Source organism: Battus philenor, unplaced genomic scaffold, assembly GCF_028537555.1.
Source record: "Battus philenor isolate CCGP_79_NKW_IND1 unplaced genomic scaffold, ilBatPhil1.0.hap1 SCAF_15, whole genome shotgun sequence".
Lineage (NCBI taxonomy): Eukaryota > Metazoa > Arthropoda > Insecta > Lepidoptera > Papilionidae > Battus > Battus philenor.
In genome coordinates this window covers 11,028,913-11,173,091 of record NW_027181677.1, presented here as the reverse complement: position 1 = coordinate 11,173,091, position 144,179 = coordinate 11,028,913, and the positions used below count along the sequence as shown (strand labels likewise).

General features: G+C 32.0%; 2 protein-coding genes across 2 annotated transcripts; both read right to left on the bottom strand.

Annotated features, from left to right (window-relative positions):
* Window positions 1–52,104: 52,104 nt before the first annotated feature.
* On the bottom strand, window positions 52,105–55,450 carry LOC137918739 (zinc finger protein 277). Its single transcript, XM_068761624.1, has 2 exons — window positions 55,141–55,450; window positions 52,105–54,880 (listed from the first exon to the last, which is right to left on the bottom strand). Exons 1-2 carry the CDS (start codon window positions 55,385–55,387, stop codon window positions 53,820–53,822), a joined length of 1,308 nt encoding a protein of 435 aa, XP_068617725.1. The 5' UTR covers window positions 55,388–55,450; the 3' UTR covers window positions 52,105–53,819.
* A 2,637-nt stretch (window positions 55,451–58,087) lies between these two features.
* LOC137918909 (protein NDNF-like) lies at window positions 58,088–117,520 on the bottom strand. Its single transcript, XM_068761844.1, has 13 exons — window positions 117,159–117,520; window positions 83,306–83,479; window positions 81,730–81,842; window positions 80,840–80,928; window positions 77,408–77,526; window positions 66,161–66,462; window positions 65,365–65,456; window positions 64,297–64,455; window positions 63,199–63,310; window positions 62,321–62,490; window positions 61,938–62,086; window positions 59,694–59,795; window positions 58,088–58,332 (listed from the first exon to the last, which is right to left on the bottom strand). Exons 1-13 carry the CDS (start codon window positions 117,167–117,169, stop codon window positions 58,191–58,193), a joined length of 1,734 nt encoding a protein of 577 aa, XP_068617945.1. The 5' UTR covers window positions 117,170–117,520; the 3' UTR covers window positions 58,088–58,190.
* Between the last annotated feature and the right edge of the window lie 26,659 nt (window positions 117,521–144,179).

Genomic DNA, 144,179 nt, shown 5'->3' with positions numbered 1-144,179 from the left:
AAAATACATAAAATACAATGAAGGGGGTCAACCACTTATTCCCTTGGGCAGTCCCATACTTATATAGAGTAGGAAATATTTATTTCTCGACGGGCGCAATACACAGCGCAGTAGGATCCATACATTGTACTCTTTATATGAATTCATACTGTAGAGAACAAATAAGAGAAATTTATTGTTATAGTACTCTGCACTTTATTCTCAAACACACCGCAAAGACTTCTAGTGCACTCGGAAAATTGTTTACATCAACACGATGAAATAACTGCTACTATATAAGTTTTCATGTCATATCACAGCATTGCAGTTTTGAAGTTTGAATTGAAAGAAATCTGTTGTTTTTATAATGGCGCTTATTAAATATATATGTAATCAGAGACATCAAACACAATGTTTTCTTGTTATTATTACTTAATACTGCGATCAAAAAGTAAGGTGAAATTGTCATTTAAAATTCCCGGACATAAGGAAGGCAGGTATTTTTTCCTGGGTTGATAGGACTGACTATAATATTTGGCAAGAGTAATATTTTTTGGTATAGCCTATTGAAGGATGTTTTGTATCTCAAACACTTCAAGTCTCGATTAGTGATAAAATCGCACAATAAAAAAAAAACAGTCAAAACCTCGACTCATATTTTTCCACAAGCACAGTATTTACCTGATTTGGCTTCGTGCGACTTCTGGCTATTTAACAAAAGGCCAATGCGGGGACGTCGTTTTAAACTTGAAGGTTACACCGGAAAAAGACTATTCCGACTGTTTTGAGGACTTGAAAAAGCGTCGCAAGCGTGTGTTATCGGACGTATTATACATACATTAATTTTTTTGAAATTTGTAATTTTGAACATTTACTTATTTATAATGTTGTCGCTAATCGGATAACCATAAAGTATACCTCCGCTAAAGATGCGGGGATATAACATAATCGCCACGCTCGGCATGCGAGTTGGCGATCATAGTGTAATATTAAGAAACTTCTTTGTGAACACTGACTATTCTTTATAATAAGTGCATAAATTGTGATTTATGTAAGATTGTACCCCGAAAATCAAACCCGCGACCAACGACGCAAGACTCAGTCCACCTCTATTGGGCAATCGCCATTGGGAACCGCCATTGGGAACCGCATTTTCTAGCTAATTTAACAATGTTACAAATGGAATAACTAAGTAAATATACCGTATTAAATTTGTAGAAGCTATATTTGAAATACCGAAGGTTTTTTTCAGTTTAATTCCGTCCAGTATACCTTACTATTGAACGAATTCCTTTTTAATCAATTACGTGGGCCACAGGGAGGTGAGGTACGGACCTTTCGAATCACACAGGTATTTCGAGGCATTGAAACGTCTTCTAATTTATTCATTCCGAATAAATTCTTGTGATGTTTCCGGCGCAATGCTTTGCAAACTACACATATGAATCTATTCATGTATAAAAAGATTTCTGTTTTAATTAACGTTTTACATTTGGATGAAAGTCTTAGCATTACTGCTTACTTAGCATTACTTACAGTAGGCATCTATGGCATTATACACTGGCATTACGCACGATTGTACTCGATAGATTTAGAGGCGCATAGTATAAACCTCTTTATCAATATTAAAAAATTAAATTGGTGTGTCTGTTTTTAATATTAAAATAACTGTTTTTTTTACATGCATATAATATGTATACATACATTTACAAAAATCATATTTATTTATATTTTTGTCTCTTTGCTCCGAGTTATCTCCGGAATGGCTGGAATAATTTTGACGAAACTTACACTGGCAGGTAGATGATGTAATAATGTTTGAATTAGGCTACTTTTATTTTAGAAAAATTATTTTAATATAATAATTTAATAACATCTACAAAAATCAGTGCGTGCCACGGGAAGCGGACGAAGGACAGCTAGTAATAATTAAATCTTGAAACAATTTCAAGAATTTCATGGTCTTTATATTAAACACTCGTTCAGACTGGAAGACAGCCGAGCTAGATCGGTGAGGCTTACTCTCAATTAAGTAAGTAGAGAAAAAAGAGAGTGACACTCGGCATGAGTTGTCGCTCAAAAATTATACTCTGGTATTTACTTTTTGTATCATCATTATTTAAACTGCAGGACGTTCACTGATAGACCTTTCGATGGGTTTCTCCCTAAATAGAACTAATTCAAAGCGACCGGTATAACTTTCGATGATATTAACGAGGACTTTTTGTATAACACCATTCTATTTTAAGTAAACCTTGGCCCCTCGTGCTTCTGTGAACGGGCGTGGGCCAGACCATGGTCCACCTTGTGGCCCACTGTCTGGCGTTCGGAAGACTGCGCGCAGATTCCGAATGCCGGATGGGCAAAAAGATAGAGGAAAGGAGTATCTCGGCCATCATGCAAGACGAAGGGGAGAGAGAATGCTTCCTCAGCTACTGCAGGAAGGTGGTGATAAATGCAATAGGTAAAAATAAAACAAACTTTAAAATATAGAAATAAAAGAAATATAGTAGTACCAAAAATATTGCAATAAACAGTATAATATAAGATGATAATTATAAAGAAAATACGTGGTAAATATTTGAACAATAAATGTAATGTTGCAAAATAAAGTAGTAAGGAAACCTAATAACCTAATGTAATGGTTGAGGATGGATGTATGACTAATAGAATGAAAGAGAAAGACTGGGAAAATTGGAGAATGAAAGAAACAATACGACAGACAAGATGATACATGAAGAGAAGAATGATAATAATAAAAAATATGAATAAATTACTAGAAATAAAAGGTCCCTGTCCCACACGAGATAGGGGAACGAGAGGTCCCCAACAGCGTGGACCGTAAAAAAAAAAGTAAACCTTGGATATTTTAATTTAATGTGCGAAGGCTGTTTCCGTTCAAGTACACTTTAAGTCACTTAAACTTTCGAGCAACCCGTTTTCAATATTATTTTCATTGGAAGCTATTACTTAACAGTTATGTACACCTCGAACAAAACTTTGAACAATCATTAAGGTCTGAGAGATTCTCAACTGTTAAAAGTTTAAGTATTTTGAAAGACAAAGACGTTAAGTTATTTTATTTTAACTTGAAGTTTTTTATCATCACTGTAAGGCATAGGTTTTGTGTTAAATATTTGAACAATAAATGTAATGTTGAAAATAAAATAGTAAGGAAACCTAGAATATAGTGGTTAAGGATGGATGTATGACTAATAGAATGAAAGAGAAAGACTGGGAAAATTGTAGAATGAAAGAAACAGTACGACAGATAAGACGATACATGAAGAGAAGAATGATAATAATAAAAAATATGAATAAATTACTAGAAATAAAAAGTCCCTGTCCCACACGAGATAGGGGAACGAAAGGTCCCCAACAGCGGGGACCGTAAAAAAAAAAAGTAAACCTTGGATATTTTAATTTTAAGTTTCCGTTCAAGTACACTTTAAGTCACTTAAACTTTCGAGCAACCCAATTTCATTATTATTTTCATTGGAAGCTATTACTTAACAGTTATGTACACCTCGAACAAAACTTTGAACAATCCTTAAGGTCTGAGTGATTCTCAACTGTTAAAAATTTAAGTATTTTGAAAGACAAAGACGTTAAGTTATTTTATTTTAACTTGAAATTTTTTATCATCACATATCTAAGGAGGTATATATCATTATCACCATACTTGGCAGGCGGGTTGGCGATCGCAATGAAGCAATATGATACGCAGAGAACGCCGCTGCCCAACCTCTGGAAACTTGTATGTGTTCAACTGTGTAAAATTTAGCTTAACTATTTGGAGCCAAAACTCCCTTATATTCTACTGATATAATATCACCGAAGTAAAATTATGGCGACAGAAAATAGATTGAATTAATGTTTTCCAGAAATATCCAAGTAGGTTTTGGTCTATTTTTACATGATGGAGTTAGAAACGAGTGATATAAATGTGTAATCACTTTATTATCTGCTGAAGAATTGAGGCCTGTCAAAAGCGACAATCAACTCGTTTTGAGAACGGACTTTTAAAGCAGTATTGACATGATTATGAGATAATGGAATACAAGTTACTTTAATATAACATAAAGACAAATTTTTAAGGTACGGAATTCATCATTCCTGAACTTCCACTTAAGTAAAATACTTGAAACTCTTAGACCTTTGAATGTGTTTAATGATTAAACAATAGTTAGAACATAACGTTTTACTTAGACCTCTTTGAATATATAATTAAGATAGTTGCCCTGAAAATCTAAAAGGTGTCCAATAACCACACTGAATGAATAATTTGGCTCTTACAAATGCCCGTTCTATAAAATCAGTAAAATGAAGATTGAATTAGTATGTTAATATGTATATTAATATGTTAATATGTGTATTAATTAGTATATTAATATGTAGTCTATATGTAATTCATACTGGGATTATTTCAAGTTGATATGATAGATTTATTATCAATTGTTTCTAATTTTATTTGATTCATTTGTTAAGTTATTTTTTAATGTGTTTATCTCGTTCATCTTTCGCTATCAACGCTTGGCAGGCGGGTTGACGAATGCAATGTAGTATCATTGTATGCAATGGACGTTGCTGCCCATTCTCTGAAAACTTGTTTATTAACAGTGGCAATTCTGTATAGTCAATGCACAAATAGTGAATGATATAAGATCATATCCCGAAAATCGAACCCGTAATGACGCAAAACCATGCAATCGCAAGTCTGTCTTCAACCGCTGGGCGACCACTACTTAATCTACATACTTTTTATTATTATGTATTTAAATGCATTTATTATTCATACATATAACTAAATCTATATTGCTCCTTGTCTTTTCAATTATATTATTCATTTATTTATGATATTCTAATCTATATCGTACAATGTCATGTTCATTATCCTTGTTCTTCTATTTTGTAAGAGTTATTGTCAACTTATCCGACGGATAAATAAATAAATATAAAATATTTTGTTGTTATAATAAGTTTACACTTTAGTTTGAATGTCATTTAACCTATAGTTTGATGCCTGGATATATAAATATTGTATCTATTAATATATTATCTATGGTATATATTTTATTAGCTTCTTGGAAACAGAGTGCGCGGAACTGAAGGGTCCATAAACTTAACAAAATGAGACTAACCCGATATCACTAGTTGAACGTAGACGTTCACTCGAAGCTAGTGTACAATGAGAGATGAAGGCTAGGATCATTTGGCAATGAGTTCTATCTCGGATCGTCTTCGTTGTGCGCGGAGACGATAGCGGGCGGCCAACCCTAGAAGCAAATCGGTTTGTGAATTGTGTGATGCTTCACATTGGTGCATGCATCGTACTTGTGTTTGAGTGTAATACGTCATGGAGTTGTTGAAACCCTAAGATGAGATCATTAAGGGTGTTTTTAACATGCTTATTTCTGGTCTTGGAGCAAGGCGGGGAATCGCAGCAAGATACTTTCGCTATATAGAGTTACCTGACACTCGTTACTCCTTCAATATAACCCAATAAAAAACATTTCTTTAATAACAAAATGTAAAATATAATCATTCATTTTATTTATGCTTATCGTGGTGAAAGTGGTCTTCCTTATTCTACAACTATCAATTGCTATTATGCATCGAGTTTAAACTTTGATATTGCAATGTAGCCACTTCGATACAAATTTGATTTCAATCGAACCAATAGAGCGTATAACAAATTTATATCTCGAAGGAAATGTTTGAAGCAATTATTGTGGGAAAAGACCAAAAGTGTCCGCATCGTTCATTTTCTCGGAATATTGCTGCCAATGTTAGAGAAAATAGAGCATTTCAAAGTGTATAATGTTTTCCTAACATGTCATAACGCTATTATATTTTAATTTAGTTAAAACATAAAGTTTTTATTTATTTATTTAAAGTACTAATTTTACCAACTGAAACCTACTTCTACTACCAATTCTCGATCAAAGCTAAGTTTTTGGAGTTAGAAAAATTACAGATATTAATGCTAAAATGTACCATACATTTTTACAATTAAACTACGTAGATTCCATACTAAGTAATTACGAAAAATAAGTACTACTAACAATAAGAATGCCTGTCAGCAACTTTTGATTACTATTACCAATTACATTATTAAAACATTTTTTTTTCATTTTTCATGCTCATAACTGATAGAGAGAGTAGGCTCTCAAAATTACGGGTCTAAATCAACTATCGATTCTTTGTTTCGCTGAACTATGTGAATCTAAACCCTAACACCAAGTAATGAAACTATTCTAAGACCAAAGTTGTTAATTAACTATTTATAATTAAACCTCTGACGAACCCGGGGAATACATTGCTTATGTTTTAGTCACTAAGCACGTGTTATCTATATTGACTAGATTGTACGCAGATATCATTAAAAATTTATTAGAGAAAATTACGTTTTACTTTTAATAAAATAATGATTATTATTTTAAATTTACAAATTTACAAATTAAAATAAAAATAATTTTACAAATTTAACTACTATTACTAATAAGATTTTTGAAAAAGTGAATAAATATAAACCACCAATCATTAACCTCTTCGATGGATTGTACTATCAGAAGTTATTGTCTATCGCTTTTGTACAAAAAAATAAATTAATGTTACGTATTTCAAAGCGACTACTTCATTTTTTGATTAATTGTGTCAAAAATAAATTATTTTCATGACCGGTTCACCAATAAATGATAATGTGAACTTTTGGCTTGACCGGTAGAGAATATCTTGAAGACATTAAGTCTGCCAATACACAAAATGTAAAATGGATTAATAAATAATAAATTTGCAGCGCGTGAATTGTCAAATGCGCGAAGTTCTAAATAAACTAAAACGCGCGATATTCAAAGTTTCTGTTTATTTTTTTAGTTTCTGCGCAATTATATTTTTTCTCATAAAAACCTCCAACAAAGTATGATGACGATTTTCTTTTAGGAGCATCCTAGCTCATTAAAGAAAATCGGAAAAGTTGTTTAATTATATCGGGACAGAAGAGATTGGAATTTATCTTTATAAATATAGATACTCTTATTTTATTATTAAAGAACGATTCTCCAAAGTTACGAATGTCACTAGAATATGCGTTCAACAAGATAATGCTATGTGTCACACAGAAAGAATAAATTTATAACTAACTGTCAAACGCCCAGGTTCAATGATATATTTTTTCCATTAGAACCTCCTGCAAAGGATTAAGAAGCTTATGTTAAAAAAAAGAAATCAAAGAAGTCTTGGTCGAGTTATGTCAGGACCAAAGGATGGGGTTGAATTTCTGTACATAGATATCATTGTATATATAGTTTTCCCTAAGCTTTCCAGCAAGTGTCACTGATATTTCAAGAAAGTAATGCTATATGTAGAACAGGCAAAGAAAGAATAAATTTAACGCAAACCTTATTAGTCGATCGCATAATTTTGCGATGCTTACATTATTTATCTTTATATTATTTTTTGTCAGTTTATGTTAGAGATGGGTGTTATAATCTTTGTAACGAATCAGTTTAGTCGAAAACATCTTAAAAACTCAATATTGTTGTATATTGACATAAGATTTTAAACTCTTTTATTAAAGATTATACACTTATTTGCCTAGGAGTTGTATCGGGTAATTTCTGAACATTATTTTTAATATATAATATATAATAAAAACTAAAACTATTTATAATAACTACATGTTTTACTTATAAAACAAATTCTTAAAATTATTTAAAGGTAATATTTATATGATATTTATGTATTAAAACACGTAGAATACAAAGATAAGCTTACAAAGTACATAAAGAATAATTAATTATTAGTTTTTCTGAAGTAACAACCTCCGAACTCCTTTGATAAACGACTGCACATTTTTATGCTTGATTATAGTGAACATCTGTCCGATGTTATTGTTCATAATTGGCAAACCTTATTTAATGCGATAGAAATTAGAATACTATATATTCTTTTAATACCTGTTCTATATTTAACTTTAATTTATAACTATACTTTCTTAATAAATAATATTTTATAAAAATAACTAACTCCTGCAAAACCAGGTGTGTTTGGATAATTATGATTAAATAATTAGAGATGTAAAATTGCAATTAAACGCCCCCAAATTTAATTTACATTTTTGTAATAAATTACGATACACAAATTTAATTACACTAAATAAAAACACGAAAATTAGAAATCCTAGGCAAGTTAAATAAGAAAATATGGATTGCAATTAATCCGTAACACGCTGCGTCGTCTAATTTTGCAATTTTTACCACGGTGGACATTTTAAATTTACTCTAGGCTATTTGTATCTACTGTGATTCTATTAAGTTAATTTGAAATGAAAATTACGTACTCAAGGCAATTTTAAAAGATTTTGCTCATAAACTATTTGTTTCTACATTAACAATAACGGTTTCTTCGCTAGCATTTGCATGTTCATGGGTTTGAGATAGTCGAGCGCTGAAGGCTAGAACATCCTACGTAGAATACCTTTGCTGGCGTGGATACGCTCCCCTTTGGGTAGACGGGACCATAGATTCAAGGTCGTGCAAAGTTTCTGGATATAGGCACCCTAAGATCTTTGGAAGTGATATGCCTCGCTTTGGGCGTCTATTGGTTATCATGAATGACGATAATGATGGTATACTTTGATAACGTTGGCGTGAACAAAGAAAGAGTTGTACAATTATTACATTACCTTCTGTCAAAAACGAACGCCTTAGCCTACCGTACTTATAACGACGGTAGTCTAATACCTCATTGTATAAGGGTAGAGTAGTAGCTCCAACCCTTTTTATTAAGACGCAAATAGAACTAGCTCGTGAACCACCGCGGGGCCAGGCCATACATATGACAAACCACACTGAATCCACCGATGAGGTCTTGTTAAACAAGTTGGTGAAGGGCGTGATATAATATCTTCCAATGTCAAGGTATCCGGATGAGGAGGTCTGATATAGTTTAAACCTACTTATAAAATCTAAGTTTGGGGGCTAGTGTGCCTCGGCTTGTGATTGGTAGTGCGCTAAGATTAAGTTAAAAAAGGCTATATAGGGAGACTGGAAGGAAAGGCCCCCATGAAAGAACATTGCTTGTCACTCGACACGTGTACAGCAAGTGCATTAAAGACCAACCAAAGATTCTTCGGTAGCTATAATTAGATTATAATAAAAATGATAATAAAAAGGATAGTATAGTTAGTCTGAGAGTAAGCTACCAGAATTGATCTGCTAAGATGAGCCAGACAGAAACTCAAAAGTTGACCCTTTTAAATGTAATTTCTCAATGTGAGATGTAGTATATATTAAAGATCACTTTGCATATGAATCAACAGATAAAGTTTCACATGTTTCAATCTATTAAATACTTTTCAATGCTGTAATGAGGTTTATTGATATATTGAAGTAGGTAAGTAGGTAGGGGGATATAAAGAATAAGGTCTTAATTATTAACGTCTGTGATTTGTATATTTTAAACTAATGTTTTTATAATATGGATGCCTTCTTTAATATCACTAATTACACCAGTAACAAATATCTCAAAAAAAAACATTGTTCAAGTTCCGAGTTGGTTTAATTTTTTCGAATAAATATGTAATAAATCACCCGTATACATGTCCAAAGGCCTCGTTGAGACAATAAAAGGCTATAAATAACGATAACAGTCTAGCCCTTAGAGAGAATAGCGCATTTATTCTACTACGATCAGATAATTCTTTGTATTCAACAAGCTTAGCCGCTTATACCTTCATTTACTTTTAAGAAATAAATATTTTAGAGGCAGCCACCCTGTCTCTGCAACACTTAGGTTAATTGGAAATGTAACTAATCTTAATGCGTTTCGGTTAAATTTTCTTAAATTTTAAAATATTCTGTTTACAGTGTTCTGAAAATCGACGAATGACGTAATAAGGGTTCTGTTGTACTTTGTATTACGTAGTTGAATTTCTGTTGTTTGACTTTGTTTTATATTGTATCAAAAATCTTTTGATTTAAGGTTATTTTTCAATTTTAGTTTTTATTAATTTTGGACTTTAATACTAAATGATTACTAGAAGCAGCATTAATAACATTCAATTAAATCTTTAGTAATATTTCATTTCCAAACCTCATTTATTTGATACTTAATATTTTTTCATAATGAGTGCCGTGTTTTTTTGATTTAAGATACACATTGTTTATTTACCGTTTCTTAAGTAATATTTTTGGAGAACTTAAAAATAAGATTAAATAATAAAAATGTTTTTACTTTATTTCGAAATTAACAATTTTTTTCTGATTTTCTTTTGTTACTTCGTAAGTTTGAAATTGTATATGAAGTATAGAAATCACAGCGGAAATCTTTCGAGATCTTTGCTTTAGAAATTTGTTTATATTTTAATTCCAGGAAAAAAAATAGTTTGTAACACTAGTATTTTGTTTTTGAAATATTGTAAATCTAACAAAATTTATCATTACGATCATTTCAGTCTGCTAGATATCCATGTATTCTTTTCTCTCTCCTCCTCTTCATTTCCAAAAAGACTGACAGGAATCTTTTAGCATCTGACATCTTCCGACAACTTTAACAAGGTCTTCTATACATTTCTGGGTGAACGTCCTTCGCTGCAAATATTTATTTATTTACAACTAGCTAGACCAACAGACCTTGTCGCCTTAATGTATTGGTCTCCCGCAGTTCAAAAGAAATTATAAATATATAAAGTGTATTAGTCTATGATCATTTTACATTATGTATTATGTTAATAAATTACTAGATTTCACATGTGTAAATATTTTAAAGTTTTAATGAAATTTGTCTACATCAGAGTCGAGTGAAATTGTCACTTATTTTAATTCAACTCCGCCTTTATATTCTTTTAGCGATTTTCACAAAATTGTTACTGTGTCAGTTAAAATGTTTCACCTGTTAAGCGATTTAGCTCTTATCCTATTTACACCAAGTGTTCTCCGTTTACGCTTTACTTGTTTAATATTTTAAAAGCCGCCGTGAAGTGCCGTAATAATTATTTATATAATCTCCTTTTGTAGGTCTTATAAAACAAAAACCATTTTTTTTGTTTAATCTGTGCTGTAATAAAGATGAAAAGTATATACAAAAATTACATACGTATCAGTATTGTTGTTAATGTGATGAATAAACAAATTATTTTAAATCCAAATTTGTCGTCTTTTGTTTAATTTCAAATCTAGAACATAAAATAAGTAGAGGTGCGTTAAATACTTACGGGAGTGAAATGTGGCCGTTCACTTCGGTCTTCTTTGGCAAGCTTACCGTTGCTCAACGAGCCACGGAGAAGTGTATGCTTAAGATTTCTCTATGAGATGAGGAGATCCGTAGAAGAAAAGTAAACGATTGACGATTATAAAGGATTAACAAGTTTTTATATTGGGAAGACGTTCGACTTTTTACCGGTCCTTTTGGCAATCTATGTGGGGAGTTATATCCAGCAGTCAACGGTGGAAATGGTGATGATAATAAAAGCGTTCACCTAAACATACATTCTTCTAACCCATAACAATACTATGATGCACTTATGCAATGTCTTCATTGACGACATTTGTCAAAATTAAGAATGCGATCTGATTTAGTGAAGTTAGTTTGTGTACATGTTACAATTATAATTACTAATTGGAGTCTATTAAAAATCATAGTCAACATCATCATGGTCTATCAGTTAACATGATTATAATAATGATGATTTAAGAACAGAACTAATTTACAGAAGTTAATTTTATAAAGTTTCTTCGCAGTTTAATATTCATTACATATCGTTTATGAATGTAATAAATAAACTTTGCTGATGTCATGTGGTATTACAATATGACGTAAGTTTGAATTCTGGAATTGCAATCAAATTCGAATTATTTAATGCATAATTGCGACTTAAAATTGATTGAAAAAAAAAACACGTTTGTCTATTTATTACTATAAAAAGTGGTCTAATTCTAATATTATAATAATAATGTATCTCCTATCGACACAAGTTTTGTGCTTCATAAGGGAGCAGTTGGTACAAATTGTAACATCATAAGAGACTGGAGATTCTTAAAGTTTCGTGAAGAAATTATTATGACGGTGCTTAGTCGAAATACATGCACACAATAATCTTATATTTGTTAAAAAGATATAAATACGTATGGTTATGAAAAAACCCAAACACTGCAGTGCCAAGGGCATGTTTGAGGACGCCAGAGTTCCTGATTACTGCGCAATCTTAAAATGTCTAGCAGCCTGTACGTGGAACAGACTACGTAATAATAGCAATGATATTTTTACTGTGGTCGCGCGAGATGTGTAAAGAAGTGGTTTCTATCACCACTGGATGGATAAACCTACACAAAAAGTGTGGATGGCGAAATAACCATTACTATTAAAAATATTTTAAGTAATTTTTAATATTAAGCGATTTACTTATAATCTATGGTCTCACTAGATTATGAAAGAAAAATTATTATTATCATTATAAAAAGCCACGTACGTAAGGCACTAGAAGTAAAAATAATGTCGTTTTAACATAGTGTCAGCATTTCTCTAGACTTCATAAAATAGGTGATTCTTTACGTGTACGGTGTTGCAATAAACTCTCATGTAATATCGTCTAAATCATCTAATTAACATAAGAAGTTAATAACATAAAACAAAAAAAAACTTTAAAGTAATTTTTAATGAATGATGATGAAATGCTCGACTACTCTATAAAATATATTATTAAAGTGACTACAAATAAAACCTTCTAATTATGTTGTAAACTCTTCGAGGACTACGGCGATTTGGGAACCTTAATAACTTTAAATTAAAGGAGTCCATTATTTGGGAATCCAGTCTATTTGTAGTCAGAGAATCAGTCATAATCTACGAGTAGTTTCTATCAAATTGGCCTCTTCTGGCATTCTCACGACGTAATCAAGTGGTCACTCTAAATGATCCTCTATAGGTAAGAATTTGCCATAGACAGCTTCTGTAAGCCTACTCTGGTGATATCCATGGGAGGATATATCATAATCGCCACGCTTGGCAGGCGATTTGGCGATTACAGTGTGATATTGTGGTACGCATAGGACGCTGCAGTGGCCTATATCTTTAATGCGCAAACCCGCTACATACTGTACTGCTCTTTTAGTAATATAAATTAAAGATGCCAGTATTGTGGTTTGTTTTAATTTAATATTTTGTTTATATTTTAATTAACTTGACGTTGTATTTTAAATATTGTAATTGTTCACATTGTATTAATTGTGTAAGACATTATTTATATTTTTAATTTTCCGTTTAGTTTCTGGAATGGAGACCGTGGAACAGACGCCCTTGTTAATAGTCGGAAAACGTTCGATGCATGCCAGTTCCAACCGATCCTATTGAAAGTCACTGGGAAAGTGTCCAGCAGTGAGCGTATTTCTGTTGAGATGATGATGATTTTCATTTGTCTCGCTAATATTTAAAAATAATATATATTTCCTTCTTTAAATAACATTCAGAGATTCGAATCCACGCTCCATGTCTTTGAAATGTAAGTGATAAAAGAGAGCTTTCACTTACTGTGCCAACTGGGTCGTCACAAAAGCTTGCGCGGTATAATTCTTGTTAACTCATCGAATTATCAGAGCACACCGCTTTCATTAATCAAAACGAGGTTAATAGAAATGCGTGTCATTATTTACGGTGAGTCATTGAATTAATATCGTTAATTATTATATATAATGATAAACCTGATGCATGTAAATTAAGTGTAAGTAATGACGTCATTAGAAATCGAATCAGAAATGGGGAGATCCGCAAAAGAACCGAGATCACCGACGTAGCTCGGAGAATTGCTTGTCTGTGGTAGTCAGCGGGCCACATCGCTCGTGCAATCGAAGGCCGTTGAGTCCCGAAGGTTCTCTACTCGACCACTAGCCAGTAAACGCAATGCAAGCAGCGCAAGACCGGTAATCGTGGCAATCTTTGGTGTAGACCAGAGCTCCCCAAACTTTTTTGTGTCGTAGACCCCTTGCCATGTTTTTCCGTGTTAGGTAGACCCCCTACTTACCTCCCCATTTTCATTTCATAGACCCCCAAATTTTTTTTCGCTGGCGTAGACCCTTTGCAGGTTGTCATTGACCCCTAGTTGTCGATATAGACCTCTTTGGGAACCACTGGTGTAGTCCTATGCCTTGTAGTGGGCGTCCATCGGCTGATAAAAATAAGAAGAAGAATGACGTCATAAGTATAACGACGCCATTTTAGCTAAATGGGAAAATACGGAATGTGAAATGTTTGTTTATTATAGCGACGTTGGGAAATTTGAAACGTTTTAAGGTTATTTAATATAAGATTGAGACGTTCAAGCTCATTTATTATACACAAACCCGGCTTTGTCTCGTTAATGGTTTGTTATAATATGACTCACTGATGATTTCGGAATATTACAAACGACTTACAAAACGATAAATTTATCAAGCGAATAATCATACGTTTATCTTTGAACATTAGATATTTTATTGTTCCTCAAATACCTTAAAAAATAGTAAAACGACTAAAGTAATAACATAACCCATCATATTCGGATACCGTGGCGATCTTATATCGCTAAGGTAAATGCTCCATATTGTGACTTAATGCAAAGGTCCAAAACCCAATATCGACTTAGACTATCATTCAATTCACGTTTTCGGACTGCGGTCTTTTGGACAATCCAGAAAAGTAAGGTAAGAATTTCGAAATTCTACGAAGAAGAATTCATAGTTAGATTTGAAAAGAGTTATATCAAGACTTCTTCTTGCACTAACTATAATAAAAACGACCGGGAGTTGAGTTGATAAAAATAATAATAATAAAACATCTGTACAATATTTACTTATATTCTGTATAAAAGATTATTTATCGTATAATAAAAATGATTGAATTTTTAGCAAATTACTTTCCTCGCGCCAATACACGAAATTTCTTTACTCAGAAATAGAATGAATCCATTTTAATCGGCGCGAAGAGAGCACTGCAGAGAATAGAGATCAAAAACAGAAAAGTAAAATTTGGAAACATGTTTTAAGGTACAATGTTTATTCCCACTCCTACCACTTATTAAATAGTGTTTTATACGTTTCATTTATATTTTATGAAAGAAATTTAAAATTTACCACCAAAATAATCACTCTTTTGCATTGATACCACCCTTGTACATTATATTTGGCTTTATAACTAGATATATTTTTATATCCATGTGTTGGCATAAAGTAAATAGTTTGTAAATAAATAAATGACTATTCAATAATAACTCGTAATTCTCAATATGTTATACAGGTAAGTACAGTATATCGCAAAGATGTATTGTATTATTTATGAAGTTTATAATAGTAATTAAAATTGTTAATAGCAATATTGAATAATACAAGAGAAATTGATAATTCAGTTGGTTGACAAAAGACTGTTACTTAAATAAAACATAACAGGCAACAAAAAAGTTAAAATAATGTTAATAGCTAATTCTTACACACACTTTCGAGCTACAATTAATAATACTTTTAAGCTGATAATATTGATATGTCTTGTGTCTTAAGCGTACATATGTCATAACATTTTGTCGTAAACTTTATGATATTTTCACTGCAGAGAAACATTCGATTTCATAGTCATCATTTCATTCGGAAGATGTCCACTGCTGAACACAGGCTGGGAGATTTCCAATTAGACTAGCATGCATCTAGGACCTTCAACAACCATAACATGACCATCGGAAGACATTTGTTAAAGTCTTAACATCTTTTGATATATTGAAACCAGGACAGTTGCTGTTGACTTGTATCATGTTTACGTAGCAAAGGTTACATATATCTGAAAGAAAATTAAACAATTCAATATTTCTAACGGGCAGTGTGTTTTCAAATAGCATATTATAGAATATAGTGTATAAATAAGAAAGTGGCATATTATTGAATGTAGAATATAGTGATACAGATGACGATAGATGTATTAATGATAGAAGAATCTATTCTGATTCGTTAACAATATGCCTGACCCAGTTCACAAGGTATATCTCGTGGCGTTCAATTTTGCATTTGAAAACATTTTATATTAAATGGGCAAGAAAGTTGCACATTTTGAAATGTGCGGATGGAGATGAATGTTGTTATGTCATGGATTCATTGGCGCTACAGTATATCTCCATTATCAAACTCAAGTTAAATCCAGCATTATTCGTTTGCTTTCGAATTTTACAATACTTACTGCCACGGTTTGCAGAAATAAGACGTAGCACCTTCGACAACTACTAGAGTAGGCATGACATAGAAATAAGTCATCAACTTTAACTTGTTCATGTTCATTTTAAAGCCTACTTACAAGGAGGTTCTACTGAGATCATCGAGAACTGTTCCCAGGTCTTCAATGGTTTTAGTAATTATAACTATACAATCTGCAATTCTAACAAAATGTTTCTAATATTTATTAGTGTTCTTATGCAAATTTTCATTTTCAGAGAATTGAATCAGCAACCAACGATCATAAATCCCAGTTCCATTTAAACATTTCATTCGTTATTATACGTAAGAACACTCTATTTTCCACAACAGAATACAAAATGTATCCTTTTAAACAAAATAATTTTACCTTCGTCATTTTCCACATGAAAAAAAGAGGTTAAGTGGTAGCGTTTATGTATTATACCGCAAATTGGCAATAATTTTACCATACATACCAGAGATGTACGACAGAGTATAATTTGAAACAACGTCTTTGTTCGGAAATAGTTTTTATTTAATTTAATTAATTATTATTACATTTGGATAATTTACTAAAAATGTTACAAGTCGATGAAAACTTTTTCTATATACAGAGTGATTTGATGTAGATGTAAAAGCTTGAAAGGAGTGAATTTATTTCTCATTTGCTCAATGTATGGCACATGCTATCAAAATTAATGGTTTTCGAAATAAAATGTAGCGTAATCATAATATATCATAATTATTTTTTACCTGCAGACTTTGTACTACGAGTTATTGGCTTGTAACATTCCTACAGTAAAAATAAGTTAATGTAACGCTTATAAATAAAAAAATATATTTTTGTATTTGTATCGCTTTTTCCGTAGGTTACGTCATCGCTTGTGAACGACCTTGCCAATTTAATTCATCTCCTTTAGAAATTTCTTAATACTTTCACTTAGAAAAAACATTATAAAAATTACACACAAATAAAAAAAATACGAGAAAATCTATTGAATTTAGGCACCTGTAGTTCAATATGAACTTCACGCGTTTGACAGTTCCATCTGAACTTCGCGCGTTTTTTTTTTCACGCGCTGCTAATGTCGTTATACAATAGCGGTCATCATTCATCGATCAGAAAATTATTTTATTTCTTTTACATACATGAATTAATATAGCGATCATCTTGAAATATGTAATATTTCAAAAGAAAATTTAAATTTTCAGACCTTTAACTTCTGCAAATACAATCCGATCGGAAAAGATGACATTTAATAAATCGTACGGTGATTTAAAACGAATTCTTTTCAAGCCTCAATTTTAAAACAATTTTACTATTTTAAGACTATTAGTCAAACAATTAATGTCTATAATAATGACAAGAATAGCATAATATAAATGTTTATCAATTCACACAAGAATAAACTGATAACATGCTATAAATATATTTCATTTCGTATAATTTAACGGAGCAATATTCAATAAAACATTTCGTATGAATATATTTGGCAGAAGATTAAATTTTGTTCAAATATTTACTTTCAGTAATCTTTATGTGAGAATTGTACGCGCAACTTTGTATACTTATAAAAGTCACGACCTCCGACATACAATATGTATAAATTTTAATGTACAACTATATACTAAAATACGATTTTTAAATTCACTTAAAATGTTTATCATAAAAAGAACAATAGTTACATGTGTTGGAAAGAATATTGTTTTAGTTTTTTTTTTTATTTATGTAATTTCCTTTATTTAATTATCTATTCATTGTAGAATCGATGTGTTATTCATTACTGCGGCAAGTGTAAACATAGAATTCTGTAATAGCATTAAGACAACCGTAAAATAATAGTTTTATATATATTCGACAATTTGATTCGATCAGAAACTAGGAAATTCGCAGAAGAATCAACTTCTGCGAATTTCCTTATTTTTGATGATTCTTCTGATGTGATGAGGAAATTTGCAGAAGAATCGACTTCTGCGAATTTCCTCATCACCGACGTAGCTTGAAGAATTGCTAGTTTGAAGTGGCAACCGAAAAAAACGATTATCGCAGCAGATCATAGGGGCTACGTAGCAGTGAGCGTCCATAGGCTGAAAAGAACTGTCCTTGTAAACTTTGTACTGCCACTACTACTCCGCTGGCTCAGTGACCCAAAGTGGGTCTTGGCCTCCGAAGCGAGAAACTTCCACTTTCCTCTATCTTGCGCCATTGTCTGCCATTGGTTGACATTTAATTCGCGCAAGTCTGCCTCGACGCGATCGATCCAGCGATACCTGGGTCTACCCACTGGTCTTCGACCCCTGGGTTTTTCCAGGTACGCTACCTTCACGCTCCGATCCGATCCCATTCGCTCCAAGTGACTAAGCCAGCGGATTCGTTGAGCTTTATGTTCGCCAGTGACATTTGGCTTTGCTACTAAAGTCTCAATTTCGGCATTCTTTCGGAACCTCCAAGATCCGTCTTGATTTTTAGCTGGTCCCAAGATCGTCCGCATGATTTATTAAAAAAAAGTAAGTATTTAACAAACAAAAAAAAATAATTTGACATATTTCAGTGTAATCACTTTATACAGGATGATTATACATAGGTGTCAAAGCTTTTAAGTTTATTCTTGACAAATAAGCTACACAATTATCTGTTTAAAACTTTTACACCGATCCAATCACACCATAAATTAGAAGAATTTATTTTGATGTCGTCTTTTTACGTCATTGATTAACCTCCTCTTCTTAAAAAAAATCTTTGTAGTTCCATATTCAAATATAAGGTCAAAGTTCGCATTCCATGTAAAATGTCGGACAAAATAAGTTTTGCAAGTATTAATTTTTTCTCCTCTTCTTATAAGCACTTACTACAGCAAATTTCTTAGTAAATGTATTAGTTTAGGTATCTTAAATGTTAATGGCAATTAGATATGTTATTAAATAAAAGAAAAAAAACTTCTAGTCAGAGCCCGTCTTAAGATTTATTTGTGTATTATATAGAGTGAATAGTCGTCCTAATTATAATTTTCCTTATTAACCTTACTCTATTTTATTTAAATTTAAAGGACAGTTTAATTTTTGCTTACAATTTGATGTAGCTAATATTCTTATAGAAATCAGACTTCCGTCTTAAAAGGTATCTTCACAAAGCTATTTGAAACTAGAACAAGAATTCAAAGAGGTCGTCTTTGAAAAGTTTTGTTGTAAAACTATTCGTAGCTTCGAATATCTTAATTTATACCTTATATAGCTCGTAATGTATATTCTGGATCGGAAATGTTTTAAGTAAACTTGTTTTTTTATTTAATGAATGTCATAGTTATAGAAAATAAAGATTATGTTAATATATTTATAAAGATTATATTTCCTGATATGCATGAAAAACCATTTTCATAAATTAAGTAATTAATTAAACGATTTATCGACGAAAGTTTTCACACTTTTTTGAATATTGCTTTCCAAAATCTACTAGTTTCCACACTCTGCTTTAATTTACCGTATGTGGGCAATGGTGTTGTAATAATCACAAAGTTTGCGCCTTAATCGTGCGAAGCTACCACGATTCTATATTTAAAACATCTACCGTCGGCTTCTTTATAATGGCTCTGTTAAATAAACGATACTTTTTAAATTTTAATTACTCTATATCCAGATTAAAAAAAAACTATAAAAATGTCAATAATACATATGATATCACTGAGTTTCATTATTATCCGTAGAATGTCCACAGGAGGACGCAAGCCTCTCTTCATATTTCCAATAGGACCGGTTGGAAGCATGGTTCCAGCGTCTTCCGAAAACTTTAGCAAAGTCGTGTGTTCCCATTGAGGGTGGACGTCCATAGAACCATGACTGCTTAACGAAGCCGCAGCGCCCATCTGCTCTGCGCGCTATGTAACTTGCAGTAGGCACTTAAATTTTCCAATCCGATATCTTCATACTTGATTCTATCTCACGGGGAAGTCCCGAGTATTGCGCTCTACATTGAGTTTCACTGCCATAAAATAGTACCTGTAACACTTTGGTCATAGAAAATTAAAATAGATTTTTTAGGATATAACAAAATTACAATCTAATAGATTCAGGCGTTACTTTGCGGAAGTCCATCCAAGTAAGAAAGGGACTAATATATAGCTACTTCCGCTACTCAGCAGCAGTCGTGCAATGAAGTGCAACGCTCACCAGCCCGCTGATAAAGGCGCATGCGGCAAACAATGCGAATTACACAGCTACCACCGTTAATTCACCCGAGTCTCGGTGTTTGGCATTGGTTGGTGTACATTACTCCTGAGGATACCCCGTGGAAGGGTGAAACACGTGTTGAGTGAATTGAGAGAATATGGCGGGCAGTGCACTTCATTGCACGACTGCTGCTGCATAGCGGCAGTAGCTAAAAATACTATATGAAGGAAGAACAGAAACTGTGCCTGACGAAATCGGTATTTTTCTATTTAAATTTAACGTATCCTATTATTTATATATATATATATATATATATATATATATACATATATATATAAACTATCATAAATGTCATACCGTAACATGTATTATACCGTATTTATTATGAGAATATATGCTACACATATAAACACATACATATGTATGTATGTTTGTATATATATGTATGTTTTGTACACGTTATAAATACCTATACTGTTTCCATTCTATGGTTGTTTTGAAGAAATTTCTGCGTGTGATAAGCACAATGAAGAAAAAAAAATGGTACTTTTTTCTTTACTTTTATGAAACTATGTTTATATTTTCTAGCATGTACAACAAAAAATATCAAATTTAAAAAAAAAACTTGAATTTTGTAATATTTACCGGAATAAGAAGTCACGTGAAAGAATGTGTATCATAAAAATTAAGCGAAAACTTTGAGAAATGAATTCCCTCATGACCTGGATAGGGTAATCCATTTTTCACTTTCAGTCCCATATATTAAAACGAAGTTGGACGGTTAGGTATTCACGGGTTTAATAAAAACGGACGTACGACACGTGAGGTTTATTCTTGTTTCTTTTTCAATTGTTATATACAGGAAACGATATTTTCGTGGTTGGATTTATAAACATTAGTTTTTATATGCTAAATAAAGAAGTGATTCATAGCTAGCTTTGTCGTCGGAAGATGCTTGGTGTAGGCACTTTCCAGCCATTTCGATTGGAAGCCTACATCGAAGGCCTATGACCAGCAGTGGGTGACTAACAGCTTAAAATATGACAATTTTAGTTAGTTTTAAACTTTTTATAAATATATTCGAGGGACCGCAAATTAATGTCGTTTCTGATCTTTACCGTTTCAGCATTGAAAATTTGTATACTAGATGCCAAAAGGTGGCTGGCAACGAAGGTGAATATATTATTGATTAGAAATAGAAAAACTTGTTAAAAATGTAGTCGTGTGAATTTAAATTAAGAAAGCGACATTACTTTCCCGTCCTCCTGATATAAATATGAGTGCAAGTGTAAGTAAAAGAAGTTATTTCTCAGCTTGCAATGGATTTACCATGCGGGTGATGGGTTACTCGAAGTTGAAAACCCTCATAGTATGTTTAGAGAGGCGTCCTTAAAATGCATTTATATTCATCTTCACCGACCAGACGCTACCTTTACTAGTGTTAATTGATTCAGCCAATGCTGATTTAGAAGCCCTATCCAGAAATGTACTGATGTTTATTCTTAATAGGCTTAAATTCTTAAGCAGGTCATAGAAAGATTTTGCTGGTGTACCTGTCGCTCATACCTACATCGCATATAAGTTCACTTTAAATGTATTTTTATTTATTTCGTTTGGTTAAGTCATGGTACTTATTCGCTTTATTTTTGTAGTCTTTAAGTATATTTATTTCCCATGGAAAGATAAGATCTATTTCTAAAGCCTATCGGGTAAAAAAACATGTCAATTTTTCGATATTTTCAAAATTTCCCCTGAGTGAACAGCGTGCCCCAATGTGTCCCTACAAATAAAAAGCTTTGTCACAAGTAATATCTTAGAGGAATCGTATTTTCTTAGGATTTTAGAAACATACGACTAATTATTTGCATATATATTTTTTATATACATTCTTGTAAATATATCCAATAGTTTACTTTACGTTTTGCTGTTCTTATTTTATAGTTCAAAAGTGAGATATACGCGCATCTATTTGAACGATACAATAAATTCTAATATATCTGTCAATGAAATATGACTCGTATCGAGGAAATCCATTATTCAATTTCGCAATCCAATATTTCGAGCGGCGAAATGGTCATCAATTTATCATTTTAGTTTTGTTAAATAAACACTTGATTTGAACTTAATGTAAACTTCAATAGTTTGACGATCATGGACGCTATTACTTATGTAAATTTAACTATTTTAATAGTTAAAAAATACGAATGCAAATTGTGTTTAAAAAAAATTACTTCGTTCAGTCATCAATTCATGTGAGCCAATAGACACCCAATACAAGGCATAGGTCTCCCCAAAAGTGGCTACAATGACATGCAGCGACATCCCTCGACATCCCTTAATTGTATCGCCTATCCACCAAGTGCAGGATCTAATCGCCGTCTCTGCCGGGTCTTGGTCGCCACTCGACAAACCTTCGACGCCAGCGACCGTCGGCTGCACGAGCGAAATTCTCCACTTCTGCTCGTTTAGACGATCAATTCTTCGAACTACTTCGGTGAATTTGATTCTTCTGGGGATCATCCTTTTTCTGATTCTGTTTCGCAGCTCTTTGAGTGACATTGAGCCTTCTTATAAAGCATATCTTAAGCGAACTGTTTTTTGATCTATATGTTATCACTGGCAACACTGGTCAAAGATCATCGTCCTCAGACTATGAGGTATTTGAGACGAGAAGATCATTCGAATCTTATATCTAACATATCTACAATCTGTCGTCTATAATAAAGGCTTTTGTCCAAACAGTGATAATATTAATTTATTTATACGTTCATACAGTTATCCTTTATGGATCATCTATAGTAATTATAAGTATGTTCATGATAAGTAGAATGTTAGACAAACTAAATTTTATAGACAGTAGAACAATTGACCTACACTATAATGGAACTACTATTTAAAGCCACGATAGCCACAAACGCGCCTTGATCTGAGAAGACAAAAACAAATTAAGACAGGTTTTTTGTAGCCACTTCTTCAATATCGATACGAATAATTACATTGTAGCAAAAATTGGACAGACGACTTGTTAAGATCGTCGAAAGATGGAGACAGCTTTCAACCGTATTTTGTAAGCATCCGATTATTTAAATATAATTGGATGGTGGACTTATTATCAATGTTTATTGTATAAATAGTGACGTACGGAACACGAGAAGGCCGCATTTAGCGCATTATGGGTTGAATATCAGTATCGGTTGGAGAAAAGAATAGAAAAAGGGAACATCGCCTCACTGATAAGTAAAGAGGAAAGCCGCCGACTTTCTTAAATTACTGCAGAAGGTAGTAAATAAAGTAATAAAAGGTAATAAAGCGAGGTAGTAATTGAAAACAAAAAAGGTAACAGTAGACATAAGTTAAAACAATAAAAATAAGAAATTAGAATAAAACAAAATGTAAAATAAAAAATAAGTTAATGAATAGAAATTGTAAAGTAGCAAGCAAGGAACGGTGAAGAATGAGAGACATGGTATGAAAGGTAAAGAAATATATAGGACTGATAAAAGAAGAATAAGTAAGAGATTTTAAGAAGGACGTAAGAAGAGTGAAAAAAATAATATGAATTAATGAATAAACAAAATTGTTCCTGTCATCCTAACACAGGATTTCTTTAAGAGGTCTCCAAGCTTTTCAAAACGTTGAAAAATACTTCTCTACACTCACACAAATAGTTCGCAACCCTCGTGCAATCATCAGCGTGCAACTGAAATGCGATAGAGCGAGTAAATTTTTATTAAGTTCACGAACCCTTCAGTTCCTTGAACTCAGGAACGATACTTCACGAGAAGAGAGTTTTTACTTTGATAGAAGACGTTATAATGGTTGGTGGATACTTATGCTGTAGTCGAAATTATGTTATTGATCTGAAGCTGTATCTTCAATAAATACTCCGTTAATATTTCATAAAGCTTAGTCAACAGTGACAAAAGTTGTTGATGAAAGTAATCATTGTAATAGGTTATTATAATGCTTTACAGAATATTACAAAGATGACCTCTATTTTTAATAAAAAAGCCTTTCTGTAAAATAGCTATTTTGTAAATTGATGCTCGTACTTTCAAGCTATCAATGTGTTGACATTTTATATGATATTTAATGGAATCAGGCGTTACCTCGCCGAAGTCCATCCTAAGTAAGAAAAGGACCAATATTTAGCCACTTCCGCACATGCAGTGGTAGTCGTGCAATGAAATGCACCGCCCGCCAGTCCGCTGATAAATGCGTATGCGGCAAACAATGCGAATCACACAACCGCCACCACCAAATTACTCACACACAGTCTCTGTGTTTGGCACTAATCGGTGTAACATAACTCCTGAAGATGCCCTGTGGATGGGTGAAACACATGTTGAGTGGAATGCATGTGCGGAAGTGGCTTAATATTGGTCCTTTTCTTATTTTATATAATGTTTATACTTGTAATTTTTTTTTATAAAGAATAATAACATTTTCAGGTGCGTAAGCATTATCATGCCAGTCACCAGATGAACACTGCTTGACATTAAACCTTAAACCTTTTTTTATTTTAATATTATAATTCTGATTTTATATTAGATTTTAATCTTAGGACATCTACTTGTAAATATAGCTCTCCTCTATAGATTGACAGTGTCTTTGGACTAGCTCAACAAGGTCGTCTTTCCTTGTCTAGTGGGTAAGCACCTTACGTTGCTGCCAGTCCTTGGCCTTCGCTCCAAAACCTTGTTACTACAACTCCACCCGAATATCAAAAGTCTTTTATGTAAAATTTTTGTAACTAGTTTCACATAAAAACATAATAAAACGGTATGGACATCAAATCCCGGCATAAATGCGAAATTTCCATTTTTATATTTTAGGTTAAGTTTTGATTTTTTACTGTTTTGTTATCTTAGATATAGAACCAGTAGAAGACCGGCTCAAATAATTCACTTGAAGTTTTTATGAAGGTTTTACACATAAAGAATAAACCTGGTATCTTGGGTTGCTTTATTTTTAAGAATAAGTTCTATACAAAGATTATTATATACCTGAGCGGTTAAAATTTTAATAAAAAAGTAAATAAAGATAAAGCCGCGCTCGAAGTTATGTCTTGAAAGATTAATATCATCCTTTTTTAAATTAAATAAAAGAACTAGTTCCGCCATTAATGGTAACTTATCGGCAAATTCATTGAATATTCGCAATACTAAAGCCTCCGTGGTTAAATTGCCTCTTTAATCCTCTTTAAGGATAATAAATATCATAGTGGGTTACTATGACAAATCATCTCGTTTTTAAATAACTTGAATGTTTTTATGTATCGGCATACAGATTGATGTATTATAGATATAAAACCTTTAGAAGGGAATTTTTACTTTATTAACAGTTAATTACTGTTTGGCAGGCTATATCCGAAAATTAATTGCAATAGTGTTAACAAATTATGTAATGATAATATTGCAAAAAAAAATCGTTTTCAAAATTCAGATTTAAATTTAAATAAATTAATAATTGCTTTCTATCCATCCCTACAGACTGCACTTTCAGAAGTTATCAGCCAGTCCGGATTATTATTAATAACATTGATATACATTTCCACTGTCGTCAATGACATCGAAGTGCGTTTTGCCTGTGCCTAAAGATTCACCATAAAATTAAAATTGAAATATTACTTATTCCAATACGCTATCACAAGCATTTTAGTATCGTCTAGCTATACAGTGATAGCAACAGACTGTCTTTCGAGCACATGGGCAGTTGCGCTGAAAAGCCGGCGAGAAACTCAACAGTTGCTCTTTGCAGCACTCTGTGTTTGGCACTAATCGGTGTAACATAACTCCTGAAGATGCCCCGTGGAGGGGTGAAACACGTGTTGAGTGATTTAACGGTGGCAGTTGTGTAATTCGCATTGTTTGCCGCATACGCATTTTTCAGCGGGCTGGGGGGCGATGCACTTTGTTGCACGACTACCACTGCATGTGCGGAAGTGGCTAAATATTGGTCATTTTCTTACTTAGAATGGACTTCCGCAAGGTAACGCCTGATTTCATTAAATAGTTGCTCTTTGTAAATATATTTTTACAGAGTCCATGACAATTGTATGCTTCCTAAGCGAGCATCTATATTTAATTCCTCACATTAACATCAGTGTAGTTAGTAGTTAGTATTCTTAAAATGAATAATGTACTCTTTTTAGTAATATACTTTTTTAACTTAAAATCAATATTATTGGAAAGAGAATATATATAAATATACTTTTTTCGATAATATTGGTTTTAAATCTCTTGAAAAAAAGATCTGAAATTTTCTATGGAATTTTATTGTATATATGTATACCTTGTGTCATAAATGATTTATTTAATCTTTGAAGAGTAAAATTAGGAGTATATAGCTTATTTTTATTCCTTGTATTAACACCACGATAATTTTTTTACTTTTAACTCAGCGAAAAGTTTCAAAGAAATTATTCTCTATAGAAAATACTCGGCAAATTCCTAATCAGATTTCAAATTAATATAACTTTATTCAAACGGTTTGTCTAACTTAACGCATTCAAGTAACGTTAATCGAAATATATTACTACTAACAAGTTCATCTGTAATCAGATTAGCCGGATAGTTAAAACTTATGTAATTAAATTCTCGGAAAAGCACTCCTTGTGTCTTGAAACTCTGTTGAAGAAATTAAATGTTGAGATTTTATTAACTTAGTTCTTATACTATGAAGTATTTGATTAAAAAAAAGATTATCAGATTCTGCAAGCTATACACGCTCAGATGGACAAGAAACTTAGAAAGAATGACCAACACCAGGTCTGTTAAGACCATCTCCAAGTGGACCCTGAAGCAAAAAAGACCTCGAGGAAAAACTAGAAAGAGGTAACTAGAATGTGTAGAGGGCTTAGGAGTATCGGAAGGAAGACATCTTGGCAAATAACGGTGAAGGATAGATTTACAAAGGGTAATGTAAGTAGAAGTTCTTGAACTGCAAATTGTTGTTGCTTCGTGTCAATGGCTCCTTAGTCAAATGGCTTCAAATGTTTTTGAATAATTACATACATTATTCCTATATTAATTATCACAGAATATTGTTAAAGAATTCCTAATCTCATCATCATTATTTCGACCGGAGTAAGTCCACAGCTGGACATAGACCTCATTCGTAGATTTTCAATAAGACCAATTGTTAACGGTGTGCTCCCTGAATCTTCTGTCCTATTTATGGGAAGACCTACGCTGGGACTGTATGTCTAGTCCACTGCTACTTCAACAATGAATGTAATACAAATGTTTAATTAAAATCCTTGCGTAGTTAACTTATCCAAACACAAACAAAAATAAACCAATAATGACATTTCATTGAAACAGAAGTTGTTTTACGAACGTGAAATGTTTAAGAAGAAAGTAATGAAAGAAAACCGTTTTCAATAACACATGAATGTAAATAATGTACAAACGCTGATATTGGAAGATTTAAAACGAAAATGGGCGCATATGTGTGATGTGTAGCCGGCGGAAAATTAGAATATGAATAACAGAGAGCAGGACTACGTCGGTTCATTTCGAGAGGCTGGATTCATTCAAACGGATACATCTGAATACATGAATATTATCAGGCGAACATCTCTCACCATACGCGCGGACGCTAATGCAACTTATTTTAATAACACACCTATCAAATTGTTTATATATTATTTATCTACAAGGTGTTTGGTTATAGGTGTATATCTTTAAAGGGCGAAATATCTTACATTAATTTATGTTATTCTACTGAAATACCACGGGCCAACTACTTCTGTATCAGTATCAGTACAGTCTTCAAGAACAGAAACCAAAATATAATTCACTTTAAAATGTTGTCATAAAATATTTTTTTATGTAATATATTATCAGTACATTATTTATTATTTCTGAAACCTATCAATAGCCTTATAAGTCAGAAAACTATTAGTTTAAATTCTGCAACTTAATCGTAGTTTCAGGAACAAATTATTTGAACTATATAAAAGTAAATCTTCGTTTAAAAGAACCTTTTCGCAATTGTTTTTATATATTGATATAAGTTATGCAAACAACAACCGATAAAGTAATCGTAAATTCAATTGTACAAAAACATTGTGTTTGTACATCTCAACAGGCACTTAAAAAGTAATTTCAGTTGGAATCTCTTTGTTAAACACCATCAGGAAATAATAATTAAATATTCAATACAACAATAATTTTTGAATCAATAAACTAGATAGAAGCGAAACAAATGGAAAAAAACTTGTTACCGCTGTTATAAGTTAAACTATAGGTATATTGTAATATTAGTGGTCTTCAAACTTAACCTGTTCAGGCTTATTTAATATAGATGATGATTGTTTCTAATTGTAAAAGCTTTGAAGAGATGAATTTGTTTGTTTACAAATGTGTCATCAAAAAGCTATAATACCTATTTACAATCTGTGTAAAATGAGCACTCGGAAATTCTCTGTTTTTATTTAATAGAATCAGGCGTTACCTTGCGGAAGTCCACCCTAAGTAAGAAAAGGACCAATATTTAGCCACTTCCGCACATGCAGTGGTCGTACAACAAAGTGCACCGCCCGCCAGCCCGCTGATAAATGCGTATGCGGCAAACAATGCGAATTACACAACCGCCACCGTCAAATCACTCAACACGTGTTTTACCCCTCCACGGGGCATCTTCAGGAGTTATGTTACACCGATTAGTGCCAAACACGGAGTGGGTGCCACTCTATGTTTAGCACGTCCTTTTCCTACGCCATCACAAATGTGCCACATCTGGTACAAAGTCTGCGGAGTATTAATTCGAATTTTGAAAACTTTTATTCTTGCCAAACATTGAAATTTGTTTACGTTTTTTATTATTTCGGAAATCATTGCTATTGGAGAGATAAATATGAATATTTTTACATTTATAATTATAAACATCTATACATACATATCCACATTTATATAAATATGTAATAATCTTCTTTCTAAATCTTCGTTCTCGTAATAATAATTTTAAGAGAGCATATTTTCGCTAACAAGCTGAGTGTGCAGTTTGCCGATTTAGTATGTACTCTTTTAGCCAGATAAACATGTGTAAAATAAATAAAAAAATTATTTAAACTAAGAATATTCTGTTATAAAATATTCATAAAAATTTATATTAAGATAAAATGAATAAGTAAAATATGCTTTAAAAATAGAGTTGAAAGAAAAATCTTTGCAAAGGAAAAGTACGACGTAATCGGCTAGAAGAAAACATCCGTTTACGTCGTTCTTTTCTGCTTATTTATTTCAAGATCTTTTTAGAGAAACTTTAATAACACCACCAGAAGTGAATTTCTTGTACTATTGGATACTAAACAGGAGTGAATATACGTTTTACAGTACCTAGTCTTGCCATAAATATTGTTACAAAGAAAAATAATATTTTTTACCGTACGTAGCATTTATTACTATTACAGTGTGTTAATATAAAACCATTAAAAACGTGTGAAGTTTAAACGAAGTTTTCTCCATTATTTGCATGGGAAAATTCAACGCTGCCAATCGTAAAGTTTGTTTTAAGGACTCCAAATTATCATGGCGTGTAAAGCAAGCTTTACTTTCTAAAACTGGCCATAAATCATAATCTAGTGTTCCATGAAGATCAGGACTAGATTGTAGTCAGTCTTCAGCTCTGATTAAGTCCGGAACATTTGTTTCTGACTAAGATTGGGGCGCCAAGTCTTGTTGTAAAACTAATCATGATTATTGAACATGGTTTTGTTAAGGGGCTTAGTTACCATCTCAAGTATGGTATCTAGATATATCTGCGCCTATGTTTTGATACCTTTTTCACTAAATTATGGCTCAGTCGCTTCTTTATAGGAACATCCCAACAAACCATTACTGAGGTTGGATACTACAGACGTTATACTCTGTTGATTAATTGGAAAGCTTTTTTAATCCTTTCAGCATAAATACGGTCATTTTGTTTGTTTAAATATTGCCCAATTGCAAAAGTTCTCTCAACCTTTAACAATATTTTTCTGTGACCTTCCTTTGTGTACCGCTTAGGTAGTTTTGATTTTACCTCGCTATTCTTTTTTAAACATTTGACTAATAACAAGCGTATGAAGGATTTTAAAAATTGTATTTGGCACCATACCTACTTCATGTAATTGTAGCGATTTGCTTCTCTTTATCACCACACTCCATTTTAATAATACAAAATATTATATAATATATGGTCGCGAAAACAAGAGACCACAATGAACAACATAAAATGACTGATTCCAAATTCAAAAGTGGCATTTTGTTTATTTTTATTAAAACAGTATTCCTGACCATACTAAGCATTATGATATACGATTATTTTATAGATAACAGAACATGACAAAAGGTGTTGACAATAAACAACAATGTTTTTATAACATGTCATCAGTTTTGTTGACTTAGAACAAAAGGACAAGCTTTGTACGTTTAGGGCCTACTATTTCGCACGCCTTCGTATTTAATTAAAGATAACATATAAATGTCAACATACACTCACGTTGATTGTATATCAAAGTTTCTCTCGTTTACATATATTTAGTTTTTTGTTTCGAAGTAAATATAGTCGTAAGCCTCTCGAGACAAAAAAAATCTATTTGTTTTCCTTTTTAGTCACGATCCCGCCGTAGGCAAGTGTTGTCGAATATTTGATACCTTCGTGAAAAGGGCAGATTTTATACGTACTCGAATTCCATTGGGATAAACGTCTTTACAATGCATAGCAAGTCGATTTTTAGAAATCTTAACTAACTGTTTGTTATATTTTTATATCATCATCATCATTTTAGCCGTTGAATGCCCACAGCTGGACATAGGCGTCCTCAATAGATTTTAGATTATTATTATATTACTGTTTATGTATAAGGAATTCTTAGGTATACACGTATATATTTCATTGAGATAAATTATTTTTTTAGGGATTAAGTTAGTTTTTTTTAAGTCCGGAATATCTATAATAATTATCAATTTTAAAGATTCTTCGGATGAACATTAACATCACTTTCAACATCTCGTAAAGCCCTGAACGTTGGGAACTTAAAAATTAAAAAATTATAGATAATAAGTTTTATTCAAATTGTTACGCTGTAATGCTAATAAGAAAAAAAAAACAATATTATAAACATAACTAAAGTAATACAACGACTAAAATGGGAATGAGAGGGTCATACTATCACATACGTGAAAAGGTCCAGATGTAAAAGAGTGGTACCCGAGAGAAGGTAAACGCAAGAGAGGAAGATACAGACGGGAAGATGACCTGAAAGCCACAGATGAGATGATCATCTAGCTGTGGAGAGATCTAGGGGGGGCTATGCTGAAAAGCAAAACGAACACCCGAATACGGATGTATAGCATAACTGTATTAATTTACTGTATCATATATTTGTGAGTAAAGGCTTATTGTATTGATATATTATTGAATTTTTAAATAATATATAAAAATCTATAATTTATTTGAACATTTACATATTAAGACGATCAGAACTATCTTTTTAGTTATTACGCGTGACCGACCGACATCTTTCAAAGTTTTCGTGAGATGTTTATCAAATAATTAAACAAGACTCGTTGCTTGAAGAATTTTGCGGTTAAGCATCCATAATTCGTGCAAATAATTTTAGTATGTGATTTATTATCCGAAAATTATTAGTTAGAATATTTAGATAATAATTATATAAACTTATATATTATATAAACCTTTTTCTCCTACTTAATGCCATCTTCAAGGTTGACTAATAGAGAATGCCTCTAGGCGTAACGCTCGTCCCTTATTTAGTTTTTGTTTATACAAAAAATGTTTTAATATAACAAGTAGGGTCATAAGGTCTGTTATATTATGTTTATTCTAAAGTAATTGATACATTTGTATATACAATAAGCATTTACATACCAAAAATAACTCACTGAAAATTAAAATTTTAATTCCAGCCGGTAATATGTGCAGACATTTAACGACTTTCAAATTAAATATTATAAACGTTGTACATACCTTCATTAAGCAAATACATTAGAATTTATAATTTCTTATAGCTATAATTATTTTAACCGATATATTTTAAAGTGTTTTTTTTTAATCTTTTAAAATAGTTGACATAATAAATATGTTTAAGTTAACATTGATAATGCAGTATAAAACACTGTGTATCATGAGTCTAAAGAAACGCAGCTTGCATTAGATAACAAATCAAAAGTAAAACAATAATACTGGAAAAACACCATTGTACTACATTAATGTGCCGATATTTTTCATAAAAATCTTTTTAAATATTGATAAGTTATTACTAAATTTTATGAACAATTAATAGATGGTATGTTTAAAGCTATTAATATTCATGAGATGTGATCATTCACGATATCGAATTTAAACAAAAATAGCAATAGACGAATACATAAATACCGCTGGCAGGTAATATTTAAACGGATCAAAACAGGATGAGGATGTGAGATAGAGAAACAATAAAACCGCCTGAAGGACGAGTCTCTATTGTATTCCTTCTCATTGACTGCCAGTTGCAGTGAAAGATATTATAGAAAGAGGGACTCACAATAGCGCCCCTGGGGTAATTAAAGCAATAAAGTTTTGCAACTTTATTTCTTTAATTACCTACTTGCATATTTTTGATGTAGCGCCGTCAGCCCCGACTGGCCCGTTCGTGAAACGAAACTTTTTTCCCGACGGTCTCCTGTGTGTCAGATATTTGAGCAAGAAAAGGACCAATATTTAGCCACCTCCGCACATGCAGTGGTAGTCGTGCCAAACACAGAGTCAACTTGGCACTAATCGGTGTAACATAACTCCTGAATATGCCCCGGGGAGGGGTGAAACACATGTTGAGTAATTTGGCGGTGGCGGTTGTGTGATTCGCGCATTTATCAGCGGGCTGGCGGGCGGTGCACTTTATTGCACGACCACTGCATGTGCGGAGGTGGTTAAATATTGGTCCTTTTCTTACTTAGTACAGACTTCCGCGAGGTAACGCCTGATTCCATTAAAGATATTTGAGCGGTCGTTACACGATTATTTTAATATATATAATAACTTTTAGGTAGCACGTCTATTTATAACAATGCATTACTAAAGTATAGTTAATAGATATAATACAACAGTTACATTTGAATTTTAAAATCGTTACGTCCGCACTCAAAAGTTTTTCCGCAATGTTTAAATAAGAGTGGCTTACCTTTGCAAAATTTTACAAATATATACCTAATCTCTTACTTACTAAGTGAAATATTTTAAGAACCTTAATTATTACTGATAAGCATTAAGTATACTTACCGATGTTATAACGGAGGGCTACCTTTTGATTTAGCTATTAAGTCGGCACTTAAACCGCTTTCGCGATTAAATAATTCACATAGTTGGGAGCAGATCTAAATATTACATTAAATTCGTCATTTATCAAGGTAACTTTTACAAAAGATAAATGATTTTAAAAAAATGCAGTATTTTAATTTTAAATATATTAGTTTCTGTTCGAGTTACGTAAAATTGTATCAAAGTAAGATCAAGAACTTCCCTGCCTTTCTATTAAAAGAGCTTTGTCGGTGACAGACAGTGTGCTATATTGCAATATTAATCCCCTGAAGTATGAATAGTTAAAGGATATTAGATTCCTTTCATTTTGCAAAATACTATAAATTCAAAAACATTTCGATAATTAATGAAGACATTATAAACCAGCATGTACACTTTTATTGTACATGTACATTTCAGGCGTAAGACGCCCTCTGCCGGATATAGGTCTCCATAAAGATTTATATGCAATAAGACGATAAGCAGGGGCTTGCTTCCAGCGTTTCAGACAACCTTAACCAGGTCTTCTATTCACCTTATGGGTGGACAGCCTACGCTGGGCTTGCCGGTCTGTGGTCTCCACTCCAAAACTTTGAGGTTCTAGCGGTCATCTGTTTGTGTATACTTCGTTTCAGCCGTCCACTGCAAGATATAGATCTCCCCCAAAGATGTCTATGGGGGTTAACCATAATTGCCACGCTTAGCAGGCGAGTTGACGATCGCAATGTGTATTATAGTACGCACTTGACGCTGATGTCTATCCTCTGAAAATTTGTTTGTGAGCTGTGACAATCCTATATTATTAATGCACAAAGTTTGTATCTTAGTCCTCGACCGGTGGGCTACCTGCTTGCGCTAATATATATATATTTCAAAAGTGTTAGAAGAGATATTGCTTCAGTGTTATTTTATTAAGGCGACAATTCCATACCCACTAATAAAGCATGCAAATAATCGTATATACGCGACAGTTACTTATAAATAATCAATTGATATTACAACGCGATCGCCCTGATAAATGTATGCCTTTTTTCCAAGCAATATCATATTTTACTAACCAATGGATTTAAACCTGGACTGAAGTATGGTATGTTTTTGCTTTAAAATCATCCTGTAATGATAAAATTTTGCCGTAATTTCCATTGTCTATACATTACAAGTGTTATGACAAATGCATTTCACGAAGTTTTTGAATACAATATTTTGTGGGGGCTGTGTTATAACAGACCATAATATTTGATTAAAACCTAACCACAATGACGATTCGTCATGATCATTTCTGCCGTGGAACCCTTTCTGTTTAGATCTATAATAAGTCCGGAGGGAAACACTCTGCTTGCACAGCATTCTTCGATAACTTTAAAAGAATCATATGTCTACTTTTTAGGTAGTAATGAAGAAAAAAGAAAAAAAAACTACTGTTTTGTTTTACATCTTACTAATAAAGTAAGTTTTAGCAGCTAGTTTCTAATACATTAATACGGTATAATAAACAACGAAACACTCGTGTTGATAAAATATTGGTTTCCAATAAGAATCAAAGCAATATCCAACTCTATTTCATAAAACAATCATATTTAATCAAAAGATTCGCATACGATTTTTCTCCCGGCCATTGTTTTCGAGGAAAATCGTAAAGAAGCTGTAGATGTTCCGTTTATTTGAGAACATCCCCCGTACACATCAATCTTCATTTCAGTAAGACCGAATTGTAAGCAAACTCAGAAGTGATTTGTCTTCATTTACAATTTGAATAGAGACTGTACTTTATTGAATCTTTACATTTATATGACAAGAACAACTGTTTGCCAATTGTCTATAAAATTAATGGCATGATAAATTCAAGCTCCAGACTAAATAGAAAGTGAATATTGGTTTAAATATCTGAGTTAGGTCTATTTTCCACGAGATTGGAATGAATTGGAATAATAAATAGGAAAAAAGAAAACATTTTTTATCAGCCGTAGATTTTACACCAAACTAATTTTTCGCTTATGCTTCTTCTACGATGTTTTTAAATTGATCATCATTTTCAGTTTACGAATTCAAGATACTGAAGTCATAATTATACAGCACTTTACAACTAGTAAATAATCGGGTCCAAAAATATAATGCACATAATCTACAATATTTATAAAAGTAAAATTTTATAATTTTTACAAAATATTCAATTTTTATAGACCATCATACCTTTAAACACGCGACGAAATTATTTTAACGAATCGGTTATTTTTTAGATATATAATGTTATCATCTAAAAACATACTGTTTTTGTTTTTATCCATGCCCTTAAATTATAGAAAAGATTTTGCTTCACTTCAAATATTTCATCATAACGACCATTATTTCTGCTAAACTTTAGCACTCGAGTAGTGCCGTGTTCCGATTTAAAGATAGCATTGCCATTTAAATAAGAAAACTAGATTTATTTCTTTTATTGTTTTGAGAAAATATAATAAAATCAACTCATGTTGCATTTTTTTATTTGCTATGTAAACTTGCTCGTCACATATTGCGTCACATATTTTAAAAAAAATTCTAAATTCAAAATGTTTATTTAATATTGTTTAAAATTATTCGTTCTTCCAAAGACAAATAAATTAAAAAGTAATAAATTTCGAAATCAATTGTACTTGTACCGGCTTATAGTAATTTAATTAAAGAGATGTTCAAAAGGCTAACTAGTGTTGTACGTACGTATACATTTATCGATAACTTTTTTTTTGTAATTAGTATTAATTATTTTTTTTGTTTGTGATATCGAAGAAGTCTTTTATGTTTTCATGTTATCTAATATTTGTATGTCATCATTAGGTAATTCATTTTAAATAAATGTTTTCGTCTTGTGTATATTCTTCTTTGCGCCATTTTCGTCAGTTCTGAAGGTCGTGACTCTTAGTATGATGATTTTCCATCGATCCTGAATATGTTTGTATTTTAATGTTGCCATTTAACATTCGTAAACACTATTACTACTATCTTTTAAACAATTTTAATATATCTTTATCGTAACAATAGACACCACTTTACCAATTTTCAAATCTTTTTAAGATTTTTTCAAAAATTGCTAGAAATCACTTAATGCGTAAGACCGCGAACTATACTGTCATTGTATTTGTTCTCTTTTTATATTAAAACATTCACCTTAACGTATGTTAATACATAAACACATAAATTATTTTATGCCCATTTCTAATGTCTCCAATATTTTATCATAAAAATGGCAATGTTATCAAAGAGATACAATATTAGCGAAAGGCTAAGATATCGAAGGTCTACTTTACTTAAATAATATCTCTATGCTTATCGAGTCTTACTTCTCTTAGCTATATACGCGTATGTATATGTCAGTGAAAAACCACCAGTGCACGTACTTCTTCCTTCTTCGTCGGCCAGGAAAATGAAAACCAATTGCAATCTATATGGTGTGTATGCAGAGGCTATTTACAATCGTAATTAAACCAAACCAAACAGAACTATTTCACCGTAAGCTTCCAAATATAAATCGACGTTCCAATTTTAAAGAAGAAATAGTAAATTTACTTTTTAAAAATTTTAAAGTCCATGTCAATGGCCTGTAATATGTGCATTCAAATGAGAACGCTAGTCTTATTAAATCAAAACTATGTAGTTACTTATCTTATAACAATTAAATTTAAAGGGTACTGGAATTAAAGTATGTCATTAGTAGCTGTAATAATCATAAACTGTTTTACAGCCCTCAGCTCAGTGGCGTACCTAGGGGGGGGCGGTGGGTGCGGTCCGCACCGGGCGGCACTTACCTTGGGGCGGCATTTTTTAAATTTACTTATAGTTGTAAAAAGCAACTTATTCATTTCATATTTATTTTCTTTCTTGAATAATAAATTAAAATTCTGTTCCCAACATAGTAATTTTGTTAAGAATTTTTTTAACAATTTCAATCAGTGTCGGTAGTTGCGAAAGAAGCTTCTCAAAATTGAAGTTGATAAAAAATTATCTTCGTTCTACAATGAGTCAATTAAGACCAAAAACTCTTGCAATATTGCCAATAGAACAAGAAATTACAAATAATTTTAATTTTGAGAGTATTATACACGATTTTTCTAGTATGAAAGCTAGAAAGAAGAGTAGATATTATATAAATATGTTTACGAGTGCATACACATATGTCTAAAAAAATTTACTCTGTGTATTAATTAATATTGATTAAATAACTTAATAATTTATTTATGTGTATTAATTTATAAAAAACCACTATTTGATTGACTTATAATAGAAGGGGCGGCAAACTGGAGATCGCCCCGGGCGGCAAAAGTTCTTGGTACACCACTGCCTCAGCTTACTTCTACTCAAATAGCGAAATAATTAAATTATACATTCAAATGTACTACAAGAACAATAAAATAATATAAACTCGAGTCAAAATTTTATGATAACAGATTTGCAAGTGGTACAACTAAATATTAATATAACTCTTCTTCATCTTTTTAACCGATATAATCCCAGTGCAAGGCATACCCCAAAGATCGCTATGGTGACCGGCCTTGCGCTCCCCACTTCCCGCTGCTTAGTCTTTTTTTTTTATTTCGTACCCCCTATCTTGTGTGGGACAAGGACTATTCAACATTATTTAATTTTATCACATTTTTTTTATTTTCATTATCGTCTTTCATACAACGTATGATCTTTCGTTCTTTTCAATCTTGCCACAATTCTTCTGTCTTTCCCTTTCGCTCTGTAACGCCTTTCATACATCCCTCATTACTCTTTTTCATTTTTATTATTTTATTTCTATATAGGATTATTACACTTTCACTTGGTTTTACATTTTTTTTTTGATTTATGCTGTTTACATTTTTATTAGCTTTTATTTCTATCTATTACTATACTTATTATTTTTCTACAGAGTAGGAGGAACTCTTCTTTGGTTTTTTCTTCTATTATCAGGGAGGATATTGATTCCTCCCTGATTTTCACACCAGACCGGCACTCGAAGTCGACGCAGCTTAGTCTTGGATCCACCTAGTGAGGGGTCTATCCACGTCGCATGTGCTGGCTCTTGGTCGCCACTCGATAATCTTTCGACCCCAACTGTTGGCAGTTGAACCAGCGATGTGTTCCATACTCCAGACGAGCAACTTCGGGCACCTTGGTTTTTTTGCGGATCTCCTCCTTTCTGGTCCGATCTCAAAGAAACTCTGAGCATACTCTTCTTATTGCTCTCTTACTAATATACTATATATAAATTAACAAGTTTGTATAAATATGCGTAGAGTAGTTGTCTGTGTATTTAAAGTATATAAATAAATATAATTTGTTCAATGTCACTATAATTTTCACATGAAACAATTATTCTGTCATAGATTTGATAACTTTTTTCACATTACTGCTACAGCGTTCGCAATATCTAAAACATTCTTCTTATGCACCACGGGCATCATAGGCATCAATGTACTACCTGTTTCATCGTCATCATTTCAGTCGTGAAATATCTACCACAGAACACAGGCCTCTCCTTACGAATTTAAAAAAAACCGTTTAGGAGCAGGCAGTACCCAAGATCCAATTGCAAGCCTTAACAACGTCATGTATGCATCTTCTAGGTGGTCATCTTACATTGCGATTGCCGATCCTTAGTCTCCACACCAGACTCTCAAGGCGCCAGCAGCCATCAGCCTGCCCACTGCTTCAACTTGCCACTCTGCTGGGATATGACGGTTATTATTTTTCATCTACGGTTCTCATTTCTTCTCATTCCTAACTAGATACTGTAGATAAATCCACGAGATTGAGGCAGGAATCAAGCTCTCCCCTCTCCTGATAATTAATGGTATAAAACGCGTAATATCATTACATCACTTGCATTACAAGTTAAAAAATGATAACAAAAGAGTTTATATGTTGAATCTAGACTTGCCTTTAAATTACGTAAGTGGTTGTTAATATCTACGATACGGTTCTAAGCTAATTTAGATATTACTGTACATTTTCAGTGTATTATATAGTATTGTATTAGGGGTACCAGAAAATAATGTAGTTTCTGTCGACATATTACAGAAAAACCGATTTATTTTTACCGCTCCGGCACTAAAAATTTGTATACTAGATGGCAAAAGGTTGTCGATAACGAAGGTGAATATATTGTTAATTAGAAATAAAAACTTGTTAGTAATTTAGTCTTGTAAATTTAACTTAAGAAAGCGACATCACTTTCCGGCACCCCTAATAATTATTATATCTATTGAATTGTATTTGTTATACCCATTGTTTTATCTATTATATTGTATCATTACAAGTTAATAAAAAAATATTGCATTAATATCACGTAAAATACGAGGCAATAATAAACTACCTTTAAAGTATCTTGTTTTAATTAACACATGAAATTAATCTACTGTTAATATTTCAGAACACAAACAGGAAAACTTTTAGCGCTGTGATGCGCTCCATAATGGTTTGTATAACCAATGTATTCACTTAAAGAACTCTAAAGTCCTTCATGTTACTCATAAATATATTATTTTATTACAAAATTTACGTTAAAACACTTTCCAATAGTCTATTGTTTATTAGGACCATTAATTATTTTCGTCCAGTTAATGAAGGCAAATATATTAGGGCTCAGATAGAGTGAAACTCACCCACAAAATTCACACATCTCTGTTCTTCAATAACACTTACATAAACTATCTCAAATTCTGCTTATACAGGTCATTGGTTATAGGTGTAAAATCCAAGGTATATGTGTACCTCATATTTCACAAATTTTACACTTATTTACAATCATCCCGTATAAAATAATCACTTTTTTAATATGGTACATTATTTTATTTTTCCATCGAAATGCGACAGGTAAATAACTTCTGGCAGTACAAATTTTGTGCACAAATAAAAAATAATTGATTTTAATACGGAGTAATACAAATTTTTCTAGGCACACTTCTTATTGCTATATTATCATTACATTATTTTTTTTTTCATTAATATCTGTAAAGCTTCACCTTTTTAACTATTTTTTGCTTACAGCAGGTCAGCTAAAGATTTACCATCCCTTTAAAGCTTTTACACCTATATCATATATATACATATATGTTATAGGTGTAAAATATAAATAATACATATAAACGCCAAAACGTAAAATATTTAAAAAGTTAAATTATAAATCTGTATTATGACCCCTACTCATGACAAGTATTTCATATAATAAGCTACATAGATGAAATTTCTTTCAGAAACTTCATAAACGACCTTTTAATATAGAAGCACATTACAAAAACGTGACCGAGCTGGCAATATATTTTAATAGGATGACATTTTTAAGCGAGCGTAATAATATACGACGGAAGAAGTGGTCTTGAAGAGTTTTTTTTTTTAAACGTGATGTCATCTTTACTGCCTTTAACAATTTGGTAATTACATTTCCCCAAATATAGACATAGTTTCATACAATTCTCTTTCATTCGACTATATAACATAATTTCCTGAGAGATCAAAACGCTCCGATTATTTGAATGCAACAGTATTTGTGCTTTTTTTTTAACAGGACTACGCTACTGATCAAGTTGCATTTGCAGTGTCCGCGTGTTTTGCTGATATCCCATAACCTTAATCTGCTTCATAGGAATAGTACCTCTAGATCTTCCTCAGGAGTCTCGGCCTGAGCCGCTACATTCTAGTGTAGTGCTGGATTGGGATGATGTAGTGCTGTTAGGTCGCTCAGACTAATTCTCCACGCCCAAATGCCATCTAGAAGAGACCTCGGCATGGACTATTTTTCTGTGTTCAATATTCACTTAATATTCCAGCCCATGGGCACCTGAAAGGGACGAACATCAACTTGATCGATGCACTAGGAGATAAAATGGCAAAAGAAACTTTCGATGAAGCCGTTTGATTTCCGAACGACTACGAAATATGTGTCTAGAGACGGCGAGGGGTTGAAAGTACCGTATTTGATAATTTAAGCAAACTAAATAGAACAAAGTGCCTAAAAAATAATCTACATATTAAAAAGTAGTAGTAGTAGAAAGTAAATAAAACTAGCAAAACTACTAAAAAAATTAAATCTTAGTGATCGAGACTAACTAACAAGGATACACTAAACAGTAAATGGTATACAATATTTTTTTTGCCTTATACGAGATAAATATAGCCAAGGCATTATATTGTAGAGATATCTTTAACTTTGTATTATTTATGAAAATCTATTTTGTTTTTACGTTAATATTTACAGTTTGTGAGATGGTAAAACTACGAAGGCTCTAAATTTGTACCTCTTTACAGTAACTCATAAATTTATCCACCAGCGACAATAATAAAAATATTAAAAACAGAAATACATACAACGTTGTAAGTGGACACAACTGTACAACTATATGTATTTTGTGATAATCATAATGTGTATCCAATTATTATTCTTCTTTTCAACTGATAGTACGATCACTGCAAGGCCACCGTGATGACCGGTCATAAGGCCTTTCGTCCACGACGAATTTTATACCGATGCAGTAGCGGCTCCGTCGCTTGTCCGGATCAATATAGTCGCGAAGCAGTCGTTAGATGCGTGCCCACGCCACATTTCAGTCGCGATGGCCACTTCTCCACTCACACGCCAACTTCAACTATTTATTTCCCATCGCGATACAGTAGCGCGTTGGCGTCGCTACTGTAGCGCATTGAAAATTAGCGTCGCTAAAAGAAGTCGCCGTGCACGAGGAACCTTAAGACCGTTCATCATGGTAGCCTTGCAGCAAGCGTCTATCAGTTAAAAAGGAGAAGTATAATTAGATTTATATTACTTTGATTTCTCTGTCAAAATTCATATAGTTGTATAGCTGTATCTACTAATGTTGTGGTACTCATTGTCCTCGATTATAATTCGTATTTTGTATTTGAGTTTAATATTGGTATTCGCTAGTGGATTTAAATAAATAAATAAGTTACTGTAGATATAAAAATTTAGCTACCTATGACGTCTGTCTAAGTAAGGTAAGGTCAGGACTCTGTGTTTGCCACTAATCAGTGTAACATAGCTCCTGAAGATGCCCCGTGGAGGGGAGAAACAAGTGTTGAGTGATTTAACGATAGTAGTTGTGTAGTTCGCATTGTTTGCCGCACGCGCATTTATCAGCGGGCTGGCGGGCGGTGCACTTTGTTGCACGACTACCACTGCATGTGTGGAAGTGGCTTAATATTGGCTCTTTTCTTACTTAGGATGGCTTCCACAAAATAACGCCTGATTCCATTAATTATGACGTCTGTCTATCTAGAGGAGGCTTTACGTAAGCCGCGTCAACCAGCTCGTGGTTGACACTAGAGAATCTTCCCGCCCAAACTGCCATCGGTTACACGAGCGATTTGCCCCGCCCACTGTCACTTGAGACAATCCGATTATTAATAAATATAAGGTAAATTAACCTAACTAACATGCCAAAACTAATAATAATATTATAAATACAAAGTCATAAACTAAGAGTAAAAGATAATCAAGTAAGTCTTGCGCTGCCCGCATCCTGCAACTTCTCGTGATCCCAACCATGTCGTCGGTCCAACTAGTGGGCGTCTGCCCACGCCCAGTCTACCAGCTCATGGTCGCCACTCGACAGTCTTTCCGACATTTCCGACGCCCCAACTGACATCAACTCTTGTTACTTAAAAAATACTCAAATATTAAAATATTAATTTATATCGACAGTTATTACTGGTTTTATACATAAAAGGCTATGACATGTGGTTTAATTAACAAAAATTCTAAGAATTTGTTTTAGCCGCCATTAAATATACAACGCCGCAGCTCGTGGTCGCCACTCGAGAACATTTCAAAATAATAAAAATAATGAAAATATAAACTTTTATTTAGAAATGTAACTTAGATTTCTTATTTAGTTTCACTTTCATTTTTTTTTTGATTAAAAAATATTTACAATTATTTTGATGAAATAAAAAACAATGTAGGAATCAAATCAATCAATCAAGACGCTTCCCTCGGGAGCTCCAGCTGGAACTGTTTAGTTATATTTTCTACAGGATTGGGAAGAAGTAGCTAATAGATCACTTAGGCAATCACTCCATGTTGAAACCTGAACCCCAGAGAATTCTGATTTAACTTCGATTTTTCTAAATAGATCCATTCTGATAAATAAATTATACGTCGTTTATATATAACTGTTACTTTAAAAATCACAATAATTAATGGTGAAAAAGAAAATACATTTTTGTTAATTAAAATATCCAGTCTGTTATACAAATTCAGAAGTGAAGAAAAGTTATTTATTTATATTCTTATCCACGAACATTCGTGTACGTCATGAGAAGAATGTCAGAAGAATCCAGATTGATGGAAACGAAAGAGAGATTGAGCTTTCTAACGCGTCCCGATCTGCACATAGTCTACAAAAAACTTAAATTATTTTGCTTCATTGGTAGATTAGTTTTTTTTTTTTGCAACTTGATGAAAAATATTTGGATATACTCCTGAATATACTATTAAGAAAATAAAATCCGCATTATTATTCTGTTATTCTATTATTACAATGTTATTCTTATGAATAATATGAGTGAAGTATAACATTTTTATTTAAGTTTTAAAAAATAAATCTGCCACCAGACAACCTTTACAATATCCCTGAAAAAACCTTCACACTACGATTTTTGCAATACGATTTTTATAAAACTTCTTGTTTTATATATTTATTAAATTTATTACACGAACATAGTAATAAAAATAATATTTTTTACTTCATCTCCGTAGTAAGTGTTTTAAGATTACGCAAATATTTACTACTTATATTATATTACGCTTCAATAACGAAACTAACTTTGTTAACGTAATAAATCACTCAATTCCATTAACACCATTCGTATAAACAATCGTATAATGAGAGTCATAAATAAAGTCAAATACGGTATATGAGCGTAATCGCGGTGGTGGTTTATCGATGTTTCATTTATTCCATCAGAAGTAAAAACGAGACCAGTGAAAGCTATTGCTTCAATTAAAAAGATATCAGTATTTAGCAAATTTTGCGAAAGTCCAGGCTATTGTTGTTGTTACCTTCCGAATGGTCTCCAATATTCATTTGAGCCTCCCCAAGTCATTGTCATCATCATATCAGATTATGAACGCCTACAGCAAGATGTAGACCTACCCCAAAGATCACATCGATGACCGGTAGAGCAATGCCTGCTTCCAGTGACTTCCCCGACCTAGATGGTCGTTTCACCAAGTAACGGGTTTACCTATGTCGCGTCGTGACTTAATGAAGTTGAGCATTTGAGCAAAATCTAGTAGTAAAATTACGATCCTCCCTATTTCCTCTAAAATTGTTCACACGCCTTCTTTTTTTCTTCTATTTTACAAGAACTTCAATAACTTTTATTTTACAATTTTGCCGTAGATCAATATTATAAACTTAAGTGACTCCAATATTTTTGCATACGGTTCGTATTTTGTTTACGTAAATATACATAGACCATATCTCTGATTTTCGGGTTCAACTCAGTTAGCTTCCGATAAGCCTTTACATTCTTTTCTATTGGTTTGATCAATATTCTTATTATAATAATAATAATATTGTTCATTGGATATTTTAAACTACATAGTGAAGACATAAAATATTTTTAATGTATATATATATATATATATATATATATACACCGTTTTGTATTTGCATTATTTATTAATTACCAATATAATACCAAACCAATTTAACCACGGTTAAATCTGTCGATAGTATATGAGATTTTAAACAGATGGACGAAAGCCATTATTGTGTACGGGGAGTATATTTACGGGATAATTGCAAAAGCTTTACTTCAGTGAATGTACAGCTCACTTACTGTCTATAAATCTATGGTACGCCCTATTCAAAAATCTATGGATTCAGAAATAATAAACAAGGTAATAATAATATCGGACTACTGCATGATAATGATTATATGATGATGAGATGACTAATGCAGAATGTTGGCAAATAATTTTTATAACTATTAGATTTATTTTTTACGCGTACATTGAATATTATTCAATATAAATAAATAAACATGTTAACTACTGAAAAACACTACAAAAATCCGCTGGTCTGTTTAAATTTTAAGATATAATAAAATTAGACTTTGTTAGTGTCTCCCGACTGTGATATTTACATGCTCAACATTTATTGCGGTCCTAAAAATGACAGAAGAAATTTATGACAACGTTTCGTATAAAAAGCGATTCATGATATTTTTATTCCCGCTTAATAGCTAAAATGTAATATGGGCAATTTGGAAACATGAGCGCAGGTCGCGTGGCATTTCATACGTTAAATTTTTTTCATATATCATTATAAAACATTTTTCAGTACGAGTTCATGTAAAATTTTAATAGACGTTTTATTGAAAATTTATGAGATATATACATATAAGTTTCCTAAAGGATCTTAGCATATATCTGAGTAAAATTACTGGGTAAAATTTTAGATATGAGAATGTGTAACGAAGAAATGTGGTCAAAAGACTATTGATTATTGGAAAGACTAATTTGCAGTAGTACACACACATTAATGTTTTAAAACGATGGCCTTTGACCAGTGGGTGTTGCATGTGACATATGTATCTGAGATATGGTCGTCAACGATAGGCCCTAAAAGAAGGCTCAAGATCAAAAATAAGGAGATCCGCAACAGAACCAACATCACAAGCTTTAAGAATTGTTTGTTTGAAGTGACAGTGGGAGGAGCACATCACTCGTGAAACCAATGGTCTTCGGGGCCGAAAGGTTCTCAAGTGGCGACCACAAGCCGGTCGAGTCGGCGTGGGTAAGACCACCACCAGGTAGACCGACGACGTAGTTAAGGTTGCGTGAAGTAACTGGTTGTGACAGCGAAAGATCCGTCATCGTGGTGATCTTTGGGGAAAGCCTTTGGTCTATATGCTGAAAAAAAAGAAGAAAACATATTTAGTAAAAATCTGATTTATAAAAATCAATTATTCATTGATAAAGAAAGTTGCTTGTTAGTGGGTATAAAAAACGATGCAGCGGCACAAAATGTTTTGCATAATTTTCAAAAACAACTTTCTTAGTCGAATACCATAAAAGAAAAAGATTCTCCGAAATTGTTTTATATCGGTAATGTGTTGTTATCTCTGAAATAATGTTATTGATATTAGAGTTGCTACTACCAGGATTTTTAAAAATATTTTTAGGACTCTTGCTTAAACAAAAACTTTAAAATTTATAACGAAATTTGTTTCCATCAGCCATTATTGATTATTATGGAAGATACTTTGATGCTATCCATATCATAAACGCGCGATATTTTCTTTACTTTTCTCGCCGGATGTTTGTCTGAGCTCAACTACAGGAAATGACCTCATCAGTCTTTTTCTTTTATACGAAATAACGCTACATTCCACGCTTCCACATATACATATAATATTTGTTTTTGTTAATAGATATACAACAATTCTTGCAATATATATAAGGTGAAGTTATTAATTACAAAATACAAAAAATTACTCTTTATACAACTAATATCATCATCGTTTAGCGAGAAGATGTCCATTGCTGAACATAGGTCTCCCCCAGAGACTTCCGAAAGGACCGTTTGGAAGCGGCATACATTCAGCGTCTTGCGACTACCTAAACATGATCGTCTGTCTACTTGATGCTTGACGGTTCGGGGTCTTTACTCCAGAACCTATGCTCCATCAGCCAACTTTCAATTTTCCAATCAGCTATGCTATGTTAGTTACTTTTGATTGTCTACGAATCTCTTGATGGTAAAAGCGCATTTCCTTGGCCTCTTAAATAGGATATTGTGTACCTTTTGTTATTCGTGTTTATGTAATAACATTATATAACATTTCCACGCAAATATATTTATACGTGTATGTGCGTCAATATCATATACACATAAGTGTATTTGTGTATATGTATGCGTGTATAGTAATGTATGAATGTATACCCTAAACTGCTCTCTCCTTCATGTCTCTATCTCCATCCAAATTTTGTCTGGTAGAGATCGCCTCGAGCGCTAAAAGCGCCTCTTGTACGTCTATTTAATTTTTTTTATTTATTATCTCCAGTATACAATAAAATAAACACGAATAAAAAATAAATAAATCTCGTAATTATTCGCCCTCGACTGTGCTTACGTATGTAATAGCAACCTTAAAAATTTATTTGATATAATAAATTAGAAACCTGCATGACACCTACAAAATCGAAACTGTGTAAAAAAAGTATAAAGGTTGAAAAAAACCCTTCCCATTTTAAATGTTTATATTCTGGAACCATCGATTACCTTTAAAAATATAGCTAAAGAAAAAATCTCGGAAAAATTGGTTTTTGTTTACTTCTAAAAATAGCTCCATTGATGTTTGTTGCTTGCTTTGTATCCTTCTCGCTGTGAGGATATACGTTGAGAAACCGTCTATAATCCATCACAAAGGTTCTATTGAAAAGGATTTATGGATATCAAATGTTTTTCTAATTTTAAATAATAATAAGACTTTAAATAGTAACATTAAAATAGCAACACGGAATTAGAATTAATAATTTTATCTGATTCAGCGAATTTTTGCAGACGTACAATTTCCATAATTAGTCGACTGGTACGTAAAGTGATATAAAGGATAAAGATGTATCAACTAATGTATAATTAATTATTATCGTATAATTTATTTAACATTAAATCACAACAATAAATATTATAGTACATAGTATTACAGACAAAGTAATTCAAAAATTAAGTCAAGATGTTAAAAAAATTCTTTACAAGTTTTATAAAGGCTATACTTAAGTAATCTGTATACTATAAGTAATCTGTTCGTACTTTATACATAATTATAATATATATATATATATATATATATATATATATATATATATATATATATATATATATATATATATATATATATATATATATAATGTCTTAAATAGAACTGACGAGCAGAGGTAGCCCAGATATAGAGAACTGATATTTTCGATTGTATGTTGTAAGTTCGATTCCTCGAATACAATCTTATATAATTCTCTCTGTGTATTTATTATATAGGATTAGCAGCAGCATCTTTTTCGTACCATAACACCACAATGCGGTCGCCAACCCGTCTGCCAGGTGTGGTGGTTATGGTATATCCTCCCATAAATACCTTTGGGAGAGGTATATGCCTTGCAGTGGACGTCTATGGGCTGAAATGACGACAATGAACCATGAGTGAACTATAGTATTAAATTAAAATTTATATCTCTTTATTTATTATATATATTTATCTTTAAATCGACAAAGGTAGCTCATTACACATACAAGCAACATGTAATTGACTTGCTGAAGAACTGTGTAGTATGTTAGGGAATTGCTAGCTGAACAGTTGTCGTATCATTTTATAAACACACATTGCATGGCATAGACCTACCCCAAAGATATCAATAGAGGGATGCCATAATCGTCACGCCAGGCCAGTTGGCGATCGCAGTCTGGTATTATGGTATACAGAAGACGCTGCTTCTCATTGTCTAGAAACGTCTTATTAACAGTAGCGATCTTATTTAATTAAAGCACAAATTGTGAATTATGTAAAATTGTATCCGAGGAATCGAACATGCGACCTCCCATCGTAAGTCTCAGTAGTTCTACCACTGTATATAAACACAAATACGATTTTTTTTTTCAATTCAATAGCGATAGGTCAATAACTTCTGGCAGTACAGTCTGCAGTGACAGTAGTAAACAAAAAAAAAAACAATTTAATATGTGCTTTTTGTGCATTATATAGTTTATTGTTTCTGAAACTATTGATTTTTGGATAGAGTCTACCATACAATTACCAGCAAATGAGTAATACATTCACCCCTTTAAAGCTTTTACACCTAAAAACAATGACCCTACTTAAATTCATAAAAAGGTGAAGTAGAGAAATTTAGTTTTTTATAACGAAAATCATACACACACGTGTTACATTTTATTTTTCTTCATAAACATACTGACTTAGCACACAGAGAAGCAACGTTACGTCCCTATTACGATATTGTATATCAAACAAATTCCATCCCTGTAGATATATTCCAATAAGAAATATTTATTCTCTCTTATCGTAAAACCAAATTCAACACAGATCACATTCGTGACTACGGCATATATTTGTAGTGTCATATAACAGTACGTAATTTATTTTAATGATTTACCTCTGAAAAACTATTTAAATTGAAGATATATATTAAATTCAATGTACAAGACTATGCTCGATTTCTCTAGGACATCATATAAGAGATAAGAAGATCCGTAGAAGAACAAAAGTAAAGGTCGTAGCTCAGCGGATTGGCAAGTTGAAATGGCAGTGGTTAAGTCATTTAGCGTGCAGAACGGAATAAGGTTTTGGAATGGAGACCAGAGACCAGCAATCGCAGCATAGAACGTCGAAGTTCGTTGGAAGACGCTGAATGCAAGCCGCTTCCAATTTCTTTGGAAATCTTTGTAAAAAGCTTATGTCCAGCAGTGAACGTCATATAGTAGAAATGATAATGATAATAATTTTAAATTTACTGAGAAGTTCTTGACAGTAACAGTATAAAATTGACAATAGGTAATAAAAAAGATATAACAAAATGACATTAGAAACTGCTATATAATTTATTTTAACAAACATTTTGCCTTAAAAACTATAATGAGCAACACATGACGATCAAAAATATCTACGATAAAAAATTCACAATCGCAGACATGATGAAATCAGTTAAAAGATTCATAACACATTACATTAACTTTTAAGTTAATTTATGAGATACAAAATAAGCGCCTGCGTTAATTAAATAGCAATAGCGTAAGGCTTAATATGTGCTACTTATTGTATTATATTCTTAATATATTCAACAACATAAGTTTATTTATCATAAGGAATATTTTTGTAAAGAGATACATAAGTTTATTGCCGTCAATTATAAGATATTTCTACAGTCTAAATACCTATAAATAAAACTTAAGTACGACGTTTCCAACTTCATCAATTTTCTTGAGACTGTAGGTTAGGTTAGGTTAGATATTTAAAATTACCAAATTGTATTAACGTCAACAAATAAATCTCACAGGCAGACGCTGAGTTTTTGTGACTGATTTAGATCTTGAAAATCCCTGCTAATCACTTAGCTGATTGTATACCATCTGTTCCGGAAATGGAATAGCGTAAATTTTTTTATTAATGTAACAGATAATTTAAATTAAGATGTCCATCAAAAAGCATCTTTTTAACTTCTATTTATATGATGTTAGAATTATTCATACCTAGTAAAGTCTCCCGGTTCAAACCAGCTAGTTACCCTAATTTCTTATACTAGAAATTTTTCTTACTTTAAGTGCTTAGATTGCAACATATTTTACACGAAATTTCTATTGAGTTCAAAATACTACTATAGTCGATTATCAGAATGATCCTCGATATTTTTTAAACAATAGTTGACATTAAAACTCTCTTGTTTAAGAATTAGTTTGACCATTGTGAAGGTCACCGTTTTGGCGCGTCTTAACTATAGTGTATTCCTCTGATACAGTTAATATATTGCTCTCTCATCCTCACTTTGTAAATGAGAGGGACAGATGTAATTAGTACGCGTTCAAAATTGTAAATAAATATAAAGGTGCGTTTACATGGCCATTTTTTAAAACACTACTTGCATAAGTAACAAATTACTCATTCTTTTGTATACATTGTATAGGTCATAACTATAAAATCTATAAAAGGAACAAAATACAGCTCATTTACTCTCAATTAATGCACAATAAACCTTGTCCAAAAACCAACGATTTCAGAAATAATAATTAACGTAATGATAATAGAATATGAAAAAGCACTTTATGTATTCGGATTACTACATATTAATATTAATTATTTTAATTATCTGTCCCTGCAGACTGTACTGCTAAAGGTTATAGACCAGATCCAAAAGAAAAAATAAATTAAAATAACATATTTCACTGTGATCACTTTATACAAGTTGATTGGGAATAGATGTAAAATCTTTATAGCCTTTTGCTGCCTAATGAGCTATATATTAACACTTAAATTTTTTACTCTTAAAACCAGTAACCCTATATATTTCTTTTTTTGTTTGGTCTTTTCAGTGGGTGAAAAATGACATTATCTGTTGCTTTATTTATGGATGTACTCGAAATTGTCCGAGAACTTAAAAGCTTGCCACATCACAGAATAAACAGTCGTTGTGTAAGTAGGAATCTCACAAAAACAGAAGAACTAATTCACACCACATCAATTATAGTTACATGTAAGCGCAGCCTTACATTGTTATTACTGATGATATAATTTGTTTATTTTTTGTTATGTAGTTCTTCGAATACTCAGTTGAAGAAACATCCCATCTTAAGTATTACTAGCATTTCTAACAACTACACATAGTAGTAGAAAATTTAATACAAAATTGTAAGCGGTATTTTATTTACACATAAAAATCATAAATAAATAAACAAGTGTTTCTTTACCTATTAATTTATGTATAACACATATTTTTTAATTACAATAATTAAATATAGCAAATTGATTATAACAATAATTTTGAAACTCACTTTATACATAAAAATAGATTACAATTTTTTTTTTACAATTTTTATAGGCGGACTATGTATTATGTGTTTGTCCATTTATTTTCTACTTGCTGGGCTCGCCACTGTGTAGAATTTAACATAATATTTTTTTCATATAAGAATTTTTCTAAAATAAAAGTAGTCAAGTTACTCATTACATCAGCTACTAGCCAGTCCGGTCATAATCAGTCAAGTCTTTTCAGATTAGCTGGATCAAACAGACAGTATGAACCGTATATGCATGTAGTAAAAGCAGTTATTTTAATATAACAAATAGACACTTTAATTTTGTTTATATGTATAGATAAGCTCAAATAAAAATGTATAACATAAAAGGATTTATTATATAAGATGTGACACATAGTAACAAAATATAAACTATGTTTCTAGTAACTAATACAGAGTACAGATGGCACATGCTGAATACTACACACCTTTAATTTAAACCCATCCTCCTCACTGTACAACAATAATCTTATATATTGATTACATGATTATGTTAAAACAGGCTGGCATTTATTGTGGGACTTTTATATATACAAGACATTAAAGATGTGCGATATTTCGTCACATAGCTATATTCTCATATTAATATCCCTCATACAAAAATTGGGAAACGATTACCATTATATGGTAGGTCCAAAAATCTAACAACCCCTGTCTATCAGATCACATATGTGATATTCCCAACCTCTAACAGATAACTGATATCAAATATTTACACAGAGGACTTACAAAAAGATATAGTTTATATTTATTTACTACTTGTATTGCTATTTACATTCAGTCTTTAAGAGAAGAGTGAATATGTTTCTTCTAGACAAGCATGTACCATTGAAGACTTCATCATCGCTTAACATCAAGCGAGACAGAGGTCAAATACGCGAAGTATTATTATTAACAATTAAAAAATTATACCATATACAATTACATAGTACATATGAAGATATTTCCTCATATGCCATAAACACCAAAGAATATACATAATTCTTACATCAAAGAGGTTTTTTTGAGAATGCTACATCATTTTTGCAATCAACATATAATAATTTACATACATCACCGTAATTAGAAGTTTTAATAGAGTTTTGGTGATGCAAATACATACTGCCTAGTTTATAAGAATGTCTATTTTCGCCAACATGTAATATGTCTGTCAATTGTGTGAAAAATGAAATAAAAAATGGTATGTAAAATACCTAGCATTTGATGTCTCACATCGAAAATGTTATTTCTTTATGTCTGAGCTATGAGATAAAGTTAACACTACATGTGTCCGATGTGCCAAATCAAATGCCAGTTACAATAAGAATTTTTCCTGTCTGTTTTTAGCATGCAAACACCTACCTATATAATTAGACTTATCTCTAAGGCAGTAAAAGCATCTATGATTTCTCCAATTTCCTAAATGTTCAAGGAGTGGCTATTTGTTATTACCTAATCTTCTCAATAGACATAAGTCCTCTATGGTTAAAACTATGAACCTCACATTAGGCTTTATTGCATGATAATAACATATGTGACTGGGTCACATCATGGAGCGTCCAAGACCAGTAGAATAAATAATGTGCTTCATCAAACTACCTATAACCTAGTAGAGACATATATAGCTGTTTCTGTGACATAAAACTCAATAATAGCCTAATCAATCATCCAACACAGACAATGCCATTTCTCTCGATATGTCATCAGACATGCAATTCCTATTTTCGACTTCCCTTTCATCTCCCGACCACCAGCTTTCATCATCATCTTGAATGAAGCATAAAAACAAATCATCCTCATATGTAGGGAAATAATACTCAGGCTGATCCCACCTTTCCTTATGTAAAGTCCAATGCTTTGTCTCTTTTAAATGTTTTTCTAGATTTTTAGCATCATCAAATTTAGTGTCACATGACAGACATTGCTTTAAATGTATTTGTCGTCGAATAAAATTAACAATTTTTACTTTATGATAGAAATCTAGACCCATTGTCTCTTTTGTAAATGAAAATTCATGTTTATGCTCCATGTGGTCTAAGATACATTCATATTCCATTTCTGTATGTTCACAAAATAGACATGTGATTAAGGGGCCATTTTCTTCAGTCCATTCTGACCAGTCTGGATCGCTATCTATATTAGAATCATTATCACAATCTTCACTACTTTTCGGTGTTGATTTATGGACTTTAGTAAAATATTTCTTATTGTTTTGCTTTACTGTTGTTGGCTTTTCACCTAAATAATTAACTAAGAAATACTTATCATATTCTTTATTGGCTGGATTAATTCTTTTATGTCCTTTTTTTCTCATGTGCTCCTTCAGAATTATGCGATCTTTGAATACACCTTCACAGTAAATGCATTGAAGTTTTTCTAGTTTTGATGCAACAAGGTCTATTAAGTTGTCTATAAAGATTAAATTATCCGGTTTAGCTACATGAAAGTTGTGTTTTTCAAACAAGTGGTTTAAATAACTTGCTCTTGTGGTATTTGACAGGTACCTACAGAATAAACATTCTCTAACATAGTTCTTGTCTTCCCGTTCAAAAGCTTGCCTGGCTAGAAGCTTTTCCAACATTGTTTTCTGTAAGTTTGCACGCAATTCTTTATCTTCTGGAAGAACATCACTAAGAAGGTAATATTCTTCATTGGTTGATTTTGTACCATCAGGTTTATTGTCCAACAGCATTGTGGTACAGAAGTATGGGAGGCTATGATCTGAAATTAAAACCCTGAATAAAAACCTCTCAAATAGTTAAATGAAGGATGTCCTTTTCAAATAATTAGAATAAATCTATACATAACTTAGTACATCAGGGCAATTTTATTAAATTTTTGATGTAATTTGGAATGTTGTTGAACAGGCCACCAAATAACGTATAGAAATAATAATAAGAGGAATATAAAATCTTGTGGTAAATATATTAGTGTCGAAATTTAGGAGTCAAAAAAATGATTACACACAGACTGTAACTAACCTTTTAACCTCATTCTCCAATATAGAAGATAAGCATTCAGATCTGCTATTTGGTTAGCATCGGCTATTACTAAACGGTGCTCCATGAATAGATGGGTAAGTAACTGCTTTTCAGAATCTGGTAAGATGAACGTTGATTCGCATAAAATGCATGTACACATATTAGTTTCATCAGTCTTAAAAATAGTAGGCGTTTTGTTATTCTGATGTAGAGTTAACGGTCCAAAGAATTTGTCGTTAGCTGCCATAATTTCTATTCCTTTAACTGCTTTTAAATAAAGATATACTTATACAGTTTACGATTCTTGACAAGAAAAAAATTGACGTATGACATACAACAAAGTGTCATGTTATTTTTATTTGTAAGTCGTTCTGAAACTTAATTAATAAACTGCGCATTAAGCTGTTTTTTTTAATTATGAAGAGTACATTATAATTTCGTTACTTTAAATTATTTACTTCATTTATCCAACTACATTTAGGTTTTTTTTCTCATTACATTATTCAATTTTCAACAACTTAAATCGTTAAAGGTTTTAAAACATAAATAATCCTTAGATTTACTGTCGTAAATTAAGTAGAAATAAATTAATATGTCACTATAGTCAAGATACGTAATTGTTTTATTTTTTGACTCTTATTGAGTAATATAGTAGTTATCACACAAAAACGGTGATAATCTAATGATTAAGTATTGTAACTCACAATCGTTGGTCACGGCATTATTAACATCTAGCAATACCCACCACGTCCATGGTGATTTGCGATGAATTGCGGCCCTTCTTGTTTTTTAATATAACTATACGCACTACCCTTTATATTTATTGTAAATAAATCTAACACATGACAAATTTACAAACAAAATTTCTTTTCAACATTTTTTCTGTTTCAAATTTTGGGACCATTTTATTTGTTTTACTTTTTAATGCTTCACAAATAAAAAGTTAATTTGTCTCTACTTTTATATATTTTCACATAATAATATTATTATTTATCAAAAAGTGACTGGGCTCTAATAAAAGCAGAAAGTACATGATAGGTAAGCTTCACCTACTTAAAATTATTTAAGGCGTTACAAAAGGCAGTCTTAATGATTTTTAAAAGATAATTTAACAAAAGGACGTTTTTCCTATTATCCCTATTGCAGAAGGTAAACTACAAGTTTGTCGTTTCACGCGTCCATTTGCAAAATGATTTTCTATCAATTATGAAAAACTTTACTTTCGCAGCGTTAAAAATTAATCACCCCAACAAACCAAGACGTATTCGAAACAAAAATGCTTTATTTAAATTTCAACTTTAGGTAAATATGCATCTAATAATCCCGCCTTTGTTCAGGATTACTTTATATGCTATAATTTTAGTTACATTTTTAACGGATTAAATCTTATTCGTCCTTTATTAGAAACTAGATTCACCGCAATTTAAAAAGACGCTTCAAAAATGTCTTTCAAGTGTTATATCTATTTTGCATTTCTAATGTGCTATCTTGTAATATTCTTTGTTCGGCAAAAATTCAAAACCCGAACAAAGTATTATAATACATTCTTTCTTACAAAATAATTAAAACGCATTATAGATTATATAATTTATTAAATTTCTTCTGTATTTAAAAATTACACTTTCTGCATAAAAGTAATAGGAACTTACAAATGTTATTTTAAATCTAATAATTAAATGCCACAATAGGTACATTAATCGTATTCACTTCCTGAAGAATTTTTAAAAAATAGATTTTAAAGAAACAACTTAATTATCTAGAAAATAAATAGCATAAGACTCATGTATCATTAAAAATTGCGTAATAAATACTGAAAAATTCTGAATACATTAACGTCGATAATCATTTTTTTTAAGTTTAGAGGATAATGAGTAAGTGTGGATATATTTTTCGTCAGCTTCAAATTTAAAGTTATATGTTTTGATTATTAAACTTTGTCTATGTTAACAATATCACAATCTAAATAAAGGCTATTTTTAATTGTTGCCTTAAATAATAAACACTGCATACACATTATTTTATTCAATGATCCGTAAATAAAGATTATATCTACTTAGAACTATTACTTATTTATACACATAGATAATAAAAAAATATTGTTTTGTGTCTATTCACTTATTGTATTATATAACGGAGAATTAAATACATTAAAAATTCCCAATGCGATATGTAGTATATCCTCAATGATGTCTAATATTAAAATTTCAGTCCGCTAATTCATTGCTTACACTTTTTTATTATTTTATTTTAATATGGCAATTGGTTTTGATTGACGATATTTATTTGTAATTAAATAATGATAAGGAACTTTAAAACATTGTAGATATTTTTCTGGGATTCTAAATTTGCACTATTATTTCTCTTTAATGTAGACTTTAATTCAATTGAATAATTTTTAGTTATTTATATCTATTCTGCTGCTTTATATAGAAACAAATTTACGTAAATTACCACTGCTAATAACTATATCAAGCAACTAACTTTCGTGCATTTTTACAGATGTTAATGACATTCGTTTTTATTCCAATTGACAAAATCTGTTGCCTTTGACCACTTAAAAAGTTTTTTGACGTTTTGGAAGTGATGTACAAAAATTACATACATACTTTGCTCTTTTATGTTCGTTCTGTTGGCTTAATAATATATATTATATATAAAATTGTTAATCGATACACTACTATTACGAACTGTAACAACTACATTTTGTTTGTTTGTATCATTAAAGCCGTGTATTATTTGAACTCAGTAGAGTTATGATATTAAAATAGAATTATCTTAATATTTACATTGAAATATATGACTACATTATCGGATCACAAAAATATTTATTCTATAGACTCGTATGTTTTAGTGTTAAAAATAAACTTATTTGTAATTTTAAAATACATCGACACTAGAAACAACACTCAACGCATCGTGATTTTAATTTACATGAACTTTTTTCAATGCTTCTAAAACTTACTTAGTAAACACTTAGCGAAATGTAAAAAAAGAAGTTATTAGTTACAATTCTAATACTGATTAACTATATGAACTGATTTTATTATTTATTATTCTTCTTTACATGAAGCGTTCGTGTCAACGTAGAGAATGTTATAGGGAACGGAAAATCCTTTATTGGACGCTGTTACTTGAATAGCGTATTTTCTTCCAGGTTTCAATCCTGTCACCTTCTTTATTATGACTCTTGCTCTGTAATAAAAATCCATTTTAGTATTAATATTTTTACCTACTTTTAAGTATATGTATACGAATTCTCTATCCGTTACTAAAAACAACTTTGTTTTGATTGATCTTTTTTTAGAAGTTTTGTAATGATATTTAAAACATTCTTAGGAAAATAAAATATTAAAAAGCTCTCCAGAAACCCGAAAACTTTCGGAAAATTTAATTGTTTTTGATAGTCTGCCTTGAATTTCTCGCTTTTGATAATTTGTACATTTAAAAATTACGGTTATTTAGTTCTTTAACAGCTTCTTACCAGTAATAATTGATAAATATTTATTTAATATTTAATCATCGTAAATGACCATTCAGGGTCAAATAAAAAGAAATACGATAGGCCATCAAGTTCTAGCAGTACAAAGTCCATTGTGGCAGCTATATCTTTTTTCATTCTTGTATAATAATTATAAAACGTATAAAAAGCAGTATCAGTATCGATAAAAAAAATTTAAATACTCGTTCTTTTTGTATGTATTGCTATTAATTGACTTTGTTTCAAAAATGGAACAGGTTTCAAATATTAAAGGTTTATCAAAAAGTAAAGAATTTATTCGGGATAGGTCGAATCTAGGTATCATACCAATAATTCGCACCCGAGGCCAAGTTATTGGATTCGATTTCAACTACGAGCTACGCGGATGACTTTATTAAGTTTTCTAGTCGGCCATTCGATATCCTCGAGAGGTATTTCAAAATCGAAGTTGTACCTTGGTTAAGTCGAACCAAAAATTATTTTAAAAATGTAGATAATACTACAAATTCTTTATCTGTGTAAGAATATCTAGCACGTAATACCAACATGATAACACAATACTTCGGAAAATGTTAAGATAGCTAGTGAAGATGAAATGTAACATCTATTTTCTTCACGGGCTTAGAACGAGGGTGAAATAATTGTTTAAGACTTTCTTCTTATGAAGCCGGCTATGTTGCTTTTATTTTTATTGTTGTTTGGAAAGAAGAAACTTTACAGAAGTAATAAACAGACCATATTTTTCTCTTAAGGACTATCAAAAGAGATAAGGTTTTCAATATTATTTACACCTGTCTACCAAATATCTCCGCACCACTTTGGGTTTACTGCTAGAGAACGTCTTAATTCGTTAAGTCTGCCATTACACAAGTTGTAAAAGAGTATAAAATAAATAGGTTCAATATTCCTTGATATTAACTTTTTTCGGCTAATATAATATACATAGTAAAGTACATAAGGTGATATATGCAGCGGAAAACCGGAACCAAAGGCACACATATTGGATAGAGAAAAATTTAAAAATGGAATTTAAAAAGGAAGAAAAGTAAACGAGAAAGAAATAGATTTTACTTACGGTTGTCTTTGCATATGGTTAACACATTGCGCCTTGAATGACTTCTTTGTCGATGTGCATTCGTTTTCTCTATTAGGACTCTCCTTTGCCACGATGCAGTATCTGTGTATTAGACAGTTTCAGCATTTTGTCATTTGATTGTTAATACATGTATATTAACTATGTGTCTTTGATATTGTAACCATAGTCTACACAGTTCGTAATAAACTTTTTTGGTAAATTTAAATATAAAATAATTTAAAAGAACACGTCAAAATATCGAAGCAAAATATGAGAAAATTAAAAGCAATCGACACACGATTTTCGGTTGCTCAATATATATATATATAGATATATAAATATATATATGAGTGTGTGTTTATATATATATATATATATATGTGTGTGTGTGTGTGTGTGTTAGCGAAATTGCGCACGATTCGCTACAAGGGGTCTATTCATAATTATATTAATATGTAGATTACTGTTTATAAGTAATAATTAATTATGAATACTTTTCGAAAAAATAAATTTCCGTTTTAATTTATTTAAATACTAATTTTGGAAAATTGTGTGTTATTATAATAAATTGTATGTGTGGATTTCAAAGACGGCACTGCCAAGGCTCTGCTTAATTTGGGAATCCCAGGAAACTTTTATGTTTGAACTATTTCCTAATTTAAACAATAATGTATTCTAGAATAATCTGTCTTCTAATCTATCTCTAAATATCTTTAAGTAATAAAGATAGTTTTGTACCAAGTTTATGGTACCTGTAGAGATATACCTAGTATGTTTGAAAATAAAGAAATTATGTAAATTGATTTGTTATACTGAACAGCTTTTTTTGTAATCAGATTTAATTTATTATGAGGAAATTGTTGCTTATGATAATGGAGTGCCATAGTACGAGCTTTTATGATTAATTTTATGTTAGATTATTATATTTTAGAATTGTCGCTGGTTGACATAAATGACCACAAATTTTAATAGCACGGTGAACACAATACGTACAAATTTTACGGTAGAGTTAGTAATTAAAATTTATTATCTAATGCATGTACCATGTGGAATGTGGTATTTTGACATATAATCTATGTTTTGTTTGCAAATTCAATTTTAGAGTAATATATTTTCGTAGTTATTATAAAAACTATACGTAAGATGTAAGAAGTATATATTTTATACAACATCTGTTATAGATGTTGTAGTATAAAAATATATACTCGTGTGAAGACGATGTTAATATAAAAGAAAAAGATGCGGAAGAAACTCATAATGTCGAGTTTTTGGCTTATGACGTCGATTTGTGTCTGGGATGTATCCAAAATATAACATAATGAAATGTTTCCGCATCTTTTTTTCTTTATAATTTTGATGTTGCTATTTCATAAATTATAAATAAGTTAAAAATAAAATTGAACTGCAATAAAGTATCGTATATGAAGAAACTGTTACATACAGATATACATAGTTACTTATAAATTATTCATTTTAATCCCAACGAATTGGCAAGTTAAATTGAAAATGGTCAGACTACATAGCGCATAGAACAGATAGCCGTTGGAGCCTAAAGTTTAGAGCGGAAAACACGGATTCGCAATGGTCCGCCCACTAGGCACAGGCCGCTTCCAGCCGGTCCTAATGAAAATCAAGGGGGCAGGCCTATGTCCAGCGGTGGACAACTTACAGCTGAAATGATGACTCCGTTTTTTCACGGATTATTACCAACTGTCTGTAGGCATTAAGTATGTGTAAAGGTCGACGTGGTGGTTGACATTATGATGTAATAAATTTAAATTTATTCAACAAAAACGGATATAATTATTATGTTACGGTATGTATGATTTTAAGTAATAATAAAGTTATTAAATGTATTGCTATAATTCTATATCAAGGAGTTATATTCTCGAGGCCTCTTCTCAGATCGTCGTTTGGCCTAAAAACTTAGAATTGAAAAATACCATTGTGGGGCAGCTTAACATAACTGTAGTTCCTTTTAAATTGAGCTCCTTTAGTATTCTTCTTATCACGTTAACAAGGGGTCAATTAATAACCCTTCCTTGTCAGCATGGATGGTATTCAATCGTATCAAATAAAGTGCAGATCTTAAAATTCTGTAAGTCTAGCTGTATACTAGTTGTTTTAGGTGGCGGCTATGATTTAAGAAATTGGTCAGTATTTGTATAGATAATTGTACGAAACAGTTTATATTTCCACCGTTTATACTTGTCTTTTCTGAAATTTGCTATAGCACATTCTCACCTGATTACATCGGTGGCGTTGTGGGTCGCAGGCAGGAAAGCCACGTCCACTGATTTACAGGAGCGCTTGGGTCTCAACTCCCTCACAATTCCCCCGTCATCGATTAGTTCCGGCGAACTGATGCCCCATCTCGATGTAGACGCTACTAACTTAAAATAAAAAAACGAAACAGTTGAATTACAATTGATCTATTACTTATCTTTTAACATCAAAGTAGTTTCTTGTATAATTTTAATAGATTTAAAGGCTTAAGTACGTCTATTGTTGGACACAGATTTCCATTAAGACAGGTCGGAAGCTGTCTGCATCTAGCGTCTTCCCACAACATTCGATAATTTAAAGAAGATGAATGTGATTTACTAATCAAAAATAGATGAAAATACCTCAACATTAACAGCGTCATCCCTATTCCATTTGCTGACCAACACGCGTATGACATAACGAATCTTGGATTCTTCTGAACTGGAGTCGAACTGTACTGAGCCCTCATCGCTGGTCTCCTGCGCCGAAGACGATAGTGACGGCGCCGGTACGAAAAATTTCGCATGTGGTTCTGTTTAACCGATAAAAAAGATTCTTATTTAGTCTGAATGAGCCACACGTGCACGCCTACATTTTTAGTTTTACACTTTTGTTAAGTTTGCACATGTTAGTGTAGTATAAAAATATACATACATATATATACATATATATATATTAAGATAATTTCTATATGTAGGTATATGCTTCAAATAAACAGTAATACGTGGTTCTGAAAACAGAGAAACGACATTTATAGTTATTATTTAAATTGTCGATTCCTTTCTAATGTTTTAAATTATCACTTTGACATTTCTACAATACAAATTGCTTTACCGGCTGGCGACCGCAATGGATGCCATCATAACAGCAATATTAACGGCGCCATCTATGAAGTGCCAAGGTTAAACAGTCACTGCTTTACCGACGTTAAATAAGCGCGGCACAATACGAAATAAAAATATTAAAGAAACCAGTTTCTTTATATATTTCATATTTGTTTATTACAGGCATACACAGCTCTAGACATAATTATACTAGCCTATATCACAAAAAGAATAAAAATGAAAAATATTAAACGGCAATCTAAATAACAATAAGATAATACACGAACAATTTATGTTAACTGAAATATAGATAAATTTTTGTACTTTTGTAACAGTTGTAAAGAGTGTCTCTCGCGTATGAAATATAAAGTTATTGTGGAACAATCTCACAAATGTTTAAATTATGTTAAACCCACCAATGCTTTTAACTGTGTACACTCGTTTTCCTTTAACCAATACTTCTATATCAACTGCACCACCACACGTTGATATAGCCACCCAAATACCACCGCTCGTACCCACGGTTGCCTGTGAAACATAATTGATTTTTTAACTGTAAATATTCTAATATTTTTTTTTATTTAAAAAGGAGCGGAGTAGCTTGGAATTTTTAAGTCAGGCAGAAAAATAATAGACTAAAGGATGAACATAAAAAATCAATTGAGATAGCAGTTTTAATTATCATATAAAAATAACTTCTGAATTTTTAATTCTTTTTGCGAGTTGAATTGGCAGTGGCCAGACCGTAAAGAGCGTAGAAAGGATGACCACTGGGGCCTTAAGGTTTTGTAGTGGAGACTAAGGATCGGCAATCATACTAAAGGACTTCCATCCACAAGATGAACAGACGACCAGATAGTGGTCGTCGAAAGACGTAAGCTCTCGAATGCAATTAGTTTTTTTTTTAATCTGGTCGACTCCAGAAATAGTACACAGCGTTCGTAAATAGTATTAGAAACATATCTAATATATTAGGGAGACCGGAAAGTAACGTCGCTTTCTTAAGTTAAATTCACGCGATTGCATTTTTAACAAGTTTTTATTTCTAATCAACAATATATTCACCTTCGTTCTCAACAACCTTTTGCCATCTAGCATACAACGTCTTCCAAGTACGTAACGACCTATCAAATGACAATCAAATATATGCGCAGAAACGACATTACTTCCCGGTCTTCCTAATAAATATAAATATAGTACAATTGTCAATATTACTTAGGTAGCCGTAGTGCATAATATTCAGTACTTGGTTTAATTTAAACTTAAATATCGGTATCTTTATCTAAAGCGCTTTTTTTGCATAATTTTACAATGTTTCGATTCAGTTGTCATGAATTTGTTTGCAACCACTTTTTAACTTATGCTTAACGACAGTTTAGTTAATAAACTTATGACATAAATAGTGACGAAGTCTCCAAAACAATGTGCAAATTGCACATCGTAGATATTGTTACAAGTATAATATGTTAATATTTCTATATTCAATAGAAAGTGAGGTTTCGATGAAAACTAACCTTGAAATAATAAATAGATTTTCCTTTGATCTCATTCCTTAAGGGAACGTTTTCACGGAGTCTCTTGGCGGTGGATGTGCGAGGTCGCACGCTGCCAGTGGCAAGAAGTGACCCGGCGCGTCTGTCCCTCGACACCCCGAAAACGCTCACGAAATACGTCTGTCGTTGAATAAAAACCTATTTTTATTACGTTCGAATTGGCCTGATATTCGTATTATCATAAGTAACTGGCCTATCGCAATCCAGTGGAAAAAACAACTTTTCCACGTTTTCTTTTTATAATTATTGATTAAAAGTAAGTTTTGAATTTCGACTGAAGACTTTAGTAATAATGTGGATATATTTTCATTTAAATATATTTATTAATTCCTTTGTCATTCACAGCTGTGAATTCAAATATAACACAATATCAACATTACGTTATTTTCAAAGTAAACATTTTTATCAATTAAAATTAAATTACGAAAGAAGGCATAAAAATAAACAAAGTAAAACGAAACAAAGGATTAGGTTATTATGAAAGTATGTATGAAATGAGTATTATTATGAGTATAAAATTTAAAGTATTAATATATCAGGATTCGCACCAGTAATAATGGCCATGCTTGACACGCGGGATGGCGCTCGCAGTGTGATATTATAATACGCTGAGAACTCTATTACAATTCTCTGTAAACATCTTTGTAAGCAGCGATAGCCATAAATAAATAATACACTAAGTGTGAATTTCTTAAGGCTGTATCCCAGGAATCGAACTCGAGTCTTAGTTCTCTACCACTGCTCTCTTCGTGTACCGTAAAGTAATTACAATGAAATCTTACAGTGTGTGGAACAGAAAATTATTTTTTGTAAGAAATCTTTGATTAATAATCATATCTTTAAAGTTATAAATAAGAAGATCAATTTGAAATACATTTTATTTTTAAATTTTTTCAATTGGAATAGGGAAGTCAAATAACTTACAATATGAAGTCTATCGATGCTAATTATCGATAAAACAAATATCTTTTTCATGTAGTGAATTAAAAAAAAGGTATATTACAAGTTAAATATTATAAGTATACTTACGGTGCTTGGGTCTAAATTTTCTATAACATGATGCGTTCTATCTCCAACGCAGGCTATCAAAGGATCTTCGCTGCTCACTTTTGTACTTCGTCCTGTTATGTAAAATTGTTAGTCAAATTATAAAAATGGAAAAAGTTGCATATTTTTTTTAAACTTTTAAAACAACGAACGTTAAACTGGCCAGATATTTTATTGATTGCATTTAACAAATAAAAATGTTTGTTGTTTAAACAAAAAGAAATAATAATCAATCACCTAACTGATAATTAAATCTATGCCTAAAGAGATTATATATGTTATAGATATATGCAATGAATTAAGTGTACTTAATAAAACATTAATTAAAAAATTAAAAATTAATTTATTCTATATGATTTAAATATCAATATTAAAACTAGATAATTAATAACTAAATTATATTATTTCGTTAGCCTAATATTTTTTCTTTTAAAGTTAACGGTATTCAATGATACTTCTTTGATTAGGGTAATTCCATTACTAGTTCTGTATGTGAAAACAATAGAATAAATTAACCAAAAATAAAAGGAGAAATTCTTTTTCAAGACTCTCGCCTTATAAGCCTTTAATAATATTGTATAATTAAATGTGTTTTAAACACATGTTTTAGGTATGTAACTAAATAAAATAATGTCCAGTTTTTGTTTTTGTATGTATCATGTCTAAATGATTATAACATGTTTTATGTTTAATATATAAAAAATATATAAATTGAGCTTAAGTTAATATGGAGATAAAGAAAATTAAAAATAATAAAAAAATAATAATATGCACTGACCAAACTTTTTCTTTCTGTACACATTTTTAAAGGTTCCTTCATAAACGTTATATCCATCTATGTCCAGTTCTACTTTATTGTCAACTTCGACGGACGAGCTGTGATAGGTGGCGCTGTTGTTCGATTCCCGTTGATGCGAGCCGTCCATTTCTGGATTAGATCTATTTTCTTCCGAGTTTGAGCGAGACGATTTATTTTCCAAACGACTCGCTCTTACGTCACTTTGTGCAGCACAAAGTGATGTGTAGTTTTTTCTATGAGACGCGACCACGCAGTAGGTTGTTGATTGTGGATCTATTGGACTGAAAAAACATTTGATTATTATTTTATTATCTACATAGGATCACACTTGTGAACGTCATGGAAAGGATGCCATGAGAGCCCAATTTGAAGAACCCACAACAAATCCTGACGGATTTTTTCGTGGTCACTTTTACAACATCTTTAGTACCATGGTAGAGCAATTAGTTTTCAGGCTTTACTATCGCCAAAAAAACTATATATATAAGTTGTTAACTATATAAGTTGCATTGTAGTAAAGAATAAGTACAATGGTCGGTTTTATTACACGAGGCAATTTAATTACACAATACAATACAATATTAATTTAGGATTTTTAGCGATAGTAAAGCCGGAAAACCAATTGCTTTACCATGGTACTAAAGATGTTGTAAAAGTGACCACGGAAAAATATTTATATACATACATTTTTATTGATTGACGTGTACAATAGAGTAAGGTATTATAATCTACATAAAGGTATAAGAAGCTTATCTTTATCTTTATTTAGTTTATAGTACATAATAATATACTGTAGCATTATAGTATAGTATTATACTATAGTAGTTTATAGTATATACTAAATACATACAGTATATATTAAGTCTCTTTTGCTACAACAAGGCCACAATAAATATTTTAACGCCACTTATCGTGATGGTAATATGTTGATGAGTAGGTTCAGTAGTAAGGAAATGCAAAAATAATACTACATACGTTCTTTGTAAAGTATATAGGGAAAAATTTGCCTACTGTGAAGTTATATATATGGAAAAAGGCTTCTCCTATTTATTTTAAACATGTTATAATAATAATGCATTTTTATTATTATATTATTATCACAAAAATGTTACGAAATTCCATCCAAGCTCAAAATTTAATTTACAAATTAGGGAAATTTCCCAACATTAATTGTGTCCAGAAATGTTGCAAATATAACATTGTTATATATGCAATTGAATTATCAATTTATAATAATGATTTATCCTTCAAGAACGTAATTATAATATAGTCAATTAAAAGATATTGATTCTCGTACATGATTTCTCGGATGGAAGGACAATTTACTGTAATAATACGTATGGAAGAGGAATTCAATTGAAAGATTAGATAATAACTAATGACTCTAGTGTTTAGGTCTACGTCTAAGCATTCCGATTAGCGTACGAACAAGAAAAATCTTGTAATTAGCTGTAAAAGCACGCAAGTGGCAATTATACATTTATCTGTTGGATACCGAACACCGACGCAAGTTGTCCCAACGAGGCGAAGCGTTTCGAAAATCCTATTGAAATACTTTAAAGGTAAGATGAGTCTAACGTTTACAGCGTGCTAGTGGCTCCTTTTGAAAAACTCGACCACTCCTAATGGAGATAGGAATTTTACAACGCTTCTTTACTTTGTTTTTCAATGACTTTTTTAAATCGATTTCGTGGACGGACAAAGTGGAATTTAAATCGGGAATTCGAAGCACGGTTTGCTGGAAGATGCTAGCATGTTCTGGTGTTTTAAAAATCAATTGAAATTTAATTTGTAAGTGGACGCTTTGTTAGTGTAAGTGCACATCAATGCGATATAAAAATACAAAATACATAATAGCGAAATTTTTATTTGCAAATATCACCATTGGTTGGTGATTATATGGTTAATTACAATATTTAATATTATCTATTACATCGCATAATTACTCCACCTAAGATTTCTATGAGGGGATATACCATAATCGCCACGTTTGGCACGCAGGTTGGCAATCGCACTATGGTAATGTGCTACGCAGAGGACGCTATTGACCATCTTAAGCAAACTTGTTTGTGGGCAGAACTAATTCCACAACTATTTAATGTAATCAGGCGTTACCTCGCGGAAGTCCATCCTAAGTAAGAAAAGGACCAATATTTAGCCACTTCCGCACATGCACAAAACCAAATTACTCAACACGTGTTTCACCCCTCCACGGGGCATCTTCAGGAGTTGTGTTACACCGGTTAGATGACTCTGTGTTTGGCACTTGGTGGTGGCGGTTGTGTGATTCGCATTGTTTGCCGCATACGCATTTATCAGCGGGCTGGCGGGCGGTGCATTTCATTGTACGACTACCACTGCATGTGCGGAAGTGGCTAAATATTGGTCCTTTTCTTACTAATTCCATAACGTCGATAAAAATTAAATGTATTTTTAATAAACTTATAAAAGTGTGCTCATGTGTACAACTGCCTTTAGATAAATAAAAACTAACGAATGTATTTGTGCAATGAACGCTCAGTGAAACCCACTCATCTAAATGGTTATCTACTACGTCGACTTTAAATATTTAATGAGGGCTATACAATTACATGCCGTTTAGCGAAGAATTAAATAAAAGATGCCGCGTTTGCATTCATCGATGTGATAGATACTTATGCATGAATGAGATTCTTTGTGTCTCATTAGGAATCGTCAAATCTTTCCTATTACAAACAGAGAGGTTATTTAGATGTAAAGGCTTTAAAAGGGTGATTGTATAACTTATTTGCTGTCAAATAATGTATGGTATCCTACCAAAAAAATAAGTTTCAGGAATATTTAATAAAGTAAAATTTAATATAGTAAGAAAAATGGTTTAAAAATTGGGTAAATACCGATGAAAATTAATTATAGTTTACAGTCTGTCCCTGCGGACTTTGTACTGTCAGAATTTATCGACGTGTCGTATTCTAATAGAGTTTCAGTGTGACAAGTTTATACAGGTGATTGAAAATATTCGTAAAAGCTTAGAGGGTTTTCTTTTACAAATGAGCTACACAATCACCCCTTTAAACTTTTACCGGTATTTACATTTGTAATTTAACGTGAAAGACCGAACTTTTTTAACAAGATATACTATAGTCTAGCTGTCCTAAAGTGCGATACAACGATTCTAGTCGATATAGGTTGGTCGGTATAACAACATGGAAGCTCCTTATTCACAGCCTGAATCCTGAAAGTTGGAGGAGGCTATACCAAGTACTCTTGAAATCTCCAACAAGGTCTTGATGTCAGATTCAGGTTGATCCGCTACACGTATGACTTGACCCGAAAGTGGCGCGTGAGTTGATTTTACCCTCGTCATCGCGCTGGTAATAGGTGGAGGAGCTATAACTTAACCATTAAGCGTTGCAACACAAGGCTACAAAGGTGTTCACTCTCGTAGTTTTAAAAAAAGGCGTCATAAAAGACCTTATTGCAGGGTGGAGTCCGGTACAACCCTTTCCTTACCACCACAACGTATGTATCCCATACAGAGTTTCTTCGTAACAAAAAAACCAAAAAAAAATTGTAAATAGCGGAGTAGGATTCGATCTCCTTTGTGTTAATTTGTGACATTTTTTTTGAGAAGTTTTTAGAAGTATTCTTTGAGAAGTCACTCTGTGTTTGGCACTAATCGGTGTAACATAACTCCTGAAAATGCCCTGTGGTGGGGTGAAACACGTGTTGAGTGATTTAACGGTGGCAGTTGTGTAATTCGCATTGTTTGCCGCATACGTATTTATCAGCGGGCTGGCGGGCGGTGCACTTTGTTGCACGACTACCACTGCATGTGCGGAAGTGGCTAAATATTGATCCTTTTCTTACTTAACACTTACGTTGTCCACTCAGCGGAAAAGTAATTTATTTAGATGTCTATGTATGGTATAAATTAAATAAAAATTTAAAATCCTGGTTTGTGCGATTGACCTGTGTTGCTTGCACTTTGTTGCCTGACTACCACTGCATGTGCGGAAGTGGCTAAATGTAGATCCTTTTCTTACCTAGGATGGATTTTCGCAAGGTAACGCCTTATTCCATTAAATATTTGAGAAGTTAGTTTTTCTGTTTTTAAAACGACAGATGCCCTTTGTAACTGACATATGCCTCGATGACTGGTTTTGCACTGTCTACATCTGGCGACTTTCCGGGACTTTGACTGTCATCGGGCCATCTAGTCGAAGGTCTTAACACGCCACATCTACCGGCTCAGGGTCGAAGAAGAAGAGAGTAAATGTTTACTTTAAAAAGATTAGTGGGTACACCATCACAGACTGTAACCGAATTTAAAAATTAAAAGGATTGTAAACCTTTAAAATGATAAAAATGGTGTAACAGTTCTGCCCGTTTTTAATGTACTAGAATTGGACTTAAAAATCCTACAATAAAATAGTTCCAAAATATAAAAAATACTGTACAATTTCGAGCTTGTTTTAAAATCTGTAAAGTAAATTTTTCAGCGTGCAACAATACCTATAAAGCTATTCATTTCACTATGAGAATTATATATATATTTTTATAAAATCTGCTTCTACGACTTCAAACGGAAGCAAAATCAAATGAATTAAAACTGAGGCAAAAGTTTTCAAGAGAGAATTTTGAAGGTTGATGTGTTTCTTTATATAAAAAAGACCATAATTTCTCATATACAACCAAAGTTTATTTTGTTTATTACCAATAATTTTATATACTTATTTATCTAATTTTTTTAAATGGATTTTGTTGACTGAATTAATTAAATTTATTTGTCTGTACCAGACATGCAGCTCATGTATCGTTTCATTTATATCGAACATATACTTAAATAAATTTGTCAAAAATGTTCTTATGGAAAGAAAAAAATGCATGTAAAACAGTATATAATCACTTTTCTCTACCCAAATAAACTGCAATGTCAATAAAACTTGGCTTATGAAGTTAATCAAAACCAAAAAAAAATGACTCGTAAATAAAATCGCGTACCGTGAAGCATTACAGTGAAAATATAATGACACTATTATTAAAACTCTTCATATACTGATACGAATTATAAAACATATAATAATGATATTACATAAAAAAATCACTCTGAAATATGTTTTATTTTTATTATTAGAACGGCTTATAAATTTTGAGAGCAGTCTGTTAGGACAAGTAATAAATAAATAGTATTAACATAATATTAAATCGAATATCCAATATTTCCTAGCAAAATATTTTACTAATGTAGTAATATTTTCCTCGAACATAAATACTATTTGGATAACAGTTCTATACAAGAGTTCATGTTTAATATCGTATCAAGCGAAATGCAACCTTAAAGCTATACAATTACGATTCAAAATATGTTAAGAATATACATTGATGCTTCAATACAAAAAGTTGATGGAATGAAGCTTGCCTTTACTGAGTGTTTATTCTATTTAAGCAAGCTCCAAGTGAGTAACGTTCGCTACAAATAGTTGCCACGAGTTATATTGGTGATTTCAAATAATTATACAGTACAGGCTTTCAACTTGTTAGTAATACGGACTCAATTGCTTTTATTACACCTTAGTAATCTTAATCAAGAATCGAGTTCTATACGATGATTGTAATGTTTTCGGACTACTTTAAATGATACTTGAATCTGAATGTACGCCTATAAAAAGGTCTACAAAATATCTGAGACCTTCCATTTCGTAGTTTTATATGTAAAATTAAAGGTTTATTATTAAATAAATCTTATTATAACATTCAAGTTCAATTTAAGTTTTTAGTCAATCGAAATATGTGAAACTTGATTTGTTGACACATTTACATGGTTGATTTTATAATACTCGTATATACATCAAATATTTAATGGAATCAGGCGTTACCTTGCAGAAATCTATCCTAAGAAAGAAAAGGACCAATATTTAGCCACTTCCGCATATGCAGTGGTAGTCGTGCGACAAAGTGTTTGGCAAAAACAGATTCATGGCACAAATCGGTGTAACATAACTCCTAAAGATGCCCCATGGAGGGATGAAACACGTGTTGAGTAATTTGGCGGTGGCGGTTGTGTGATTTGCATTGTTTGCCGCATACGCATTTATCAGCGGGCTGGCGGGCGGTGCACTTTGTTGCACGACTTCCACTGCATGTGCGGAAGTGGCTAAATATTGGTTCTTTTCTTACATACACATCAAACAAACAATTTATTTTAAAAGTAGCAACAGTTTAGTTTCAGATCGCCTCTTTTTAGCAGATCATCAATACGAGTCGGTTGTAGCTTATTATTTATAATGTTAAAATAATCAACATTTTAAAAGTTTATGTAAATGTCTATTTGAATAAAGCAATTTAGAATTTGAATTTGACGGTCGCTATTCGCGTATTAATTCTTTTCTTTTCGAGTTTAATAAAGAACTTAGTTTAAAGTTATATTTCTTTTTCTGAATGAAAATTACAAACTTTTGTCTATTTATCATAGATAAAGTCATTTTGCAAAGCCAATATACTTTTCACAATTGTTACCTACAGATGTTAACTTACCTAACCCTTAATGGGAGCCGCCTCCATAATTTCTTAGCCCAATTACATAAGGAAAATAAATACCTGTTCATCTCGTCTGTGTTCATAGGTATTTATATTCAAACCTTAATGCAGGAAGATTAAAGTTAAAGGCATAAAAGCTATAAAGAGGTGAAATGGCTTATAAGCTGTCAATTAATATATGGTATACCCTTTCCAAAAATCAATGGTTTCAGATATAATAAACATCGTAATAATAATACAGTAAAAATCGTTCTCGAAATAATAATTAATCATTGTTTAACTGCAACCTTTTTAGTTACTGCCCTCTCGGATCAATAACAATAAATAAATAAATTTAACATACCTTAGAGCGATCACTGCAAATTTTTCATTATCATATATTTCGATTTTGGAAATTGTATTCTTATCCAAAAGAACCTCCTAAACGTTTCAAAAATTATAAAAAATGATGAATGAAATTGGAAAAGATGTTACCAAGGTATGGCGTGATTGATTAAATACGGTAAATAGTGTAATTCATATATGTTGATTTAGAATACGCAATATTGCATCGTCATTTCAGATTTGATAGACCCACACTGCAACGGTTTCCCACTTCCCCGAAGGAATCTATGGGGGAATATGTCATTATCGCTAGGCTTGCCAGACGGATTGGCGATTGCAGTTTGGTATTACGGTACGCAGATGTTGCTGCTTATCCTCTTGAATCGTGTTTGAGCAGTAAAAATCAAATCAGTGAATTATATAAGATTGTATCCCGGAATCGATCACGCGACTACGATCGCAACTTTCATTCTTCTATCGTTAGGCTACCACTGCTTGCTTTTGACACACATTTGGTCACACAACATGAATTCGCGCGTTGATTACTTTTGAAAATATATATTAGTTACTTGTTAGATCCTTAAGCTATTAATGGTGTAGTCTTTGCGGCTCATTACAACTTTTCCGTGAAACGAGATCAAACATATACCATTAAAATCGATTTCGTTTTAATGTACTACAACGATCTAAATTATTATGAACCGATTATAATCGCAAAGGTGACCAGCAAATGTGACACATGTTCTTACTTATTACAGTACTAAAGTGTGTTATCGACTGAGGTATCTATCACGCTGGTATGGTCCATTTGTAACAACTTGGGCAATTACATACCTTAAATGGTAAGGTTGTTGGAACTGCGAAACGGAGGCGTACGCGAAAAACAGAAAGCTGGGTCGCTGTACTGTCTTCGCGTTAGTTATTACAATGTAAGGCTGTGTACATGGTGAAGCGAGTTTTCTTGCTTACAATCTTTAAATAGTCTAACTTTTTACAGAGAAACTTCAAAAATATTTCTATGCCTACCAACATTTTCCGTGATTTAACTTTAAACTGAATTGAACGAAGGGAATTTCTTTTTTAGACTTTGTAATACCAGAAAAAAATTGAATTACAATAGAAAAAACAAATGTAACATATTACACAACGATCAGTTTATTTATTAATTAAATAAATATCAAAGAAGTTAAGTTAGTTTCTTATCGATAAATACTGACAGACGCAACTGTTAAGAGAGGGTATAAATTTGCAGTTTGTGTATTGTTAGTCAAAGGCAACCTTCTTCGAATTAGGAAACTTATAAAAAAGATAAAAGTAATAGTTGAAAACGTTCTCGAGATGTGTCGTGAAATGTAATAATTTTCTATAAATCGATTACATTTGCTTCAACTCCTTAATTAATAAATCGTATCAAGTAGCCCAAGATCTCTGTATCATAGTTATTATTGTTTATATATACAAAATTATAAATGAATATCATCCCTCTATTTGGATCACGTCTTCATAAAAATTCTTAATAAATCTATAATTTATATGACTTGAAATCGTCTTACTGAAATAATTTTATATCAGTAAGTCCGTTATTTTTTCTAGATATCAATAGGCAAGGCCTATACCTAGTATTACCCAGATTGTTTCACCTGGTTGCCTGTTAGATAATAGAAAGTAATTTAGTTCGCCTTTTGTTTTTGAACAAATGTGTGGATTTTCCCCAGTATAAGATTTTATTCATACAATAACGGAAGAAAATATATTTTTTTACGCGCAAATATTTTCTCGTAGTAACAATGTTTATATTAAGCTTTACTTTAGTCTCATCGCAAAGAGAGAATAATGATGTTTGTAACTTACTGTCAACTAACTATACTACTAATATAAATTAAGCATAAAGCGACGTAACAATACTTCATGTATCCATCGTGCAAATACTGGGTGCATTGAATTTTAGGGTAAAGTCCTGAATACATTGCTTGAGTTCATCTTGCAATGCATTGGCGTGACCTATAATCTATACATAGATTCCTTTCCTTACCTAAACATATTTATATAACGCTACCAAAGGTGCTTTATAAGCCAGTTACATAAATAAGCTGACGCACCGGTCAGAGACAAAATAATATAAAGAAAAACTTGAGATGTATCACCTTTATTTCAGCTCAAGGACATCCACTGCTGGACACAGGTCTCCCCTGTAGATTCCCAACAGGAGCGGTTGGAAGCTTTATGCTTTTTCTCTGGTGATGTAAGTGCTGTTAGCCCTAAGGCTTTCACAGCTTCGTCGGTACTGAGTTCACGGAGCGGAAGGGTCCGTGAACTAGATGCGTTGGAAGCTGCATCCGGCGTCATAGTAAATGAACGTCCTACGTTGCGCTTACCAACCAGCGGTCTCAACTTCAGAAACCAGAAGCGTGAAAAATGTTTATGTACCCTATGGTACATCATAACTATATAAGTAAAGTTCATGTACTCATAAACTTATATCGTATGACTTAGCCCTAACCGAGATATATCTAAAGCCATATACGGCGTATCATAAATTCATCTATACTTGTTCTTGTGACGAACAGACAGACAGTTCGGATTTATGGTTCGCGAGAGTTATGTCTAACGGTGCTAGTGCGCTGACAGCTTTTTATAAAGATATTTTGTTCTCATAACAGTGATTTAGCATCACATACATACTTTTCACAGTTGCTTCTAATTAATTATCTTCGCCGCCGTTTCTTGTTCGCATTCTTAATCGTATCCGATTTGAATTCCCGACGCGTAAGATGGATCGGCTTCAACAAGGAAGGCTTTTTATACAAAGCATCGCCGCGTTCCCACACCAGTATTAAAATTGTATTCAGCTTTATGAGCATTCTTTTACTTCTGCGCGTGCGCTACGTTTTGATGTATAGTTATGAATTTCAATTACCTGTTTATGTTCAAAATGATTACGTTTAAACTACGGTATTATGATTGAATTGGCGAAATTACATGTTTATTTAATTAAAAATTGATAATTGCAGTTTAGTGTTTGTAAATATGTAATAATATATAAACACATACATAGCACCTATTTCTGCTGGCTTAATATTAGACTATACACTATAATTGGAGTCATTGATACATTGATTATAGTTCTAAATGATCAGACTGGCTTGAAATCAGTACAAATTCACCCTAATGAGACTAGAGAACAATTAAATTAACAATAATTTCAACTTTAAATCATTTATAGCTATGGTACGTCAAGGTTGTAATCCGAATTTTCAGAAACTAGAATTAGAATTAAATTAAGCTTCTCTATTGTGGCATTCCTGAACTTAAAGCTGTGAGAGTATAAAAAGCACGTTCTTCTGAGAAGAGTCGTCTACAAACTCAAGCAGCAACTTGTGGGTTCTTATCTTCAGCTCTTCGGACTTTTTTTTATAACAGCAGCAATAAACATACTCATATATACTGAAGAGCATTTTCTTTATCAATACATTGTTATTATTTTATTAAATAAAGTTTTCACCGTCGTTATCTCTGGATTCTTAACTTAGATAGAGGATAAAACTCTGATATTGATAATGTTAGGATAGTGTATTTTAGATATTTTCCCAGCATTATATCTTATGGATTGATGTTTTTGGGTAGAGGTAATATGTTGAATATACATTTGTTTCGCAAAAGGTAGCCATCCGAGCTATTTACGGCTTAGGGCCGCGAATCTCCTTCAAAGAAAGCAATATATAGAAGTCAATATTCTTACTTTGGCCTCACAATATATTTATGACAATATTTTGTACGTTTACGATGATTATGATAATATTTAAAAAAGATAGGAAACGTCCAAAAAGTCAAAAATGGGCTATTTCAAAGGTTAAATTGTCACTAATTAATTTGTAATAAATGAAATTAGATTTTCTAATAAAATTCCGCAAAACATTATTGGAATACCACTTACAAAATTTAAAACGTATATTAAAAGTAAATTGACGTATATTTAAATGACAAGAATCCTTGGCAGTGTTGTCACTTGATTATTTTGATTTAATTCAGGATATATCGTATAAGGTGTTGTATACAAATCAGTATTAAACTTTATTAATAGATGTGTTATAATGGAATTTGTTTTTGCTTCTTTTCCACAGTTATAACACGTAGCGAAGCAGAGTAGAATTAAAAATAAAATAGATTAGAAAAATATCTAAATAATAATTTGATGATCAATAAGAGTTCTGTTAAAATTTACTATGCTGAGTACATGAATGATAATGAATTAACAGCAAATTATTAAAAAGCAAATAGCATTTGACCATAACAAAAAAAATACAGGGAAGATGGCTTATAAAGACAATAATATTTGAACACAGTTTAAGTGTTGCCATGCACCTAAAACTAAGACTTACACACCTAGGGTCCCAGTTAGCCGAAAGCCGCCGTCGAGAGCGAACACGTAGGCGCATGCGCACACGCCGCGTTGATTCACCACGAACGCTCACCACTACAGTACCGCCACTCAACGACGTTAACTGAAGAAATATTATGTTAATTAAATACAAATATATATTTTAATTATTCAAATTAAAAAAATATTTTAGATAATTTATAATTTTTTTTGGAAAAAACACTTAAAATTAAAATGAAATTAAATGTTTTTTAGATGAAACATCGCTGATACACTTATTCTGGCCATAAATACTATTACGATTAGCAATAACTCAAAAAATTGGAATCTGTTGAAGAATCGAATAAATCAAGATTTTAGGATAAATACAGATTTTAGGTCGGGAGTCGAACAAAGAATCTAGAACCATGTCGTCTATTTTTAAAGATAACGAGGAGCCTATAAGAGACACATTGATCATTTCTTAACTGATATTTAAAAATAAAATGTGATGGATGATTAAATCAAAACAACTACTTAAGCGGTACGCAAAGGAAGTCCACAGAAAAATTTATTTATGAAAAAAAAAATAGAAGGAGGCTTTAAAGTTCCTAAAACAATCCATATGATTGGCAGTGAAGAATTTTCCCATAGAAAGAATGCATGTTGCTATTGATAACTGGCCTTAACGTTTAAAGGACTTTGCAGTTAATGAAGACTAATTTGAATAAGCTTATATGTTTTAATGCTTTTATATTAATGTATTAAACTAAAACACTGTAAAAAATGTTACGTACAATAAAACATGGTGATTTTATTTGCAACTGTTATATATTTATGGCATTAGTAAATATATGTAAAGTAAAAGATTTTTATTTAAATACTGACTCATCAGGATATTTCGAGATACATATGACTGAATAAAACTTGAAATTTGGTATGAATTTTTCTTTTGATAAGTAGAGATCAGCTAAGAACTTTTATTTTACGTATGCATATTGTAATTCATAGCTTATATATATATAGCTTATTATAGGTGAAACTTTTCCAAAACACGTTTTGGCATGTTAAAAATTACCAAGAACCCATTTTATGAAATTACACTCAATAAGTGCTGTGTATGGTACTAGGTGTAGCTAGCTCAGTTACAAAGGCTTCATTTAACTTTTTATTTTATTTTAACATAGAAACACAATATTCGTTAAAAGTTTCACAAGGTGTGAAAGCTCTTGTTTTACCACAACAAAAATACAAAATTTAAAACATTATACATTTAGCAAAATAAGTGATTGTTTGTATCGAATAAGGCCAGTAAAAGGATGCGGTAGAGAAAGGCTAAGAAAAGTTATGTCATTTAAAATTAAAGAAAAGTTAGATTTATATAAGGCTATATTTATAACGCTCGACATAAAGTTGCAAAGGAAATAGAAATGTGGCGATTATTGGAGAATTGCATGGAGAGGCAATATCTATCTTTATTTTAAAAGAGAGATGCAGATAAAGAGATAAAATATGTAATTGTGTCTCACTTAAGATGTCCATACTGTCTAATACTACAAAAAAACGTTATATGTATATAAAAAATCCAAAAACTGGAATATACATATGATTATATAAATAGTATAATATAATACTTTAAATAAGGCATTCAATAAGGGACATTGGTAAATGCCTTTTATTAACAAAATACCTTCGCTGTTGAGTATATGAAATAAATATGACGACATTTCTTGTGCTACATATAAAGTTTTTTTCTCAATGCGTATCGATAACAAACTGGTTTTAATTATTTCTTAATAACCGACGTGAAAATAGAGGAATTTAGAACTTGTTAGATTTTGTTTGTTTTAATTTAAATAATTTATCTAAGTAAATAAACTAATATGGTCTTTAACGGTACGCTTTTTTATACAAGGGTTATAGATTTATATTCTTTAAATGGGAGAATGTATAGCGCATTTGACAATAAAAATCCCTAAAGATCTTACACCTCTTTTCAATTACCCCATGTAAAGTAATTACTATAAAACATTATTGTTATTTTAATTTATTTTTTCTGTTGGTATGCGGCGGGTCAATCGCTTCTGGCAGTACAAAGTCTGCAGGGAAAGTTAGTAAACAATAATTAATTTTATTACGCAGCAATCCTAATTTAGGATTTTTTTTTTGGCTGTATTATCATTACGTTATTTATTATTTCTGACACTATTGACATCTGAATAGAGTGTACCATTTAATAGTTGACAGCAAATGAGCTATACAAACTCACCAATTGAAACCTTTTAAACCATAGATGCACAGACCGCGGCCCGCCGGTCGAATACTGGAGGCCCGTCGACAACAAAAATAATACTCTCGTAAATTGGAAAAATATTAAATTCTATTCCAGAATAAAACCCAAAAAATTTAATTACCTATACTTCTGGCGGCCGGTCCGCCATCAGTTCATGATTTGCCCAAGTGGCCCCTAGTCTTAATAAGTTTGTGCAGCCATGTTTTAAACCCTTCATCCTGTACATTGCAACGGGTGTCGAAAGAAAATTTGTTATAATTCAACAAAGTGTTACGTAATGTCATATAATAAATAGTACTTATACAAATATAAAATAAATATATATAAAATATAAATATAAATGCATGATATTGTTACAAATTTACATAATCACCCCGTTGGAGCGAGAAACTTTGGAATAAAACGCCATACAAACTTTCCTCATTATCAGCGTCCTATTTACATACATTTGCTATAAAGCGACCTTAAAAAAATTGTCCCATAATGACATGGTTTTTAAACGATATATCTTTTTATAATATGATATTTTTAACATCTTTTTATTTAAACAAACATTTTCAAACTATACTTTTAATTTTATAGAATTTCAGAAACTTGAACACCTATAAGATATCTTTTTTCCTTGTCTATTTTATTCTTAGAAAATACCAAAGATTAAATCAGAAAATCTAAAAAAAATATATTATAGATAAAAAATGCACAAGGAATGCATATGAAACTTTTGTAATAGAACTTAACGTTGGCATGTTCCAAATAAATTTTGTAACTTGTAGATAAGTTTTACAACTTAACACTTAACACTAAAATAATAATTGCTATTATTAAAAAAAAAACATTATTAAAGAAATAACAAAGATATTCACATCGCTTTAGCACAGTGTATGTCATTGCGAAATATTTTTTATCTATTTCACTGAATTTGATTGCATTTAATTTTTTAAACTGTAATTTTTTGTTGACCAAATATGTATAATTTGAATATTTTAAATTATAGTATATATGTTATTTGCCAGATCTTCGTTGGTTCTTCATTATTTATTAATTTTCGACTCAAAGGAGAGGTCCTTTTGTAAGACTACGTGCGATAGTCAGTAGCCTGCGAGACCACTAGCGCTATCTATCGACGAAAGTTACGGCGTTCCAACATAATATATACGCTACGTACCTGTAAAATATACTTCTCTTGTCGCCGTATGACCACGGATAATGTTTTAATTTCAACACCTTCATATTCTTCCAGTAGTTTAAGATTTCCTGCCCAAAATAACAATATATTAGCCTAAAAATACTGTTATTATAATGCATTATTCAAATCAATTTCATTAACTTTTTTATGAAGGAAATTGTTTCACACGAATATACGATAACAGATATGTAAATTTTATTATCTTATATATTTGTATAAAATCTTACAGAGACTTCACTGCAAAAATTTAATACACCTATGCTCTACTTCGATAACAACCAACGATACCCTTGTCTTTTTTATTAATATGAAACACAACAACTGTATTTCATCATCTTCACCACCAACAGTTTATAGCCTATTCAGCATCTATTTCTATTTAGCAGAAGTATAACTGAATTCTGCTTTCAAGAGCATCACAACTAGTGATCTGTTAAATAAGAAATTAGCATATATGACTGTGATTTTAACATATTTTTTATGAAAAGTGATAATCTACGTATTTATAAACAAAGTTGTCGTATTACTGAAGTAAAAGTCTTTAATAGTATATTTTATAAGAATTAAACATTAACGCATAAAATAATTAAATCGTTCAAGTGAGAATGCTCTTAATCGCAAGAATAATGGCCATTTTACGGTCATTGATATTTTTTACTTCATACTCGTCTGAATTGAAATTCGAATTTCGATTTGAATTTGAACGCTGACCATTAGATTTTCGCTGCCAAACTTTTTAGGGCATTAATCGTTATTAATACTTTTTTTTTTTAATTTACACCTGACATAGATCATTAATGTTTTTGGTTTTCCTCGGCAACGGGTTTTTCAATGCCACTTGTAAAGCGCGTCTATTCTAAATTACTTACCTTCGCTATCACTTGCTATTCCATGATACAATCCCCAATGGAATGATGAAGAACAAGGACTGATTGTGATGTAGACGTGAGTATCTGCTATCATTGATGTGTTCAGTTCAAGACTGGAACAAAATTACACTATAAAGGCAAAATTCGACTCTCGATGCAAATATGTCTAACAATCTTCTAAAAGGCGCAAGATTAATCATAAGGTAAAAGGTAAAAACAGTGTCTATATTTCTTGTGCATCATCACAAACATCAGTTCATTGGCCTAAGTTCAGTCTGTTCCCTATACTAAAATATATACGAATGGCAACAATAAACTTTTTCAATTTTAAAATTTGAATAATTTTTGGTTCGTCGACAATTCCCTGTGTTGTCAATCTAGACTTCAATATTAAATTTTCTTGATTTAAAATTCAATAACTGCTTTTGTTCGCCCGTTAAACTTTATAGTTATATTCTTATCTGTAAAATAATCTTTCGTCTCTTTTATTAGAAATAACAGTATTAAATAAATAATTCTATCCCACGAAACATCTTGCAATGTGGACCAAGTATGATAAACAGGTAAGTAATTACTAACAAAAAGTTAATGAACTTCCTCTTCCGACTAGGAAGAGGATAAAGTGAGGATCAGTTACAGTGAACGGCGTTCAGGAACACGTGTAATTAAAACAAACTAAATAAAGAAGGATAATTAAAATTTCACTATGCTGTGAATTCCAACGGCGCTAATAGATGGCGCTAGCAGGCGATTACCTCGCGCGAGTAGTCGCATAAAAGAGCACCGCTTAGTTGAGTTGGCAAACAATTAATAAAAAAAGTATCACTTTGATATAAATACCTAAGGTGATCTAGAAGATTCTATGAGCTGTTTGGAAATATTAGTTAATTATGTTAAATAGTTTTCAATCCACAAATAATAGTGTCGTGCCTGAAGTACCACTAGAGGTAGCTTAATGACCGAAGACTGTATCTTACAATCGAAGGTATTACGGTTAAATTTTTGGAAGGCGGTACGTATGAGTGATATATTGCTCACGAATAATGGAGAAGAACACGAATCAAAAATCAATAAAATACATAACACTAATATCCAATAACTAGCATTGAGGTAGCAAGCCAACAGATAACAGCGTGAAAAAATTTTCCCTCTGCTTTTGTACATTACCTGGACAATAAAATAGGAAACAAGTTTAAAGCGATAGGAATTATTTTTTGTTAAAAACACTTACAGTTTTTAGTCGAGTTACATCTGACAGGGGACAAGAACATGGTACTTTTTTTATTAAATTGAATTTAAAAACATCGTCAAACCAAAATTACAAAACAATCCTTAATGATAGACCTCAGAAATAAATTGCTCTAACTAAAGTATAGAAGACGTTGCTAATAAAGATTACCGAATAAAAAAACCATTTGCATATACGACACTGGTAGGTTCGTTTTAACTTTGAATGTTATTACAGAGGAACCCAATTTGCTACCTGTTTCAAATTAGACTGTACTAGAATTGTATTCTTTAGATTCACAAGTATTTACTGGGAATAATTCAAAGTGGAAAATAGAATTCAATTTACCTTCTACTCTCATCCCTCTCCAACTTATAAAGCGTCTGATTGTCCATCGGTAGCCACTGCCTGTTGAACCTCGATACGGGTCTGGTGACCAGGACACTTGGAGACGCGAGACCGACTCCCGCCGCGTGTAGGGCAATCAGTACCGCCAACCTTGTGGTAAGGCTGCTTATGTTTCTGTAAATAAACCGGTGATTTTCTAATCAATGAGATTATCTTTTATATCTATTATTAAACTAAGACATTTTTTTCTGTAACCTCTGGTAAAAATTCTATTTCAGTGGTACCATCCTAATTACAAATGTAATTAATCAAATTGTTCCTAATTAAAAAGTAAATCTTATCATCATCATCGTTATACCTTAAGGGCGTCTACTGCTACACATGTATTATATTTCCTATAAGACCTTTTTTTTTCTCTCGTACCTCCTATCTAGTTTGAGACCTGTCTCGTCCCGTAAAGTCCCTGGACTTTATTTACACATAATTTTTTTCAGAGTATTACCTTATTATTATCTTTATTCGACACTCACTTTCATACTTCACGATTTCTTTTATTCTTTCCTTTTATCCTTCACAATATCTTGCAATTTTTTTACTATAAGACCGGTTTGTAGCAGTCTGTATCCAGCGTATTTCAACTACCTTAACAAGATCGTCTGTCCATGCATCAGAACCTTAAAGCCCTATCGGCTATCTGTTATGTAAGCTATGTAGCCTGCCTTCTGCCATTTCAACTTGCCAATTGTTGATTGATCCTATTCGTCTACAAATCTCTTTATTTACGAATCAATTTCGTATCTGTTTTAGGTTACACTAAATTTATAGGAATATCTAAAAATTATTTTCTACTGCAAATATTGGAATCGAAACATAAATGACAATTTTTTTAAGTAAAACATCGTCATTAAACGGCAGAGTATTTTGGAATACATTCACCATAATGATCAAGACAGTAATAATTCCAGCCATGAATATTTTATTCACGTTTTTTCCTTATTATCATATACAAAATTCGCTGCCGAATCCGATGATTGTGATTGTAATTGACGAACGTAACAACTCACATTTATTTCCTTACCATTAAACTTCTGATCGAAATTCAAAGTTGTATTTGCATTCACTTCCGATTGGGTACTTTAAATAAGCAATGAGTTGAGCTAACCAAAGACTATTGTGGTATTATTTGTGGTCATAAACAACGTAGCTATTCTCGAAACATGTCATTATTGGACATAAACTGAGTAATGTAGCACTGATTGGATTGTCAATTTTTGATAGGTACAATATCTAGTTCTGTATTAACGTTAGCATACGCCTTTTATTTATTTGTCTATTTATTGAAGAAGGACTACCTTTATTGGTGATGATACTAAATTTACTAACAATTATTAATAATAAAAAAGACAGTCACGACTTCTACCATTTTTAATACTTACTAGCACTGTTATGTTGAAAATTAAAACAAAATAAAAAATAAAGCAATTAGTAAAACAACATAAACAAATATAAAATAAAGTGGAAACACGTAATTAAGTGAAATAGAGAGGATACATAGGATTAAAAATTCACAGTTTTTCGGTACGATACATAGTGATCTACACATTTTTCGTATCATTATATAAATTTGCTTTTGTTCACCATTGTCAAAACGTTTAGTATTCCTTAATCTGATATACCAATTTCGCAAAAAAATGTATAATGTATAAATATTTTAGAGACCAGAACTCATATATCGTATACTCGTATATCGATATTTTTCGAGAAAAAAAAATCACATAAACGAATATTTTCGTGGACATAAATCAATTACAAATTAAATATATTTATAAATTAAAGATTCTGTTGAAATTAATCGAGGTAATTTCTTGACTTTTCCAAGACAAAAACACACAACACAACTGTTTAAATTCAAATAAGGGTTTGGTGTCAGCATCATTTCTGCCATATCAAGTCTACTGCAGGACATTCCCCTACCTCCATCCAGGCCTTCCTCTCGGTTTTCCAACTAGTTTACAACTACTAGAGTTATATTCGGCTAAAATAAACCTTTATAATTTATTCATTTAACGACTCTTATGTTTAGTTTTATGGATTGAAATAATTCTGATGACGTAGTTATGCGCAGTAACATTTTATAGTTATCATATGGTATATTGTTTTCAATATTACTCAATAAATAATATTTTAACTTTCGTCATTAAATATACATTTTTTAGTACATTCTTTATAATGCTCTTCCGGTATCATGAATAATTTTTCATATTTCTTTGTATTCTTACTTTGAATGTTTTGTTCATCTGTTACATGAAAATATAATGAATAATAATATACACAACATCACCATTATCATCTTAATCATTAAATGTCCACAGCTAGACATAAATCTCCTTTATAGACTTTCAATAGAACCGAGTCTTGCACAGAGCGTTTTCAGATGACCCCAAGATTATCTGTTCTTCGCTGCGCTTTTCGGTTCGTGGTCAACACTTTAGAACTTTTAAGCCCAAGTAGTTATCTATTCTATGTACTATGGGGCTTGTCCCTGACACTTCAATTTGCCAATCCGCTGGGCTATATCAGATACTAACGTCACCGTGCCAGCTTATAAAAGCCCACTGCTAGATTTTTGCCTCACCCATAAATTGCGCGCATCTAGCTACTTCCTATATATGAATGTTTATTATAATACACTGAACATATATAAATATATCCATAACGCGACTATTGTTATTTATACAATAAATATAACCTTTAACATGAAGATCTAAAGTTTGTATACAGTATGGTAGTTGTTCCTATTGGAAATCAACGAATGTTTTTGTGCAGAATTGGATGTACTACGGCAGATATGATGAAAGTGGTTATTTAATTTGGTTTCATGTTTCCTTTACTCAGCAACACCTATTACTGAGATATACGATTGGGCATTGTATTATGTACATCAGAACTCCTCGTTACCAGCTGGAGGCAGAAGGAGTCTACATCTAGGTCTTTTCCGATGACTCCGTGCCGCATGTTACAGCCTCGCTATAAAAAGCTCGCTTTCTAACCCTAAGGCGATGAAAAACTACGATAGAGAGTAAAATAGAACCAGAAGTTTCACCAACAGTCAAAAGAAGATAGATGAGATTTAGCTGGTAGGAGTAGGTAGGAGAGTCCGGAAGGTATTTACAGTACTCTACCGAAAAGAAATTATAAACATATTTTTCGTCGTGTATAGTTATATATATATATGCTAGTATCATACGAAAGCTACATGAGCAAAGATTCACTAGATAGGTCCCCTGGTAGCTAATCTTTTAACTGTCAAACGTAAGTAGAAGTAATAAAGGAGACAAATTGATAGTGGCGTGCGACATCCAGTAATTAATGACGGCATCGTTAGACGCCCTGTAACAGCAATCGGACATAATAACTGCGCGTAAACGTTTAAAGGTATAAGCTTTATTGTTATAATCATTATTTATATAAGAAAGACTGGGCCATGGTAGTTTTTGTTTGTTTTTAATTACTTCTTGCAGCCATAGTTTCAAAAGTTCTTCGAGTACAGCTTGGTGATTATGTTTCAACAGCACAGGGTCGCTTGTTACACATGTAATGCCAGCATGAAGGTCTTACAAGAAAGAAACGTACAACGTTCACGAAATGTTTAATGAAAGTCACACCGAAGATGGGTAACCTTGAGTGGCCATCACGAAGGGTAGATTTCTGAAGAACGACATCTTAAGAACAGAGTCTTCAACATTTCTCCGGAAATAATCACTGCCTTAATAAGGCAACGGTGATTCCAGTAGCTTAAACTTACAGGCGTGTTTTGGAAAACCATCAGAGTTGTTAGTTAGAACGTGTTTTGGGAAAATATATTATATTCCTTAATTTGTTTAGCAAAAAATAAATTTGTCAAAGCTAAACATGTCTATTTTATATTATTTGAAAAAAATTAAATGAATGTTTATTAATAGTAATTATTTTAAAACATTTAAAATAGTTTATCGAATCGTACGTGAGTTCGCTTATATATATATTAAATATATGTATACACATGTTTTATATATTATTATATGTATGTACCAAGCGACAACCGAATATCATGTGTCGATTGTTTTTTGTTTCAATATTTTGCTACCTTTTTTTCACATGTTCTTTTATATTATTTTGTATTTAAAATTATCAAAAAGATTTTAATGCAAACCGTGTAGACTGTGTGGCTTGAATAGACTTTCTTTAATATTGGAGATGGGAAAGTAAGGCATGTAGAACGAAAAACTTTTACCAAATTACTTCTAAAGTAACAACTCCGAATTCGATCAAAGTTTAAATGTATCTTTAAGCGGCCTGTGGTGACAATATCTAGACGCTAGACTTAGATTGGAATCAGATGTGTGAAACATTTGAATTGAGTTTTAGCGTTCGAGATATGTATGGCGCAGTGGTTTTCAGTACGTTCAGCATAGTGGTATAGTAGACTATACATACATATCTCGGAAATATATATTTATTTATCAATATTATTTCTACTTTACATTGTGATCATTTGTGACGTCATAAAAATAATATATTATTACTAGCTGATCCGGAAAATGTTGTTTTACCTTTAAAAAAAGTAGTAAGTATTCGCTGTAGTTAACTACAAAAAAGTAACTATATTGTTAGTTTTTTATTATGTGGTCTATAAGCGAAAAACTTAGCGCTGTGGACAATTAAAATAATAAACCACGTACCATACATTTTTTTAATTCATGCGGTTTATGAACTTTTGTCTCTTCAAAGATATATATACAATTCTCTAAGAGTAGCAGTATACATTTTTTTTAAATAAAAAATTATAATAAGCATAAAAAAATTAAGTTAATCTAAAATTCAACATTTGTTGTCAACTTGTTATCTGTTTTAATATATTTTGTTTTTGACCATACTCTGCCTTCGCAAGTTGTTATATTTATGGACAAAGAGCAGTAAGAAAGTACACAATAACAAATATTTTAATTAATTTTTATATAGATCTATACATCTACACTTTATCAGACATAGCCTTAATGAAATTTAAAATAATCAGACGACATCACTGCCAAGGGTTCTTTTATTAAAAAAAAAAGTTATTTCTGACAATTTATTTTTAATATGCCTTTTGAATTTTGTAGATGGTAGTCCAATAATGTCTTGCGACATTTTAATGACAAAAATGCGTTAGGCTATAGCCATTACTTTAGGGAATAGTCAATATTTTAGGATCTATTATTAGATCTAATGAATATGTAAAAAATCATAAAAATAGATCAAGCCGTTTCGAAAAAGTTTAGTTACAAACACTAGTTGTTGAAACCAATAGTATACATGTTTCATAATTATCATTATTTCAGCTGTAAGACTTCCACTACTGGACAGGCCCTGTAAACTTTCAGCAGGACTTGTAGGAATCGGTCTACATTTAACACCTTAACAAGGTCCTCTGTCTACTTTAACATATGATTTCCACCTGCTATAATTTGCTAATCCGTGGTTCCCACTTCATAATAATACTAGCGACAATCTGTTCGTACTTTAGGACTGTACACTGCTACGTCCACTGGCCAATACATGTCAGCTCTACTATACAAAAGTTTCAACTATTACACGATTTTACAATGGTGTCGTCGTTACAATTCACAATATATACTAATTGAGAATTATTTATTTTATTTAACAAATGTCTCCAACAAATTGCGTAAATAAAGTCACCGGTCGCGGCTAGTATAACATACATTCTTGTATTCCTCATACATCAAAGGTTGTTCGTTCGTATAAAATGCGTGGCCAGTATTCGCCTCGTGCTAATCCCCGGTCGATGCCATTATTGTATCAGTGAGTCACATGCAGGTACATTACTCTGAATCATGGGGTCCAGTGTGCATTCTACCATCTTCTTTTTGCTCGGTTTGCGACGCGTAATCTCGGGTTTTATGGCAATTTCTAAAATCCGTACTTATTTAAACCGTCTCTACAAGCAAGAATCATTTATCCATAGATTACTAAGTCGTATTCCATTACGAAAACACATAAGTATAAAATGTCATGATATAAAATACATAAGTTTCTCTTTTTATAATAAGATATCAAAGTAAATGTATATACGTTTAAATTATTAATTTATTCATTCACATCTTTATCTATATGGGATTAAAATTGCTACAAGAGCCCATTTTGATATAGGATGTCCGGTGACACATTACGGATTTCAAATTCACTAAAAAATCTTTAATTAAATATTTACTTCAACAATAGTTAAAAATTATACTGTCTGACCATCACGTCGGATGCACTCTTGGAATCTGGTCTTTCGTGCCACTCTCTGCAGAAATGATCATGGACTAACCTCTAGAACGATATTTTCTCGAAACGCTAAGATGGTCACTGAGTACGTTTCGTAAATTTTACGTTTAAGATACATCCGAAAAAAAGTCTATGGGAAAAGATCTGGTGATCTGGGTGGCCGAGGAATATCACCAAAAAGACTTATTGATTTTTGCAAGAAATCACTAAGAAGCGCCATGATTAGCCATATGATGTGTAAAACTACATATAAACACCCTGTATAAAATAAAATCAAATTAAGCTCTCTCGAAATGACATCTTTCATCTTAAAACTACGTCTCTCGTCAATTTAAGACTCTCGCCCCCAACAAGCTCTGGCTGTTTTTTGTAGTAATTTTTAAAATGCACTACAAAAGATTAATATCTAAGCTTTATTATCACTTATAAAATCTTTAACCCTTTAACAGAACTTTCGTACAAGTTGTTGGTTATTAATTTTTATAAAATTTATTTATTTTCATAATAATTCGCTGTCATTAAATTAGAATGTATTGAATAACGTACACGTGGTAGCACAGCGATAGTGTACTACTTGCAATCGTAGGTCGCGGGTTCGATTCAAAGGAGACAATTTTAAATGTTTCACACTTTGTGTATTAATTATATAGGATTGACACTGTTCACAAACAAGTTTCCAGAGGATGGGCAGCAGTACTCTGCGTACCATAATACCACATTGCGTTCGCCAACCCGCCTGCCAAGCATAACGATTATAGCATATTTCCCATGGATATCTGTGAGGATACCTGTGATATGCAATCTGCATCTATGGGCTGTAACGACGACAACGATGCTATTTCCCCTCAAAATTTTACTACTTTTATGAAACATATAGAAAAAAATAAATATTTTTTTCTATATTAAACGGTTTTATCTAGTTCGACCCGTACGGAATTTGTTTATTTGGGACAAAATTAGAAATTGTAATTTAAGCACCTTCCCGTTGTCAGATTGATCTAAAATTTGGTACACACATTTAATTTAGGTGACAATACAATATAATAAAATCAATAACAGTTCATTCAAAATCAATAACATTATAAATCTAAGATGGATACATATTATTCTTTAACCCCCTCAATATGAGTATCAAATGAAAGGGCTACACTAGTAAAACACGATGATTATGTCAAAATTTAAAATTCAAGATGGACGCCGTTCCAATATGGCGGACTAGGTACATATTTTTCCACAACTACCACAATACGGGTATCAAATAAAACCGTTTAAAAACCGTTTAACTTAAAAGTTTTTTAAATGTATTTACTTACAATACACAAGTACAAACGTTATATATATAACACTATGTTTTATATTTATTAAAATTCTTACCCTAATAGACCAGATTGTCATAAATGACTATATACCGCTTTAATATTATCTTCAAAATGCGCATAACTGGCATTCGAGAAAAACCATGTTACAAGGAACTAATTGGAGATTACATTAAAAATATAAAATTAGTTTATTAAAACTTGGAACTTTTAACAAAATTCTTATTGAATTCACTCCAAAACATGATTCTTAATTACGTGAGTTCACAACACGCGCACAAAAGATACCAAAAAAGGAATAAAATATAATTGTTCAAGTTGTATATATTATAGAAGTATTAATAAAAATATAAGAGAAATCTGTAATTGATTACTACCTTTTATTCTTAGAGATGTACTTGATGTACAGGTCATACATTTTTGCAGGAGCGTTGTATTGCCTACAAAGCCTTGACATAGCAGCGAACTAATTCAAGTTAGTTAAACAAGATGATTGGAAATAGGTAATAAAATATTAAAAATCATGAATAAATAGTTCATTTCTTCGCAAATTCCCTTGGTGACCCTGAACTTGGCTATTTAAAGTCTTTATAACCATTTACAACCAGCCTATATTAAGTGATCTCTCTGAAATATGTTATATTAATTTATTCTTCTACAAGAATGCAACACACAGTAATATCTGCTAGTATAAAGTTTACAAAGATAAGTAGTAGAAAATTAAATTTAATATGTATTAGCTCGATTATTGAAAATGATTATACTGTCATTTCGTTATCTATTATTTTTGAAACCATTATTTTTTTTGTATTAGATCGGCAAATTACTTGTTGCAGTAGTCTGATGGGACAGACAATAAACAATATTTAATGTAATACGTTGTAATTTGAATTTTAAAAACGTTTATTTATCATATCTATCATTGATTTTATCGTACCAATTGACAACAGATGAGCTATAAATTCATCCCTTGAAAGCTTTTACACCTATAGCTTTTTGCCTGCAAATAGTAACAATAGTTTTAGAAGTTACAGCTTAAATAATATTGAAATTTTTACTGTTTTTTATACGAATATAAACATGAAACCCGAGCACGAAACATAACCTATGGTAACCGTTCAACACGGTCAGTCGGAGGCATTAAACTCTGTTCATATGAAAGAAATGCTCGCTGTTTTTATTTTAAATTCCGACAGGCGTAACACTGTGCTCAATAATTTCATATTGCAGAATGACCATAAATTTACATGGCCGCACCACAAGAGGTCATTGTTTCTGATGGACGTGGCACTATAAATCTTTGCCGTTTAAGTGTACACAGAGTCCTATCGTTCGTTGGTTCCAGATACGTGTGTTTTGTAAAGCATTCGCCATGTCGGTTTTTGTATGTTTCCATTGCATTTCTGTTCTGTGTATACCTTTAGTTATTCTATATTTAGACAGTATAAGTGTATCAAATTTGTGTTGTGTAGTCTATAACATATTATAGAACTCTTAAAAATTACAAATTATTTTTTTTTTTACCAACATGGTCTTTCATCTGTTACGTTATGGTGTAGTGTTGTTAAAAATCATTTAACGATTTTAAATATAATGGGTATTAGTTATATTAATTTCTTCTACAAGCGTCCCGTAACGTGTAAAGCGGCTTTATTTTATTACGGTAATACAAGTCGCGTCATGAAATATGAAGAGGCGTTAAAATTTGTATTTATCGTCGGATTTAAATTGTTTAAATTACCCTATTACGCCTTTTTAATCTTCAAGCGACCCTAGAGAGTAATATGAAGGATCATAAAGAGACCATAAACGTAAGTGCTATTCGGTTTTTAACTGTTCCTTGAGTATCCAGGTGTAAATAATAGTTGACGTAGAAAACGCCCTTATAAAAACTGGCAAATCACTAATTGATAATTAAAAATAATCCCGCTATAACATATTTTTATAAAACACAAACCTTTAAGTTTACTAAGCAGACAAATACGGTTTATTGTATTTTATATGTCCTTTATGTATATAAATTAATATAAAAACTTGTTTGTTTTTGCATCATATTTTCTTCATCTATCGATTTATGGTGAGAAACTTAATTCTCGCATTATTTTCACTTCTGTATTCAACTTATAAGCACAAAAAACATGCACAAGGAGGTAGATAATATCTTCTATATGTAGATATATTTATCCGTTGTTATAAAATTTCAGGGAAATATTTAAATATATAATAAAGTTTTTTTACACTATAAATCAACAAGCAAGGCTACACGATATACAAGATATTAAAATTTATAAATTGTGTTCAATATTCCATTTCTAACAACTTGAAACAGCTACAATTTCTCATTAGTATAGTAATTTTACTATCTACTTCTGGCTACTTACTTCGCTACTATGAGGTAGAAATAAGTATTGCCCAAGCCAGACTCCGTGAGCAGTGGTAGTCCAGCGGTAAGGACTGAGACTGGCAATCCTGTCGCGGGTTCAATTCCCGCGATAAAACAACAAATAATTCACACTTTATGGATTACTTATATAGGAATGCCACGCTCAAACAAGTTTCCAGAGGATAGGCAGCACCATCCCTTGCGTACCATAATATGCGATTACCAACTCGCTAGCCAAGCATGGTGATTATGATAACTTTAGTGGAGGTCTATGGGCTGAAACGAAGACGACGAAGCTAGACTCAGCAATGTGAAAATGATCTTGTTAGTACGGGTATTTACTGCATCGTTTTAAAAAATATGTACGTATATATAATTAAATTGCAGTATACCTCAAGGTTGCGATCTATATAGTGAGATCACTCGAACCGCGGGCTCCACGATCTTGTCCACCGTTCCCGAGATAGTTGACTAATTATAATTCAATATGCGACCTAGAAGCTGACACGGACCGCCTCGGATAGCGACGCTCCGTATAAAACCATAAGCGTCTAGCTGTCAGGAAGTAGTCGTTTGAAATGTTGCCAACAAATACCGAGGAGGTTCTATGGCGGGAGTTGAATGTTGCATTTGATATCGGCGTGTTGATGAAAGGTGAGGCTATTAATATTTTTGTTTGTCATCACGGCGCCGGGACTGTTTGAAACTTTTTGTATTTCGAAAGGGATGGTTAGGAAGGGACCTTGGCATATAATAGATAAACAACCAAAAAAAATTAATGGTTACCTGGAAGAAATTCTATTTTTTTTTTTCTAAAAATATGATTTATTTTTATGTCCTGTTAGTGTACAAATAAAGAATGAATAAATAAACAAATCCAAGGTATCAGACAAGACCGATGTCTGGCTACCATTTTCATTGCATATGTTTTGTTTCTTTCTTTTTTAGTTTTTACATATCTGTCGTGTTTGTTTATATTTATCTAATTTACGTAATCAGTATACATGTTGGTTTATTATTAAGCTTAAAAACATTAAAGGGGTCAATATGTAGTTCATTTGTTAGTAAAAAGCTTTATAGCTTTTACATATATAATCAATCAAGGTACAAGATGATAAAAATTTTAAAATACTTTATGTTTCCTAGAAACACTTAACCCTTCTTTGCATGGTGATGGAAATTTCCATCATAACATTTAGTCAACAAAAAAAGATACTCAAAACCCTTGTAACATAAATTTGTTGTTGCTCGCAACTTTTTAAGCGACTATTGCGTACAACAAAACGCGGTTGTCGAAAAATAGCAAAGGTCACTGTGAATTACCAGACCTAGAACTTGTTATTCTGCTGTTTGTTGAGACTGGAAGAAAGGAGCGAGATTTTAAATTGTTTTATGGAAATAAACGGAGATATAAAATACAATAAAAAATGAAAATGAGTGGAAAAAAGGTTTGTTTTCATGTTTTTGTTATTTTATGTACAATCTATATCAAAACACTGTAAATGAATTTCTCAAAACGTTGTGATAGAAATTTACATCACTATGCAGTAACTTCACTTGTAATGTATGGGAATTTTTTTTGTTAATGTTTATTTTATGTTGTTTTTTGGGGAAACTTGAATGAAAGAGATATTGCAGATTATCTTTGTAAGTTATAAGGCGTTTGGCTCTCAGAAGATGGCCTTAATGACCAAGATTCCGATGATGAAAACCACGATGCTGATGAAATTATAAGTGTTGCAGGAGGAGAATGAAGATGACGATATGGATGAAACTGCTGACGTTGAACCTCCTCTTGTAAAACCAGACGATCAAGAACCCTCTCACACATCAACTTCATTTAATTTGCAGTCTTCATCCAGTTTTCCATTTGACAAAAGAAACTTGATTTGGAAAAAAAGGAATCTGGTGTGTGACACAGATAAAATTACTTTCTTGGGGAGTTCTGCTGCTTCAGGTGGTCTATCACACCTAGAAACTCCATATCGATGTTTTAACCATTTTATCACTGAAGATTTTATCAAAACATTACTAAAGGAGACAAATTTATATAAAACAGAGTAATCCCAGTTCATCTATATTATTTACAGAATATGATTTGTGTAAGTTCTTTGGTATATTATTATACATGCCAGTAATCAAATTTCCTAGCACAAGATCATACTGGTATACATACTGATATTACTTGTCCTAGAATACAATAAACATATGGGAGGAGTAGATCTCATGGATAGCTTTTTGGGCAGAAATCATATAAAAATGGGGTCTAAAAAGTGGTATTTGCGTATTTTTTTCATCTATTTGATCTTGCTATTATAAACTCTTGGATTGTTTATAAAAAAATGCTCAAGAAAGTGATGAACCTAAAAAGAGTCTGCTTACAATGGGCCAATTCAGAAATGAATTGTCCTTTGTGCTATGCAACAAAGGTACCACCAAAGCAGCTAAAAGAGGGCGTCCTAGTACCATTGTACTAGAAGAAGAATTACAATCAAAAAAAAGAAAAGGTTCTCCAGCTCCACCACCTCCAAAAGACATAAGATAAGATGGTGCTGAACATTGACCAAAAGTAGGTGGGTCACCCCGGTGCAAATTTCCCAAATGTAAAGGCTATTCTACAATTTCGTGTAATAAATGTGGCGTCAATTGGTGCTTAAATAAAATAATTATTGTTTTTTGAATTATCACTAAGAATAAAGAAGACTAAGTAAACAACTTTTTTTAATTAATTTAGTACCGGGTTAAATATGTGAAACTGCATGATGATGTAAATTTCCATCATATTGTTTTTTACATAATACATATTTTTATTTACACTAGGATTTTTTTTAATATTTTTCCTTTAATCTAGAGCATTAATTACATCATCCTGATTTAATTAAAAAAAATAGTAAAAATCATGCAAAGAAGGGTTAAGCCAATAATGTAGTATTTTTACTGTAAATAGTACAACACCATACTGAAATCTAAAATTACGTTGCACTGTTGTAACCGATTCAGTTTTAAGCAAAATAAGACGCAGAACTTTCTGTTGTGGGTTACACATTGTTGCCGAGTTACTTTGCAGAACATGGGAACTTAAAAAAATACCTACCAAACTTGAAAGAATTGATGAATCAAAAATTACAAACTAGTAATTTTATCCACTATTTTTTTTTTCTTTTTTAATGGCAATATCAGGTATTGGGATATCTCGCTCTTCCCAATTGTATTCAAGGGACAGGACATTATAATCTTATTTATAATGTATTTAATAAAAATGCTCGTTTAATTATACATTTAAAAACAACCAAAACATTTTTGCTTATTTACATAACTTTCTCTTTTATTTACTTCACATTAGTGTTTTACTTTTCATTCATTCCATTAATTTCTTACCCGACCTATACTATTTTCACCCTTATTCTTATTAATTACGTCCTTGATAATCGTTCTGCAACTTTTGAGGAACGCAGGCCTGTCTTTGTCACTGTTTATAAGTGAGGCTATGCTGGTATCGGCTATATTCTTTCCCGTAAAGAGTTCGGAATTTCTACAGAGTCCTCCGAATGCAGGACGTTTGGCCAATAGGTGCACCATGTTTTAGTCCATCCCCAGCACACAGAAGCACGAGGAATTCTATTTGAGCTTAAACCTGTGAAGTTACTCTGAGAATCCCACCTACCACCTGCCCTGTCAGCATGTGAACCAAGACCGTGTCCAGCTCAATGCTTCTTATCTACTATTTACAGATTTAAGGGCACATATGAATTTATCATTTGTTACTCAACGAACCGTGAAGAGGCCTATAGAGTAATCTCTACGAGGTCTAACTAGCGATAACGAGATTCGAAGACCGCCCAGCCGTTAGCAAGTTGAAGTGGCAATGGCAGGCCACACAGCGCGTAGAATAGATAGTCGCTGGGGCTTTTAATTTTTGACGGGAGATCACGAACCGACAATAACAGCGTAGAACAAACGAACGAACCCACGAGGTCGACAGATGACCTTGTTAATGTTGTCTGAAAACGCTGCATATAGGCCGCTGCCAACTGATCTTATTCAAAATCTTTGAGGAAAGCCGGTGTCCAGCAGTTGAAATCTTACAACTGAAATAATGATGACCAATATTTAAAATCTATGAACTTCATATTATAATGTTTATACGAATTTAAAACCAGTGATAGTTTTCTCACAGTCATAAAATTATTTGTACAATAACCTAACACTACGTATATATATATATATATATATATATACGTGGTGTTGTGTGAATATATATATATATATATATATATATATATATATATATATATATATATATATATATATATTCAATTCAATTTAAAGTAGATTAAATAGGACGGTGTTACATGTCACACAGCTACCTAAATATTTAATTATTTCTAGCGACTATCCAAATATCGTAATAGAATAATCAAACTAAATGAGTCTCTTAATTAACCGCTCGATTGTGCTATTCGCACAATCAGGTTTTATTTTGCTGTTAAAACTAAAGTATCTACATAGCTAAAATAATCGATAGTAACTCACTATCTTATCAAAGTATTATTAAAAACCAGTTGACATATGTTGGCATGTCTAAACTATGAATAATCAATTCAAATACATAAAAATATGAAAGAGTTACTTAGAAAATGAAGCGTCAATTTTAATGCTTTTTGAATTAAATACCGTTGACTTTTTTCCAATACCTGAACAGACGATGTACAATTGCTGGTGGAAATAGCATAGATTTTCAAGATTAATAGAGACAAGAAAACAAATACTCAACGACTGCCCTTATAATTTATTAATTACATTACAAGCGGAAGACGCACTGAGAAATTGCATTTTTTTTTATAAAAACCATCTACAGAGTATAAGGAAACTTAAAAAGGATGAATGAAATCTCTAAAGTCATTCTTTAATTATGACCTCTCCAAGGGATATTTTATTAATTATATACACGTATTTTAACACAAAATGAAGTGATTTTCATATTTCGTCGCTATTCAACTGACAATAAGACTGCACAGTCTTCTGGTTCCGGTGTAGCTTTTGATTGTTTTCTATTATTTCTTTTGCTTTTTATTATTTCTTTTTGACCAAGGTTTTGTTGAACTGCTACTGGCTAATACTAAGCGGTATTCTGTGATGCCTTTGGACAAAACTACTGGTATATCTTTGCATACTACTGTAATTTCAACGGCAAATCTTAGTGCTTCAATGTTTTAGAGCTCCCACCCCACAAAATTAACTTGCGTGGCTGTGCGAATCCGCCAACGCCTAGTTTTTTATGGACCCCGCTATTAGAGACCTCTCATTCCTCTGTCTTATTTTAGATACAGTGCTATTAATATCAATGATCATTTTATTTTATAATTTTAATTTCTCGCTCTCGTTTTCATTCTCACACAAATTCTCTTCCTTTCTTCTTTCATTTTTCACATTTTCTCCATTTTCACGGCATTCCTTTATATTTCATTTACCCATCGCCTCCCATCCTGCGCTGAGATTTTTATTATTTATATTTCCAGTTGTTATTATCTTTTTTTTTTTCAAATCTCATTTCGTTCTGTTTCGTTTTATCACGTGACTAAACTGAAGAAAAATATGGCGGCTCTCCTTGTCTTCCAAAAGGGACCAAAGCCTTGTTAAGCCCTTGATAAGGGTAAGAGAAGAGTGTGGTATTACCATGTCCCGTCGGACAAGACATCTCTAGGTTTCCATTTGCCTATATGGAGTTATCTTGGCTGTGGGTTAACTTTGGCTAACTTAATTATTAAGAACTTAATGATAATTTATCTAATGACTATGTACCTTATAATTATATTGCCGTATTGCTTTCATCAGTAGCAAATTTATGATCTGCTTGACTGGAATAAACTACCTCGAGAAACTCGAACCCAAACATATATCCTTGTTATAATTTGATTCGTATAATATAGATTTTCTTATAAATTCTTCGTATAAATTGAATAAATATAATTTAACTGGGTTGACTTGTAGAGAATGCATAAAGGCATTAAATCTGCTACTACACAAGTAAATAAATAAAATGAATTCATAAAAAAACACGTTAACGAAAAAAGTAATCAAACTTATATTACGTTTATTCTTCAGTAATAATGCATACTTTTATTCAAACACGTGGAAAATAATAAAAAAGAGAAGCGAAATTTATTTTCGTACAAAGAAAAAACATTGAAAATCCACCTGTCAACGGCAAACGACAGGAGATTTGGTGTGAGCGAAACTGTCGATAGTACTATTTATTGCTAAACGTATCTTGTACCACAGAATATTTTTATTTTATACAAAGTTTTTAAATTGTAACAGTTTGTCAAAGATTTACATATAATATTTAGTAGCGTAGGAATTAATCAATATATAATAAACAAGTGTTTAGTATACGTCGAGAAATACGCGCCGAGATTTTACTTTTTGTTGTTATTTCTATCGCGAGTCGTGAGTGTAAGTCAAGATAGAGTTGCCGGCGATGTTTTTTCTTGAGATATTTTATTAATATGTCGTCTCATAAATAATTCTGAAACACTTACAGTGTGAGATTAACGATAGAGACGATGAAAGTTATTTACTTTGATAATTTCAAAAATAAATTGTTCACATACAATATTGAATGTACTTTCAATATACTTATATTATCATGTTTTTTACTTCGTTTTAATATTGTTTTTTCTCTTTGTTGCTAAAAATAAAATGGTTTCCTAAAAATTCGAGCATAAAATTAAAACAATACAATTAACATTGTATTAAAATGATAACAGGTGGACATAAAGGGTTATAAAATGAACGAGACCACGAGGTACCAGAACGAGAGGCAGACCTAATGCCAGATGAGCTGACGAGATCGTGGCTACGGCAGGTCAGGAGTGACTCCAAATTGCCAAAGACAGGAAAAAATAGAAAGCTGTGTGGAGCTGTGGCTTTTACCCAGAGAAAAATTACCAATTTTAAGTCATTTGTATAGAATAAAATAAAGCTTTATTTTTATATTGTTCAAAACTTATTTTTTATTTAGTTCTTTTTATTTGTTTCGTCATCGAATCAGGAACGAGGAGAATGAACGAATATAATTAATATAGACAAGCGGATTAATAGGTGAAAGTAACAGTGGGTAGGGCTTTTTAGTGGAGATCACGCACCGGCAAGCGCACACAAGGTGTACAGATAACTTTGTTAGTGTTTGATAGATGCAGCCCCACCTCTCCTTTTATCAATCTATCGGGAATCCCCAAAGGACATCCTACTGCTGAAATTATGATGATGAAGATATTTTTTTTAAGTTTTTGTAATATAATTATTTTAAAGAATTGTAAAATATACAATAACATTTTATTTAAGTCAGTAAAGCATCTTTAGACTACGTTACTATATTACTAGTATTTTGATTTTATTATAATTTTAATATTATTTGGTTAAATTCTAAAAAAAAAATATTATTGCAGGTAGAGAAGGTGGAAGGTGGAAGGTGGTTGGATTTTGGGTACATATTCATTTCTATCCTAGCCTATCACCTACAGGCAATAACGAGAGAAATATGTTTGCGGACATAAAATTTAATAAAATGTTATGGCTTCTAGAGTATAAAAGAAGTTTATTTGAAGAATTAATAAACAGGTATTTGAAATTAAATAGCTTAAATAACATTGATGTAAAATCTTAGTAATTTTTTGCAAACTAAGAAAATTACATTTTTAACTTTAAAAAATGTAGCTGTAAAAGTTAATTCCCGTAGATAAGTTATTATTTATATTTTTAAAGGCAATAAGATAACATTGTGAATGAACTAGACATGAATAAAACATAAAATTAAACCATTTACGTGTGAACGATAAAAGAGACATTAGGAATGGAAGAATGAAAGTGTCATTTATATAAATACTCTTTAAATTTAGTGCCAAAATGACAAAAGCACCTAATGGTGCGAAAGAAAGATCGGAGCGGAAAGGACGTGTCCTTCTCGAAAGTGCCAAATCACAAATTTACTCGTAATTTATGTAAATAATTCACTCCTTGTTCTGTATAAAATTAAACTTTGCGATGTCTTTGACACCTTTCTTCCAAGATTCGCTAATGAGTTGATAGCGGCATTCTTTGATATTGGGACTCGATCCTTGACCCCATATATACTGTCGCGTGCATTTTAATAATACATTTTTTTGAAACATATCAAAAACATTTTTCAGATATTAAAATAATGTAACATATATTTATTCTTTCGAATAGGCTATACTAACCAACGTAAAGTATATACTAAAACCGTACACTCAAATATATATATGTATACATTATTTACATCATGGGACTGATAGTACGATACTATTTTTCAACATATACTACTGCTAAATCCACAGTATTTTTAATACTGTTAGTTAAAGATGAATATAGTAATATAATCGCTTAAATTAATAAATACGGTTTATCACAAATTGATATGTTCTTGCAAAATGAAGCTGTTAAAGTTTTTATCTTGGTTTACAAAAGATACGCATAGTAAATAGGGCGGTGGTTGCTCAACGGTAGAGGACTAAGAGATGCGATCGTAGGTCGCGGATTCGATTCTCGGGATGCAATCTCACATAGTTCACTCTTTGTATATTAGTTATATATAGTATAGTCGGTGCTCACAAAAAAGTTTCCAGAAGATAAACAATAGCTTCATCTGATCTAATCTAATATACTGCGATCGCCAACTCGACTGCCACACGTTGCCATTATGACTTGCATTAGGACTCATAGTTATACTAAATTAAGAATGTTTATTTATTTTTTTAATTTTCTAGAGTCATCTACAATCTGTCTTTCACTCGATTGCGACTTGTCGTTGAATTATGGGAAACAATCAACAATATTAATTACACTTACGAATATTCTACATTTTAGGTTACTAAAGACTTCTTTTTTGAAAGAATTTTTCAATTTATCGACACGAAAATAATGTAAATATTTTTTTATTGTGTATTATTATAACACAATTGATAGTGCATTATTATTTTTTTATTTTTAATTAAGGACCAGGATTGAATCTGTTAGAATATCACTGATAATAAGGTGAATAATGTTTTTTTCTTTAACTTTAGGGATTTAAAAGAAATCTAGGCAATCACTGTAAAACTTATTCAAATGATTATTTTTTACTTTCACGAATGACAATGATAAAAGTGAAATAAATTGCATTTTGTAAAACATCTCGACATAATGGTTAACCGAAAATACAACCAACTATTCAAAGGAGCCGTTAGAGCTTGAATATAATTGTAATTTATAAATGTTAACAAGCAACAAATCTAAATTGAAATTTCTATTTGAAAGTGTTCTGTCGTTTACACCGCTGCGAAACAACAGACGTTTCGCGTATAAAGACATCACCGGGTGATTTATTTCAACCCCAACACGATAAATAACATGGGTGAGCCATAAATTTTATAGTTAACAAAACTGTACAAGTGAAAAATCCTTTAGAGCGCTCAAGTGAGAAAAGCGCTTCTAATATTTCAATAACTGTCGACACAGGTTGGACAAAAATGTTTCCATAAATACACGCAGTCTGCCGTCCCGTCTGTCTGACTCGCTGTTTTGTATTTCTGTCTGAGTTTTGATGCGCTTTACTTTATGCTCGTGGATTCGGTGACGCTGGGAGTATTAATAACTCGAATGCTTTATCAAGCTCGCACGCGCAACGATCTAGATAAATTCAACAAGAAATCTAATGATAATTACGCCAGGAAGATTTATTACGAATTTTTTGACTTCAAATATATATGTGATAAGCTTGTAGGTGTAAATGTATTAACACATTTGTAAGCGAAAATCTTTAAAGCTTTTACATCTGTTTCTGATCACTCTGTATTAAGTGATCACTCTGAAATTATTAGAATGCGACAGGCCAATAAGTTGTGTCTGTACAGTCTATGGGACCAGATAGTAAACAATATTTAATATTATTTTTTAGTAGACCGAAATTTAAAAACGTTTTCCTTATTATATTAACCTTTCGTTTTTTTATAATTATTGAAACCATTGATTTTGTATTTGTCTTTCAAATGAACAAAATATTCACTTTTTAAAGATAATATTTCTCTTAATAATTACCATGTATAAATAATAATTGTAAAGTAAATAAAAGTCGCTTTCGTAATGTTCATTGTAGTTTGTATTTATGACAACTAGATTACAACTAAGAATTCAATGAAATTAAAAAAATTAAACTGACATTACTATTATTTACTTAAGTCGTCTTCACAATGTCATAACATATAATGCATCCTAATAAAATGGAAAATAAAAAAAAACGATTGTTTAAAAATATATGATAAGTTATTGTTTTAATTTCTTTGTACGATATTTCTTTAACAATTAGCAAAAAAGATGATAATTTGTCAAAACGGAATAGATAAAAGAACAATAGGAATTAAAAGAAAATACCAAATATTAAATTAAATAATACAAAAAACAAAACAAATATCAAATTTTCATAAGTTATAAACAATTAAAACGGAGATGGACAGAATACTGGATAAGGGAGAAGAAGGATAAAAGAACAAGAATATTATTAAAGATGTATGCACGGGACTGCAAAAGAGGTAGAGGTAGACAAAATAAGACATGGATGCGTTTAGCAAAAGACAGAACGGAATGGGAAGCCTTGCATGAGGCCTTTGTCGGAAGACAAGCTGAAAGGATTTAACTATTGTTTGCTGATATTTAGGTGATCTTATTAACATTAAGGCTATTTTAATTTTGTTTCATTTGTATTTCTATATAATTTTCTGTACTTTATGGTATTTCCAGAAAAAGAACTTCAAAAATTTGCAAACACTGATAATGTATTCACTATAAAAACTTTGTGAATTTGGTTAATCGATCTGAACTTCGCACGTTTGACAGTTGGCCTTGAAATTCGAGCTTTATTGATGACCCCTAGATCATAGCAATAAATAAATTAGTCACTTTGTGATATGGTAGTTCAGTATTTTTATTTTGGAATGCGATAGTTCAAAAACTTCTATTAGTAGAGGATCTGTCGAGACATGTAGTTTTAAATAAAAATCTCCATTTTATACTCTATCTAGAACCATTTCAATATTTCTTCAACAGAGATAATAACGGCCATTACATTTGCGGACTTGCCTTTTCAACAATATTCTCGAAGCTTATCTGCCCTCATATAATAAGTTGTTTTCTGACGTTCTAGCAATCAATGACGGCAGGAGATTAACGCCCAATGAATGATTCGGCTCATGTTTGCAGAAACAGAGCCTAAACGGTTGTATTTAAGGTTGTGCGACCACTGAGCTAATATTTCTACATTATAGTGATAGGTTTGTTGTTAAAAGTAATATAAAAATTACCGTTTAACACAGACGGTGAAGGGAAACATGATTATACCAATTTATCTCAAAAATTATCCTTAACGTAAAAATCCCAAAAAATGACTTAAATTTGAAAGTCCTAGGAGTTTTTCTGAAAGTAAATATCCTAAAAATTGTTTTTAAGATAAATATCTAATGCATGTTTTGTAATTAACATTCAAAAATCATCTCTAATATAAATATCCAAATAGTCGCCCTAAATATACTAAACATTATCTTAAAAATTAATTTTTCAAAAATAGTCCTAAATATAAACATTCTAAAAATGACTTATATATAAAAGTCCTACAATTTTTTTTAAATGTATTCATCTTAAAAATAGTTCTAAATATGAGACAAGAAATGTCAAATATTTGAGACAGTGCCTAATAAAACGTTATTCCCTCGCTCTGACATTCTTGAGTCAGTAGGAACAATTTTTACAAAAGATTATTTACCTCCGAAAGACGATAGACGACACGTTGTCAGCACAATGAAGTGAAATTTTCATAATTTACATTGTGACTATATAATAATTCCCCGAGAAGGGACTTCAGATTGTAATGTTGCTGAACACTCATTTCGCATTTCCTTTGAGCATAATGACGAAGCCGAACTTCGGCCCGATGTAATACCATGTTATATTTGTATAAACATTTTTAATAGCATAGCGTACTGTTTTTTTAATGTAACTATGTTTAAAGGTTTAATTCGTAATAAAATCTCGAAATTTAATGTCGTACCATTGCAGCTCCAGTTGTGTGCGCAATCCTAAAACGACTTCAACAGCAGGATGTTTTAATCTTGCAAATCCTTTAATCACTGAATCGACTTTATGCTCGTCATTCCTTGAAAGCGGATTTGCGTTACGATTGTTTCACTGAACTCTTGTTTGTTAACTAGCTGTTGCATTGAATGACTCGTTGCTGACATTACGAACAAATATTTGACTCTGTCTTGATGTATTTTGCAAGAGATTTTCTTAGTACTACTATGGTATAGTTCTACCATTAGTTCATTATTTTGTAGTGGCTATAGTTGGGAGATAGTAATTTATCTCCCGAGCACTCAATAGGTAAAGCTTAATATTTTTTTTAACGAATTTGATCCACAATAGACATATTTTTGTTATTAAACCAAAAACCTATTATTTCTGTTTCCTTGATCTTAATTAAGAAAACAGATTTTTTTGCCTAACTTATACTACTGTAGACGTAACATTTACAGATTCCACAGCTTGAAGGAGCAGAGCAGAGAGAGCTTAAACTTTAACTTCTTTTAGGATAACAAACTATTGTTTGTCCGGATCCGGTCGCCTTACCGGAGCCTTATCAGATCGCTTAGACGCACGCTCCATGGAATGTCATCGGCTTTGGATGGCAAAGGCTCCTGAAAGAGCTAAACCTCCACTTGGAAAGGGCTGCTATTACTTGACCAACTTTAATACCACCTTAGAAAGCGTTAGAGCTGAGAAAAGAAGTAACGGAACAAACTCTGTAACGCTTCTATTTAGAATATTTGAAAGTTTGCGACCCGCTCACACAGGTTCTCATTTTATTCGCGTACTATTTCTTTTAAACTTTTGAGACATATTGTGAAGTATTCCTAAGCAAACATAACTTACTGATTGTAATATTTGAGGTACTCGTACTTCCGATGCCTATAACACAAGCTCTATCCACGTTATTTCAATTCAGTATAATGCATAAATATGTTAGTCATTTTGGTTATGTAAAAATAAACTTTATTATTATTATTTTACTCCCCAAATGTTACGAAAAAGAAAAAAAATCTATTGACATTTTTTTGAAAAATAGTATCAGTGACTTCCATTTTTAATAGTTCAAATATATTATACTTATGTTCTGAACCGGTCATATTGGGATTCTATGGGAGCGCTATGTCCATCAGTGATCATCTTAAGGCTGATATGATAATGATGATAAATAATTGAAATAAGTTATTACGAAATTATTGAAATAAGTTTACAATATTTGTGAAGTAATAAAAAGTAATCTTTTAATTTTAAAACAATTATTCTAGCAGTTGTTAAGGAACCAGATAATATAAATGGGGGATGTCACGAAAAACATGGTATCACTAAATAACATTATTTATACGTTTAAAAAAGTCTGTTAGTACAGTATTTATAACTCAAAAAGGCTTTTGGCAATTTATGGAGAAATTTTTGTTTTTAGATTTATCTTCGTCTGGAAAAAATGATAAATATTAAAATATTATATTCGTAATTTACTCTAATCCTTTTAAAATTTAACGTAATTTCCAAGTTTAAACAGAAAATTTTAAAATTCGTAATATACTCATGAATTGACTGTTATGTGGGTGGAAAGTGCGCGGATTCAGCTAGTAGTTTAATAAACAAAGTTATTACGTAAGTAGATAAGGCATGTTGTTGCCTCCCATAGATCTCTAGCTGCAAACTAGTGCTGACATAGGCCTCCCCCATAGATTTTCAATCTTCATGTCTATTTTAAGATAATAGTATAAACCTATTTATCCACATGTATAAAATAGATATTTCATTATGATTTGAGTATAATCTCCACAATTAATTTTGGTTATTTCTATGTAAGGTTGTTGAATTTTTAAATATATACACGATTTATACGTCTCCTCTCGGCAATGTCTTTATTTACATGCCAATCCATACATAAACAAGAACATAAATAGCAGTTACCTGCCATCTTAATTACCTCGATTATCCGTAATTCTATTTTGAAATTCTGGAATCCCGGAGGCACGTCCATATTAACATATCCGTTTGACATCATTTTGCGGTAATTAATTCACTCATTCAGTTTAATACTAAAGATATATACTGTCTTATGTTTTAAAGTGATGTTCACGAACACGATGTTGAGTAGAAGTTTATATTTCAACAGCCTAAGTGGTTCGATGTCGATGAGGTTTTTAACTTACTATATAGTGAAAATTATGTTCGAATCTTCACTAAAGATTTAAACATAGTTAAGGTTTTGCCGCGTTTTATAATAAGCGCCTGCTCACTCCCCTTTCCGGGAGAAATTTCGTAAAATTCTTTCTAAGCAGACCTATACTTGGCTAAAGAAATGTAATTACTAAATTTCAAGTCTCAAAGTCTAATAGTTCCTTAGATATACATAGGTGAAATCTACTGTAACTATAGTAGTAACATTTTTTTGATTTTCGTACCAAAATTACAATAAATGTTACTAAGTTAATATCATACTATGCACTGCCTACCCCGTAGTGAGATTTACGAAGAAGTATCATTTTGAAGTGATGAACTGTGTTGAACAACACTTAAAGTAATTTGCTAAAAAATGGAAGTCTGGGTGTAAACGATAAAAACTTACGTAAATAGTAAGATCGAAAATGATATTAAAAAGGCTACAAAGTCGATGTAACTAGGATCAACTTAACAATTTTTTTGTGATTGAATTATTTGCTTCTCAATATTTTAGGTTGTAAATATCATAATTATTTTTAATTATTAAAGAATTGAAATATTAAAGTTAAATAAATACGCCTTCATATAGAAGTTGAAAGTGTCGGACTGGTGGCACTGGTGTAGCAAATGTACGTTTTGCCACTAGCTTAGAAATTAATTTCTCCGTGACTTTCTGGAAGTGCTTTGTGAATAAATAGCCTTCTACTACCGAGAACCTGAAAATGCAGTGTGAGGGAAACGGAAAGAACGTTTTTTGGATAGCTTCTATAACAATTCTTTGAACTAGTTCAACTTTAAGAAGCCTCAATATGGCTGTTCTACCACAAACTTTATATGATGTACGTATACAGATTAAGAAAAATAAATCCTTTTTACAAGTTTAAGTTTAGTTAGAAGAAGGATTTTTGTCGATGGTTTTGCTTAGATATACAATGTGATTTGTTATAGGTGTAAATGGTTTCAAGCGGTGAATGTAGCCCAATTTCCGTAACGTGCTTAAACTTTTAACACTTATTTCCAAACCTTTTTAATGCGATCTCTCTGAAATATGTAACAATAATTATTTTTTTCTGTGCAAATGCGAGAAATCAGTACCTTTTGACGGTACGAAGTCTGCGGGGACAATTAGCATACAATAATAAATTATATTATGTATTAATCCGAATTTTGATATGATATTTGCATTATTCATTATTTCAGTAACCATTGATTTTTGGATTGAATGTACTTCACATTAATTGATATTATTTGAGCGATATATATACCGCTTTAAGGCTTTTACACTTATTATCAACACAGTATAGTTCCTAGATGTTACGTATTCGTGCCATTCCATATGTACATTAAATTTTGGTCCTGTGATGCAATATGCAGTGTCCTGATATTCGAATTCAAGACATTTTTAACTTTTAGACTGTCATCACTACTATCACGTTCAATATTAAAAGTCATTGCTATTTCATATATTTATTACAAATATTTTACTGTAAACAATACATTGCGTTCCTAAGCCGGCGCTCGGACCGAGCACGTTTGAACTATCAACGTTCGATTACAATGAATTATATCTCAAAATACTCCGCAACAATATTGTAATGTTGCAACTATTTCCATAAGCTATTTTCAACAATTTTACGAGCTGAAAACGCAACAATACAGAGTTAAGGCGCGTAATGAAATCAGTTATTTGTCTTAATGTTAACTAATAAATATAATGATTATTTTATGGTTGTATTTAGACTATATAAGTATCAAAGTGTTAATTTTTTTTTCATTTGACACTAATTTCTAGAACCTTCCATATAAAAATTTTTTGTTCTAAAAAACACTAACATTTTAGAAAAAATTACAATTTGATTATAACTTTATATTCATTGAAACTGTTTTCTAACCTCTTAAAAAATTACATAACCAACATATGCGTTGTAAATTATAACGGACTGTGTTTAAATATAATAATATTTGATGAAATGAAATATATTTATATACACAAATATGTATATGTAAGTAAAGATGTATATATATATATATAAATATATATATACATATATATATATTTGTAATAATGTATGTATTTGTTGTTTGTATGTACGTACATCCTAAACTGCCCTCTCCTTCATGTCTCTCATCTCCATCCAAGGGTTGTCCGGTAGACCGCCTCGAGCGATAAAACCGCTTCTTGTACCTCTATATGTATTGTTTTTTTAGTTATTATTATCTATGGTGTACAAGAAAAATATAAATAAATCAGAATGTATATATATATTTGGTTTCTTACAGTACATTAAGGATTTTGTTACTTTTCGTCAAGACCATCTATCGCTCAATAACTAGACCTAATACGACGTATAATCTCATGTATCAAGATAACAAGCACCATATTGTTGTTACGTAGGATTTTGCATAGCAAACATTTTTAATACCACTGGTTTATTACCTTCACGGTTGTTTATCTTCATAGCTGAAGGTCGCGCTTTTTCTGGAAAGCCTTGATCGAGGATTCAACGAGTTGCCTCCATAGGTCTCTATAACCTGCTTTTATAAGTGCTATCATTATTTTATTGCATCCACTATTGTCCCCACTCCTCTAATTTTTCTACTACAACCAGCTTATCGAGACTCTTTGGTTGGCTCCGAGCTATGTAGACGAAGTAACCCAGAATCAGCGTGAAGCAGATGGTGAAGATCCTGGTCTTCATACAGAGTTGTATGTTAGTTTATGCATTATTAAAAGCCACTGTTTTCAGAAAAATGGGTGTTCGCAATATAAAACGATTACGATCTCAAATATGTTAGTGTTTTAATTATTTTTACAATGTATAATATATATTTTGTAGTAACCAATAATAATGTACATAAAACTTATTCCTTATTTCTCTTGGTTTCTCTATATATTTTTATAAGGCTTATATTAAAATGGAACACTATTTTCAGTGCGTCTTTTTTAATATCAATAAACTAATCACTAGTGTATTCTTAAGTGTTTTTGGCATCTTTTTTAAAAATTAACGTTTTTCAGATGGGTAATTATACGACGACTGTTACCTTGTTTAAAAGCATCAGCACTGTTAATTTATGCACCTTAAAATACAATTAAAATGTTGTGTATCAAAAAGCATTAGAAAAACATTAAAACATTCTGTTTTTTTTTTTTTAATTAACGGCCGATATTCGTATTGTTTATACGTAACTTAGGTACTTAAGGTATTTACCGACCGTTGTCGGGTAGAATTCTTAAGGTAATCAACAGTAAACCAAAATAATCGATATGTTCACTTTTACGCAACAGAAGGAATCATTGACAACAATGACATGTCAAAATTTTTGCCATCTGCCATTTGTTTTTCTCTCTATATTTGATATGATAGCATACATATAATCTATTAGTACATTGTTCTTATAATAAATATAATTTCGTTCATTTTTCTTCGTTCTACTTTGGAGTAAATTTCTTCTCTGAATTAGAGTTAGCAAATCGTTCTATATTTAAAATGAAGGCTGAAAGAAGAAACGTCATATTTTTTACTAATTGCGAATTGTAGTTATATAGTTTATTGGTAAATTGATAATAAGTATAATATTTACCATGTATTATATGTACAGTGTATGGTATTATATGTTTTAATAATTTATTATTATTCTATATTATTTATACACCTGCGGATTTGTAATCTCCGCACCATCTTGGAACGACTGGTTGAGACGGCATAAGTATTAATATGGTTGAGACAATATGAGGCATTAAGTGTAAATTTATTAACCACACCTAGTTGTACAGAGACTTGTGTCCAGTTCCGTGACGCAACGTTACTGACTTCCTTTGAAATGTTAAGGCTGTACGTATATCATTTCCTGAATGTATCATAGATCATAGAGGCGCGTGAAAAAGTATGGTAATGTAAGGTATTACCATAGTATCGATTCCGATTCTCCGCGCTTGTCGACTGCATGAATAAAATCGTATACATTACCTTGCCATCATGAATTCCGTCATTCACGTACGGAAACGTGAAGTTATTCGATTTAATAATCGCTTTGTTTACGTGTTGCCGTCACATAATAAGGGCGACAAATTTAAATAATACGAGCATTTTGTCTTTTCATTAAATTGGGGCAACAGATGGCTTGGCTCGTAACCCGACTTCAGGTAAAGGGGTCGTACGAAGATGTTTGTAAGCAATTATTCATTACGATATCTGGTCATGGACGAATTGCAAATCCTAATTATCAACGATTTATAGTCGATTATAAAGTTAATTATTTAACAGACTTCACGCGGATAGGACGGCAATTTTAATTAAATATCTATATTTATTTCTAACAAATAACACTAAATAAATATTAGTTAATTTCAAACTTACTTTACGTTTAATATACGTACAGATTACATGCGAATATGTATCTAACTCATTTTACAGGCGTACAAATTATATATATCTTACACCCATAAATGTATATAAATAAGTTAAAACAAAAGTTCTTAACGGTTTTTTGATTAATCTTGCTGCTTTATTTTTCTGATAATATAAGTATGTATGTACGTATTACCTTACAGTACCTAGCTTCATAACTGAGTTGCAAGGTAAGTATGCGATGTATACTATCATTTTTAACGTACCAACGAAGTCGGTCAATCCTCAACGGATCAAAAATAACATAACATTTTCACTTCCCTTCTACCTCGATACTTAAAATCGTTTCTATGTTATCTATTCATCAGTAAAATCAATAATAAAATAGCGTGTGAACGTCTATTGGTTTTCGAACGTAATGTTTAAAGTTGTGAGCTTTTGGAACATTTCAACGAATTTCAGTTTTTGACGGTACTTTGAAAAATTTTCGTTAATTCTGCAATCTGTTATTGCTTTTAATTTAAACTGTATTGTATAAAAATCTAAATTTTTATTTGATCTTAATGCTACTCCATAAAAACACTTTTTTTTATGAAACGACTTGGTGATTACCTATTTAATTTAGTATAGTTAGAGAATTGAAACCATAATCCGCAAATGTTCGAAGCGCTTCATTTACACCTTTCTTTAAAATCTTTAACAGCAATCAATTCCTGCACTATTAAGATAACACAAAATTACACATTCACCGTGAAATAAAACAAATATTATCGACTGATATCAAATATCTCTGTATTCTACCGTGACAGCTTAACATGGATTACGTGGATCTTCTGTTAAATATTACATTTGAGGTCAAGATTTTTTATAAACATTTTTCTTTTATTATCCCAAAAGTAGCCAATGACTATCTATCTACCCATCAAACCATTCATTCAAACATACATTCATTCATTCGTCCATATATCCATCCATTCATCTAACCACATTTACAAAGGCTTAAATCTCCATCGAAAGGTAATAATCGATCTCCATTTCTAATTTTTATCGACGTGTAAGTGGCACAAATGTTATGCAATCTACTCCAGCGAATGATTAGAAAATAAAATTGTTTTTATACACAATTATACCATGACAAGTCTAATGTTCGACAATCATGAATTATATATATTCTTATTAATCGTTACATTGAAAATATTACTACATGTGTTTAATATTACTACACTACTCGGTAAAAGATTATTTCTTATCAATACTGCATTTATTTTAAAAAGGACATACACAAAACTACAATACAATTTAGTTTGGTGAGCTTATGTTTTATTATAACAAAAAGTGTGACTACATCAAGAATGAAACTTCCGACACGTTATCGTTATTGACTGTGCCAATTCTACAGAACTAATCATAAGGATTAAACTTCGATTTGAGGTTTACATGCCACGATTTACATAAAGTCGTACATTAATGGACATAAAAATATCGATATTCGTATACATATCGTAAAAACTACAGAACTTACTTCAATTTAAAGATTTACTTTAAAATAATGAAATTTTTATTAAGACAATACAATGGCGTAATAGTAAGTAATATCCCATTTCTTTAGCAAAGTATTTTTGATTAAATCCGTAATTTCTTGACACGACTTTTGTTTATATATTTTTAACAACGATGACAGCTAGGCTACAATCAATGTTAAAAGACGTCAACAGTAAAATAACTTTTATATAATATTAACCAACATACCCTTGAAGAAACATGAAGCAGTTTAATCCTATTTAAAAACGCATAATGCATCTATTTTCAATATAGTATACAAGATCTTTGGTTATAAGTGTGAAATTTTCAAAGGGGTGAATGTATAGTTCATTTAATCTCAATTAGTGTATGGTACATCCTATCCAAAAATGTATGGTTTCAGAAGTAAATAGCGTAATAAAAATGCAGTGAAAATTATTGTTTATTGTTTATTAGTAATCCTTGCAGACTTTGTACTGCCAGAAGTTATTAGCTTGTCGTATTTCAATAGAAAAAAATAAATTACTGTTACATATTACCGAGCGATCATTTTATACAGGTTAATTGGAATTAACTTAAAAATATTTAAAAGCTTTTGCTGACAAATGAGCTAGTTTTATGCTCTTTTAAAGTGGCGCGGGTAAGCCCTCCACTTGACCTGACCTTGTTTGACCTGTCATCGTGGCGATCTTTGGGAGGCATAGCTCTTGCAGTAGGCGTCCATCGGCTTATGTGATAATGATGACGAAAATTTGTTAAATTCACTAAAATAACTTAAGTTCGAATTATGTGTCATAATTAAACATGAATATATCTAAAAAAAGAATAATTTAATATTTATAAAATGGGGTTTATTTTATTAGTAGTGTGATCTACCAGAGATGTCTCATACTGTTTATAATAAATGATAATTGGTTATAGATATAAAAATTTTAGGGAGTTAAATGTATCCAAAAATCAATGGTTTCAGAAATAAATAATTTTATAGTGATTACATAGCAAGAAAATGAGTTTTTATAACTCGTATTACTACATATTAAAATTAATTATTTTTTACTATCTATCCGTGCATACTTGTGCTGCTCGAATTTAATCGACTGTGGTTTTCGCATATAAAAAATAAATTAATATGTAAAATATGTTCAGAGTTATCACATTACACAGGTTGATTCAAAATTGTGCAAAAATACTCATAACCAATTACTCTCTGGATTATATTCGAATGTGATGTGGCTTTAAAAGTAAATGACACTAATTTAAAAGATATTGCTTATTTATGACATGCGGATGAAAATATAGTAGAGTGATGGTTTCATTGTGTTTCTCCCGTCATAATTTTTAATTTCTACTGAAATATTTGACAACGGAACCATGTTATATAATTAAATATAAAGTCATTTAAGCCTTTTTTTATCTGTGAAAACATCCCGTGAACTTCAATACTAGAGATGTCTATATTACGAATAATTAAAGCACATGTGGCAACTGGTTTCGTATTATTACATTTATTCGCAGCACTAACAGAACAATTATTGATTGCCACAATTCGTTAGCATTGTGTTCGTTAAGCGACTGCTTGTCCGACATATCGCTAACAAGTTAATTCTGAACGCTGTATTGCATGACAGCGGTGAGGCTTCTCGGTCAGGTTACCGGGGGTTTAGTGTAATAGGCATTATTGATTACGTATTAGCGATAAACGTTGACATTCCCTCAACTGTTCATTGTGTTTCTTTTTCCACTCATTTTTTTACAACATTTTTTATCGAAATAAACCCTCGAATACTTGGATTAAGTAACGAAATCACTTATTTATTACATTATCATAATCGTCATTTCAGCTGTGGGACGTCCATAGTTAGGCATAGGTCTCCTAGGTATATATTTCCAATAAAACTATCTGGAAGCATTCAACCGGTGTGAAGAAACGGCCTCTGACAAGATTCCTGGTGGTGGACGTTTTACGCTGCTCGTGCCGATACGTGGTCTCCATGAAAGAACCTTGAGAGACCTTAAGGTCTCATCAGCTGTCTTTGCTGCGGTTTATATAACAATCTGCCCATTGTCATTTTAACTTGCCAATCCGTTGGCCTATATCAGTAACTTTTCGTAAAGTAACTAGAAATACGTCGTCGTTTTCAGACCATAAAGACCACCACATACGCTTGGCAGTCAGATTGGTGATCTCAATGAATATAGTATGCAGAAGATGCCGACCGTCCGAAAATGTACTTGTTTGTAAGTAATGGCAATCCTATTTAATCAATGCACAAAGTGTGATTTATACAGGAATGTATCCCGAGAATTGAACCCGTGACCTATGATCGTAGATCCCCTCTACCTTTCGGTTACCACTGCTCTTAGAAATATGTAATCATCATAAATGTTAGAAAGAAATACATTATTTGTGTGTGTAGTTAAATAGATTTTTTATCATATTTTTTTAGTTTTATAACCATTTATTTTTAAAGGCGTTTATTTTGTTTTTCTCAAAGTCAAATTACAATAATTCCAAGGTTTTTTACTAATTTGTATTTATTTGTAAATTTTTACATAAAACAAAGAAATATAACAAAATATTGGTTTGAAATTGGTCAATTGTAACATAGAATATTTTCATAGGGACTTTAGACTGCATATACGATATTTTTGGTTAGTTGAATAGACAACTTCTATTGGAAATCTATGGAGAGACCTATGTACATGCTCTACTGCTGAAATGATGAAACTAGATATACACAAATTTACTAAAAGTGTAAATTGCATATAAAGGTTTGACATCTATGATATATGTAGCAAATGCATATATATTAACTTTATTCAAATCGTAAAGACCTTAATTCAGAATAATTGAGGACTTTTTAGGAAAAGGATATTTTTGGAAAGTGAGTTCAAAAAAGACATGAATCGTCTCGTCTAATATTGCTTGGCTTTTTTCCAAGTCCAATATTTAATGAAGTTACCGTTCATCTAGCAAATGAATCAGCAACTCATAAAAGTACATACTCCGATAATTGGACATAACTCATTACAGTAATTGTTTTGATGCTTATACTACTAGTGTGCTTTCTTTTAAATAATTTTACACTGACGCAGCTAAAAATAACAAAGAACGCGACGATAAGTAAATAAATATCGGTGTATTGTATGTAATAAATCGATCGAACATTGTAAAATATATTTCTCTTAATATAATTTTATTGTTATTATTTAATAGAAAACGCATAAAGTTTTGAAATTAGAATATGGAGATTCCAGATGAATTTTCATTTCATGCAATTAAATATTCATTTTTATTTTATTAACCTCAGTGACATTTAAACATGTCAGGCAGCTAACAAAATCTTATATGCATTTAGTAATTTAAAAAGCATACCTATAATGTCAATAGCTGTGATATTTCAGCAAATGTAATTAAACAAAGGACTGTTTTTGTGTTTGTTTGTTACGTATTTCGTATTGTCTATAACAATAAATGGTATATTTTATTCGAGATTTTTATAAGATTTTCTTTATCAATATTAATATGTTTATAGAAAATATTTAAGAAATCTGTTTAATTGGGGATTTAAGTCCATGTTATTTGATAATAATAAAATTAAAAATAAAAATGACATAAAGGAAATAAAAAGAGCGTTACCAAAAATACAAAAAAAATACCTTACCCCATATTCATATCCGGCGCGGAAACCTAACGCCAAACAGAACAGCCACCACTAAACCACCTCCGTCAACATTCAACGGGAAATAGTCCACACGAATAATAACATCAACGCTTATAAAGACATATTTGAAATTCAAACCGCTCATGAAAAATGGGATCGTATATGAAACCGATATCAAAATGTATACGATGCTATTATGCACTCCATCTAACAAGTGGGGGGATGACAGATTTTATGAAACGAATTCATATATAGTTAGATAAAAATATTCCACACTATTTGCTGCGCAATCATTCGTTTATAAACTTTAATAATATTGTACGTTAATATAAAAATTGTTAATCATTGTATAAGGGTTAGATTTTTCGATAGCCGGGCCACAGTCGCGGAGATCGATACGGAAACGCAATGAGCTTTCGTAAGTTGCAATGTGCGTGTCGCACGCGCCGAGACTCAACTGCTGGGAGCCGTGCGTGTGCAGTGGGAAGCTAGCGATGCATCGCCGCTATCAAATAAACAAAAAGTCCACGAGGGGCGCTCAATCTTAGGCGCTTCGAAACGCTAATTTTATTACCGCGAATCACCGACACGCATATCTCTACATTTTCTTATCTCAAAAACTAATAGTCGTTATAACTTGAAATATAATACTGTTGGATTGACTGGCAGAAAATGTCTGTAAGGCAATAAGTTCGCCATTACAAAAATTGTAAAAAGAGAAAACAAATAAATAAATAAATATTGAATTTGAATCTATTTTAAATTTATCCGTGTAATATACAAAACTTATGCTAAAGGATGGTTGATTAATAAAATCTATTAATGAATAAAAGATTATATAAGAGCTAACAAATAGAAGATTTATAATCGAAAAAAATTGCAAAATTGACGTTAAAATAATATCTGTCAAGGTTTAAGCTTGTTTCTTCTTGGTAGAATCATCATATTTATATTTTACGTCATATTTATCCTAATTTTCTGAAAGTGCTTAGCAAACCCTATTCGCAAGAATCAATATTTGTTTTATTGTTTAAATTGTTATTATTTATAAATATAATCCCGTAGTCAAAACTAATAGATATATTTATTAACATTTTGTTTTACTGTACATAAACTATGGTATTGAAATTAAATTTCAACTAAAGGTTTATACCGATAATAGATGACCATTATTTACCGACAACAGAAAGAATAAAGTTTTATTATATCTGATAATTTTCACGCGGTCTGCGCGGTCATCGGACGCGGAAATGCTGCGAAGGTTTTAATTTCTTTTATTGCCATAGCGATATATCCAATGACTCACGGTTAATAAAAGCACGTGTGCTTCGTTTAAAGAATGCATCGCGTTTAAAACAATACTATATGGCGAAAAAAAAAACACAAATAAAAAAAATCGTAAAAGAGAATTTTTGTTTTCCCTTTATAAGCCTGCATTCGTGACACTGCTCGAGTAACAGCCTTTACTACTTAACGTTATCACAGATCGTTCCTTTAAAGTACTATTTAATTAGTCTTACTGCTAGAGAGAAAAAGAATAGAAATGTACCGAGCACGAGTGGAATCCAAGGAGCGCATTCGTATTTAAATATAAACCATGACAATGGGCAGTCCGTCACCGCTCTAAACCAAGGATACAAATCACGCATACCGTATTTATTGGCGCTTATTGCTGTCTCATTAAATTGGTCTCTATTAATCACTTAACATTAAACAACTAGATAGCTTGCGTGCTGTTGCAAACAAAATTAGTATCTCATCGAGATTGTATAGATGCAAATACAAAACATTATAAAGATAATTTTAAAACTTAATAACGACGCTTTATTAAAAGTGGTATCGGTAGTGATTTGTCAATATAAACACATCGCACTTCTTGAATATGTTATAAAAATAAATCTATACATTTTTATGTATAAATATGTACTACTTACAACGCCTTATTGTCTTTTGTTATCTTGTTGACAATTAATCTAGAATTGATTAATTTTTGCAAATTTTAATGTTCCTTTATTAATTATACTTTAATATATAGGGCTGTCGCTACCATAATTATGACCAATGCTGGGTATGTCTAAAATGGGCAAACAGTTTTCAGCTTTATAAAACTAACGAAATTACATTGACGTGCGTAAATACAATGAAATAAATGTTATGACTGTACGAAGGCCGCTTTCAACCAATACTATTGAATTCAATGGAAAGGCCTATATCCGCCAAAGAACATCTTGCAATTAACTTCATGACACCAACATAACTCTTTTAATAACCACACTTTTGAATGTATTTTTATTGGAATGCTAACTCTATTGTTATTAACTACATATCGCACTGACTGAAATAAATTATAAAAAAGATAAAATCTTGACATTTACAAATAACAAAAACAAAAAGCAATGGAGAGGACTATGTTCTTTCAAAAATTAATGAGATCCGTAGAAGAAATAAAATCACTGATCTTCGTGCTATTAAGAATGACTCGTTAGAACTGGCAGTGGGCAAGGTACATGGCATACGTTGCCTACGACCGTTGGGGCCAAAAGGTTTTTGAGTGCCGACCACGGGTTGGTAGACGCGGTGGACACAGGTAGCGCAGTACCGGTCATCGTGGTAATCTTTTCGGGAGGCCTATGCATTGGAGAGGGCGTCTATCGGCTGAAAAGAAGAATCAATAAAACCAATAACAACTAAACAATCACAAAGATAGTTATCAATGCAAGTAGATATAAAGTAAATAATAAATTGCAGCATTTTTAAGCTTTATTTTTAAATATCCAATCCTTTTTATGGATTGGAATGTACATGGATACAGTAAGATATACTAGAATTATTCCAGTTTTTATTATTTAGATCAGTGATTCCCAAAGTAGTCTATATCGACCCCTAGGGGTCTACGTCAGCGAAAAAAAATTTGGGGGTCCATTAAATGAAAATGGGGGTCCACGATAGTGGATCTCAACACATACGCAGATAGTACCTATTTACTTACATCATACTATCTTATAATATCAAAACATTTACATTATTTATAAAAGTACCTATGAAGTAAAAAAAATATTATTTATATTTATAAAATTGTGTAAGTTGTATGATGTTGGTATACGCTTTGTGGTCGCAATACATTTTCATAACATAACATGTGTTTTTAATTTAAGTTTTTAACACTAAACTTCACTACAGTTAGAAATTTACAGGAAATCAATATCAGGTAAGTAGGGGGTCTACCCAACACGGAAAAACATGGCAAGGGGTCTACGACACAAAAAAGTTTGGGGAACTCTGATTTAGATGGTTACAATTTTTGCCGCTACAAAAAGTTGCACTTTACAATGACGTAACTATTTTTACGCTGTAATAATCTAAAAAAAAAGAAAAGTTACAGGTCATATCTATTACAGTGTGGAAGAAAATTGTACATGTAAACACGATAGGCCATGAGGTTAGTGGGTGACCACGACTTAGCGTAAATCTAGTTAGTCGTCAATGTATACTCGGAGTTCTCAACCTTTTTTATTTACAGTACAAACATTATTGAATCACTGACAAAGCATTAATTTTTAATATTTGTTATTTGCATCCATCTATAACGATTCCATAATTTATGCACAATATACAATGTTGAATTGCGTTTAGAAAATAATAAATATCTGTTACGTATGAGTACGGGAATATGCTTGACTAATATATAAACAACAACAATATAAACCATAAAAAATATTGACACTTTCGTTATTGAATATCTAACTATACAAGGTGTTTGGATATAAATATAAAAGCTTGAAAGGGATGAATATTAAATTTTACAGACCTATAACTTCTTGACAAATTGTAAACAATAATTAATTTTAACACGCAATCATCTGAATTTTGATTACGCTTTTACTTACTATATGATAATGATCATAAAGTATGAGAAGAGAAAAGTAATAACTATTGCAGTTATTTATTATTCATAATATAATTATTAGGATGGGTTGTATATAAATACATTAACTATCAGCAAATGAACTTTACATCCACCCTTTTAAGGCTTTCACACCTATAACTAATCAGCTCGTGTAAATATATGTATATATAAGTAAACATATAAGCTAAAAGTGCGCACTACTTAGTGACTGATTTAAATAAAATAAATTAAATAAAATCACAAGATGTATCTCAAGTTCAGTAAAAAGTTCAGGCCGACCGCTCCCTTCATGCGCAGCCGGAGACCTAGACGTCGGAAAATGTTACACCATACCCTCCTTCAATACCATTAACAAAGTTTTGGCAGAGGATTCGTGGTATGCGCCGCGCATATAAGCCCTGTAACTCCATGTCACGGGTTCAATTCCGGAAGGCTCACATTTTATGTTAATTTCTTGTTTACTACTCATAAACGGTGAAGAAAAATACTGCGAGGAATACTGACATATTTTTTATATGCGTTCGAGACAAGAAAGGGTTATGTTGGACGTGCGTCGACTAAAACCCCTTTGATTTACCTTCAACATACAACGTACCTTCACACACGGTGACCACAGGAATATTTTCACATATTTTTACCCTCCATGCTATCTTCACAAACATATTCAGTGTCATAAATCGGAAGATTTGTAACATTCAAAAATGCATAATTTAACCAAGTAGCTTTTATCCTGACACCAGAATATTAGTAATATTACGTACCATATGTACACAAATAAAAAGGTAACCAACGTGACGTCACTTTTATTTTACACTATCACTGTTATAGAAATAAAAAAGAACTTTCCTTAAACAGTTCTAGGAGTGCCTTCTCGTGCAATAAGATATGAAAAATAAACAAATCTTGGTTTTTTTATTCACCTAGCACTGCCGCTGTCTCGTTTATAAAGACATTTAATAGCGAGACCAATGTCAAGCTCCAAAGCCGACGTTTCCTGCGCTTTACGGACAAACCTACAGTCTTATAGCGGCATGTACAAATTATTTATGTCAGTTTTATTTCTATAATATATTGAACAAATTAAGCCGTATGTCACATCCCCTTTTTACTATATTTGTTTTTTAATTTGTCCAACATTTAACTCGCATAATAACAGGTGGTGCAAAAGTAATGTTATAATTTGGACCCGCAGCTATTTTTTAATCGATAAAAGAATAGAGCTCTGTTGTTGTTAACAGTTTATTTAAAAGTGTAAAATTGATGACATTAATTGCAAGAAACTATTTTGCTCAAGTAGCCTACCGAGTTGATGTATAATTTCGCTCGTTTTACGGTATTTTGAATTGTTTTCGCAAAAATATCTTCTTCAACGTTAGCTTGTAAGATGGAGACCCAATCTTTTGGAGCACATGAAGCAGGACGGCGTGCAAAGTAACGACTTAATTCATGCTGCTTTTAAAAATAGACTGAAAAAACGAAAAATTTAACAAAACAATAACTAAACCAGTGAAGTTATGTGAGTTATATTAATTTATTTAAAGCCGGAAAAACTGACGCACATGCGAAGTAAACAGGTTGATTGGTCAGGTTGTTATATGGTTCCAAAAAGTAATAAAGCTTTTACACCTATTTCCAGTCATCCTTTATAAACTCGCCGTCGTCATTTCAGCCCATAGACGACGACTGCAAGGTGTAGGCCTCACCAAAATATATTTTTGGACAGATATACCGTGATCGCAGTGTCATATTATGGTACGCAATGGATGTTACATGCTATCCTCTGGAAACTTTTTTGTGAGCAGTGGCAATCCTGTATAAATAATTCAAAAAGTGTGAATTATACAAGGTTGTATCCCAAGAATCAAACCCGCGATTTATGATCAATCTGGTTGAAGAGGTCACTCTTAAATAAGTTACATTAATTAATTTATTTTATTGGAATGCGACAGATCAATTACTACTGGCAGTATAAAGTCTGCAGGGGCAGATAGTAGACTTTATTTAATTTTAAAATGTGATAATTCGAATTTCAAAAATTCTTTTTTTTTTGCCTTTTTATCATAAAATAGGGTGTATTATACATTAATTAAAATAAATTCATCGCTTTAAAGTGTTTACATCAATAAACATTCATAAGTACTCTACTTATGTTGATCAGATGATTCTATAGTCTCGTCACACATGAGGCCAGTTCAGCATGGTTCAAAGCTTCGCAAGGTGTTACAAAACCACTACCCAATGACCGTTACTCCCAACCACAAGCATGTCACCGTTTATCCCGTACTTAAATACATTTAAACTAAACTGCTTAGGTCTTACAAAATCTTTATTTAACGTACGTACAACTTGCGTGCGATGTTCCGAGTGGTCACGTGATCGTATTGCTCTAGGGAAGCCATTCGTATCCCTGAGGTATCGTATGAAATTTTTTATTACATTAGTATAATTGTAATTTTGTCATTGTCAAATTTAATAAAGGGTAATTGGTTTTATGCGTAAAAGCTTCGATGGGGTGAATGTATAGTTCATTTGCTGTCAATTAATGTATGGTACGTGCTATTTAAAAATCAATGGTTTCAGAAATAATAAATTACCTAATGATAATATAATATGGTAAGAAAAGCCGATGGACGCACACTGCCAGGTATACGCTTCTCGGTCTACCTGATTGGGAGCCTATCCACGTTGCGTCTACCGTCGCTACCCTAGAACCTTTCGTCCCTAACGGCCATGGATTGCACGAGCGATGTGCCCAGCCTATTGTTACTCCAGACGAGCAATTCTTCGACCTACGTCAATTATCTTGGTTCTTCTATGGATCTCCTCGTGTCTCATCTCACAGCGAAACTACGAATAACCTCTCCATTGCTCTCTGGGTGACATTGATTCTTCTCATGAGGCCCTTTGTAACCGAACACGTCTTGGGTCCGTATGTCATCACCAGCAACACACGTTGGTCAAAGACCTTAGTTTTCAAGAAAAAACGGATTCTCAATTCAGTTATTGTTAACTCTGTGTCCATATAGACTTTAAGTTGCCATAAGCAATTGGTCTGATAATAATTCATAATAGGAAAAAAATTAATGTAACTTATTTTATAGTGATCACTTTATACAGGGTGACTAGAAATAGCAGTAAAAACTTTAAAGTTTTTTCCTGACAAGGTATATATTTACTCCCGTTAAAGCTTTTAATTCTCTTTCAGGCGTTGCTGGAGTTTCTTACTCCACTTCTTCTCCAGCACTTTCCGAAGTGGCAGTAATCATATTAGCCAATGCAATAGCAATCGACTAAGTCCACCATCTGGCCTATATGTCGGCATGCTGCTTAAATTATACTCCTTACACAATGTGATTAAAATTAACAGTAGATAAGGACAGAAAAATGTAATACAGAGTTAACGGAAACTTATACTGTTACATCTATAATTTATAAAAAATTTCTACCTAGATGTCATCGACATATCTCTGTAACAAGGTTAGGAGACTAAAAGTTTCGTAAGAAAATTTCTATGGCGGAGTAGATTTCAACTAAGAATGGATTTTACGAAATTCTGCTCGCAAGAGGATTTGATGGAGAGTTTATAAAGTTCGTAAAGTGGGCGGGGAACAGCTAAACAAATATATAAAAAGAATTGATGTGCTCTAAGTTACTTTTTATTATGTATATTGTATATACTCACCTAGATTTTTTTAAAGTTTATAATTAGTTTCATATTCCATCTTAAATTGATTTGAATGAAATTCGTAATTATTTTACGATACATTTCGCGTCGATGTACTGTCTCCTTTAAAATGATAACGGCGCACGCAATTCAACAGGACTTAAAAAACCGTAAAACCTTTATAATTTACCGAAAGCTAATAAAGCGCATTTTCCATCCATCACCTTCACGCGGACGGTCGCCGTACAACGAAAACAAAACACGATCCTTCTTAGCACGAAATCACCTCAACTTTAGACAGCCGCATCGCCTTCACAGAACCGATTAATTTATTATTTTAAAACATCCCTTTTCGCGCATCCAATTTAAAATTTGACATCTTAAACAGTCTTAAATTACACATGAAATTATTTCATTAGCGCTGAAGCACCCGTGAGGTTATCCTCGATGTAATAAGAGCCAAGTTTTTCGGTACCAAAAGATGTAATCAAAGCGTCAGTGTGGCCCCGCCCTTAGCTCGCCGCTTTAATAGGAAGATTCCGATATCGGCTCATTCTGCAAATCTTACAAAATTATTTTTTCGTTCCACCAACACAATCGCCAATGTAAGTTATACTCTATACATAGTACATTAAGTGACATAATTGATTTATAGCACTATCGAGATATTTAAATCTGGCGCCAACTTGTTGGATGTTGTTTGCGTTTTGTTTGTACGGTGCGTTTGAATTGTTAACGATTATGGTAAGTGTTATAGTGACCGGTAATTTCTCATTTACTGTATCCGAAGAGTATTTAATTACGTGATACACTGTAAAAGTAAGGCACTAATGATACAGGGCGTGCGTTTATTAATTTTTTATTAAAATATCCTGAGTATTATGTCTACGTAAAAAATATACCTTTTATTATATGGCTTGAAGCTTAAGATCCGGATCATCGATATCGTAAAAATAGAGTATAATATAGTATGCAAAAAACAGAGAGGTTGATAAACAATGGACAATGTGTCGAAATACCTCGTTACCTTTGTTTCCATTTTACGAGTTCCAGTACTACAGAAGAGAAAAATAGGTGAAGTTCATTCCTAGTTTTACATAACATTATTAATGATCTACAATCAGACTATTGATATAAAAGCTCCCACAGAGTGTTTTTTTTATGGCTCCCACTATTGGGAGCCTCTTGTACCCCCTATCTTGTGTGGGACAGGGACTATTCAACATTATTTAATTTTTTCAGATATTTTTTTTTATTTTCATTATCGTCTTTCATACATCGTATGATCTTTCGTTATTTTCATTCTTGCCACAATTCTTCTATCTTTTCCTTTCGCTCTGTAACGCCTTTCATACATCCCTCATTACTCTTTTACATTTATATTATTTTATTTCTATTTAGGATTATTATAATATCACTTGGTTTTACATAATTTTTTTTTTGTTTTTGTTGCTTACATTTTTATTAGCTTTTATTTCTGTCTATTACTATACTTATTATTTTTCTACAGAGTAGCAGAAACTCTTCTTTGTTTTTTCTTCTCTTATTAGCTATATAACCTTTTAAGTGAAACCAGTATTCTTGAATATGCCCGTGTATTCTTAATGTTGTCAGTTTGTAATAAGCGGCAATATCAGAGTGATTGGTTTCGGGTGCAAAAACCACTAAAGGGGGAGGGGAGTTGGTTTCGCGCATTAGTCACACATATTCAAAGCTTTGAAATCTGTCATGTTATTTTTTTTCTAAAGTCATTCAGTTGAAGCAGTAAAGTATGTAGAGACAGATAATGAATAGAGACCGATGATGATCCCAGTAAAGTCAAGTTATCATAAGTACTTACGTTTTCACACTTTCGGAGGTATCCCTGAATAATAATGAACAACAAAAAATCATAAAACCTTGTATAAAAACGAACTGCGTATAATCAATATTTTACAATTTTTTTTTTAAATAAAAATGAGAAATCGATTTAATATCTTATCCACATAAAGCCACTACAAAATCGTTTAACAGGACATAACGAGCCGGCCGGTATCGCTCTATAATCTATATATAGCAATAGCAAGCGAGTTACAAGTCCGCTACCGCAGTGCACTCGCCGAGATCCGAGTAATTGATAGAGATAATCGATTTTCATCACCACGCCGCCACAGCAACAGTGTTAGCAGCTATATGCGAAATCGTCAAAGACTATTTACACTGACAATGGATAATATCATTAAGTGTTTAAGTAAGAAAAGGACCAATATTTAGCCACTTTCGCACATATACACAGAATCAAGAATGGTGTTTGGCACTAATCGGTATAACATAACTCCTGAAGATGCCCCGTGGAGGGGTGAAACATGTGTTGAGTGATTTAACGGTGGTAGTTGTGTAATTCACATTGTTTGCCGCATACGCATTTATCAGCGGACTGGCGGCCGGTGCACTTTGTTGCACGACTACCACTGCATGTGCGGAAGTGGCTAAATATTGGTCCTTTTCTTACTTAGGATGGACTTCCGCAAGGTAACGCCCGATTCCATTAAATATTAAGTGTTTATGTAAAAAAATACCTATGAAGTTAATAATTATAAATGGAGTCATAAATGACTCAGGCATTTTTATTTACGAACTGCTAGTGACGGATACATGAGACTAATATAATAATAATATAATACTAATATAACTAACGCTTGAACGATCTATTTTAAATTCGTCAAAAACGTAGGATTATGACAATCTGTCTTATTAGAAATCTGTAGAGGGGGTCATTGTTCAAGAAGGAGCACTAATTTAAAAATCCTTTATTAGAATACAATTAGAATAATAAATAATTTTAATTTTAGTTTGGACAAGCACATAATAACAGACATTATTATCAGCTTGCATCAGACGTCTTTCAACAACCTTAGTGAAGTCGTTCGCCCTTCTTTTGGGTGGACAGCCTTCACTTCAAAAGCCTAAGGCCACAGAGGACATTTGTTTTACATGCCATGTGACCTGTCCACTGCCATTTCAACTTATCAATTCGTTCGGCTGTTTACTTTCTCATCATAGTAAATACATAATAGCCTCAATTCTATTGTCTTTGCTTATTTAAAAGATTGCAATAACGTTTTACAATAAATATTTTTATGTAATTAGTCAGTACTTTAATTTCATATTAAATCATCTAAATAACATATCTAAAACATTTAAAATAAAATCATGTAATTCGTTAGCTAATAACTATAAAAAAATCCGTATAATTTCCATTTACGACTGACATAGCTGAACAAAGATATTATTATATATTGGCGTTGCATTAATTTCAGATTTTCGATGCACAGGTAACATCCTGTAACTTATAGTTGCTTAATCTATGAAACACCGGCACGCTCGTGCGTGATTCTTTACCCCAGGTGCGCTAGCGCCGTTCAATTTGCAGCTTTTGTTCAATGCCGCTATTGTCCATTATAAACTGATATGCGATTAACTAAATATAACTCTTATGTTATTAAGAATAAGGTTGTAGTAGTCGCTCCAATTAGAATAAGTACAGGTAATGGTCAGCACTAACTTAAAATAACTACACGAACTGAGATTAGGTTTCACTGGCAGGTGTATATGTAGGTGTGTGTTCAAATGCTTTTTAAACTTTGCATTGTTCATACACACACTGACAGCTTAAGAGCTATGAAGTGGCAACTAAAGATATTCGTATTATCTTTCAAATGCATCGACTACATTTTTACATAAAATCCACAAGTAAAGTAAAACCTTATCAATTTATTGTAGTATAAGAAAAATTGAAAAATATTCAATAGTTAATCCAACTAAAACTAGTTAAAACATTGTTGTGCAGTCTAAAAAAATTTAGCGTTAATAAAAATAGTAAATTAATTGTTGTAATTACTGTATTAAAGACATTTAAGAAAGTAATCAATAAAAATAACCGTCTAAGTTTGTTACGGGTTCTTTACAAATCAGGGCGCATTTAGTTTAGCGCCTCATACCTTTAAGTTGAACCATGTCATTATAGTTGAGCTCAATTTGATACTTATTTCTACCAAAGTGAACTCTTCTAGGTTTTATCTATTGATGCTATCTCTTGTATACGACATAAAAAAACCTGGAAAGCCAAATTTAGGTAAGCCCACAAAAATCTGTTTGAGTTTATAGAGGGCGCTTCTCAGATCAAGTTGCGATTGATACTCTTGTTTAAGTTGAACAATACCATTATAGTGCAGATCAATTTGATACTTGTTCTTATGAATTTGAACTCTTTCGAGATTCTTCTATTGACCTACATGAGTGATCACAATTAAGAAAGTGGAAATTAAAGTGATCGAATTTCGATCACAACTCTCTGCATAAATTACATACAAGTACCGTTACAAATGATAAAATGATAACAATAAATAATTAGGTATAATATAAACAAAATTAAAAAGGTTTGTGACCTCTGCCAATGCCTTAGCCTAGTAGAGTATTAGCCTTACTCCTCTTCGAGAGAGCTATCATCATAATATTACAAAGCTAACAAAAAGCTAACGCTATGCCATTAGAGATTGATGTGGAATTAGCCTACATATTTATTGTTTTTTTAAGGCTTTCTTGTCTCTGTTTGACCACAAACTTGCCTGATGGAAAGCGACGATGTGTTTAAAGATGATGTACAGAGACACAGTAGGTATCTCACTCTCACTCTGAAGAAAAGGGTTATTAATAAAGATTCGGATAAGACCAAAGAAATGTAAAAATATTTAAGAATATATAAAAAATTAACAAAGATGACTGATAAATTAGTTATAGAATATAATAAAATGTAAGGTACAAATGTCAAAACACCAAACTAGGAAACAATAATATGATAAATAATCTTTAATACTTTGGGAATGGAGAAGAAGGATTAAAGGCGATAGTTGAATGATAATAATGCTCATGCAGTGAAAGATTTTACGATGGATAAAAGAAAGAAAAAGCATGAGAGATATAGTGAAGGAAGAAAGAAGACAAATGCTAATTAAAAATAAATCTGAAAAACTTATTACCCAAAATCGTAACGTCCCTGTCCCACATCGAACAGAAAAAACGAGAAGCCAGAAACGGGACACCAGAAAAAGGCATGGGTTATAATTCTGGGGAAATAAGGAGATCCGGAAAATCCATACTCGGGCTGTTTGGATCAGAAACGTTGAATCGAATCGCTTGGTACACCTCCAAGGAACTTTCACAGTGGTGGTAGTGGAAAGACTTCTTACTCGTCCTATAGAAGTACCGTACATTCTCCAAGATGAATCCTGTAAAAAATTGACTGTTTAAGGCTGAGAAGTTTCTTAGAAACTAACTCACTATCACATGCAAGTCTAGCAATACGCCATATTATCGAATCAAGAGCTTCCCCGGTCGATTTATTCATATTATCGTCTTTTTTAATATCATTTTTTAAAAGCTAATGGTAGTATTATTTTATACATTAATAATAGTATTAGAATATCAATTAAAAGCCTAAAAGTTTTGCCTTGAACAAAGCACTATTCTCTAGAATTTAAACGTTACAAATTGGTTATATAGATAATATTACATATAATATATATAATAGCCAAGAAGAACTATAACACAGGAAAAAATTTGAGTAGACACTAATTCGATAGAAACTAGAATCAAATTGATCTTCCCTGTGACGGCTTTTTTCAAGCTAAAATATACCAGCGAGAGTTCTTAAAACGCTCTGAGCTAAAAATATCCCACATCAAACTTTGTCGTGTTTTTTTTTTATAATTTAGAGAAATGTCCTTAAAAAGCAGTCAAAGCAATTCATTTTCTAGTATTATTATCACATACAACATCTTAAGGTTCTAGAGTGAAGAATTTAGGACGTCCAATCATAAAGTTAGACGACCTTGTTGAGATCATTGGAAAACGTTGGATAGATTTGTCTTTTTTTCTTTTCTATCCAGCACGTCCTGGACTTCCTTCGGCTAAAATGATTAATATCAAAGTATTTAAAATGTTTTTGCAAGAAATAATTATAGGAATAATGTTCACTGATTCATTTACTAATATGCCTAAGCATCCAAAGTAGCTATAGGTCTATACTGCTTGCTTGTCTTTACCTCAAAATGTCACAAGTAGAAGGTTGGTGAGATTGGATAAGGAATCTTCATCATTATTTCAGCCAACCACTAGTCCTATGACCAGGAGGAAAATCCTAGGCCTATGCCTTCCCTCTAGATTTCTAATAGGACCGGTTTGTAGTGGCATCAAGCATCTTGGAAAGGATCTTTATAAAGAATAATTAAAAATAAATAAAATTAATGCATATCAAGTAGGTTATTTATAAGACGTGAATATATTGAGGCAACATTGTATTTTTAAACTGTGCAAGCTACCGTTCACTTATAATATTTATATCACGTATACGAGATAAGTATAAAAGACTTGTAAATTAAGGTATTTCTGTACGAAAATTAGAGTCTCAAGTGAAGTGAAACAAGTTAAAACATGTCTTTATTAATGCAAAATACCACAAGGCGTCAGGCTAAAGCTCCTTAAAGGAAGCAATTTCACGCAAGAAGAACTGATTATTACTTTGGCAATCAGCTCGCGTACAAGCAATTTGTGTTCAGACAAAAAAAATCGAGGCGTTTTAGGAATTTTTATGCGTAACGAGACGGCCGGTCCTTCAATCTATTCATTAAGAACGAATTACTCTTAAATCTTACATTTTGCGTAAGTTGTAATTTTAAATTTTGAAACGTGGTAACGATAAGAATACATATCCGCATCCTTCACACTACATATTAACCTCTTAAAATAATCACATAACAATTTTGTTAGCCTGTAATTCCATTGATGCATAATTTTTTTACAAACATACAATATATTTCAGCAATAGAAGTTTGGCTGCTTGATGTAGGCCTCCAGACATAGGCCTCCACCATAAGAAAAAAAACCCTACCAGTGTCTCTCTAAGAACTTAACAAAGTCGACAATCCTCCTTGTGAATAAATTTTCTGCACTGCGCTTACCGCTCCGTGGTCTCCAATATATAATGATAAGCCTCCAGTAGTCATCTGTACTGCAGTACGTGCACGCTATGCTTAAAATTTTATAATCTCAATATATTAAAAAAATAGGCGTTGTTCATAGGATAGAAACCGTGTTGGATAGAAAAAGCATTTACCTAATATAAACAAAGTGAGCTTAAAATTCAGTAGATATTACTTGGTAGTTTCCCAAAACATACACCGCTGTTGGCAAAAGTCCACAAATGCTAAGTTTTGGGACAGATATTTGCCTCGAAAAAGCCGAACACTCCAAATCCCGTAACCGACAAAAGCTTCTTATTAACTTCGGCAGTAAAATCGCACCTTAAAAGTCTTAAACTGATGATCGAAAGTATCGCAAAAATTGCATCCCTTTCGTCGAAGGTGCGATCGGTGGATGTCATTAAATTTTACGACCCATTTGTAAAACGGCCTGGGCGATTTGTATTGAAGCCGGTAGATATATCAGCTTCCACTATTTGGGTGGCATGGACTCAAAAAACTTAGTTCTTATTGCTTTAACCTAAGAATGATAATCGCTAAAATTTACATTTCAGACACGGTTTGTTTAGGCCCTAGTTGCCCGGATATCTCACCTTTTTACTATCTACATGTGTTTTGTTTGAAAAATAAGTACAGTATAACCTTTATTTGTTTCATGGGTTTGGTTTCGATAGGTAAATTTGAGAATGTGATAATCAACATTCCAATACATGTTGGAAAAAGTGGCGACGAAGATACGAAATCTCGGGAGTATAAAGAGATATTTTTCGATGGTACCTGTCGACAAGCTTTTTTTAAACATACGAGTATAAGTAGTAAAAGTGTTATGAGGATATTAATGTAGGCAAGTAAACAAAACTTTATTACATATTAGTATTTTTAACATTTTTAATCATATTAATTATTACTCAAATTTTAATCTGAAAGTTACAAAATTAAGTTATTAGACTAATTAAATTTCTGAAGTTTTTTGAGGTTTGCTTCGATTAGATACTGAAAAAATATTTGTACAACAACAGGGCTTTTTTTGGATAGTTAAAAGCCAAACATTTGTATATTTAGATTGAAGTAATATTATTTTTCTTATGTACAGATGTTATTGTTCATGACAGCAACTAAATAGGCCGTCCACAGCTTAACAAAGGCCTGCCCAATATTGCAATAACACCGCATAGAGCCTGCATCCATCATCTTCCGCCCTTAACAAGGTCGACAGTGTCCAACTCGTGCTTGGACATCTTTCGTTGTGCTTTTCGGTATCTGATGTCTTCTTCAGAACCTTAAAACCAGCGACCATCTCGCCCACTGCCACTACAACTTACTTTTTATAATTTAGTTATATAAATTACAAGGAAGTCTCGTTAATATTCGAGTTATAACGAACCGGAAAACGACGTTTGACGTCAAAACTAGACACCTTTGAAGTAATATATTTGTACTTCTGCAAGGAAGATGTTCCTTCTATAACAGCGTATGATAATATCAAAAAAGTTTCTAGCGGCCTTTGTTCTGTAAAAGAATGTTTTCATTAAATTTACGTAGTATATGAATAGGTAGATAAATATATACAATTATTCGCTTTGTTAGCGTCGGTTGTGCAGGTTATTTGTTGAATAAGAAAAATGGAACAAAGCCAAATATCGCGTGTACCTCAAAATGAATACAAAGGGAGAATATTGGTTCGATGCCCAAAATTTTTGCTCCAATGCACTGGAATTGCTTTACGCTTAATTTTGCATGAGATTTGTATGTTCTTAAATAAAATGCTAAATGCCGTGTAAAGAATAGAATATACAAGGCGTTATTTACATGTTTCATCTATTAATTGACTCATCACAATATCTCTGCAACCATAACCTTTAGAGATTTAAAATTGGGTAAAAATTTTTTGTTTGCAAAGTAGAGGTTAGCTAAGAAAGCATTTTTGAAAATTATACCTACAAGGGTGTTTGAGAAGGTGTTTATTTAAAAAAAAATCGTGACCCTGACTCCTATAGCAATAACACTCGGCCTGAATATATTTTTAGCATATAAAAATTACCAAGAATAAATTCTATGAATTTTATGTACCATTAGCAGCACGAAGCGAGTGGCCGGAAAAGCTAGTGTCACATAAAAAATGTTAATCCAATGGTTGTCTGAAAGAAATTGCCGTTTGAGATGAGACAGTTTTCTCTTTTGCCTATTTCACATGATTTATGTCGTGTATGTCGGTGTATGATTCATTTTCTTTTCCGATGTATATTGTGTTATAAAGAGATATATAGATAATATATAAAATGTGTTTTATAACACGAATTCACTATAATATTACACAATTAAAAATTCTTCATAAGATTTGACACTGAATTTTGATGACGTCACTAATTGATTTTCTTCATACGTACCAGCATAAGTACATTCTCTAATAGTCGTGACCTCATAATATGGACTTGAAAAGATTGTTTTGTTTTTTATTAACCTCTGCAGTCCTATTGTTGTACATTATGCAGAATTTTTGTCGTTTTAATTCTTTCACACGTAATGCAATATTTTACTGTTTGTTTAAAGATCTATGGTTTATATTTGTGTGGCTTGATGTATTTCATCCATGAAAGTAATTTGAACATTAAATTTAAGAGTTATATTTATCTTCGGTTATAATATTTCATAACTAGTTAAGTAAAACTATTTTAGGTACAAAAGTAAATATGAATTAAAAATGTGTATGATTTATACTTTTATTTTCGATAAATAATAACTAACCACATTTTTTTTTGTATGTTTATCACAAAATATTATTACCAACCACACTGGTATATCTTATTTTACATTTTACCTTAATTAGTAGACATTAAAAGTTGCGAGGTAAATAATAATATTCGTGTTTTTAACACTTTTTTACATAAAAATTACATACACTTAAACAAAACTTGTTGAGGAAGATGCAGGCCGCCTCCATCTAATCTTTTGGGAAAAGCCTATGTCTAGTAGTGGAAGTACTACGGCTGAAATATAATGATAATCAAAATCAAAAAGGGGTTGATATGTAAGCAATCTACAAATATTCAATCAAGTACAAATGCCAGACTTAAATATATTGAAACACACACAAACATGCGGTAGCAATATCACGTCGCACAAATTTTGCAAAATTTTTAATTTAAATCTATTTTTTTAATTAATAAAATAACTTTAAAGCAGTTTACCCTCAAATTCTCGTAGTAGTAGTATATTTAATTCTGCTATCTGTCTATCATAATCATCTTGCACAAAAAATATAGTAACTTCTAGAAGATTTGCTTTAGTCACATATTTTAGTTAAAGTCTTTTTCACCGAAAAGTTTTACACGAATCTACGTTTTGAATATTACGTGGGTTTCACATGATTCGCATATAGATATGTAAAACGAAAACAATAAATTCTTAATATAAACTAATAAAAATAGTCGAAAGCATGACATTTTTAATTTTTTTTAATTTTTGGTTTAAGAAACAAAAGTCGGTGTCGCCAGAGGAATTAAGAAAGGCAACCCTGTATCTACACTAGAATGTCAGTTCAACATGGCCTCGCGTACTGCTAACTTTATCAAAGTTTAACTACATCACAGTTGTGTGTCAAATTCAAATTCAAAACACATTTATTCAAGTATGCATTAACATAAGCTTCTGAATCTTGCATTAGTTTAACAGAATAAAGAGTAAGCTACCACGGTATGCTGATCTTTTGTGAAGAGCTAACGAGAAACTCAACAGTTGCACTTTCAAATGAAATTTAACAATTTTTTAAGGTGTATGTTATAATATTAATCATGTAAATGAGTCAACAAATCAAGTTCACAATTCGATCAATTATAAATTGATCGAAATGTGTGGTATAAACACTAAGAAAAGGACTAATATTTAGCCAATTCCGCACATGCAGTGGTAGTCGTGCAACTAAGTGCACCGCCCACCAGCCCGCTGATAAATGCGTATGTTTTTGACTCTGTGTTTGGCACTAATCGGTGTAACATAGCTCTTGAAGAAGCCCCGTGGAGGGGTGAAACACGTGTTGAGTAATTTGGCGGTGGCGGTTGTGTGATTCGCATTGTTTGCCGCATACGTATTTATCAGCGGGCTAGCGAGCGGTGCACTTTGTTGCACGACTAACACTGCATGCGCGGAAGTGGCTAAATATTAGTCCTTTTCTTACTTAGGATGGACTTCCGCAAGGTAACGCCTGATTCCATTAAATATTTATACATACTATAAAGAATATCACAATGTTCCCGCTACTCTATGAGCGTCGTCGAAAATATCACGAATCCTGCAAACTTAAATTAATTTATGTAAATTCGCATATGGATAATACTACAAAAATAACGGATCGTTAAACTTCAATACCACTGTTAGATGAACTAACTATAAACATACCGGTTACGTAAAGATAGACTATACAGTGTAATTAAGTTTAAGCACAACCTATTTATTTGTTAAGTGATGTTGATGTCCTTTGCTCGCAAGTTATATTTAAAAAGCAATCACAATCGCTGTCTGTCAAATGATGGAATCTGCCAGAGAACATGTAAACAAACAGCAAACAAGTTCGTATTTAAATTAATTTCAAAACATTCTTTTCATTTATCTACATCGTATATAAATTGAGTAGTGGTCGCTCAGTAGTGGCGGACTGAGACTTGCGATCGTAGGTCGCGGGTTCAAATCCTTGGATACAACCTTATATAATTCACACTTTGTCCTCCGTCCTCTGCGTACCATATACCACTCTACGATCGCCGATCCGCTTACCAAGCGTAGCGATTATGGTGTATCACCTCATAAATACATTTGAGGATGGCCTATTAAATACGTATTTAATTCCGACTTGCAAAAACTCGAATTTTGTAAAATGGCTGAAGGTATCAATTATCAAAGTAAAGGTTAAAAGTATCAAAAGTAAAAGTTTTTGACACCCCAAGATGCACAAACAACTCTAATCAAATTCAATTAATGTATGCTAATGTGTGTAAACATTTTATTTGTGTATAACATTACATTATTAATGAATCTACAAGTATTTTAATTAGCTCTAAAAAAATCATTTTTAAGTACCTAGAGTTATTTCCTGTTTGCGAACAGGAAACTCAACTCTTTTTATTCTTCTTTGCGGCTGCAAATCGGATGGTAGATGCCCACTGCAGAGTCTCCCGCAAACATCGCCAAGATGACTCCGGTCCGCGCTGGTCGCAATCACTGCCTGCAACTCTAACCAAATCATCGGTCCACTTAGTGAAAGCCTACCCACGCTGAAACAACTCATAATGGTCCGAACTTCCCCTGATCGCCAAGTAGTCCTGTCTTCGCACACTATATCACACATTTATTACACTGTACACCTTCACGAATATAGCCTACCCTCGTACGAATGTCTTCACTGAATTGGTGCAACGAAGAGTTTTTATTTCATATTTATATTTCGCAGACAACTCTGTTTCCGCGAATTCAATTTGATGGAGCTGTAACAGCCCACAAGGCTATCAGAACTGACTTTGACAGTAAGAGAGAGATTCATAATTCTTACAATTAAGAATTTTTCTTAGCTTTTCTGTAAACCCTTGACTTTTCATTTGACATATGCATATTGTAAATAGATTACATACATAAGCTTCCATAATATTGTATACCCTCTTTACCATTATTGAATCTTACAATAATCTGACAATAGCCGAATCTTCGTTAAGATAAATAAATCTGATTTAATAAGTTGTAAGAAATTTCTTATAGTTTTGTAAGCTTGCTAATGAAATCGATAAGATTTTGATTTTATTTTAAATTTGGTTTTCTTTAAAATTATAAAAGTTCTATTTATTTTAGATATATTTTTTCTACTATTATGTATACACTTAATTATGCCCTTTTATTTAATGTTACGTAATAAACAATAAGAAAGTATACTTTTAAAATAGTAATGGGCAATAAAATATATAGCATAAAGACAACAAGCCACACACCATTAAGCTGCAAGTTGATTACATTGTAACCGCAGACAATAAAGAAACCATGGGGATCCTTTTGCGTTCGCCGATTTAAGTTACCGAGTCTTGAAATTATCATAAGAAAGTAAAAAATAAAATCCGTGTTCGTACTGAACTGTGGTTATACATGCGTAGACTTTCGTTTCATATCCATCAAAGATTGCAAGATAAGAGTACAAGAGCTGTCATATTATGTAAAGCAAAACACATTTTAATTTAAAAAATGTATAGCTGATAGTTTAATTTTGAAAATATAAAAACTAAAAAACGTATTTCAAATACAAAATAAAATAAAATAAAATAAAATAAAATACTTCTAGATCTTATGATCACTTCCTCCCTAGATAAAATTGCTATCCATGGCCAGTTTCCTGCCCCCTTTTCGTACCATGATCTTGTCTACCTTTCTTTTAAAACTCGTACTCCCAAACCTAAACCCAACTTTCGACTCTTGCGTAATTTCAGTGGTATCAATCTGGAGGCTTTGAGACGTGATGCAGTCCATATTGATTGGAGTGTTGTTATTGATGCCGACCGCATTGACGTGAAGGTTCAAGAATTTCAGAGGCTCATTTTCCAGCTCTATGATGCTCATGCCCCAATCAAGAAAATTAGATTAAGACATGCACCTGCGCCTTGGATCACGCAGGATATTAGGGATGCGATGTTAAAACGGGACAACGCCAAGCGTCGCTACAATAAATGTTCTTCAGACATAAACCTCGGTCGCTACAAGTATTGGAGAAACTTCTGCAGTCGTCTGTGTAGGGATGCGAGAAGACGCCATATACATAATTCCATCGTTGGCTCTAGCCCAGCAAAAACTTGGTCATTTCTGAGGTCACTAGGCATCGGTAAGACTTCAAATTCCTTTAGTGGCTCTGTGGATTTGAATGCACTAAATGTCCACTTTTCCTTGGTGCCTGTGACCTTAGATGCCAGTGTTAAAGCTCGCACATTGGGGCATCTCAATGACCAGCCACGCCCTCTTTGCTCTTCTTTTCAATTAACTACTGTTGCGGAGGAGGACGTTAAGAAGCATATTCTCGCTATCACTTCTACAGCCGTGGGCAATGATGATATATCCTCCCGCATGATCTCTCTCCTACATCCACAACTCTTACCCATTCTCTGTCACATCTTTAATTACTCCTTAGTAAATAGTTGTTTTCCATCAGCCTGGAAGCGTGCAAATATTATTCCTCTTCCAAAAGTCTCCAATCCTACGTCCTTTTCCAATTTTCGTCCCATATCTTTATTGCCTTACCTTTCCAAAGTCCTCGAACACATTGTCTACAATCAGCTGTCTTCTTATCTTACATCAAATAGTCTACTTTCTCCCTTCCAGTCAGGTTTCCGGTCAGGTCACAGTACTGTGACAGCGCTGCTAAAGGTCACAGATGATATACGTCTTGCAATGGAGGACAAGTCTCTGACGATATTAACACTACTCGACTTTAGCAGCGCTTTCAATTCTGTAGACTTTGATGTCCTTCTCGCTATTCTTCGCTCTCTTAACGTCTCTCCTCTTGCTTTGGCGTGGTTTGAGTCTTACCTTCGTGGTCGTTCTCAGCGGATCCACTCTGATGATGTCTCCTCAGACTGGTGCGATCTCGGTGCGGGTGTGCCGCAGGGTGGTGTACTGTCACCACTCCTGTTTTCCGTTTTTATTAACACAGTCACCACTGTAATTTTGTCTAACTTCCATATTTATGCAGACGACTTGCAGATCTATCGGCATTTCAAAATCTCTGATCTTGATGATGCTATTGCTCTTATCAATGCCGATCTGGAGCGGATCTCTACTTGGGCTAAGTCATTCGGACTAGTAGTAAACCCGAAAAAGTCACAGGCTTTGCTTATTGGGAGCGCATATATGTATAAGCGTCTTGGCGCTGTCACTGCTATCCGTCCATTGCTTTACGATGGCGTTATTATACCTTTTAGCAAATCTGCAAAGAATCTAGGGGTAATCATCGATTCCAATTTGTCTTGGCTCCCGCACGTCTATGAGGTCAGCAAAAAATTACATTTTTCACTTCACTCGCTCAAATGCCTCCAGAACTTTTTACCTCTGAAAACCAAGATCTCCCTCGTACAGACTCTCCTTTTCCCCATTCTTGACTACGCTGACGCGTGCTACCTGGATGCCACTGAGAAGCTTCTAAACAAACTAGAGCGTCTCCAAAATGTATGTATTAGATTTATTTTCGGTTTACGTAAGTACGATCATATTTCCCAGTTCCGATCGCAACTCAAGTGGCTTCCAATTCGTCACCGCAGGAACGCTCATGTTCTTTCTACTCTCTATAACATCCTATACAATCCCTCTGCTCCTTCTTATCTCCGTAACCTCTTCCACTTCTCCCGGGCCCAGGACAAACCTTGTCGTACGAACGTAAGGACGTCACTGGCCATCCCCGCCCATCACTCTGATTTCTTTTCCTATTCCTTCACTGTCCATGCTGCAAGATTATGGAACGCTCTCCCCTACGAAGTACGTGATTGTCCATCATTACCTGTATTTAAAAAGCGAGTCAAAGAGCACTATTTATCGCTAGTTGTCTAGTATATATAATATTTTTAGTTATATATGTTATATATGTATTTATGCTTATATTATGTGTATATATTATTTATTATGCTTATTTATGTAAGTTTATAATATGTAAGTATACATTTATGTTCATGTTAAGTATATAATTATGGTCAAAAGTCGTATCTATTGTAAATATTTCAATTTAATTATTGTGCACGTTGTGTCTGCCTTACTTTTTATGAATCTCCTTCCGTAGGCCTACTGGAAGAAATTTCTGGTTAGAAATAAGTAGTGCCTGTTGTGTCAGTTATATTTGTATTGTTACTTTAGTGTTTTTATTGTGTACAATAAACTATTAAATAAATAAATAAATAAATAAATAAATAAATACAAAAACTATATAATTTTACACGACACATATATAGTGTTCTAAAATAAGGAAGCAAGGCTCGGGGACTTCTTAAAGAGTCTCAGCTAGGAGAGCTACATATATATCTGCCGCCCTCGGCTTGGGCTGTTACACAGTGTGCGTTTTGCGTTTCGATTCAATGATACTAAAGACCGAACCACTAATTAGACGCTTGATATTTCATGGCTAACATTACTATCACTCGGATAAAGATAGCGTTTGAAAAAAAGAAGTGGGATAATGTGAGTGCAGGTGATAGTCACTTCTTTAGGTAAGTAAGCTGTACGCTATTGTTACAATTTTTTAAGTAGTCCTTTCATTTAGGTACAGGAAGTTTTAACAGCCTATCTAGAAACAAAAAAAGTATTTCTTAACCCTTAACTTCGCAGATTTTTTTTTAATATTACATAAATATTCATATCACTTGACTTTTAAGACCCAAGGATGCCAACAGAAAAAACTGAACAAGCGTTCGAAAATTAAGAAATTACCTAAACATTCACATACAAATGATTATTTTGCGTTCAAAATAGATACCACTATTTTTTTTCTTTAATTTTGATGTATCTCTACAGATACATTATCAAGAAAAGGGCGAGATTTTTTTTATATTATAATGTTTCATCACTATCATCATTTCAGCCGAAAGACGTCCATTACTGGATACGTACCTCCTACATTGATTTCCAATAAGATCTTTACTCCAGATTTCCAACGTCTATGCGGACGCCTATCCTGCCCGCTGTATCCTGCTCATTGCCACTTTTACTTGCCAGTCATCTAGGCTATAACGTTTAGTGAGTATATTATTGCAACAAAAAGATTTCAATATATAAGCACTTTATGGTTACCTGTGCTCACTTTAAGAAATACTTTGTGTTCATTGAAAATTTATAAAATTTTATCGGTCATATTTTAATTTAATATTTAGTCAACGTAGCATATATTATTTGTTTGGCAACATAACATGTTTAGAGATATCATGTTATGTATATATTAACAATAGTCTGTCATACATCAGTAGACTACGTAATTGTTTTCTTAATTGCAACTTAAGAAAATGCCAAGTAGAATTTATTACAAATTAGCTCATAAAAGTCTTGTCGATAATCGCACTTGAGGCAAGAACACTCCCCTGTCATCGTTTTTCACGTGTAGTTATTACACGAGAAACATTTATTACCAGGCGACACTTGGGCTGTAAATCTTTTTTATTTCTCACATTTTACGTTTGACAACATAATATGGTAACTTGTATTAATACCATTCTTTTTTCGAAATATAAAAAAAAATTTATTATAATTAAATGTAAAAATAGTTTTAACCTAAATAACCAGCAAAGATAATTCAAATTTTAAAAATCATATAGTTCTTTTTTTAAACAATATTTCTTCCTAAAAAAAAACTAAACAGAACATGTTTATATTGGTGCTGTTTGCCCTATGGTATTTACAATTTCACCAAGCCATAAATGGTAGAACGCTAAACGCATACAGTCTATCATCTGAGCTGTTTCATTACAGGATAATGATAATTGAATTGTCATAATAAACATAATATAAACTTATTAATTTTACCGTCTCTACTAAAGTAAATAGAATAGATGTTTCGACATAAACATTCAAACCATTATTAACGAACTTTCTAAATTTCATTATAACGAGATTGTTATTTTGTTGCATTTGAGGTATCATTTAAATCTGCTTCAAAAATTATTAACCAAAGAAAACATTTTAATGATCATTATCTTGTAACGATAATGATGCGGTAGTTTTTGAAACATAATATCGTCATTTGTAGAAGATTAAATTTGCGCTTGCGTTTTTTAAATACATCATTATTACAGTCGCAAAGTAATTTATTAAACTTTCTTCAAACTGAAACACTAAGACAATTGTTTAGTAATAGAAATACATCGAGTAAGTAACTCCATGTCTTGTTAAAGATTTTTATATATAATACCATATAACTAAATCCGCAGTAGAGTAGTTAGGTGGAGTCGTTAGTACATGTGTGGCAGGAATTACATCTCTCTATGCGTAATTGACCTTTTGCGTCAATAATTTGCAGTGGGTCTATCTCAAACGGTATCATCATCATTTCAGCGATAGGAGGTCCACCGCTCGTCATAGAGCCCCACATGCCTCCAGCAGTTACCTTTAAATCCATTAGTCTCGTTTAAAATTCAAAATGAAAATGAATTTAGAGACGAAACTCCTTTCAATGTTCAGAATTTATAGCCAGATGCTAAAAATATGTCTACGTCTGACAGCAGCAAGACACATTAAAAAAGGTATGATTTTAATTTTACCCCATTTCTTTCAAGCTACGTAACTAGAAAAACTACATTTAATTTTATGTTAGTTTTAACTAGATGAACTAACGACCAGCTAAAGCGTATATATGTAATTATCTCTTCAAAATGTAAAGCGTTATGCATTGCAGCCCTATGCTGTAAACCGCGACAATAATTATCAAATATAAAAAATCAGATAAAAATATGAAGAGCCTTTATTACCATTAAAAAAAATTTAAAATAATACCCTACACCTACTACGATGTATCTATCTAATGTTAGATTATATATTCCTCCAACAGCTTGTCATTCAACAAAGGCCCCTTCGAGTTTTTTTTCCAAATTATTTTCTGTTTCTAACTCTTCTTCTCCATTCTAGATCCATACAAACCTTAAGAATATAATAAATATTTCTTTAGCATACTCAGTGTGTTTAAAAATATCAGTATCTCAGTAGACAATAAACCTATTGAGCCGTGGTTAGGCTCTCTCAAATACCCTTAAATTGGAATGGTAAGGCCGAACTAAGTCACAGTCTAAGTAGTGTTCCTGTCTCAGAGACCTTTGCGATATGTCACCCTATTAAGTAAACAAACAGTAATCACTTCTCAATTTATTAGAATTAATAGTAAAACGTCCCAAGGCGAGGCTTCCAAAGGTATTCCCTAAGGTTACTTGCAAGTGTTTATAATTAAACGCCCTAAAAAATCAATACCTCAATCCAACTGATAACAACCAACATCGTTTGTTACGTATATTTGCTAAAAGAATATATTATAATGTAACCTTTACAAATATATCCTATATAGACGTCCTCATATTGCTATGACATCAATCGCATCGATAAGTTTGAAACGTGTCGTTTTACAATTGTTAATAACTGATTTCGTATGTAAACGCTTATCCGCGCTGCATCCAAATTGATCGACACCATTATTATCGATTCCGTTTTTCTGTTTATGTAACTGTCACAGGCGACAAGGACAAATCGACGGGATCGTGGTTGACTCCTCAGCGGTCTAAGCATTTTGAAAATACAACTTTGAATTTTTTTTCTCTTAAATCTTTATCATCGTTGTCATCGACCAAAACGGTTCAATGCCTTCTAAAAGACAACGATGAAATGAATAAGGAGTCACCATGTAAGATCTTTAGTTCTTACTGATTTGCCTACTGGAACAGTAAACAGTA

Bases quoted from the DNA above. Each gene is read 5' to 3' on its own strand.
- LOC137918739 (XM_068761624.1), bottom strand. From the start codon at position 55,387: ATGGCAGCTAACGACAAATTCTTTGGACCGTTAACTCTACATCAGAAT. The intron at 54,881-55,140 runs GTTAGTTACAGT...TTTTAATTTCAG, and splicing joins TTGGAGAATGAGGTTAAAAG to ATCATAGCCTCCCATACTTC.
- LOC137918909 (XM_068761844.1), bottom strand. The intron at 80,929-81,729 runs GTAAGTAATTTA...TATTTTGGGCAG, and splicing joins AATAGCAAGTGATAGCGAAG to GAAATCTTAAACTACTGGAA. The intron at 77,527-80,839 runs GTACGTAGCGTA...ATATTTCTTCAG, and splicing joins AAGAGAAGTATATTTTACAG to TTAACGTCGTTGAGTGGCGG.